General features: G+C 35.6%; 7 protein-coding genes across 13 annotated transcripts; 3 read left to right on the forward strand and 4 right to left on the reverse strand.

Moving 5' to 3' along the window:
* Positions 1-754: 754 nt before the first annotated feature.
* Positions 755-4,592, reverse strand: LOC306887199 (uncharacterized protein). The gene is made up of 5 exons (XM_079444777.1): positions 4,255-4,592; positions 3,731-3,906; positions 2,539-2,683; positions 2,336-2,458; positions 755-2,218 (listed from the first exon to the last, which is right to left on the reverse strand). Exons 1-5 carry the CDS (start codon positions 4,331-4,333, stop codon positions 2,163-2,165), a joined length of 579 nt encoding a protein of 192 aa, XP_079300903.1. The 5' UTR covers positions 4,334-4,592; the 3' UTR covers positions 755-2,162.
* Positions 4,593-10,879: 6,287 nt separating this feature from the next.
* On the reverse strand, positions 10,880-21,967 carry hpn (hepsin). 3 transcript variants are annotated; one of them, XM_079444745.1, is made up of 13 exons: positions 21,778-21,967; positions 20,997-21,103; positions 16,978-17,079; positions 16,849-16,890; positions 15,914-16,043; positions 15,673-15,789; positions 15,146-15,186; positions 14,897-15,062; positions 13,608-13,804; positions 12,801-12,896; positions 11,679-11,821; positions 11,376-11,540; positions 10,880-11,296 (listed from the first exon to the last, which is right to left on the reverse strand). In XM_079444745.1, the coding sequence occupies exons 2-13, from the start codon at positions 21,013-21,015 to the stop codon at positions 11,243-11,245; spliced, it is 1,272 nt and encodes a 423-aa protein (XP_079300871.1). In that variant the 5' UTR covers positions 21,016-21,103; positions 21,778-21,967; the 3' UTR covers positions 10,880-11,242. The 3 variants fall into 3 exon arrangements, with proteins under 3 accessions (XP_079300871.1, XP_079300872.1, XP_079300870.1); XM_079444744.1 differs by having other exon boundaries at positions 10,881-11,296; positions 21,772-21,967; XM_079444746.1 differs by lacking the exons at positions 20,997-21,103; positions 21,778-21,967 and having other exon boundaries at positions 15,914-16,038; positions 16,978-17,071.
* Positions 21,968-23,253: 1,286 nt separating this feature from the next.
* Positions 23,254-25,847, forward strand: LOC306886869 (myelin-associated glycoprotein). Its single transcript, XM_079444216.1, has 4 exons — positions 23,254-23,358; positions 23,512-23,907; positions 25,106-25,205; positions 25,291-25,847. The coding sequence occupies exons 1-4, from the start codon at positions 23,259-23,261 to the stop codon at positions 25,313-25,315; spliced, it is 621 nt and encodes a 206-aa protein (XP_079300342.1). The 5' UTR covers positions 23,254-23,258; the 3' UTR covers positions 25,316-25,847.
* Positions 25,848-26,842: 995 nt separating this feature from the next.
* Positions 26,843-35,699, reverse strand: LOC306887837 (B-cell receptor CD22; the record flags this gene model as incomplete). The annotated part of the gene is made up of 12 exons (XM_079445837.1): positions 26,843-26,969; positions 27,062-27,186; positions 27,902-27,950; positions 28,033-28,114; positions 28,465-28,734; positions 29,489-29,758; positions 30,830-31,099; positions 31,572-31,829; positions 32,686-33,042; positions 33,259-33,308; positions 33,393-33,498; positions 35,687-35,699. 12 exons carry the CDS (start codon positions 35,697-35,699, stop codon positions 26,843-26,845), a joined length of 1,977 nt encoding a protein of 658 aa, XP_079301963.1.
* Positions 35,700-35,900: 201 nt separating this feature from the next.
* On the forward strand, positions 35,901-42,666 carry dnase2 (deoxyribonuclease II, lysosomal). Its single transcript, XM_079445062.1, has 7 exons — positions 35,901-36,011; positions 36,277-36,385; positions 36,749-36,908; positions 37,372-37,465; positions 37,569-37,733; positions 40,969-41,181; positions 41,921-42,666. The coding sequence occupies exons 2-7, from the start codon at positions 36,294-36,296 to the stop codon at positions 42,316-42,318; spliced, it is 1,122 nt and encodes a 373-aa protein (XP_079301188.1). The 5' UTR covers positions 35,901-36,011; positions 36,277-36,293; the 3' UTR covers positions 42,319-42,666.
* rgl2 (ral guanine nucleotide dissociation stimulator-like 2) lies at positions 41,816-65,662 on the reverse strand. Of its 5 annotated transcripts, XM_079445056.1 has the most exons (20): positions 65,486-65,605; positions 64,631-64,799; positions 55,621-55,704; positions 55,372-55,538; positions 54,927-54,980; positions 54,625-54,818; positions 53,058-53,167; positions 52,668-52,883; positions 52,484-52,587; positions 51,659-51,743; positions 51,001-51,057; positions 50,171-50,257; positions 49,916-49,948; positions 49,710-49,831; positions 49,532-49,621; positions 48,718-48,811; positions 47,405-47,617; positions 47,072-47,186; positions 46,486-46,665; positions 41,816-42,314 (listed from the first exon to the last, which is right to left on the reverse strand). In XM_079445056.1, exons 2-19 carry the CDS (start codon positions 64,787-64,789, stop codon positions 46,511-46,513), a joined length of 2,139 nt encoding a protein of 712 aa, XP_079301182.1. In that variant the 5' UTR covers positions 64,790-64,799; positions 65,486-65,605; the 3' UTR covers positions 41,816-42,314; positions 46,486-46,510. The 5 variants fall into 5 exon arrangements, with proteins under 5 accessions (XP_079301182.1, XP_079301181.1, XP_079301180.1 ...); XM_079445055.1 differs by lacking the exon at positions 41,816-42,314 and having other exon boundaries at positions 46,077-46,665; positions 64,631-64,796; positions 65,486-65,662; XM_079445054.1 differs by lacking the exon at positions 41,816-42,314 and having other exon boundaries at positions 46,077-46,665; positions 65,486-65,602.
* Positions 65,663-69,353: 3,691 nt separating this feature from the next.
* Positions 69,354-86,778, forward strand: phf1 (PHD finger protein 1; the record flags this gene model as incomplete). The annotated part of the gene is made up of 14 exons (XM_079444343.1): positions 69,354-69,431; positions 69,575-69,656; positions 70,551-70,637; positions 70,767-70,861; positions 71,297-71,445; positions 72,696-72,791; positions 72,881-72,949; positions 73,045-73,168; positions 76,513-76,580; positions 76,980-77,111; positions 77,911-77,989; positions 82,441-82,556; positions 82,645-82,728; positions 86,520-86,778. The coding sequence occupies 14 exons, from the start codon at positions 69,354-69,356 to the stop codon at positions 86,776-86,778; spliced, it is 1,518 nt and encodes a 505-aa protein (XP_079300469.1).
* Positions 86,779-111,260: the final 24,482 nt, after the last annotated feature.

The raw sequence follows: 111,260 nt of genomic DNA on the forward strand, positions 1-111,260 counted from the left end.
CTGTGTGCACCGTGACAATATCTATATAAAATAGTTTTTACAGTGTGTGTAACACTCACACATATAAAGTCATATGTAAAGTCATTTTGAAAAATAGCTTGAAAAAAATAGAAACAGCTTGAAAAAAAATAATTATACCTCGATGTATATCATATAGTTGTGGAAGTCTCTAGAAAGGCTTCAAGTCAAGTAACCAAGTAACCAAAGCGGTGGTTATAAGCAAAGTAATGTCACTTTTTTTAAGTGTGTGCTTGAGAAATCATCCTAATCACTGCAAAGAAAAGTTTGCGAAATTTTGTAGTCCAGGAATTTTTTTGTTTTTTTTTAACAGCACCAATTACAGTCATGCACATAGAGAACAAAAATCTGCCCTACTGCGCCATTACAGAAGAAATTATATATCCTAACCGCAGTATTTAAGCCTGGACAGGCAGTCAGGGAGGAGCTGCTCTCTGGGGCATCTCCAGCAAACACACTGATCAGGAGCAGTCAACTGAAAAACACTCAGCTTATGTGACTCTTTCATCATCATTTTGCTGTGATGATGGCCCAAACACCATAAAAAACTATATAAAACTAAATATTAAAAAAGTAACACACCAAGACTTACAAAATATAAAGATATAAATCTGATTTGAGCATAAAATTTTCAGTTAAGGGTGACTTTTCTAAATCTTTTAAGAACTGGTTATAAATAAAATTGTTATTAATTCATGTTAATGTTAAGATTCTCCATGAAAAACTATTACCTATCAAGGGTCTTAGAAACACCTTTATTAAATGCAATTAATTTTCACATTTTTTTAGTTGGTGTACACACCGTAGAAATACACACCTGCCACATGTTGATTTTTATTCATTTTATTGTATTATTCTAAAATGTATTTATACCGAGGTCAAACTGACCCCAAACAAAAGTCTCTATACAAGATAATCACCTTTATGACAAGTACATGCTGATAAAACGGAGAGTAGAAGCCTCAATAATATCTGTCTACTGGGTTTTGATAAGGTCAGTGGAACATATTACAAGAATTTAAAATGAAAATAATAGGTTAATTCAATTACTATGATTATTTTTACACAAACAGCATTGGAGTCTCTCAGGAGAACAGAAAGTATTAAAATAAAGTCAAAATTAAACCAAAAATAACATAAAATAAATGTTTTAGATTTGACTATCTAATCTGATTTGAAATGCTCTCATCTACATTTCAGATGTTTACAAGGACGTTTGCATTTTTAATTGATATGAGCACATTCTGAAAATATCATACAACATTAAACTTAACTGTGAGCTAAAACAGATTGTTGTGCGCTGTAATGTGACTTCTTGAGTGTTTACAAATGCCAGAGCACATATGCAAATTGTCAAAGCTTCAAAACAGGCTTAAATGCGCAGTTTCTGAGCCCGTTAAGACTAAATGCTCATGGACTGATATCTACTATGAACAGCATTGTACAATAGAAACACGGCCGTTCCAGGGTGCAGTAAACCACCTGTGTCAATATTGACCCATCTACTATTGATCTACTCAACGCAACCCAAAAGCCTCATTTGTGCGCTGTGAATTTAGTCATTTAGCCTCTTAAAGCAGCATAAAATGAAATGAAATCAGTCAAAATTGTGCTTAATTTACATTACACTGAAAATAAAAAACAACTACCTAAAATAAATGCATATTGTAAGCAGCATGACAATGCCACAGAGTACTTGACTATTCATTAAACAGCAGATCCACGATTAAATAATCCAATCTTTGTATTTGTATGAGAAACATTATTGAAAGGTGGAGTTGCTTGATGCTTAAAGCGGATTAGCCAATAGAACATGTTCCTGGATCATATCCCTCTGATTTTTGTGTAAATTAGGGTTAGTTATTGAAATATAGTTATGATAGTAACTTAAAATGTTTCTCTATGACCAAAAAAAAGGGTTTTGAACCAGAAACATGAGAAACAAAAACATTAATGGCTGTGAACAGAGAAGTGAAGAGGCCCTCTACTGGACAAGACTGAAACTTGAGAAACACAGGCCTTCATTCAAATCTATAGAAACTAATTGTGTGTTGTATATTACATATATTATATTACGATGTTTGTGCTATGTTATTACAAGCCCTTCAAACCCACATTTGTTCATAAGGAGCATGTGAGGGGTTTCAGTATTGCTTAGATTGTGGTGATTGCATGTCATCTTGGATTCCACCCACTGACCCTAAAAACGCAGAACAAGACCAAACTTTAGAAACGATCTGTCTGTATCTTCATGTATTCCAGTGAGTAAAACATTTAGAATCTAATGTGCAAAGTACATGAGAAATGAGAAACTTACTGAAGCAATGCTGTACTTTCTCTGATCTTTTCAACAGGACATAAGCCACAATGATGGTAACGAGGGCAGATAAAAATCCTCCAATCACGTATCCAATGAGCTTAGCATAGTAGGAATCATTCTCTGAAAGAAACACAGAGAGAGAGACTTGAAGACAAGTGTCTGTTCACATTGACACACACTTTTAATTGCTAGTAACATACCGTACACATAAAGGTGTCCGATTTTGTCATCTGCACCATTGACTTTGCACAAAAAAATAGTGCCATTGTCATCTTCTGATGTTCCTGCTACTTCCCAAGCAGCTACGTCTCCACTAGATTTTTTATAACAGTAGGCTTTCATTGACTGAAGAATAGAGGAAGAGTAATGGTTTAATATAATTTAAGGGCACTATGATTTTACAACTGAGAAATCAAAATAACTCTATTTCTTTAAAAAAAAACAGTAAAAAAAAAAAAATCAGATATTATAGTCATAAATACATATGTAAAATTTAAAAAAGTTAAAATATATACAAAAACTATTTAAAATGTTATTAAAAATTATGAACTTTTGATGATGATAAAATACATAAAAATGAAATTATTAAAAAATATTAAAATCAAATTAATACAAATAAAATATTTAATTTGTATATTTCACATTCCATAAATTTATGACACCAAGGAACAGTAAATAATGACAGTAAATAATATTTACTTGCACAATTTGTTGTGTTCAGCAGTTTGGTCAAGCTCATCCATTTACACTCGTTATTGTAGAAAAATGTAATATTTTTTTCTTTGATTTATGAGAGTTTAATTCATATCTTCATCATTAACTACAAATTATTTACAAAAAAAAAAAAACAGTTCAGACTTTACTGAGGTTAGTTTGAAATAATTGTAATGATTTTGACAATTTTCTGAACGTAAAATAAATAAATAAGTCAAGTAAGAAAATAAATAAATAGAGTTTTGAGCCCTATTTTGTATCATTTTCAGGGAAGGTCATTTAAAAAGTATCCTTGGATGCACCATATGAATGTGTAGAGCTGTAAGCTGCACTCTTAAAGATAAAGGCTCGTTTTGGCATTGATGGTATCATGAGTAACTTTCAACCTTTCCAGAACCTTTCCATTCCACAAAAGGTTCTTTATAATGGAAAAAGGTTCTATCTTTTATTAAAATGTTTTTCCACCCAATTGGAGCCTTTATTTTTAGGAGTGTAAGCAAAGTCTGGCTACTTTATCATTTGGTTTTGATTGTTAATCACTTCATTTGAGTTGTTTCCTAGTTTTGATGATTCTGAAATGTTGAAGAGTGTCATAATGATAGTTGTGTCCAACCTGTCCAAAATAGTTGCGTTGCTAGTGTACAGTATGTGCACCACAATAGTTTAAAGAGAAGTCACCTGAGCAGGCAAGTACTTGGTTTTGTCTCCTGGACAAGACATTGAATCATTGACCTTTGAACCCATAATGTGAAACCAGATTTTATGCCCGTCCAATCCACCAACACCACATTCAAAGGTCACAGTTTTTCCGGTCTCCGAGGTCAAATTCTGAGGAACTATAAAGTGATACAGGCCTAAAGCAGAGCAGAGAAGCAAAAGCGTAAGGAGGAGGGTTTCACTCATTTGACTAAGAAATGATGAACTTGACTATTCTAATGACCACACCTGTACACAAACTAGTCAATAAAGTCCAAATATACAAAAAAAAATCAGATTAAAGGGGAAATGGTCAAATACTCTCTTTTCAAGCCACCGAACAATACAAAAGATTGAAACATCCTTTTTTACCAATAGCTGTTTGTATTGTTCTATTAAACGCAACAGCACATTGAACTTAAGTTTGAAAGTCAAGGAAAGTGAACTATCCATATCTATCATAAAACAGTCAACTGTAAGCATTAAAATGAAATCTAAAAACAGACCTTTTGTAAGCGAAGCAAACTGTAGCACTAAAATCAGAAGCCACATCAGATGGACTGTTTGGGTCTTCATCTTTCTCATTTCATCAGTCGTCACAGGGCCAAGAAAAGCCCTCTCTGCTGGACCAGTCCCTCGGGTGATATCTCAGTAGCGGAGCAGATGAGAGCTGTGCTCTTTCTTAGTAGACACTGTGCTGAAAAACACCCTGTCGGATGGAGGATGCTCATTTGCAAGGACCTCTTCCAAGAAAGTTTTAGGCTGGGCTGGGACATACAGCCACACGCGTCGCTCTCTTTAAACTTCCTTGTGTGCTTAGCACTGATTTCTTTATGCTTTCCCTTCCTTCTGGAATTACTGAACTGCCATTTGAGTATAAGGAATTTTACTGCCAAAACTAAAATTTACATCAGCCAGAAAGACATTTTTTCCACCCAGCAATGATTCCATGGATCCCAGGTAGTTTTTATGAATGAAGGAGTTATCATACACGCCTTCAGATTTGATATGTGTTGCATTTGTACAAACCTTTAATAAAGATTAAACCGAATAAAAAAATAGTAAGAGTATAACATAGAGCTGTTAACAGGATTGCAATAACTAAAATACACATTACCTTATTATTATTATTGTTGTTGTCATTATTATTATTACTTCTACTACTGCATTAATAATAATAATAATAATAAAGCAATTAAGAAAAGCTAAATGTGTGTGTATATGTCAAGTTTCTAAAGCACAAACAAAAATAAAGGTAACACTTTACAATAAGGGTTCATGAATAATCATGTACTAATGCCTAAATTAATACTTAATTCATCACATACTAATGATTATTAAAGAGTTTACTAATTATGACCTATCCTTAACTACGCCTGGAGTCATATGGATTCATGCATGAATAACGGCAGCCTTAACTACGTGTTAGTACATGTTTGATAGTTAATGCATTAATTAACATTTATGGGTATTAAATCAAACAGCTTCTTTAAGAAGGAATAAGAAATACTCTGACTTTGAAATTAATTTAAATAATTTAATACTATCATAATTTGAGCATTTGACATCTTCAGCTTCATCATAAACATTATTGGGTGGCGATGGATTAGTTGATCCTCCTCATCAAGTGTAGAAAATACTAAATACACTAATGACTGATCTTGTGTTTTATGTTCTTCTCTTTCCCTTTAAACTCACACTATTGTGACTTATACATGGATTAATAAAAAATTAAAACCCACAAAGATCATTTGTAGAACAATTCCTAAAGAAATGCTCAAACTGGAAAGAGTTCACTGTCCATCCAGACACAGCGGTGATGATCCTGTACCTTCTTGAAAATCCACACAGCATCTCTTAACCGGGCTGAATACTCACTGTGTTATTACATGTGTGTTTGATAGAAGCACAACATAAATCATGAGCTGAGTTCAGTAAGTAGTTAACAGTGAATTCATTATGATTGGGCCCTCTCAAGTAAAATCATGTCAAAATCAACTTTAACAAGCCATTAGTTTATGTTAGTTAGCGGGTAGATATACTTTATATAAATGTGTTTGTTTGTTTATATACATATATATAGCACATACACAAGTAACCACAAATGAATAGGGTTTTTTTATAAATAAATAAATTATAAATATGTATACTGTGTGTGTGTGTGTGTGTGTGTATACACACACACACACACACATTAGATAGATACACTATCACACAGCAAAAACAAATATTTTATTTAATGTATTTATAAGTATATATTTAAATGTTTACATGCTTAGATGATTTTATGTCAAGTTTCTAAAGCACAAACAATATAACCACAAATTATTACTTTTTTATATAAAAAAATTAAGTCTTTATTTCAGCATTGAAAAGTCATATTATGGGTGCAGCATTTGTATTTGGTTGAAAAGAAAAAGTACTGAGATTACTATCAAAAGTCAGAATTTCTGTATTGTACATATATTTATAACAGTTTCATGAACATGAAAACAGAAAATAAGCATATTTATAGAATAAAAGTGAAATGCTGTTTGAGTTTTATTGTTGTCATATTCAACAGTGCTAATGAGCTACCAAATTATTAGTGAAAGTGACGTGACATACGGCCAAGTATGGTGACCCATACTCGGAATTCGTGCTCTGCATTTAACCCATCCAAAGTGCACACACACAGTAGTAAACACACACACCGTGAACATACACCCGGAGCAGTGGGCAGCCATTAATGCTGCGGCGCCCGGGGAGCAGTTGGGGGTTCGGTGCCTTGCTCAAGGGCACCTCAGTCGTGGTATTGAGGGTGGAGAGTAACATTACATATGGTACTAAATCTGGATAACAATAGCAGCTTAACATACAATTAGACATAAAATTGAATTAAACAGTGCATCGCGTAGTAAGGAAGCTATTCATATGTACAACAATATAAGCAACAATACTGATGCCACGGCGATGAGTTTATTCATACTGCTTTCTAAACCAGTCTTTGGTTTGTATCTTTACATTTAGTGCTCGTCACATCAATGCTTAACCCATCTTTCAAGAAAAAAAGAAGAGAAAATAAAATATATTACATGTAAAACACATGAAAGTGAGGTTTTCATGAAACATTTTCAAATGTCACCGTTCTGGCCATTTCAATTTATAAAACCTATTTAAGTACAAATTTAATCATGGCACATTTCACAAAGGCCTGTATTATTCGGCAAAATCCTTCTAATAAGTTCATGTGCTACAGATTTGACTTATGTATCATACTGTACTGTACCTCTAGTAAACAAAATTGAGATAAATACTGTAGATTGATATAAAGTTGAGAGTCCTTGTCAGATTTAGGATTATGCTAAAAATAAATTGTATTTTTTTGTGTATGTTGCTGTCTGGAGACTATATTATGTCTTTTCATAGCATAATATTATTTAAATTAACAGAAAAATACGTTTTATTATTTATTTTTTTTACAGGTAAATGAATAACAACATTTTTGCAATCTGAGCTGAACATGATAATTTGTTTTGCTACAATACATTCTGTACAAACCTGTAATAAAGTAGGATAAATATACCCCATACTCTAAAAATATGAATTTTTCATTTACGTTTTTGTGTCGGGAAATAATACAGTATGTCAGTTCATATATATATATATATGTCATAATACATATATCAGTTCTCTCCACTAATATTGGCACCCTTGGTAAATATGAGCAAAGGTAGCTGTGAAAATAAATCTGCATTGTTTATCCTTTTTATCTTTCATTCAAAAAAATTCACAAAATTCCAACCTATCACTGAAGTAAAACAATTGAAAGTGTGGGGAAAATCTCATTTTGAAATAAATGCTTTCTCTAGTTCATGTTGGCCACAATTATTGGCACCCAATTATTACAATGTCCTTTTTCCAGGGTAACAGCTATAATGCCTGAAGAGTTTGGAGAACACCTGATAAGAGATCAAAGACCATTTTCTTCATACAGAATCTCTCCAGATCCTTCAGATTCACATCTCCATGTTAGTACTTCTTCTCTTCAGTTCACCTCACTCATTTTCTGTAGGGTTCAGGTCAGAGGACAGGGACAGCCATTGTAAAAGATTCATTTTGTGCTCAGTGACCCATTTTTGTATATTTTGATGTTTGTTTTGGATTGTTGTCCTGGTGGAAGATCCAAATATGGCCCATTATAAGATTTCTAACAGAGGCAGTCAGGTTTTAATTTTTTAATCTGTTGGTATTTGATAGAATCCACGATGCCATGCATCTGAACAAAATGTTCTGGACCTCTGGCAGAAAAACAGGCCCACAACGTTAAAGATCCAGCAGCATATTTAACTGTGGACATGGGGTACTTTTTTATCCCTGTTTGTACTAAACTCATCTGGTGAGTTTGCTGCCAAAAAGCATTTTTTTTTTTTGTCAGTTTCATTTGAAGTACCAGTCGTGTCTGACAACTGAATTTGCTGGAGTTTGTTTTTGGATGAGTTGGAGAATTTCCTTGAAACCCTCCCGAACAACATGTGCTGATGTAGTGGATGTTTGATATATATATATATATATATATATATATATATATATATATATATATATATAGACCCAACTAATCTCTACAATTTAACAGCTGTGATCCTTGGAGAGTCTTTGGCCACTCAAACTCTCCTCCTCACCGTGCATTAGGACGATATAGACACACATCCTCTTCCAGGCAGATTTTTAACATCTTTAGTTGATTGGAACCGCTTAATTTATTACCCTGATGGTAGAAATGGGGATTTTCTAAATTTTCCATTTTTAACTCTTTTCTTACAGCCACTTTCTATTTTGTGATGCTCAACAATCTTGTTCTGCACATCAGGGCCCGTATTCATGAAAAATCTTAGTGCTAAGAGTTGCTCCTAGTAACAAAATTCTTAGAAAATTCTTAGAAATGTGGGTGTTTCCTCTTACAATTAAAGAAAAGATCCTAGTAAAGAAGAAAGTAATTCAGAAAGCATCTTAACCCTTAAAAGAGGTCTTAAGGTCCAAAAGTGTTAGGAGTACAGACAAGGACTTTTAAGGGGCTTAAGAGTTTCTTTAGCAGTGGAGAAAATGGACGAAACATGAAGAGGGAGAAGAAATGTGTTGCACACAATGCATGGCAGTGAATTAATAAGACGCTACACATTAGCTCGTGCAGGGATCATGTTTGTTACCGATCTTATTAAAGACATGCTAACATCTCTGACACCGCACAGAAATGCCATAGCGCCAGAAATGGACGTAATCACTACATTAACATATCTGGCAACTGGAAAAAATGCAACTATGCAGCAGTGATGATTTGGGTCTGTTACAGCACTTATTAGGTTATGTCTCTGTTAATTTCCTATAAAATACGGTATGACAGCATGGTAAATAAACAATAAAATATTATATACATATGTGTGTGTGTGAGGGCTAAGTTTAGGTGTAGGGTAGGTGTAGGGCAATAACACATATAGTTTGTACAGTATAAAAACCATTACACCTATGGGATGTCCCCATTTAGATAGTTAAGTAAACGTGTGTGTGTGTGAGAGAGAGAGAGAGAGAGAGACCGAGAGCGAGTACAGTAAAACAGGAAAAATTACGCCTGTAATTTCAAAGCGAAGGCTTATTATATACCCTACTCTTAAAAGCGCTCTTTTATTTCCTTCTTGACAACCAACCAATCACAGTCTTCAAAAGAATGTGACATAGCTAGCAACGGGGTCAGCCCCGCCTCCTCACTAAGATAAAAGATTTTGTCTTTTCCTCGCTCAGAGTTGCTCTCAGATCGGTCCTGAATCACTTTTAAGCTAAGACTCCTAGTTAGACATTTTTAAGCTAAATTAGGAGCTCTCTAAAAGGATTCTTAGAATCTTTAGGAATACGGGCCCAGAACTATTAGGTTTTATAATCTCTTAGGTTTTACTCCTTTTGATGGATAATTAAGGGAATTTGGCCTTTGTGTTCCTCATATGTGACCCTGGACCACAAAACCAGTCATGAGGGTCAATTTTTCAAAATTGATTTATTCATCAAAGCTGAATAAATAAGCTTTCCATTGATGTATGGTTTGTTAAGATCGAACAACTAGGCTAAATAGTAGCAGGATTGTTGAGAATTATTAACTAAGATTTAAGAGAGAATCTAGTATTTATGGGGGACCTACAAACACTAGACCTTAGGTGTCCCACATTAGGGCAATTCACCCTATCTGAAAATTTGGAATCTGAGGGTGCAAAAAAAAAATCTAAATATCGAGAAAATCACCTTTAAAGTTGTCCAAATTAAGTTCTTAGCAATGGATATTACTAATCAAAATGTAAGTTTTGATAAAGTTACAGTAGGAAATTTACAAAATATCTTCATGGAACATGATCTTTACGTAATGCCCTAATGATTTTTGGCATACAAGAAAAATCTATAATTTTGACCCATACAGTGTTTTTTTTTTTTGGCTATTGCTACAAACATACCCCAGCGACTTAAGACTGGTTTTACAGGCCCACATATTTATAATCCTGTGGAACAAGTCATGGCTGGACAATTTCATGCTCCTAGTCACCCTGGTGTGCTAAAATGTAAATATGAATGGGAAAATACTTCAGAGATATTTTACTCATAAAAATTTCTAGGTGTGCCAATAATTGTGGCCAACATTCATTGGAGAAAAACATTTCTTTCATCATGGGATTTTCTCCCTACTTTCAATTGTTTTACTTCAATGATAGCTTAGAATTTTGAGCGAAAGATCAAGAGGATAAACAATGTAGAGCCGCCTTTTCTCATATTTGGCAAGGGTGCCAATATTAGTGGAGGGCACTGAGATATATATATATATATATATATATATATATATATATATACACACATATATATTAGTGCTATCAAACGATTCATTGTGATTAATTGCATCCAAAATAAAAGTTTTTGTTTACATAAAATATGTATGTGTACTGTGTATATTTATTATGTATATATAAATACACACACATACACTATATATTTAGAAAATATTTACATGTACATTTATATATTTAAATATACATAAGTTTACACAGTGTACACACACATTATGTAAACAAAACTTTTATTTTGGATGCGATTAATCGTTTGACAGCACTAATATATATATATATATATATATATATATATATATATATATATATATATAAAAAATTAGTGTTTTTGGGCGCAGTCAATATTGTTAATTTGATTACCCTATCTTATTATACTGTATTTTGGTACATTTTCAGAGAAAAATTGCATATTCTATGTTAATAACACATGCTATGTTCATAAACATATTTACCCAAAGTACAGCTTCAGAAATGGTTCTTGGCCTCCATGAGTCAGATATTGTCCTTGGGACAGGTTGATCATCACAGAACATCTGATCAACACCAGACGTCTGATCTCAGACTGATCCAAGCAACACATCTGACCTCAACAGGCAACATTTCAGTCTTATATTAAACATTTTTCCACTCTGAATGGCTATGGTGTGACCGCCCGTGCCATTTTGTGCACTCCTGGGGAGTTTTCATACATCTATGGAGGCAAACATGAGAGGAAGTTTGCTTTTATGTTATATAGACATTCTGTTGAAGTGTGATTCTGCATCACTCACCCTCATGGCTGTGGATATCCAGGGCAGGAAGCGTGACACACGTGTGTAGACGCCAGGCTTTTTGGCCATGGCACAGCCGGTGCCCCAGCTCACCACCCCCAGCAAACGATAGCGGCTGGTCTTAGACAGCACATCTGCAGCTACAAAAGGACCACCGCTGTCCCCCTGACATCATATAAAAGGCAGTATCTCATATCAGTTCATTATTCCACACAACCACATCATGCATACTAATTATGAATGTCGCCCTCTAGTGGACATGTGCTGCTCTGTCCACTGGACTGATGATGTCAGAGCTGATACCTGGCAGGAGTCGGTTCCTCCTTTCTCATAACCGGCACAGAACATGGTGGTTGTGACCTGGTTGTCATAATAATCCGGGCCATTGCACACTACATCGCTGATAATGGGCACGTGGGCTTCCTGGAGGACGTTGGCTTGAGTGCCTGCAAGAAATCAAGAGACGTGATGGAGGGCGACTTTTCTGAAAGTCTCTAGAGTCCTTAAAGGCATATTCATGCTTTTTCAAACTAAAGTCTACTGTTGACTTCATGTCATGTTGGAATTATCATATTTAAACAGACTGTACAACCCAAAATGAAAATTGTACCATCATTTATCCACCCTAACTTCATTCCAAATCTGTTTGACTTTCTTTGTTTGGTGGAACAAAGATCGTTTAATGTTTTTGCTAATGCATAGCCAAGTAATTTTTATTTTTTTAAATAGTTTTGAACATTTAGAGAACATTTAAAAAAAATTTGTTGCAATTTGGAACATTTAAATATATTACATTTTAACTGTAATATTGAAAAGTTACATATATAGACAAAAACTTGTTTGTATGTTAGTCAGCACATCAAAATAAGTGTACTTCTTTACACCTTTATGAAATATTATTAAAACAATGATTCAAATGTACTTTAAAATTAAACTTTTAATTTGACAGCATTATAAAGTGCACTTTTTTAAAGTGTGCTACGAAAAAAAAAATCATGAAAGTGTACTCTCTTTAAATACACTTAAGTAGCATTTTATTTATTTTAATATTATATTAAATATATATCGGCAACAGTTTTTAAAAAATATACTTAAAGATTTGTACACTAAGATGAGTAATGTCACATTGCACATTCAATACGATTAAGCACACTTATTTATCACAAGTAATAACAGCACTTGAATCATGAGCCTGTTAGGCTTCTATCATAAGTGTACTTGTAAGGGAAGCTGAAATTATTGTCTGATAATCGGTAGCTGGTCACGCATGCGGTACATTCAAGCACAACAACACTCACTCAGGTCACTGACACAAAGGTCAAAGCCAGACAGAGAGTCTGCAGTTCCAGGTAAAGTGATTATAAACACTGGAATGCAACACTTCAGTGACCTTTAATTAAAGATACAGAATGAGACATTACTAACCATAATACTCCACGTTACCCCAACCGGTTACTGTACCCATCTGCCCATCCGCCAAACGCTGGCCATAGGTAGGAAGACACACCGGCTGGATATAATCTAAAACACCAAAACAAAAGATGTCAACTGAGAGGAAAGCACACATAGTCAAACGCAATACTGTGAAATGACACTAGAGGGAATGAGGAGCGATTTTTAGCTTCTCACACTCAATTTCCTTCAATTTACAATGAGAAACAAATGCATTTCAGAATCAAATCCATCATATTTCCGCAACATTCTGGTTACAGAAAACTGTGGATATGAGGAAAAGCTTTGTCCTTATGGAAAATTCTGCCGGTATTGTCTTTTGTTTCGACTCAAGGCCCCTTGGAAATAAAGGAGCTTTGTTCTCAGGATGAGCAACCTGAGACCAGAGCGAGGTTTTACTATAATGCTGTGTTCAGTCAGACAGGCCTGTAACATACCAGTACCTAATGAAAAACACCTCAAACTGATTAAACTGCTTCCAGTAAAGACTTGTCCTCGTTACACAGAACCATATCCTTTATGAATGCATTCTTTCATGAACATACTTTTGTATTGAAATGCCTTCAAATACTGCTCACAAAAAACATTTAAAAGATACTTTTATTCAAATAGCTAGTTTCCAGAAATTTTTCTGTCCAAACTGAAAGCAAATATGCATAATTACAGCCAATCAGAACATATGTATGTTTACTTTGCATCTATACAGAGCAGGATTTCTGCCAATGAAGTTTCACGGTGGGCGGGGCTACGTATTTCCTGTTGCTCTGAGTAAAAACTCACCACTGAACTGCAGAGGTTTTGTCAGCGCCAGGACTGCTATGTCACGACTGTTGTCATCAATGTTGGCGTCGACGAAGGGCAGGTAGCTGCTGTGGTAGACAACTGTCTTCACTTCAGCGATCACAATGTTCTTACGGATGGGAGTATTGTAGATCGATCCCATCAGAACCCGCCAGCGTGACGCATGACGATACCTCCTGACGAAAGAGGCAGCCAATCAAGAATATTAGAAGGATTTTTGAAGGATCGTGTGACACTGAAGACTGAAGAAATGTATCACAGGAATAAATTACATTTTAAAATATATTAAAATAGAAAACCATTATTTAAATTGTAATAATATTTCACAATGTTACTGTTTTACTGTATTTTTGATCAAGTAAATGCAGCCTTGATGAGCGTAGGACACTGCTTTCAAAAAGTTTTCAAAGGCAGCATATAGTTTTGTAAATTGTGTGTTGCATATTTTGCAAAAGAATTACATTTGTCTGTCACTAGAAAACAGCAAAGCCCTCCTTGTTTGTAGGCCCCACAAGGAAATAAATGTTCTTAAAGGTGTTGTGAGTGATGTTTTTAAATACTGTAAAATGCCAATTCACATTTAACAATTGAAATAGCTTAAAGCATCACAAAAGTCACAAAAAGTAGTTTTTTTAATCTTTCTCCAAATTTTATAAAGATTGAAGAATTCAATTTTGTCAGACTCAGAGGTGCATACTAGATAGTAAAGTCTGTAGACAAATTTTGATGTTGGCTAGAGAAAGCCTAGCCCGAAAGTTTGAAATAGTTTTAAAAAATGTATTTTTAAGATTAAAGTAATTTGAAACCCTTTAATTTCAGGTTTTTAAAGCAATGCAATCTGTATAGACAGACATTGCTACCATATTAAGTTTTAGCTTGGTTCTAGATGTTAACATGCTAGCAGGTTTTTAGCATGTATTACTATGTGGCTATGCATTGCATGCTTTTAACACATTTCTAGCGTGATTTAATGTTGATAGCAGGTTTTAGCACATTGTTTCTCACATGGTTTAACACACTGCTAACATGTTTTACCATATTTTCTAGCTTATTATAGGACACTTATTATAGCTAGTATGTTTTAGCACATTGTTAACATGATTTAAGATGTTAGTTGTGTCCCAAATGAAGTAGGCTTCTGTACTCCACCATCTATAATGTAATTATATCACCCAATATCAGAGTCTGATAGCCTCTCCCCCTCCATTACATAACTAACTTGATAGCATGTTTCTAGCATGTTTTAGTAAAAAGTGTGTATCACTCACTCAGGAAAGCAGTGTGCGGCACTGACGATCCAGCGATCTGAAATGATGGATCCACCACACTGATGAACTCCATCATACTGTAAGCTGACCTGCCAAGGCCATGAACCCTGACGAGTATCCACTCCCCCCACGATCCGCTCCTCAGGCAGCATACGACGACCACAGTCTACGGCGATCGAGTGTACAAATCATGCATTTGCAGTGCAAATATTCAATATACTACAAATATGCATGAGTTGTTGCACTTACCCTGACAAATCACCTCAAGTATCTGACCTTTGTCACATTTACTGAAACAGAAATGAAACAACAGAATGTTTTAGAGAGGTTAACGAAATTGCAACTGTTTCTCTTTTAGTTAGTGTTCATTCTTTTGTTTGCCAGATTAAAAAACAATCTGATTCACTGTTAAAGATGAATCGTGTGATTTCTGCACCCCAAGCGAAACCAAATGAAACATTGGCTCTTTTCAAGGACTTTTAAGTCTCTCATGCTCATCAAGGCAGAATTTATTTGATAAAAAATACAGTAACAACATTAATATTGTGAAATATTAAAATAAGTGTTTTCTATTATAATATATTTTAAAATGCTATTTATTTTTTGTGATGCAAAGCTGAATTTTCAGCATCATTACTCCAGTCTTCAGTGTTACATGGTCCTTCAGAAATCATATTTCAATATGAATATGAATCATCTAATATGCTGATGACCTTGATGACCATTCAAAATTAGTCCATGGTGCATATGTTTAATTTTAATGGTATGTAGCTTACCAAGGATAAAGGGCTGTTTTTATCTTCTTCCCATAAGTTAACTCACTCTCTTTCACGCAGAAAAAATCTTGGTCGCCACCATTATCAGGAGCACACGTCACTGAGAAATTCACTGCTCTGCATAGAGAGTAAAAAGCAAATCATGTCTGAAATAATGATGAATTGCAGTCATATTTTAAACCGGCTTGTCTAAATTTCTCCCAGTTAGCTGTGAGCCTGGTATGTCTCGTGTGTTTGTTACCTAACGAAGCCCATCTCCTCACAGCTGATGTTGGCGATGAGCTGGTTGGTGCTGGATGAGCAGACGTGTTTCCACCTCCACTGGGTGGAGTCAAACACTCGCAGCCTCTGGTCTGCTGCGCTCACCTGCACTGCAGGACATGATCGACACAGTGAGAACGTTCATACTATTATAGATGACCCAATGCACTTTCTATGTTGCATGGGAATACAGTATACAAGCAGAATGCACTGTGCTGAATACTGCATGATACAATGCAATGCGTTCTACTTAAACTTCCATCCATCTATCTATCTATCTATCTATCTATCTATCTATCTATCTATCTATCTATCTATCTATCTATCTATCTATCTATCTATCTATCTATCTATCTATCTATCTATCTATCTATCTATCTAAAAAATGATGCTATATAGCACTAAAAGTGGTTCTTGGCTCGTAATCATAGGGGAACCACTTTTGGTGCTATATAGCACCATATCTTTATAGCACCACCTTTGTCTATATAGCACCACCTTTGTCAAATGGTGCTATGTCGAACCATAAGATGTGCCATTTTGCATTGTATTTCTTCAACAAAAATGGTGCTATACAGCACCAACAGTGGTTCTTTGGCTCGTAAAGAACCTTTAAAGGAGCTTAACAGGTTCTTTGTATGGCAGTGGTGCTATATATCACCCCAAAGAACCACTGAAGAACCATACAGGAGCTTAGCAGTTTCTGTATATGGTAGCAGTGCTATATAGCCCCTCAGTCATGCCAAAGAACTGCTGAAGAACCACTGAAGCACCAAGATTTGGTGCTATACAGCACCAAAAGTTGTTCCCTATGATTATGAGCCAAATAACCACATTTAGTGCTATATAGCACCATTTTTTAGAGTGTATCTACCTTATTTTATTTAAATATGATTGCAAATTAACAATAATTACCATCAAATAATCCAGTATCTTCTGTTGTTCTGAGATATGTGACTGAAAAACAAACACAGAAATCAAGTGTAAAGTGTCTCTGAAATGGCTGCAGTATTCCATTAAATCAGCAAGCAGAGAAAGTCTCACCAAGGGCCCAGATGGCAGCTCCCAGCCCTCCCAGTATGATCAAGATCAGAGCTACCGCAGCGGCCACCCGACACCAGCTGATGATGCTTGTCCCTGGACTTCCTGTAGGACAGAAACCTACGCTTTCAGTACAGGATGAAAGAGTATACTTAAAGAAGTAATGTAAGATTTTATGAACCTTACAATACACGCCTGTGCGCAAACACATAAATCATGACAGAGCTGATGAAAAGAACAGAACCATGAATGAAATCAATAGTCCAAAGTCATCAATTCCTCACTGCTAAAGTAAACGTGGGACTTCATCTCAGTGCCATGATCAGCTCGCTCTCTCCACACACACACACACACACACACACACACACACACACACACACACACACACAGAGAGACCAGTGTCAGCATGTTCCTAGAGATGTAACCATGTCAGTGTTAAGCGATTAATGCCACAAAGACAGTCATATCCAGACCTGCATGCACTGACCATTCACCACATCTACTGTTTACAAGCATTTCATCCTACTAGACCGGTATTGCTCATCCATAACCATTACCATCCTAGATAAAACACATAAACATGATATGATATGACTTTGATATACAAATGAGGTGTCCTGCTTCTCAGATGTTTATCCTGAAATAAAAAAAACCCTAATAATCTCACAAATGTTTCCTATAAGATGCAGCTTCTGTCAAAATGAATATTTTTAAGAAAATAATGTACAGGTTTTTGCAATAATGTACAAGTCTTGTGAGCTAAAAAGGAGCAACCTCTGAGCAATAAATCTTCCTTTGGTAGTACAATATACATGCCAGATTCAAATCTGCATCCCCTACAAATTTGCAAGCACATGCATTACTGTACCAATGAGCCATGACTTCAACCAAACTACATTCAATGACAAGACTCAATATAGTCCACTTAAAATGAGCAGGGATGAGCAGACTTAACTTTCTATGGACTTTTAAAAAATATTTAACAAATAAAAAGTAGATGAGGCATGTGTAGGATTTTGTTATTGATGGTGAATTGCGTAGGGCTTTCTGCCATGCGGATCATCACAAAAAGTGTTTTCCTGACAGTGAGGAGCTTGTGCAGAAGCTCTGGTGTGATGATTAACTGTCGGCCCATGCAACATCAGACTACAGCAGAGACTGTGCTGTCTGATAAGCCCAGAGCAAACAAACACTCAAAACAGGTTGCTGCACCTCTGCATCAGGACTGAACGATCCTTTGGGTCATAGGGACATATTACATAGAAACATCTCTTTACAGTAGTTAAAGGCACTTATGCTCCTCATGACCCAAAAAAGCACAAAAAATAAAAAAAAAAAAAAAATCGGTAAATCCCTGAAGGTTTTAAATTACTTGGTCTACCCAAAAATGAAAGTTCTGTCATCATTCTTTCTTCTGTCGAAGACAAACGAAGATATTTTGAAGAGCATTTCGGCTCCCACTGACTTCATAGTATGGACAAAAAAATTATATGGAAGTCAACAGGACCCAAAACGGTTTGATTAACAGGTTTCTTCAAAATATCTTCTTTTGTGTTCCACAGAGGAAAGAAACTCATACAGGTCTGGAATGACAAAGTAAGAGAGTAAATGAGGACATAATCTTCATTTTTGGGTGGATTGTCCTTCAGGGAATGATGTGTGATGTGTTTGCTGGAAAATTTGTTCATGCCATGGCTCAATGATTCATGCCCTCATCAGTTCTGAGGGAATCGCAGGCCATGGTTGCAGATAAATAACACATGGAAAGAGATGTTAGACTGATATTTCTCACATGATGAAAAAATGGTGGTGGGCTGCTGTTTTTCCTTTCGCTGAATTTAATTTTAAACACCAAGAGCTGAGACCTGAAAGTCTCCAACATTATTTCTTACATACACTACAGTATTTCCATTTCAAATAAATTATTTTGAACTTTCTAAAAGAATCCTGAAAAAATATAAAGGTAATAAAAATAAATGAACAGTAAGAAAATAATAATATGAAATATTTCTTGAGCGCAAATCATGGAAATGAAAATTCAGGTTTGCATCACAAGAATAAATTACATTTTGCAATTTATATAAATAGAAAACAGTTATTTGAAATTGTAATAATATTTCACAATATTACTATTTTTATTGTATTTTTGATCAAATAAATGCAGCCTTGGTTAGCATAAGACACTTCTTTCAAAAACATTTAAAAATCGTATACAGACCCCAAACTTTTGATTAGTAGACCTTAGTTTATTAGACAACTAGACCTAGTCAGATTAAACAGCAAATTAAATGTGCATGAAAACGAGACAGGCTATTGTCAGTCCTCTGTCGTGCGTGTCATGTGTTCCCGCCTAATGTTTCCATATTTGGTTTGTTTCCTGTCCTTGTTTAATGTGATTATTAGTTTATTCTGTTCAGCTGTGTTTTAGTCATTACCCATCACCTGTGTATTTAAGTTCCTGCCTGTTCAGTTTCATGTTGTCTGGTCTACTCGTTACTCCCCGGTGTTCCTGTCTGAGTCAGCCTTGCCTTGTCTTGCCCTGCCTTGTTTGGATTTGATTAAAGACTGTTATTTGAGTTTACTCCTCATCTGCGTGTTCCTGTATCATCCTTGCTGTGTGCACCGTGACATCTATAGTGTGTTTTTATATACTGAAGTTTTTATTTTTTTATGGAAAGTTTCATCAACTGAACAATCATTATGTTTTTAAACACTACAATCCTTTGAACACATTTCGATCACTCACAGCCTCATTTTCATTTTTGTTAATTAAGCATGGTGTTGCCCTAACCAAGGTCTATAATGTAGAAAATCTATTGTCTGTGTGACTTGCGCTGTTAAGCCACTTTCCAGAGAGCATCTGATACAACAAATTGTTGTATTTAGATTAAAAGTTTAACTGAAACTATCTGAGAACTTGTTGCAATTTTATTTGTAAAATGTCATGGCCATTGATGCAAGCTGTTAAACAATGGGTATTTAACATATCTGAGTATCACGTGAAAATGAGAGCATCCATATCTCACCTTGACTCTCAACTGACTGGTGACGTTTTGTCCAAGTCCAGCTTTGAACAGTTACATTAGAGTTCAGAACAAAACTGAAACAGTGTGACGTTTTTCTGTTTGCATTCTCTGGTATAATTTCTGAGGATTTCCCCACTGCCTCAGTCCGTTTCTACAGCACCTGCCATGACCTGTTTGACCGCAGAACAAGTAGTACTTTTGTCTGAGTGGGGGTTTGTATGAGTCATGGTACACTGCTCTCTCACCCTCCCTCTCTCTCTCTTACTCAAGATGGTCGTACCTGGATGATTCAAGTTTTGCTGCCAAATTAAAACATCACAACGGCCTTTAGCTCATGCCTCTAAAATGGCCACTACAATGAATTGCATCGACTATGATGGACTGTTTTGGTCCAGAACATTCCTTTAAAATACTAAAGTGCTGAACTACATCAAGCAAGCGGCATTTATGAAAAAACTGAATTAAAATACAAGAAAAAATGCATGTTTTACTGTACATACATGCATAATCCACAAAGGCTGCAAAAAGTTCTTAAATCAGCGAATAAAGGTTATTTTCATATTCTAGTTAAGCTTTTTTTTTTTTGCAATGGAGAGCTGTTGGCTAAAACTAAAACCATTAAAAAAAAACCTTCATTAAAATAAAAGGTTCAGCTTTCCAAGAATTCCCAATCTTAATTTATTCCTGATATCCATTTAGCCAAGGGCATAGAATTTGTCCCTACCATGTCCCTGCCAATATCCAGCGACTACCAAATTGTCCATAGCAATATCAATATGTCTGTTGTCTGCCGTTATGTCCCCACCTATGCCAAATTCAAACCTGCACCCTTGCATTTAGCTTTTCTGTGCAGGTAAACAGTTGTATGGCACATCACGTCATTTTATATCTTGACCCCTTTTGGCCTTTTGTCAAAGTAATACACAGATCCAGACTGACCAAAACAAATCGAGTACATGACCCATCGCTGTTAATCTTTAACACGGCAATACTCACCGATCTTCTTCTCTGGCATCTTTATCCAAATCAGAAAACTGAAAAATAAGCTTGGAACAGATTCCAATGATTCCTCCTCCAAACCTTGATTTGTTGCTTCTTCAAATCTGAAAATGTTGAGGAAAATGCTTATAAAAAGTAGCCCGACCGCTGTCATGGACAAAAATGGGTTAAGCAAGTTAAATAAACCAAAGGGCAAACTGAGAAAAAGTTACAGTCTGTGCTGTTATTAACAATACCTGTAAAAATATTTTCAACATAATAGGAACACAAACTAATTTCGTTGCCCTAAATTTACTTCAATTATGTCTTTGGTACTAACTTTTCATTTTTTTAAATTAATAATTAAATTCAAACTGGTCGCATAATGAATTTATTACTGTGATTTGTAACTTTAAATTTGGTTTAATGTCTTTAAAATAAAACACTTTTAGAGAACTGAAAGTTGTCTAGTATTCTGTAACTTGTGTTCAGCTACACTTTTTTGTTTCCAAGTATTCACATTTATTTGATTTATTTTAACTTTTTTTTTTAAGTGTAAGAAGTGAAAAAGTTGCATCCAGTGTAAGAATGAAAAATCAACTTCTGTCGAATTCTGTCCTGATTGCCCGTTACATAAGGTGGAAAATATCTGGAAAAATAAATGATCTCATAAGTAATTGTTGGTATCATTATTGGATGGAAATGATTATAAGAAGATAAACGATTAATGTCTTATTCGTTCACTTCCAGCTTCATCAATGCTCTTAATAGTAAAAACCTGAAAAGTTCTCACCTGTACCTCTCCAATGCAGGTTCTTGGATAAACTCTTGAATAATAATAATAAAAAAAAAAGGTGAAGAAGTAAATCAGTGGTTTCTTCAAGATATTCGCGCTGACATTTCACTTTCCCCGGAGTCCTTCGCTCTTTTATTGTGTGTTAAATGAAGCTATTCTCCGGCAGGCAGGACAGCGCTCCTCCTCACTTCACTCTCTCTGCTCTTTCTGCGCTGTTCGCTGGAGTGGAAACCTCCCTCTTCCGGTCAGCAGCGCGTCTCAGGAGAGCGCAGGTGCACAGGTGACTCACCTTCAGCAGCAGCTCGTCTGATGAAGCATGACGCCTTTTATGCTTTTTATTGATTTTCGCATAAAAACTAATCATTGAAGTCGATCAATAATAATAAAGATTATTCATATTATAACATTCTCAAAATCTTATTAACAGTTAATAATATTTATAATATATAATTCATTATTATGCCCTTATATAATAAAAAAGCAGAAACATATGGTCTATGCCCAGTTTATTATTTTTCAACAACAATGATAATAGCAGTTGTTATTAGCAATCTAATATTAAATATTAAATAATTAGTATTTAACATTACTTATTAAATAATAATGTTATATTTAAAATATTAATAATAGATTGTTGTTGTTCTTAAAATAATATATCATGGGAATTATGCTGTAAAACATCATGAAACAAATTATATATATAAGGAAACATAATTTTATTTAATATAATACTCATAATATAACATTATTATTATGCTCGTTAACTTAGTCAAAAATACCATAAACCATGCATGCTCTGTGTCCATTTTATTATTTTCTAATAATAATAATATCATCATCATGATCATTGTCATGGCTATTATTATTTTTAATATAATAATAATAAAATACAAATCTAATATTTAACATTACATATCAATTCATTACATTAAATCATTACATATTATTGTTCATAAAATATCATTGGGAATTATGTAGTAACATATTTTTAACAAAATCATGAAATAATATAATATCAATAATTAATAGTAATATATTATTACTTTAAGATTAGCCATAAATACCATAAATATGTATGCTCTGTCCAATTTAGTATTTTACAATAATAATAATAATAATAATCACAGCTATTTTTATTAACAATGTTACAATTTTATTTTTTGAAAATACTTTACATTAAATATTAATATTACTATTATTAATATTACTATATTAATACTATATTAATGAACAACAACACAATCATGTCTATCTATTATATATATATATATATATATATATATATATATATATATATATATATATATATATATATAATATAATAGATAGACATGACTGTGTTGTTGTTCATAAAATAATATGATAATTATGTAGTAACAAAACATGAAACAACAACTACAAATGCGTGACTGGCGACGTGCAAGAAACAATTACATAATAAATGACGAGAAAGGAGGAGGAGGAACAAAAACCAGACAAGGGTGATGTTTTCACATCTGCACAGTAAGGAAACACTCGGGGCTGCAACAATGTTTATGAATGTCCTTGCAAGCTTTTGGACCCTGACGCCTTTGATTCTGTCGGGTAAGACTTACTGCAGAAGTTTTGCTTCTACTGCTGAATTCTCTAAGACTGAGAACATATAAGTCGTCTAAGCATGCAGAATAATGTTGTTTAGACTGTAGAACCAGCTGTTTCAAATTAGATTCCTTCAGAATTGCTGTGCTTCCATTTCAGGCAATCTTGCTGCTGATTGGATGGTGCATGTTCCCATGGATCCAGTCTATGCTCCTTCTGGTTCTTCTGTAGTTCTGCAGTGCACCTATGACTACCCTGAGGAGTCAGACCAGGGAATACCGCACAAAGTGCTGTCAGAGATGTGGTGTCTGAATGAAACCCGCTGCGTTACTCCAAGATACGTGTACCACAGTGCAGGGATATTCCCTGAGCCCTCATACCAGGGCAGAGTCAAGTACTTGGGGCAGATGGGGCGCAAAAACTGCTCTCTGATGATTTCTGATGTCAGGTCAGAAGACAGCGGCGTGTACGTGTTCCGGTTCATCACCGACCACCTGAAGGCCAAGCTACCAGGACAGAGAGGAGTGAATCTACTGGTCACACAACAGACAGAAAGTAAGAACAATTTCTTATGCTCTGGACATGCAATATTTTAGCTCAAATTGCACAAAAATAAAGGCTCAAAAAGAAGGATTTTGCATAGAATAAACATTTTGGGTTCCTCAAAGAACTTTTCAGTGAACATTTCTTAAAAAATGTTTTTTTTTCTTAGTGTAAATATAAACCTCTTGTGCATTTGAATGATTCCATGGATGTTAAAGGTTCTTCATTGAACTATTAAAAAAAAAATATATATATATATATATATATATATATATTGATCAATGAATTTCCAAAGTTTTCAGTCATTTGTCAGTATCTTATAATTTAAAAATCATTTTAGGATGAGAATAAATTAAATGAAATTAACCCCCTCAAAAATATTTCCTAATATTTTCAAAATGCATAAATGTACCTTTAGCAATTTTCATCCTGTTCATATCTTTATGAATTTGTAGATCATGTAAAATAAAACTTTTATATCATATAACAGCACTGATTAGTGTGGCATGTATATTATTTATGTTAACACTTTAAACACAGGTCTTATTTGTTACTGTTTGTTAATGCGTTAATATTAACAAAAATTATCTTTGTTAATAAAAATACAACTATTTATTGCTAGTTCATACTAGCTCAGGTCTATTAAATAATATTAACAAATAAAACTTCTCATTTAGCAGATTCTGAGATTGTTATTAAGATGAATTTAGCACTAATATAGAAGGATGATATAAAAGGAAGGATACTAATATAAATGGTCCCTTATCTTATTTTTGGCATTTTATTGTTTACCAACAACAATGAAATATAATTTCTATAGTTTAATATATCTAAATAAAGAAAGCCAAACCAAATGAATTGGTCAATAGCGTTTGTCTGTTTTCTGTTGATCAACTCAGACAAGAGGAAAAGCTAAACTTCCTCATTTTTTTCACAAGAAGACATGTTTCCAGAAAGCAGAGGCACTTCCTCTGAGAAATTTGTCTTGCTTTCGTAACCTTCACCGTGGGAGGTTTATTAAAAAAACTGTGACCAGTTAACGTGACATTATTTAGCACAGATAATCACATTTGTCAGTCACATTGATGACACTTTTAAACGTGTGAACACTGTGGTATAACCAAGTGGACAGGAAGTCATTGTGTGATTGTAAACTAGCCTGTTAATGTCTTTCTAGATGATATGTTGTAATAATAATAATTCTTCACAGCAAGAAGGGCATTTTCATCCTCTACTGGCATTGTGCTTGGAATTATTATCATGGTTATCATAATAGCAGGCATAGTGATATTCATCAGACGGAAGTCACGGTAAGCAAAGCATCTAATCAATAAATGTCTTGTCTGGCATTATTTCTGGTCTTGGAAACTAATGGAATATGGCTTTGTTTTTCAGAGGAGAGAGGTCAAGATCACTTTAAACAAGTTATTACCACAGAAGATGTGACTGATCAAAACAGAGATGTAAACCAATAGTTCTGCTTTTTTTCTGTTTGTGTGCTACATTTTACATTTATTTATGCATTTTTTTGCATGCATTACAGAGGCTATTATTTATATTTTCATATTATTTTCTGCATATCAAACGGAGTACTGTTTCACTCATATTTTTTACTAATTCACCTTTAGAAGTCTACTGTATTATCGTGTTGTATCTTACATTTTGCAAGTCACTGCTGCTGTGTTGCATATCAGGGTTACACTGCCTTCAGCCAATGAACTAGAGACTGAACAACACGTTTTCTTCAACACGTCTGTAAAAAGAGAAAATAATGGTTATGTTTAGATATGAGGAATTTATTAAGCCAGCAGGAAAGATACAGTGGATTCTTGCATTGTGAATCATAGAAAACTGCCTCTCGTTCTACCCTCAATCTTAATAAAAAAGCACTTGGTATTGTTTATAATCACCTCACAAATGAATAAACGTTCATTAAGGGAATAGTTCACCCTAAAAAACATGATTATCAATCTGTTGTTATTTACTCACCCTTGAAGAATCTTCACACAGTTCCAGGTTGTTAAAAAACAACAACCAACGGATATCCCATGTGGTCTCAGTTTTCTGAAATGCCAATAATGCCAAAAATATGCATATAGCTACTGTTTGTCTTTTTACTTTTTTTGAGTGTGTGACAAGGTCAAAGGTCAATTTTCTTGAATAGAAACAGCTCAGTACTTGAATTTAATTTTCAGCAATTGCAATAAATTGTGTATTATTGCCAGACAATATATGAAAACAGACTCTTAGTTGCCATTGTAAGAAATTATTATTTATTTGGAGCTTCCTGTGCATTTATCATGTCAGTTAAATTGAATATTTAAGTGGGATGATTTTTTTATGATGCATTTAATCGTGTCACACTCAAACATATAGCGGATACACTACCTTTCAAATGTTTGGGGTCAGTAAAATTAGTTTTTTAAATAACTTTTTTTTCAGCAAGGATGCATTAACTTGATCAAAAGTGACCGTATATAATGTTTTATAATAATCCAAAAATTTCAATTTCAAAAGTTCCTGAAAAGAATGTGTTTCCACAAAAATATTAAGCAGCACAACTGTTTTCACCATTAATAAGAATAAGAAATCCGAATATTAGACTGATTTCTGAAGCATCATGTGACACTGAAGACTGGAGTAATGATGCTGAAAATTCATTATATATTGCAATAATATTTCACAATATACCTGTTTTTGCTGTACTCTTGATCAAAAGAAATAAAAAAAAGCACAAGAGACTTCTTCCAAAACTGACCCCAAACATTTGAACAGTAGTGTGTCGTTTTGAGCAGCTGGATTTTATTAGGGCAAACAGCAGCTGGACACAATTAAACTATTTCCAAGTCTCTGACATTCAGGCTACATCAAATGGTCCATAAGTGCATATAATTAAAAAAAAAAAGTCCCTGTGTGGTTTTACAATTTCTTCCATCAGTTGCCCGCTTTAGACTCCAGATTCTTCCATCTCCTCTCTTTCTTGTCTGGTGAGAACAGTATAAACAACATTAGGACCATCTTTGAGCTTCTTGTCTCCATCTAGAGGTATGTTTGTGACCTTCGCCTGGTCCTGACTGTAAAAAATGACAAACACAACAACTATGGCATTAATATGACAGAGGACAGGCGTAAACCAGCACACATGGACTGTGTAATTGTGTTTAACCTGGGTATGCGAGAATAATGCACCGTAATGTAGTTGATTTTTCCCTGTTCCTCAGCTCTCTGAGCAGCTTCTTTCAGGGGCACGATGGAAGGGTGGCTAGTTTCGTAAATCTCCTCCGGCTCCTCCTGAACCAGGCTCAAAATAAAACACTAAGTTTAGAGAGTATGACTCAGTTCATATCCATCTGTAATATCAAGACTACAATCAGTGCATCACAAATTATAAAACGTACCGTATATTGTACCTGTCATGCAATACTATTTCTGGCAGATTCTCAAACTTTCAAACACATGCATGATTGTTTTTGGGTTAATATTGTTAACAATTAATTGTGCAATGGAAGACAATGAGGCTGAGAGTTTATAAAAGTATAAACCTAAAATGTATGTAATGATGAATTCTGAGATAGGAAATTAAGCTAAAGATAATGTCCAGTGGTAAAGATTATTTTATATCGATATAGTACTATTTTACTACATACTGAAAAGTATATATTGTTTCCAGTGCACATACTTTTAGTGTGTTGTAAAAATATGTTAATTTGGACACAGTGTAGATACAGAACATATAGGCTGTGTATTCCAATTCACACATTTATACTATAGAGACTGCCATAATAGTGGAGGGAGATCTGAGCAAAGAAAACTCACCGGAATGTCTGACATTTTTGTGCTCTTGAGGAGAAATGTCTCAGAAGTTGATTCACTAAACAGAGTATTGTCCAATGGCAAGTCAACTACTGGTGAACACTGTTTTTTAGGAGAAAGATAGCATTAGATCAATATGATAAATATAGATTAGATTTCATATAGATGACAGAATAAGATATATAAAAATGACCTGTTTTTCTTCCTCAAGATTTTCAGTGTCCACACGATGCATGTTTTTACTGCAAAAGAGATATGAAATGATGAAATATCTGATCTAGAAGATCAGATATTTAATATTAAAGCCAGGAAACATAGAATCACCTGATCATGACGACCACAGTCAGAGATATTAATCCGACAGAAACGCCCACTGCAGATGCCAATGCGATCACCTTCAGTCGCCCTGAACATATAAACCACAGCAGCTCAATCATGGGCATACATTGCATGCACATCACTCATCTTTTTTTTTTATTCATACAGTTTTAATGTCCATGTTTTTGAAAGAAGTCTCACCGAGGCTGCATTTATTTGATCAAAAATACAGTAAAAACAGTAATATTTTGAAATATTATTACAATAAAAAAATATTATTACAATTCTATTTTAAATAATACATTTAAAATGTAATTTATGTCATTTTATATAAAGCTGAATTTGCAGCATTTTTACTCCAGGCTTTAATGTCACATGATCCTTCAGAAATCATTCTAATATTCTGATTTGCTTCTCTGCTGTGTGTTCTGCACCGACCTCGAACTTTCACCGTCAGAACCGGGGAGCTGTGCGCTCCGATGCGGTTGCGAGCCTCGCAGTAGTACTGGCCGCTGGCTCCAGGGCTGACCTCAGCAATGGTGTAGCTGGGACCCGATCGAGTTTCCCAGGCGTCAGCCGCATTGATCCGGTGCCAGGTGTAGTTCTCCACCGCCGGATTGGCCTGACTGATGCAGGTCAGCGTCAACGAGCTGCCCGCTTCGATCACAGTAGAAGGCCGAGCCAGCACAGAGGTGTTTTTGGGGGCATCTGAGAGAGACAGAGAGAGAGAGAGAGAAAGAGAGGTGGGGAGGTTAAATGAAAGAAACAGATGGAGATCCTTAGAAAACTGGAGGACTGAGATATAAAAATCCAACAAATTTAGCAGTTCATTGAGGTATATACAGAGTAGGTACTGTATCCACCCTATTTTGCAATGTGGAAGAAACCTATTTTCTGTGAATGTGTGAGATTTCTGATATATTAGCCACAACAACTAGAATAAGTGCAATAAATGGTCTGATTATTCACAGTTCAAACCAGTGTGTATTTTATGGAAGCTTGTTTCCACTACAGGATAAAAAAAATTAAAAGTTAATTGCAATTTTTTATCTCATAATTCTGAGTTTTATATATAAGCAGGGATACAGAGATCTAAACTCAGATTTGCGAGACATTAAAGATATTAAGAAAAAAATCTGAATTGTTTGAGTTTACATTTTGCAAAAAAAGAAAAAAATAATTAAAAAAAGAAAAAAGTTTGAATTGTAAAATAAAAAGCTGCAATTTTATATTTTTTATATGGTGGCAAAATCAGGATTCCATAGAATTATAAAGTGTAAACTTGCAATTCTGGGGGAACTTCCGATTCCAAGTTTACATCTCGTATTTCTAACTTTTTCTCAGAATTGCAAATTTATATCTCTAAAACAACTGGAAATGGATGACAACATAAGCAGTGCACATTCAAGTTACAAAACTCTTAGACCTATGTTATATACATTTACAATAAGCATAAACTTACAAAGTACTATAAGAGAAATAGTGGGCGATGTCCCCATGCCGAACACATTCCATGCAGTGCAGTAATACTGTCCGGCATGATGGGAACGCACGCTAGGAAAGGTGAGATTTTGCGCAGTGCCTTTGGTCCAGGGCTGACCGCCGTTCACTTTGTACCAGGCGTAGTTCTGCACAGGAGGGTTGGCGTTGGTGCTGCAGCTCAGATTGACAGCAAACCCTTCCTTGATGTCTCCTTTAGGACTGATAAGGATTCTTGTGTTCTTTGGGGAGTCTGGATACAAATATAGTTACATTTTACAATACATAAAAGTCTCACAAATACCCTAATGATGATGAATAAATGAGTTAAAATAATCTTTTTTTAATGCAATTTATTGCTGTGACGTAAATCTGAATTTTTATCACCATTACTCCAGTCTTCAGTGTCACATGATCCTTCAGAAATCATTCTAATATGCTTCTATGTGGTTGCTAGTTCATTCTGATTGGTTGTAAACTCATTGCTACACTTTTTAATATATGTTTTATCATTCACCAGGTGAAAATTCTAAATTTTAATAGTTGTCCTACATACACCACACAATGTGACGTATTGGTCATGCCCATGGCACGAAAAATGTGGGCTAAGTCACGTACCAAAGTTTAATATTGAGTAATTTTAACACACCTCTACCCCCAAAGTATAACCAATACTAGTAGTGATGTTTGTCTTAACAAGTGAAAACAGGAAGTAAATACTCCTTTCATGGCTGAGCATCATGTGCTTTCCCGATCTGCCCTATATTTGTACACTTGATTTGAACTTTGATCTATTAGAGGGTAGTAGACAATGTGACATAATGTCCTGCCAAAATTAAAGTTATTACACAAGATCCAGCAACTAAAATAAATCTCTGCACTCACAAAGACATCAGATCAGCAATAATGAAAATACATGTCTAATTGGGAAAGTGAAAAGTTCAAATGTCTGATGACATTTTTTCAAAATAGACTGTCATTTGGACCTATTCACTGATAAACTGCATATCCTGCGTTTAAAAGCTGCAATATTTAGAGATGCATGTTAATAAAATTGTTTATACACTTACAAATAAAGGATTTTAATGGCATTGATTGTTCCACGAAGAAACTTTATAATCCATGGAACATTTCAATTGCACAAAAGGTTCTTTAGATTATTATTATAAAATGGTTCTTTTAAGAACTGTTCACTGAAAGGTTCCTTTTTTGTTTCTTCTTTTCAAAACTCCCTTTTGGAACCTTTATTTTTAAAAATGTATGCAAACAGACTAGCAATACCTAAATTATTTATTCTGGCTACATAAAAGTAGAGGTAACCTACAGGTAACATTAAGTAAAAGTGGTCTGGACCGGTCTGTGCCGAGTGGGTTGCGGGCCACACAGAAGTACTCTCCATGGTCCCTGTAGTCCAAACTCCACAATCTCAGATCAGGTTTAAAGCTGTCTGGCACACTGCCACTTTCTCCTTCTTTAAACCAGGCAAAACTTTCTGCTGGCGGAGCTCCATCACTACTGCAGGTCAAAGTCACCGAATCGCCCTCCCTGACTGCCTCTCGAGGGGTGATCTGTACCGTGGTGTAGCGAGGAGCATCTGAGACACAGGAGGAAGGGAGAGATTAAATGTAAGTTCTAATGGGAGAGGGGAGCTGACAGTAGAATTCAATTGAACACCCTGCTCTAAACACTGTATTTACACGTTTTATGTATTTAATACACAATATATTAATGCACAGTTGAATCCTTGAGTAGCTTTTTCTAATAATACATGTATAAAATCTGCCAATTTATATGTTACCACATGCAGCACATTTTAGACATGTTTGTAGTATATCCAGTAAAGTACATTCAATAATGTTTTGTTGAATGTTTATTTATATTCTTATGCTCACCAAGGCTGCACTTATTTGATCAAAAATGCAGTTAAACAGTAATATTGTGAATATTACACTTTAAAAAACAATTTTCACTCAATGTATTTTAAAATGTAATTTATTCCTGTTGTGACAAAGCTGTGTTCAGTTACACATACAGAACTATTGTCTATATGCATGCACAATACTCACATCCAACAGCCAGGGTGAGTCCTGGTGACTGAACGTTTTGAGGGGGTATTGGACGGCAGGTGTAGGTACCTGCATGCTGACTGTCAAAGTTATAGATGGCTGACAGCTTGTCGGACTGACCCAAGTTGATCCCATTCCGATAAAGGGCAAAGTTTCTGCCAGGGGCGGCACAGCCTCGTGCCACACAGCTCAGGAAGACCGTTTCGCCAGCAGCAAACATGTTGCCTATTCTCGGTGGATGTACATGAACCTGAAGCTCTGGAACCAGGACAACATTTCACAACATTAGCTCCATGCTCCATGCTAAATTATTTTAGGGACAGTTAGGTGGGTTTTCTCCATAATTACATGCAAATAAACAACAAAAATAATTAAAAAGTTGTTAATTTCTCCCTAATTACTAGATTTTCTATGGCAAATGTGAGAGCAAAACTGTTGCTACAATTAGAAGGTGTTGCTAGGCTGTTGCTTTGTAGTTACTAATCCGTTTCTAGGTGGTTGTGTTCCTTCCACCATTGGTCGAATAGTCAGGTAGTCCCACCCCCCAAAAAACACTTGCTTATTTACGCTACTATTCCATTCAAAAGTATGGGGTCAGTAAGATTTTTATCAACGTTTTTTAAAAGAGGCCTCTTATGCTCATTTGATAAAAAAAAACACAGTAAAAACAGTAAAATTGTGAAATTTTATTACAATTTCAAATAGCTATTTTGTATTTCAATATATTTTCAAATGTAATTTATTCCTGTGATCTAAAGCTGAATTTTCAGCATCATTACTCCAGTCTTCAGTGTCACATGATCCTTCAGAAATCATTTGAATATGCTGATTTGCTTCTCAAGCATTTCGTTTTATTATCAGCATTGAAAACAGTTGTGATGCCTATAATATTTTAGTAGATTTTTTTTCACATTTATTTAAACATTGATTTGAAATAGATTTTTTTGTATAATATTACAATGTATTTACTGTCACTTTTGATCAATTTAATGAATAAAGGTATTGTAAACAGTACTGACCCCAAACTTTTGAACAGCAGTATAGTTGCATCTACATATCAAACTTGTTTTTAAACAATTTAACATACAAAATAACCTTTCAAATGTGGCCTGACCTGTGACGGACAGTGTGATGGCATCAGGAGACGTCCATCTGCCCTGCTGGTTGTCGGTCTCGAATCTGAAATGGTACGTTCCTGCATCGCTCAGCTTCACGGTCATGATTTGCAAACTGCATCTTTTGTGGCCCCCCATGTATTTGATCCTGTCCCTGTATGAGAGACTCAACAGATTCCCATCAGTATGGTAGGCAACCTCCCGTCGGCCCTCGGCAGAGATGTGAAACCACATGACCCGCGTAGAGCTGTAGGGCGTGGGGTAATCATAGCGGCACGGCAGTGTTACCGTGGTCCCGGCCCAAACGCAGATGTCCGTCCTGGAGAAATACACCAGCCATTTACTTGCCTCGACTCCTATAAACACAAGAGTAATCAGAGGCCGGTATTGACCTTAGCAAGGTGTGCGCTGTTGACGCCAGGGATAAAAACAGGAAAAAATACAGATCAATACAGTATAAATACCCTGTGCACCAAGGGCACTCAGGTAACATAAGAGCACAGATTAGTCAGAGTAGTTACAATCACAACCATTTTATTGTATAAAAACACAAGATAGCTGTCCAAAATTACCTGACAGAAGAAGCACAGAGGTCACAATTACACGCACCCACATCTCAGCCCTGTTTGTGTGTAAAAACAGGAAAGACTTTAAGTAACTTCAAGAATAATCAAGAAACTGGTATCTGGTTTTGCTCTAACATTACCTGGTTCTGATGTTCTTCAACAAGCGCTGCCAGCCGTCTGGGGAAGCATGGACACACACATGTGCTGAAGAGGAGCCGAATGGCACCAGACGCAAAGTGTAGGACGCTGAGCCAGAGAAAGCAGAAGTTGAAGGGTGGTGATAGGCTGGCCATCCCACTGTCTCTCTGAGTCTCTTAACTCCGTCTCTGTCTCCAGTGAAACTCTACGCCACCTTCAGCAAGGTGCACGAGGCAATAACCACAAGTTGCTGACATGCACATCCCTCCTGTTCACACACACCAAAAACACGTTAAGGGGAACTGGGGCAGAAGGAAGCATATCTTTTAAAACACATTCACTTTGCTGCCAGCCTTAATCAAAAAGGATATACAGTCAATCTTTTCTTATGTTAAGGCTGACGATGGTTTACCACAGCAATCGTGTAACTAATGTATTCACACTAAAACCATAGTAACCACAATCCTTAACTAAAATAAACTAAAGTTTGACTGTGGTATTTAATGTAAAATCACTGAAACCACAAGTAAAGCTACCTTTTACTACTGGAACAATATTTTACTTGTGGTGTTTGTTGTGAAAGTATAGTAACCACAAGTAAAACCTTATTTTATTGAAATATAGCCTACTAATATTTTAATATTTAGAGTTTAACCGAGGGATTTGTTGAAAACTCTTAGTAACCACAAGTAAAACTATCTTTTTTAAAAATAAATTATGGTTTTACTTCAGGAACAAGAGTTAACTGCAGTATTTGTTGTAAAATCGCAATAACCACACGTAAAACTTTACTTTTATAGAGATTAACTGTGGTTTTACTATTGGAACAAGAGCTTAACTGTGGTATTTGTTGTAAAAAAAAAAATTTTTATTTTATGGAAAGTAACCATGGGTTTACTATACAGGAGCAAAAGTTTAACTGTTTTTTGTTGTTGTTGTTGTTGTTTTTTTGTTTTTTTTAATGTACTAACCACAAGCAAAACCTCCTATAGGAAAATTAAATTTACTACAAGAACTACAGTGCAACTGTATTTGTGCTCATGGTTGTGGATTCATCAAACATCGACCTCTTGTGGTAAGAAGATGGAAATGCAGCAGAAACGTAAATTAAAATACATTTTCTGAAAGAGTAAGCCTGCATCCCAGTGTGCACACTACCAATCCTAAATTCCATGTGATATTAGTAATTTCCAATACTATTTAGGGCAGATAGGGTGGATAGTATGCACATTGGGACGCAGGGTAACATTCGTTGAATTAATACAGAATGTACTGAGCTCTTTTAGTTTTACATCAGCCCAATAGAAGTTATTAATATGAAAAGCAAAATCTGTTAGACATCTTACTTAATGAGTGTAACTTGAATTGCAATACTAACTGGTTGCTGACAACATTTTGCATTAATAGGCTAACCATAAATAATAAAATAATAAACTAACCACTTGCAGTTTCAAAAACGAGTGTGACTATAAATATGTGGGACACTGATATCATTTTTTGTCAGCTTACATCAACTAAAATGCACAAATTTAGGTATATATGTTTTTCTTAGTCTTAAACTAGGTTACAGTAGCAGAAAATACAGGCCAAAAAGACGTAGCAAAAAATGGTGATTCTCAATTTCTCTTTGTTTCTAAATTATGCTGCACTATACTTTTCTGGGGACAACAACTAGTCCTTGAAGGGAAGGTGAGATGAAGGAAACTGTTACTTATTAACTGCAATAAGCAGATGAACTTGCCAACATTAAAACATTTATGACATGAAACTGAATATGCCGTAGCTTTAGACAGAAGCACACAAACGATTTTTAATTTAATATAATCTAATTAAGCAATTATTATTATTAAGTTACAAAATAAAACATACAAAAAGGACAATTGTTCTTATAATAATTGTTCTGAAATGCGTTTCATGTTGTTTGCTTGTAGATTTTTCCGTAATGAATATTAATTAGATCAATCACACTTCCAGAAGGGCAACCAAAATAATAATAATAAAAAAAAAGTAAATAAAAAGTGAGTTTCCTTTCAGGAGGCGCAGTGGCGCTCAGGATGCAGAATACTCCATTGAGCGCCATTCAAAACTCTGGACATTTTAGTGCTTCGGTAGAGACAATTGCACAGTAAAACATATGCATATTTTAAATACATAAATTCCAAGGATTGTCATCTGGCATTCAAATAGAAATCCGCCCCAACAATCGCTAAAAATTATTTTAATAATACCTGATTAAATCAACACAATCGACTGTGATTGGTTTGTCCTGAATGGCGCTGAGAAAAGTAACACTTACCTCGTGACAACATCTTAAATGCTCTGTTTTACCAGCGTTGTTGAGTAATATTAAATACATGCACAATGACACTGAGAGATTACAAAAGCACTAAATGCACAGTGGAAACTTCAAATAAGAAAATAACTATTACCCAACCAACAAATAAAACAAATGCTCAGTCATTAGTCCCCTCCCTTCACGATTAAAGCTACATTCCATCCTATCCACTTGTTCTGGCTACATGTGAAACTAATGGACCTGCTACATGTGACAACATGAGGAATTGAAGTTACTGACATGATCCACTTTTTCACTCTCAATATCACGTCTGTCTTCCGCTGAGGTGAAGTTAAGATTTATGTCAAATTTTTATAGCGATGATCATTTATTTTCTATTAGTAGTTCAGTCATGCGGTTTGTTATTATAAGCAATATAACACGTACATTAAAACTATAAAGTATTGAGCCGATGAACCACAATACCAGAGTTAATATTCACATTGTTGACGTGCAGTTTTGTAACCGTTTAAACGTGATTGTGAGAAGGATTGTTATTGTATTTGTACATTATTTACCCTGACAGACAAATGAATGTTGTACTGTTTCAGGTTCTTTGACTTCCATCATGTTGCTTCATGTTCTGCTCCTCCTTCATGCATCAGCAGGAGCTTCTTCCTCCACCTCGTGTTATGATGATCAGGGGAAACCTGTAGACTGGTTTGTATATGTTTTTAAATGGTCTAAAGATAGAAAACATTCAGCATATTGAATCACAGTTGAAGAGGCAGCAGTTCATTTTTGTACACTTTCATGTATATAGGTTTCATTCAGTATTTTTGATACCATATTCCATAGTTTGAAGTCCTAGTGCTACAGTATCTTTTCTGTGATTATGATGGGTAGTTGACATGTCAAGCAGTGTCCAGTATACTACTAAAACATACTTCAGTAATCTTTGTTTTATTTACAACTTGGATATTTTATTTTTTTACACAGTGTAGGTTAACACATAAAATAAATATTGTCTATGTAAAGTGTTATCAATGTGAATCTTTCCCTCTTTTCTGTCTCTCTTTACAGGTTTTACTTGTACAAACTTCCACGTCTTCATCATGAGGCTCTGCAGGAGGGGCTGAAGTATCTTTTCATGGATGTAGAGAGTGAGGGATGGATAGATGGGAAGACTTTGGTTAATGAGAGTCAAAGTGCTGTTGGTCGAACAGTAGGGCCTTTATATGAGGTACAAGTCACTCTCTTTACGTAATATAAAGCATCTAAATTTAAAAAAAATGAAATGTTCAGTTTTGCTTAAACCATCTTCAGTTCTTCTTTCATTATTAGTCATTTTCTTGTTGATTTTAGAGAAGCTTACTCAGCTTATACTGTTCTGTAGTCGGCACATTTTTCCAGTTTTGCAGAAGTATAAAAACACTGAGTTTGCATTTACATTTAATTATAAATCTATTGAGATTTAGAGCCACATTTAAAAGTGGCACAAATCAGATACCAAACAAGTTTTTGCTGTTTACACTTATGCAGTAAGCTCAAACTAAAACTCAAAAGTGTATTTTAGCTTTAGGTGCACATGCATGTTTCATAATAAAAGAGGAACTCATGCTTTAGATTACATGCTCATCATCAGGGCCTCTGATCTGATGTCTCGTACAGTCATGAAGAAGCTTTGAACTTTAACTTTCTTCCAGGGAGGTGATGTTGGATACATTTTATATAATGATCAGCCACCGCAACAACAGAATCTTTTTGGAGATGCAGCCAGGTCTTGTGGCCACACCAAAGGTGCAGTTTTAGTGCAGTTAACTGCTTGAAATGATATTAATGGAACACAAACAAACATTTATGGAGGATGGAGTGTTAATGTATACTCTTTTTATTGTTCCAGGAGTTGTTGTCTTTGATAAACAACAGGGCTTCTGGTTGGTCCACAGCACGCCTCATTTCCCCCCTCCTAAATCAAAGGGACAGTTTTCATACCCCGGTTCTGGCATAAGTAATGGGCAGAACTTCATCTGTGTCACATATCCTTTCGAGCGCTTTCAGACCATAGGTACGACTCCAATACATGTAACGAATTAGTGATGGTTAAAAATGATCTTTTTTTGCACAGGTGTAGTCCAACCCAAAATTGAAATTAGGGGTGTGCCGAATATTCGGCCACCGAAAATTTTCGGCCGAAAATGGCCCAAAAGTGCATTTTCGGTTTTCGGCCGAAAGACTTTTATCACCGAAACAATACGGCCGAAAACAATGAAAAGTACACTCTTAGAGTCTGTCAGCACACGTTTCACTGAGATCTATTCGGATCCTCTGCACTTCATCGCGACGGTACTTGATCCGCGTTATAAAGACCATTACTTTGATGCGGAAATAAAGCAGCGCGCACGAGAAATGATCCAGGCCGCGATGGATGCGGAGAACCCGCGTGAGACGGAGACGGAGCAGCGCACGGAGCAGCGCACAGCGCAGGAGGAGGAGATCAGAGCGCAAAAAAAAAGATTCGTCTCTCTGCACCAGATGAGGGGCATGCACCCTCGTTGTCAGTGAAATCCTGCAAGAAAGTGCCTCAAATAATAGGTAGGCTATTCTGTTCTTAGGCTACTATATATGTGGCTATAAGATTGTAGCCATATTTCTGCTAGATATTTTTTTAATTTGATAAAAAAAAATTATTTATGCACTGGCCCTATTTAAATACACTCTCTCAAATCTTTCGCAAATGTCAGGCAGATGACAAGCTCAACCGCTCAACAGCTAGATGGTTATCTGTCTGAAGTTCCCATCCCCAGAAGTGATAACCCTCTTGCCTACTGGAGAAATAATCACCTGACCTGGCAAAGATGGCACACAAGTTGCCTGCTCCGTGCACAAGCACTGACAGCGAGAGACTGTTCAGTGCAGCAGCTCATGTTCTTGATGACATGTTCATGTTCTCATTTTAGTTGGATTTTTATTTTATACTGTGCGTTGTTGCAATGCGCTAAATAAATATTTGCATAATTTGTAATTGATTTATTCTTTGAGACTTTACTAAAATCAAGGCATTGCAATTGCATAAATTAATATTAAAGTTAGTACACAGTCATAGCCATAAATGTAATGGTACTAATAATTGGAATAATTTCTTTCGGTGTTTCGGTTTTCGGCCTTGGTTTCCTCTTTTTCGGTTTTCGGTTTCGGCCAAGAATTTTTCATTTCGGTGCATCCCTAATTGAAATACTCACCCTCATGGTGTTCAAGACCTGTAAGACTTTCTTCAACAGAACATAAAAGAAGATATTTTGAAGGATACTGGTAACCAGTTTCGGTTCCTATTGACTTGTATTTTTTTGTCCATGTTTGGTTACCGACATTCTTCAAAATATCTTCTATGTTCTTTGGAAGAAAGAAAGTCATGCAGGTTTGAAATGACAAGAGGGTGAGTAAATTGTCAAAATTTTTATTTTTGGGTGGACTATCCTCTTATGCTATAATTTGTGACTATATGAATCAGGTGTGTTAAACTGAACAGGTTTAATATGATCGATGCATGTTTTACATTTTCATATGCTTGTTTTAAAGTGAGTCTGATGTTGGAGATGCTGCTTGAAATGCTTCTCACCTAACCTTTTCATGTGCAATTTCTAAAGACAAAACATTTATGGGATGCAGTTGCCATAGTGACTGTTAGAGTAATCATCTGACACAGTAACCATAGTGACAACACTTCTCTCTGAGATCCTCTTTAGGTCTATTTAGTCTCGTGTTTGTAAATCACAGTATTATCAGACTTTCCGATAATGGTAATAAATCAAGCTAGCGATTCTCTGTCGTCTTCCTGGAGACACACCAGCAGTACACATTTTGAAATATTCCTAACCAAACACATCTGATTATGCTCAGTGGAGAAACTAAGGCCTGAAATGAATGGGTCGGATGAGGGAGACATAGAAAAGTGCATTTTTGGTGTATCTTCAGGAACAAGGTTGGGAAAGTTTGTACGAATCAAGGCTGTATGTTTCAGACATGAAGTAGAGTGCCTTAAACTCCCTTTACATGGTTTCAAGCAACTTATTTATTCTGTAAAACAGTGAGTAATATGGCAATTAAGAACAAAATATTACAGGTATTGGATCCCAAACCAGCCCACAGTTAGACAACAAAAATAATAATAATGAATGCTATTGTTATTATTGTTGGTGTTGTGGATGTTGTTTTTGTTGTTTATTTTTATGTTATTGTCTTCTGCGGTTTGTCTTAAGGTAATGGAATCTATTTTCATATAAGGTAATTTATTATAATAACAACAACAATAATAAAAAAATACTTATTAGTATTATTAGTAGTAGTGGTACTATTATATTGTAGTTTAATTTAGTTGTATTTATTTCATATCCACTGTCATTTGTCTTTCTTATGGTAATGTAATATAATTTTGTGTAATGTAAATTATTTCTCTGTAATATATTTCCATATTTTGGGAAAATAATATAAATATAAATTAATAGTAATATTAACAATAATAATAATTTTAAGAACATTTCTAACAACAATAATTATGGAGTGTCTTTCTTTTGTGGCAGTGTAATGTATTTTTATTTGATGTAATTATTTCTCAGTAAAGTGCACTTGTCTGTCTATCTATCTATCTGTCTGTATGTCTGTCTGTCTAGCCATCTGTCTATCTATCTACCTATCTGTCTGTCTGTCTGTCTGTCTAGCCATCTGTCTATCTATCTATCTATCTATCTATCTATCTATCTATCTATCTATCTATCTATCTATCTATCTATCTATCTGTCTATCTGTCTATCTGTCTGTCTGTCTGTCTGTCTGTCTAGCCATCTGTCTAGCCATCTATCTATCTATCTATCTATCTATCTATCTATCTATCTATCTATCTATCTATCTATCTATCTATCTATCTATCTATCTATCTATCTGTCTGTCTGTCTGTCTGTCTGTCTGTCTGTCTGTCTGTCTGTCTGTCTGTCTGTCTGTCTGTCTGTCTGTCTGTCTATCTGTCTGTCTGTCTGTCTGTCTGTCTGTCTGTCTGTCTGTCTGTCTGTCTGTCTGTCTGTCTGTCTGTCTGTCTGTCTGTCTGTCTGTCTGTCTGTCTGTCTGTCTGTCTGTCTGTCTGTCTGTCTGTCTGTCTGTCTGTCTGTCTGTCTGTCTGTCTGTCTGTCTAGCCATCTGTCTATCTATCTATCTATCTATCTAGTCTGTCTATATATATATATATATTTTTTTTTTTTTTTTTTTTTCCCTTAAATGTTCTTATCATGAATTTTATTTGTGTTTAACAGGTGAGCAGTTGAAAATCAATCAGCCTCACATATACGACTGCAGCATCCCTGCTTCATTGGCCGCTGCTGTACCTGCTATGGCTGAGCTCTGTAAACACACACTGGGCAGATGGGACAACACTTCCTCTTCGCCATCCAATCGCAGTATCTCACTCCTCTCACTGGCTGGAACAGAGTTCATTAGCTTTGCAAAAGGTGCATCATTTGCCAATGGTAAGCCTCAATTTTAATAGTGTAATGGTGATAGTGTCACTGTAATGCCAGCCAGTCAAAGTGTTAAACGATCAAGATTTAAACATTTAGCTCTTTTTGTTAAACAAATATGTTCTGGTCATAGCGAGGATGGGTTCTTTAATCCGTTTGCACTGTTGTTTAATCGCTTTTCTATGCAAATATGTACTAGATTGACAGTTGTGATGCACATTGCTGTTATTTTGTTCCATGAAACACGACAAGTTAAAAGAAGTTCAACTTATACCCACATGGGGCCCAATGAAATCTGCTTTGTTTTTCCATTTTCCATTTTTTTTTTTTCAGTTTCAATTTTTATAGATTCTGTTTAAGTTTAAGAGTCAAAAACCATGTCTAATTATTAATTGAAATCATGAAATGTCTATTTTTATGACTGGATTCCCCAATTCTATCTGCGTTTTTTTGCATCACAAATCATAGGGCCCTACATACAGCTTTATGTCAACTATACTGACAAAAAACATTTATGTAGTATTTACTGAAAACTGTTTTCAATCAGAATTGCTAGTAGATTTAAAAAAATAATTACAAAGAAACTGCAGGTAACATTGAAGTAGATGTGAAATTTTGAAAAACTGAAATACAGTAGTATTTTCTGATAAAACATACTCCAACAGTCTCTGTTTTATTTGAAAAATATATTTTTTTACAGTGTATGCATTTTATAAAAAAAATTTTTCACTGTTTCATTCATAATCAGACCTGTATCACTCCTGGGTTGCACCTACGCTTCAGTCCGACCTGCTGGTTCAGTTCTGGCATCGCTCCACGGGAATCCTGCACTCTGACTGCTCTCCAAGCTGGAAAGTCCTCAACATAGATCTCATTTCCCCAAGCCAGAGCATCAAATTCAAGGCTACAGAGGACCACTCGAAGTGGGCCGTCAGTGTCGGCGGCAGCAGCGCTGAAAGTGGGACGTCTGGCGGCTGGGTCTGTGTTGGAGATATCAACCGCGACGAGGCAGAGGAGAAGAGAGGTGGGGGTACGGTGTGCCGTCAGGATGCTGCGGTGTGGAAGGCCTATCGCTCGGCCGCCCTGCAGTGTGAGACCTGCGGTGGAGAAGTGCAGGCTTGCGACAAATCCGCACGGTATCGCTGATGAAGCGGGACACAACAGAAACAACAACAAAATCAGGGTCATGCAAAAGGACTGCCTGTGTAGGTGTCAAACAGGTATGATTATTAGGTCAAGTGCTTTTTTATAAATATATGTAGAAATTTTAGGGGAATAATATGTGAGGTAATTCATTTAAATGCAAATGCAACAAGACTACATTTATGATTGATATCTTAAAATCGTTTCATGTATAACTTCAGGAAAACGGGCTATAAATTTGATTTTAATACAGTACAACCTTTTTAAATGTGTATATATAAATATTTTATCTTGCTATGATTACATCATTTTTTTATTTTAACAAATAAAGGGTGTTAGAAGGTGGTGTGTAATTTCTGCAGCATTATTACACACATTACCTAGAACCTCAAGAAGCCAGAAGTGCATTATGGGAATTAGGCTGGGATGTGTATGGTAGGGATGTTTTTAATCCTTCAGCTTTTGTTGCTGTGTTACATTGAGGAAAACATTAATTAAAGCACTTCATGTGTCTATAATTACATTTTCTCTGCTTTAGCTTTGCACAAATTCAGGGCTAAAATATGCTGAATATATATTATAATAATCTATAATATTAATGTTAATATTAATTAATAATAATAGTAATATGTACAGTATACACTACCAGTTTTCGATCAAAAATACAGTAAAAAATTGTGTGAAATATCTATACAATTCCTATATGTACTGTGTATGTGTATATAATATATATATACACACATTTATATAATATAAATATTTTTTTAATAATAAAAAAATAATAAAAATATATATATATAATATATATATATATATATATATATATATATATATATATATATATATATATATATATATATATATATATATATATATATATTACGGTGGCCGAGAGAGCTGCAAATAGAAAAAAACACCTGAAAATTAAGAAAACAACTTCATCAATTTGACAACACACGCAATGCAAATGCTCTCAACACAACCAAATAAAGAAACGCACTGCAAATAAAATTCTTTATTTGTTTGTGTTGTGAGCATTTGCAGCATCTGTTGTCAAACTGATGAAGATGTTTTCTTGATTTGCTGGTGCTTTTTCTATTTGCATGTGTTTTCGGCCACCGTTTTATATATATATATATATATATATATATATATATATATATATATATATATATATATATATATATATATATATATATATATATAAAATAGGAAAAAAAACAAAGCAGCAAGTAACACAACACTTAATTAAATGTGAATTTTTGATGTAAAAAAGCTAAAATAGTACTTTCTTGTAAAATATACCCCAATAATTTTACAACGTTTTTACAGGTTGATTAGAATAATCAAAAAATAATCATTTTTACAGAGTAATAATTGTAAAATGAATTAATTAAAATAAATAATTTACTGCAGAGCATAAACAAATAAGCAGGGCACTAATAAACCTGCCAGCCACAACTCTAAGAACACCATCATCACAGGAGCCTTGTAAAGCTCTCTTCTACAACATTATTTTAAACCACAAGTGATGCCTAGTTTATGCAGTAATTGATTTTCACAGGTAAATGTAATGAAATCTCAAAAGCATGAATCAGGTCTGAAATCTGTCAGTTGTACCAAAATTAAAGTTTATTACAAGAATAGGAGGTATGTAGTGCATAAAGTTGTCAGAATACAGATCTGACGGTGCAGGACTGAAGCTGCAACATGCTTTTCACTGCGCAACACACCAGAACAATCACACACGAGCACCTGATAATAAGGCACTTAACAAACAAGTGACCAAAAACAAAGACTATGATCGGAATGGAATACTAGCTTACTCAATGTATACTTTCCACTGTTTTCTTTAAAGGGTAATTGAAACGGTTGTCATTTTTCCAAGATCTCAAACTGTAGTATGCTACATTTGCTGTCACATGATCTCATCACATTGCATGTGACATCCAGTTATTATCTTAGAAAAATAAAAACTCTTTTGTATACTGCACATTGTAATAAGTATACAGACCATTGCATACTCTAAGTTCACTCACGAAGGCACACGTGCTGTGGTGATGTGACAATAAAAGTGATTTGATTTAAGTGCAGTACGATAGTATCCTATTCCGAACATAACCGAAGACTGAGATGAAACAGACCCCTCTCCCTTGCTGTGAGCTCTCACATGCCTCAGTTCCCACAGAGACGTCAACAGCATACGAGAAAGAGCGCAAGGTTCATTAGGAAAGAACAACTGTGTTGTTTTCTATTTTTGATGATCGTAGCGTTATGCTTTTAACAGTACAAAAATAATGTCACAGGCACAGCTTTGTTGCATTTTTTAAAGGAGTTGATTTGGTATCGGAGAGCAGCCAGAACCGGAGACCTTCAGTTCTACACACTGTTGGCTCTGTCCCAAAACCTAGTCAGCTGCCTACATAGACAGCACTTCGAGGCATTGTAAGTGCTACACACTCAAAGCCTGTTCCAAATATAGGCTGCATGATTATGATCACTTTCTTTTGGCCTATTTTTATGCATGTATCCTTGGTGAAGAAGGCACACCCAAAACGTGGAAACGATCACAAATACATTTCATTCAATACTGGAATTTATTAAATTAAAAAATATGTAAATACAAATAAAATTTACTATATTACCTACTATTTTTCTGCTACTGTACATACATTACCATTCAAAAGTTTAGAGTCTGTAAGATTTTTTTTTTGATGTTTTGAAAAGTCTCTTATGCTCACCTACGCTGCATTTATTTGATCAAAAATACAGTAAAAACAGTAATATTGTGAAATAATTTTACAATTCACAATGTATGTTATATATTTTTATATTTCAACATTTCATTTATTCATGTGATGGCAATACTGAATTTTCAGCATCATTACTCCAGTCTTCAGAGTCACATGATCCTTCAGAAATCACTTATAATATGCTGATTATTATTAAAATATTATTATTATTATTAATGTTGAATATTTTTGTGGAATCCATGATACTTTTTCTTCTTTAAAGAATAGAATGTATAAATAAGTAAAAAATTGAAATAAATCAATCTTTTGATCAATTTAAAGCATTATTGCTAAATGGCCATGGTATTTTAGTATCATTGAGATACAATGATTGTTTTTATGAATATTTTGAATCAGTTTTTATTTTATATTTATTTTAATACATGTCTATACAATTTTTATTAATTTATTCAAATGAGAAATGTTACCTGAAATAACAAGATATATACATGTATGTATATGTATATATATATATATATATATATATATATATATATATATATATATATAATTTATTATAATTTTTTTTCAGTTAATGTTTAAGTAACAATTTTTATGGTTTTAATTTTAGTTAACTGTAATAACCTTGCAGAATAAAAGTATTAATTTCTTTGAAAAATCTTACTGGCCCCAAACTTTTTGAAAGTAATGTATTATTATTCTTAGTATATTATTGTGCTGTTAGCTTAGAAACAAACACCATACTGTATTGAAATCAATTGTAAAGTCTCCCATGTGCAGCCTAAGAGTTGCTGCCAATTTAGAGTTATCTTTTGAGGATCAAACTTTCTACCAGGTTTTGGAACAGAGTCTCAATATTACCATAACCATAATGGATTCAGTATAAATATTTAAAGAGAAAGCACACAGAAAGCAACTATTAGTTTGCATACTTGGTGAAGACATTGGAGAGCGGCAGTGGTTTTGCGACTCTTCTTCAGGTAGGTGGGTGTTTTTCAGTAGCTTTTTGCCCACGCAGAACAGCTCAGTGTTTTGAAATGTTAGACAGGTGTAAGTACCTTCTGTAAGTATTTATTTTATTATGCTGGGATCTTTTAGCTGCTCTATCTCCGTTTGATGTTCATTAATAACGCAGAATATTCTGTAACCAATGGCCTGCTAGATTTAGAGGTAGACGGGGGAAGTATTGGAAATGCTGGCATCAGCAAAAGGTACGTGATTCTGTCTTGAAATTCATTTTGGGTTTATGAAATGCAAAAATAGTGTTACGTTTAGCAGTAACTAACATCTTAGAGCCATTTCAGCCAAGCTTTCACTCAAATGACTAATATTAGGACTTATGAAAATGACTTATTTGAGTCAATTCTACACAAAGAGCTCTGAATGAAATATTTTCTGTCTTTTCTTTTGAACGTACTTGGACAAGAATATCCTGTTTTGTATTAAAATAGTGCCCGGACTAGTCTTCTGCCCTGGGCTTTGATTCGTGGAAAGGTTGCGCTGGTTGGTGTATCTCCTCCTCTTCTCCTTAACAGGAAGTCGACGCTAGCTGAAGACATGGCATAGAAGACGTTTCCTGTGGGAGGTATTATTAACTCTGTGGAGAGAGAGATTCAAAGAGATGTTCAAAAGTTTGGGGTCAGTAAGATTTTTTCTGGAATGAAGTCTCTTATGCTCACAAGGCTACACTTATTTTGAATAAAACATTTACAGTAAAATAACTCGTCTATTTGAATATATTTAAAAATGTTATTTATTCTTCTGATACAAAGCTGAATATTCAGCACCATTACTCCAGTCTTAATATCACATGATCCTTCAGAAATCGTTCTAATATGCCGATTTACTGCTCATTTATTATCATTGTCCATGAATAGAAAGTTCAAATAATGTCCATAATGTCACTATGTCCCATCAGTATGCCCAGAGTAATGTTTTTCACATTTTATGATGTGTTTTCAAAAAACATACAGGACATTATGACATGAAAAATGTGACATCACCTTTCCCCTCCGCCAGCAGTTGGATCAGCTCGTATTTGGAGGCTTCTTTAGGATTCTGGTTGTGCTTCTCCAATGCAGAACTGATTACAGTGGGTGTTTTATCATTACTGGTGACCTGAAACAGCACAGAAAAGAAAGTATATATTAGAACAAAGAGCAACTTCATTCATATTAAACAGGAGCTGACATGAAATGCCAAAGATTGTCTGATGTAACACTGGACTGGTGCTGTGAAATACAGGGGTTTCAAAGTCCCAAAAGTGTGAGCACACTGTGTTTTTTTTTTACTTTCATTTGAAAATTTCTTGTATGTGTGTTTTCTAGACTACCGACCAGAATGCTTCTGTATAAGTTGCCGTCATGTAAATCCATCCGTATCCTGACGATTCTCATATCAGGCCCCGCCTCTGGTTTGTTATTGGTGGGGTTGTTGCCGCAGGAGACAGACCGGCGATGTGATTTGACAGCTGTAAAAGAGGGCGTGGCATTGTTGGGCGGCGGTGATGAATCAACATCCAGACAGGAAACGGATGGGGATTTCACATGCTGAAATAGAGGTAATTATGACAATACTCTTAGGAATAGTTCAACAAAAAATAAAAAAGTATATCATCTTTATGTGGGTTATTTTGTTCTGTTTTGCCCTTAAATCTCTTGTTTGCTCACACAAATTCTTAAAGCTCAGACATTCTGCTAAATGTCCACTTTCATATCCCACATAAGAAAGAAAGACATTCAGGTTTGGAGCAATATGAAGGTGAGTAAAAGATAACTATTTATTTTTATAAGACTATTTATTTTTAGGTGTCAAAAGATGGACACCTGATTTTTCAAAGTTGTGAATAAAACGATTAATAAAAGATTATTGGATTATTTACAAAAAAATATATATAATTTCAATAAATTTTACTTGCAATTTCTTTGTTATTATTTGTGAAATTCACAAACAATTTCTGAGTGAAAATTGTTTTTAGGCGCATCCTACACCAAAAATTTCATTTATAACAATGTTCACTCTGAAATTGCTCGTAAATATCATAAGTATTTACTAAGAAACAGCAAGTTACACACTGAATAAACTTAAAATTTTAAGTAGAAAGATCAATTTTTCTGTAAGACATGCTCTAATAGTGTTTTATTTTGTACAGTGTACAATCGTAATTAATAATAAATGTATTATTATTTAATTAATTAATATTATTGTGATTAGTATTAAATATCTATGTTTTAGAATAATAGTAAAGTTATAAAATCTATGAAATAACGAAGTATGTTCATCCTTTTAAAACAAGATTTAAAAAACAAATTGTTTATAATAAATCATAAGTAGTCGATATCATTATCTTTAACTACTTTCAAGCATTTAAGCACAGGCCTTCAGATGAAAATGTTTTTGGATCATGAGTAACATAAATTCAGTCCAATGTATAAACACTTTTATCTGGTAGTGTGAATTTTCATGCAAGAAAAAATGTCACATAATAAAAGTGTGGCAAGGTTCAATGTAAAAAAAGCAACTTTAAATGCTATAAAGATCCTCAGTGAGCTCTCAAATAATAAATCTCTCAAAGTTGCTGATAACAGCCGGGCTTTTAAAGACCCATTACTGCAATGTAATCAAAATGACGCTCTTTATTCGCCCTTACCTTGTAAAGCCTGGAGAGCAGGTGATTGACAGGAGACGGGAAGTCAAATATCCCATCAGCATCCACTGTCGTATTTGCCATGGCTGAGAGTGCACTGTAACGGGAGAACAGAGCAATCTTGTCACAAACTGAAGGCTCTTTGCCATGTGCTGCTTATGACATTGATTCTTTCTGAATAGACTGTAACCTAGAGTATAAATATAAAACTCCAAACCAGCAGCAGCAGTAGCTTTGAAGTCAGATGCTAACGGCAGATGATAAGTGTGTCTTTGTCCTGCTTTAAAACTTAATTTGATTCAGCTCAAGCAGCATTACGGCGCTTAAGAGCTCATGAAAGAAACATCTGTGTGTGCATGTCAAGGACTGAGTCTGATCCTCAGCATAGCCAACAGGAAGATTGTTATTTGAATAGTTGAAAAATTGAGCCCAGGACACAAAATAAGAGCTATATATTTTATACTATATAGTAGTGTTTCTAAGCTGGTGGGTCGTGACCCAAAAATGTGTTGCAAATCTGTTCAGCAGAGAAAAAACAATGCCGAATGCAAAAAAATAATAACGTAATCGTGTTTAGCACATGCAATTATTCCCATTTCTTCGGCAATGTCTGTGCGTCCAGCCAAACTCTACTGTATTTTGGTGCAACTTCATCTGTCTCTTGTTAAAACTCTTGGACACTAACATGGACAGGTTTGCTGTCCTCATAGGAAATTAATGGGTTACTATTTTGATTCGTGTTGATTTGCAATCTAATTTTGGACTCTACAGTAAGAAATGCTGTGTGGTTGTTGATGTAGGACAGTGATGTTCTTACTCTGGACACTGTGTGATGATCACTGTAGGGTTCAGGCCACGGCCAGGACTCGGCTCGCCCGGTGCTTCAATCTGATTGGACAGCTTGTAGCTATTAAAAAACACATGGACATCTTATTATATAGTTAATCAGTGTGTATCTGAGATGATCAGAATAGAGTAACAGAAACATCACTGACCTTTCCTCTTCACGCAGAGTAGGTACGCTGTGATACCAGTGAACAAACATCTCATCCGTTCTGAAAATGCTGTTTCTACATGAGGACTGAAGGAGGCGAATTTGAGCGATGACTTCAAACTCCTGAAATCAAGAGGATGTGATGTTAATATATTTTTAAACAACTTAAAAGAATGACAATCAAGTATATAATCACCATAAACTCACCCGTCGTCTTTTATCGAAGTTGATGAAGCCATTCTGTAAGAGACATTAGATTTTGGTTTACATTACACCCTGCCATTGCAACGCTGACTTAGAGTCTTGTTCTGACACATCTTGATTCTGTCAGATGAGCTTTGACAAACATTGTGAAACCACTGCTATTTTTATACTTCACAGCTGAATGTGCTGATACTGTCTATTGCCCCTTTTATTAGTTCTGTTATCATGTTTCATGGTGGGCTGTGAACTGAACATCACCTCTAATCGGTCTTTGACTGCAGTGTCCAGCATGGTGAGATCTCTGAGGAAGATGCCCAGGTACGGCACAGTGCCCTGAGCGCACGACTACAAAAGAAAAACAGCTTTCAGATGCATCCAAGATTATAAACACTACATCACACCATAAATATATGCATATTTTTTTTATATACACACACATACTACCAAGTTTGGGGGAAGATTATTTAATGATTTTGAAAGAAGTCAGAAAATGTTATTATTATTGCAATTTAAATTAGCTGTTTTCTTTTAAAATATATTTTAAAATGTAATTCAAAGCTGAATTTTCAACATCATTACACCAGTCTTCAGCGTCACATGATCCTTCGGAAATCATTCAAATATGCTGATTTACATTACGCTGGGAACAGTTTTTGCTACTTTATATTTTTTTTGGAACCCGTGATACTTTTTTCAGAATTCTTTGATGAATAAAAAGTTAAAAAGAACAGCATTTGTTCAAAAAATAATCTTTTGTAACAATATACACTCCTGTTCAAAAGTTTAGGGTTAGTCTTTTGATCTTTTTTCTAATCAAAATCTAAATAAAAAATAAATACTTTTATTCAGAAAGGATATGTTAAATTGATGAAAAAATTGGTAGTAAATTTTAAATTGTAACTTTTCCACAATATGACTGTTTTACTGATGAGCATAAGAGATTTCTTTAAAAAAACATTACAAATCGTACTGATCCCAAACGTTTAAACAGTAGTATATATTATCATTATTTATTTATAATAATATTTATATTTTAATATATAATATGTTATAATATATTTAATGTATATTTATTTAAGGATGCTTACCCCTGTGAATCTCCTGTTGTTGATTTTAGTGTCAAGGTTTGAAAATTTGGAAATCCCCTGTAAAATTAAAGAGATTTTATTACAGAAAACTTGAATCAACTCGAAGGAAAATTGTTCAGTTCCCGTGTTTGCAATGTCTCTGTATGATGCATTTAAATCTGTCGTTGTGGAATCTGAATGTGATTTCAGAGCTTCAGTGGAGAGCTTTAGAGTTTTTGTATTATGATTTTTGGACCTTCACAATAGTGGTCACTATGATCACTAAAGCTTAATTTCTCCCTTTGTGTTCCACTGAAAAAATAACAGCATAATGACAAGAGGATGAGTAAATAATGACAGAGTTTTCATTTTTGGGTGAACTGTTCCTTAAAGAACAGCAATAGATAATGAATTACACCACAGGTTTACAGTGAAAGGCTGTTTTTGCATGACTGAATCTGATATTACTCATTCTCTTCATGTCATTAGTTTCTCCCTTTAGGCCGTGCTGATAATGCAGTGCTCTACAGTGATGAAGCACATCCAATGAGAATTTTACACAGAGAGTCAGAGAACATCGATTGGGCTGATATTTTCCCATCAAAGCATTGCCATGCTCTCTAATAACATTAGAGAAGGCCTGTGTGAATTGGCTGCTTTGTATCGTAGTGTGACTGACCTCTTTGAGTAGCTCGCGGCTCTGGGAGTAGTTGTCTTTCTCTGAGAAGATGTCAGAAAGTTCCTCGTATCTCCTCACAGCTTCTCTGTCGGAGTAGAGGAAAGGACTTTAGGTTATACTAAACTGCCGTGAAAAATGATGTCACATTTTATTATTGGGTGATTCAACACATACATGTTTTACCAGCTACGAAGTTCAGCACTTTTAGAGTTTCATGAACTCTAAAAGTGCTGTTCTTTTTATTTGGTAAAACATGTATGTGTTTAAACGGCTAATAATAAAATGTGTCATTCTGTAGTTTTGTCTCATATTCATCTTTTAATCATATTTGCAAATGTCTTGACTCCACAGCCAACAGAGCAATTTTGTCTTTACTGTTCCAATACTTATGGAGGGCACTAAATATATATATATATATTATTTCTGTATAAATGTATATAAGACAAATCTTATGTGATACTCATATTATATTAGTCTTATTTTTTTAAATATATAAAACAAATATATATTTATATATATAAAGTATATCTGTATCTATAATTAATATACTACTTTATAAATATAAGAACAATAATAAATTAAATAATTTAAATAAAGATGTATATTTATCTGTATGTATATTTAGCATTAATTTATTATATATATATAAGCAATATATTTTAACCCATTTTTATATATTTTTTAAATATATTTAAAACATATGAAAATATTTTTCATTATATTGGAGGAAAATCGGTAGAGGAAGTTGTACTGCACCACAAATAAATATTACTTAATGATATTCCTTAAACGCATCGACAAGTAGGTTTCTGAGTAAATCCAGACCTGTCTGTCTCCTGCCAGGTCTTTCTCAGTCTGTGGATGGGGTTGCTCTGCAGCGTTGACAGAATGGCGTACAGTGAGGAGAAGTTCTTCCTGCTTCTGCAGGACTGGTTGGGAAACAAACCACACGCTCACGTGAGCCCTTTATCCTGAAGGATGACATTATTTACAGTGAAACTGCTCTGACCTCTGCGACGCTGATCCATTTCTCCAGCAGTCTGGCCCTCTGTTGGCTCTTCAGACCCGTGTTCCTCAAGCACGAGGCTGTGACGGCGTTTGCTAAGCGATTAAACTGCTTGATAGTAGCTCTGACCGACCAGCACGCTCCTTCCTGGCCCTTCTTATCTCTCTGAGACCACAGACACCCCAGACAGTGATAGGGCACCAGCTTCAGAAACAGATCCTTAAGGCAAAAGAAAAGCAATTAATTTAAGGATGTTACCAACAGGTCCGAGATGTTCACAGACTTTAGAGAGTGAGGTAAACTGTAACTCATTTTACTTTTAGTTTCAAACTAATCTCTGGTGTTTTCTGCAGATGTAAAGGTGGCATTTGTGAGCGGTATGATCAAACTCACAGTCTCAATCCTGGTCAGCTGCTCTGCGATCACACTGGATGGAAACCCCAGGATGCTGATGGCATCAAACTCCGAGGGATCAGGAGGAGATATCACGCCTTTGGTAGGATCTGTAGGAGATCAATACATCAATATGGAAAAATGGACAATATATGCTGCTACGTCTATCTAACCTGGAACCAGAATTTACAATTAATACTTGCTATGAGGTAAATGTGTTTTTAAATAAAAACAATTGTGGGGTCAGTAGGATTTGTTAAAGAAAATAATACTTTTATTCAGCAAAAATTCATTAAATTGATCAAAAGTTACAGTAAAGAATTTACATTGTTACAAAAGATTTATATTTCAAATAAATGCAGTTTATTTGAACCTTCTGTTTATCAAAGCATCCTGAAAATAATATATCACTGTTATCACAAAAATATTATTCAGCACAACTGTTTTCAACATGTTTCCTGAGCAGCAAATCAGCATATTAGAAGGATTTCTGAAGGATCATGTGACACTGAAGACTGGAATAATGATGCTGAAAATTATTTGCATCACAGGAATAAATTACATTTGAATATACATTAAAACAAGAGAGCTGTTATTTTAAATTGCAATAATATTTGTGACCCTGGACCACAAAACCAGTCATAAGTGTCAAGTTTTTGAAACTGAGATTTATACATAATCTGGAAGCTGAATAAATAAGCTCTCCATTGATATATGGTTTGTTAGGATAGGACCGAGATACTCGTGTATATATAATATTTGTAATATTGTAATATAATATTTGGTCGAGAGACAACTATTTGAAAATCTGAAATCTGAGGGTGCAAAAAAAAATCTAAATATTGAGAAAATCACCTTTAACATTGTTTTAAAGTTCTTAGCAATGCATATTACTTATCAAATATTAAGCTTTGATATATTTACAGTAGGAAATTTACTAAATATTTTCATGGAACATGATCTTTACTTCATATCCTAACGATTTTTTGCATAAAAGAAAAATCAATCATTTTGACCCATACAATGTATTGTTGGCTGTTGCTACAAATATACCTGTGCTACTTATGACTGGTTTTGTGCTCAAGGGTCATATTTTGCAATATTGCAGATATCAAAAATCATTTTATAGTGCAATTTCTAGCCATTTCAAAATATTAGATTGCAATTAACTACAGAAATGTCTATGACTTTGTAATATTGCACTAATTTTCATTACTTTTCAATTACAATTTTCAGGTTTTGATAATTTGATCATTTAGTGCTCAAATTATTGTAGCATAAACAAAGGTCAGTAGGAAAAGATCAGAGACTTTTGTTGTCATTGGCTATAACAACTTTTACTTGTGGAAATTTGCATTTTTTTATTTTTATTTTGTATTTCAGAACTCCATAACTTCATGTAGATACATTCCTTAAATCAAAATGCAATATTGAGGTACAAATCCATGTTCTTGTGACAGGTGGTTGTACAGAGAGACTGATATAACCTGAATGACCTGCACTGTCTGTCACAAACGTACAAAAAACTGTGAAATGTAGCCTTTGTCAAAGGGACAAACAGCCTGACCTGAGAGCGAGCCGGAAAGCAGGGTTGTCTCACTCAGCTCCTCAGCGATCCTCAGCAGTTGGCCTTTGATTTCTGCGCCCGAGGTGTCTGTGGGAAGCAGGTGGGCCAGGCGCAGCAGGCAGGAGGGATCGTTCAAAGAGCAGAAATCCTCGAGATAGTCACTCAGCCATGTGCTGAACACCGTACACACCGCCCTGAACACAGCAAATGTGAATAAACACCCCACAATGCAGTTTAAAAGACATAATCGGCTATTGATAACTTCTGTTTATTGCTTGTTGTGTATCTATAGTAGTACATACTTGTTGAACATCTGACGAGTGTTACTATTGCTCTCCCCAGGAGGATTTCCCAACCTAGAAAATAGTTCATATTGAAATTGGGGGTTCATTTACTGTAATGTCAGTTAGTATTGCAAATAATTACCAAATTTTATTAGTAATAATTTTATATTATTGCAAATATATATGAATTATAAACATTTGTATATATGTGTGTAGATAGATGGATGGACGGACGGACGGACAGATAGATTTATGCAATTTTACAGAAATCAATCAAATTTACAAAATCTAGTTAATACTGAATTTTAAATTAAAGATGTTTTTAGTTAATTTAAAAAAAAAATTAGTTCTTAATTTTATGCTTTGTATGTTGCTGAATTTGAGATCACCAACAAAATCATTGCAAGTGTGTCATCAGTATTTGATATCTGAAAGACAATGACTTATTTTATATTTACTATACCTGTCAATTAGGATGTCCAGCACTCTCTGGGTGGAGGTGAAGGAGCGATAGGTGGAGAGGAAGATGGAGATGAAGGAGGAGTCGCCCATGGAGAAGGAATGAAGGAGATGGAGGACCAGCTTTTCTTCTGTCCCTGCTTTGACGTGCTGAGAGCAGGATGCTGTGGTCTGGGAAGAGACAGGTGAAGGCTTCAGGACAGAACTTCTGGAACCAACAGCATTGAATATTACTTGTGAAGATCGGGCTCACCTGCGGGCCGGCAGGAGAACTGTGCCCTTGTTTTACCACCACAGTATAGATGATACCGTCTTCCTCCATTTCGGACACAGTGGACTGAAGAAGAGAGATCAGAGTAAGTAAGCAGTCATTTTGTGGATTTTTTTCAAAGAGCCTTCCAGTGTACTTATTACAAGCTCACTAGGTTAGGGGCCTTGCTCTTGGTCACAATAATTAAACCTCATTGCTTGTTCCCTGTGGAAACCATTTGTCTTATATCACCAAGCTTTTTGATTATTTGATTAAAGGCATAATGTCTGCTTCAGTTTATTTTGGCCAAGACCCACCCCCTTCACTAACATGAGAAGTGACCACAGTCCACAGGTCACAGTTTTAGTTTTTACTTGCCTTTTTATATTATTTTAATATTTCGCCCCCTTTGCTGTGTGTTCCCGGGGGCAGGGTTTCTTTGGGTTTGTGATGTAACGGACCCAGGAAGTAGCTCGTTGTAGTCCCTACGAGCCATTTTTGTAGGTATTAAACTGCCAGAATTTTAAAAGATGATATCTCCGTTTGCATTGAACTTTCATCTTCATAACTTTGCAGATATTGTTTATGCTCAAACTGCAAGATTACACACCAACTAACGTTAAAAAAGTGAAAATGCAATCAACCACCCCTTAAACAAAAATATTACTGACTCCAAATTTTTAAATAGTGAAACTCTAAAACAAAAATGCTGTTTCACAATATTTTTTCAATCTAAAAATCTGGCGACCTAACCTGGCAAACTTTCAAATCTCTGATTAGTTCTGCCTTAAAAAGCACGCATTCTATCAAATGGGCAGCCTAAATAAACATGATTGTGTTTCCAGGAGGACTAGTACACCTTGGCTGCTGGATTATATCACATAAATGCCAGCCGATCAGATCGGAACAGCTGATTCTCAGATAGTGTTTGCCAGTTTGTGTGCAATATGCATCAGAAGGTATGTGGGCATTCTGAGCATCTGAGACTATACCATCATTGGATTTTCAGTTTTCAGCTACTATGCCACAAAACTCATTAAGAAAATCATCTTATGCTGCAGTTGACACAGACTGGAACACTCCCCATGTTGCCATTGGTTGGACAAACACATAGTCCTGCACCAAACTCACGCTATTTGTTGAGCTGGTCAGGATGCACTTTGATTGGGAACCTTAAACTTGACCTTTATCTCAAAACGGCTAAATATCACCTCAATTATTAAACTTTGCTATTAGCTACAGTTAAATCTCCACTTCATATCCTAACAGTGGCTTCATTTAAAGCAAGGTAAGATTGCACAATGGCAGCATTTAAAGCCTAAACTCAATAATAAGGCATCACATTTACATGTTATCTCCAACAAAAACTTAACGGATGATGGAAATCGCCTCATTCAACCTTCTGTTTCAATTTACAGCATTTAAACTGACATATGCATTAGAATGTTTTTGATTTACTCAACACATCTGACAGAGATTTTCCAACATTAAAAATGCATGAGACAACAGGCCAAAAACACCCGGTCTGAAATGTCCAAATGCTTTCCAGCAGAATGATACACATCGATCACTTACTAAGATCAGTGTTCAAATTTGAACACAAATGTCAGATATTTACTTAAAAGCTGCTAGTTTGTCTGAGCAGGAAATGCTAAATTGTTATAAAGCACACAAGAAACTTCATAATAATCTAAGTCTTGAGAAAAGCCATAACCCAAAGCAAACCAAAACATTCACACATTACCTCAGTTGCAGTTCATTTGCTTGAAATCATTCAGTGTTGTGTGTGCCGGAAATTGAAAAACAGCTCAAGGAAAAACACTACCTTCAACTCAGCGAGTCCAGACAGGCAGAGATCTGCCAACTTCCTGGAAATCCTTTGCCAGAGAACTCCATCTCCTTCAGGCCTTTTCATCTGTTCGATTTAATCTATTTTTCTTGCTGCTGCTTATAGAAGAGTGTTGATTTCATTCAGCGAGATTCTTAGTCTATCTGTCTTCCCCGCTCAAATCTCACTCTCTCTGTTATGGAGCCGTGCAAACACACCTGAGCTTGTTGCTAGGCCAACCCCCTCCATACACACACACACACACACACACACATGCATACATCACAAGGGCACTCCTGTTACAGTCTCGCACACATTCGCTCTCTTCCTCCTTCATTCATTTATGGGTGAATCTCACAAAACTCACAAATTACATTTTTATTTCGATTTTTGAAGAATGTTAAATTTTTTCAGTCATATTTTAATAAAGAAAAAAAAATAGGCTTAATTTTTAATGCACATATCGATTCTTATTTTAACTTTGAGGGAAAATATGACTGAAAAAGTGTCAAAAATATATATAAAAAATATTTAAAATAAAAACATAATGGTCCCAAAAATAGGCCTCCTTTTCTTTATGCACAGTATTTATTTTGATTTTGGGAAAAATATGACTTTGACAGGTTCACATAAGCCTTACATGTGTAGACGAATGCTGCTTAACCTGTTTGGTGAAGTTTAATGCAATGAATGAAACAGGAGTAAATAAATACACATGAATGTATCGGCTTCAGATTTCAAGAATGGCAGCCTTCCCTTCAAATCTACTGCTCAACAAGTCTGCATGTAAAACAACCATCATTTTATGGTTACCAATAAATCATTACCAATGGCTGCTAATAAAACATGAGGCAACACCTGTTTATCTAAAAGGGATACTCAAACGAAAGCACATATTGACAGAGATGGCGACATGCTGTGCAGATGATGGGTTTTGGTTACACTTCATGCAGTCCTGAGAGCGATGAGCATTAACCTTGCTGATTACAACCTATCCGCTGTGCTGGAGTGTTGTTTATATATAACGAAACAGCCGAGTTCCATGTTTTAGAAAGTAGAAATAGCTGGTGAACCGCAGACATGAAGTTATATTACTCTAAACTGAACTGAAACTTGGCTGGGAAAAAAAATCCTTGAGGTCTGGCTTTCCTACTGGTGAATCTTTTCTTTTTCTTTTTTTTTCTTGTATAAATGCCCCTTCAGCCATATGCACTTGGAGCACTGTCTCATTTGAAAATAAATTCAATACAAACAAGAATTTTAGATTTTCCTGAAGAAAGAGTGATGCTAGGCATTCTGGGTGGTTTCTGGGTTGCAGCATAGCAACACCTTGGCAACCACTAAGATAGCACAGCAAAACACTAGAATCACTCAGAATCTGGCGGTTGCCAATATGGTGCTTTGCAGTTTCCATGTTTTTAAACAGTTTTAGTCTGTTGCTTAGCAGTGTTCTGTGTGGTTTCTAGCATGTTGCCAAGGTGTTGCTATGCAGTTTGTAGAGTGTTTTAAATAGTGTGTTGCTAAGCAGTTGCTAGAGTGTTCTAGTGTTTTCTAGCATGTTGCTATGCATCCTGGGTGGTTGCAACAGTGTTGCTATGCAGTTTGTAGGATATTTTAAAAATTTTTAGTTGTGCTGTCAAACAATTAATTGCGAATAATCGCATCCAAAATAAAAGTTTTTGTTTACATAATATATGTGTGTGTGCTGTGTATATTTATTATGTATATATAAATACACACACATACATGTATATATTTAAGAAAAATATCTTATGTTATGTATATAAATATAAATATATACACGTAAATAAATGTACTTATTTTCAAAATATATACTGTATGTGTGTGTATTTATATATACATAATAAATATACACAGTACACACACGTTTGACAGCACTAATTTTAAGTATGTTACTATGCAGTTGTGTTCTGAATGGTTTCTAGAATGTTATGCATTCTGGGTGGTTACCAAGGTGTTGCTATACAGTTTCTAGGAAGTTTTAAATAGTGTGTTGCTATGCAGTTGCAAGAGTGTTCTGAGTGGTTTTTAGAATGGTATGCATTTTGGGTGGTTACCAAGGTGTCGCTATGCAGTTTCTAGGGTGTTTTAAACCGATTTAGTGTGTTTGCTTTTCTAAACAGTTTCTATGTTCTGAATGTTTGTTTGTTTGTTTGTTTGTTTTAGTTGTTGAGAGTTTGGAGTGTTTTAGGTGCTCTCCATTCATAAATGGAATAAATATCTTTTTTTCCCACTTACTCCAAGGGTTGGGTTTTTTGAAAAATCTGTAATCCTGGGTTATGTAAAATGATAATAGTGATACTTGCATTGCTGTACTGAGTGTAAAACTCCTTGATTTCCATACCATTTACCAGTCCTATCTGAGTCAGGTCCGGAATGAACCTTAACAGCTCATTAATGCAGACGCTTTTTCACTAGCTGTTAATATCACGTTGCGAAATTCATGTTGCAAAATTCACACCCTTGGGTATGTTTGGAAACTTTGAGTTTTACCTTTAGGTTAAACCAGCTGTGAGTTTCCATGGCTTTTCTCGGCCGGCAGGAAGTGCATAATAAGTGTGGACAAACACAGGAAACAGGACATGCTGTCATGTCATGCTGCCCTTCCTCCCTCCACACGCTCTTACTCGGTCAAACGCTTTGAACCGCTGTATTCACTAGCGTTCGTCTCGAGGGAGGGGAACAAGAAAACCTCTATAGAATTTCCCAAGACAATATCAGCTTCTCTGTGTGTTTACTATCCTCTCTGCCCTTAGTAGGGGAGATTGGGGGCAACTGTAACACAAGGCAGTTGTAAACAAACAACATTTTTCAGTCTCAAACAGGCTAGCACAATAACACTTATACAGACCATGATCAAGATTAAGTTATGAGTACAGGACTTTATCATTGCTGAGAGGTCAGGGGCAATTATTACATTTAATACATGATTGAACTGGCTTCAGATTTCAAGAATGGCAGCCTTCCCATCAAATCTACTGCTTAACAACTTTGCATGTAAAACAGCCATCATTTTATAGCATGACATGACACCTGCTAATAAAACACGAGGCAACACGATTATGTGACTTTTGATTCTTTACAATATGCAATTAACATTTCATTATATAGCTAAAGACAGAATTTATGAGCTAGTCAAATTATTTTAGTTATTCAGCTTTCAAATCATTATAATATTGGTGCTGCTTAAGGACTTTGGCTTTAAACAAATTCCTGAAATGTAAAGAATGAGTACCATATGAAGGAGAAAACATTCATGAATATAAATTATATTAAAGCAATAATATTATAATCATAATGACTGTTTTTGAAATCTATATTGTTATTTGACTTTATATAATTTTTGTGTTGCTTCCAACATTTCAGGTTTACATATATATATATATATATATATATATATATATATATATATATATATATATATTAAGCTGAAAATATAAAATAACAAATACGAAAATTTTACTTTTGTATTCTTTTTTCATTTAAATTTTATTTAAAGTTTTAGTAATTTTGTAGTGTATTTGGTAATTTTTATTATTATTTTTAAAAATATATTTATATAGTTTATAAAGTTTTTTTATTAAATTTTTTATTTATTATATATATTTTTTTATTATAGTTATTTTAGTACTTTGACTAAATAAAAATGAGAAATGTTGCATCAGCAACTAGCTGAAATAAATTAAGTTTAATATTTTATTTTATTTCACTTAATATGTCACAGTATGTCACTTCACTTTCAGTATGTCACTTCACTTAATGGAATTTTTCGTAGTATTATTTTTTTAATGGTTTTATTTAATGATGATAACCCTGAATAGAAAGGCCAATGATTTTTGATCAAATAAATGCAGCCTTCGTGAGCATAAGAGACTTATTGACCCCAAACTTGTTTCAAATGTTTCTACCAAAAGATGGCAGGCATATTTAGAGTAGTCTGTGAATTATTAAGGAAAATGTAAAAAATATGGCACAATGTTCTCCCCTGCTAATACAGCTGCCTCCCAAACATTACAAACCTTATACTTCCCTGTCGGCTGCGTTCTCACAAAAACGCATCGTAAATACATCACAGGGGAGCTATTTACAGAGACCTATTGTTTCTGCCTTCTCTATGAATACCTCGTCTCGCTCTCTTTTATCTCTCTTCTTGTGTTCTCATCTATTACCGCATCGACCAACTTTTCCTCTTTCTCTGCCAATGGAAATCACACCGTGAACGCTCGCCACTGACGATCACAATGGAGCTTAATGGAAATCAGTCAATTATTTCTGCCCTGTTGTAGAGAGGTTTAGTCGATGCATTTTCCCGCAGCCAATTCAGTGACACACGGCGCTGCATGTGGCCCACGGTGCACCATTCAGGGGACATAATGAGCGCTCTGTAGACAAACTGGGTCAGCTGAGGTTGTTTTTAGCTAAACAATTATCTACCTCGTCACCCTCCTCCCTCTCTCTTTTTATGTTACACCCAGGTACACGCACAAGGAAGTTGCACCGCGATGACTGCAAACACATTTTGACCTAACCATATGCATCCTGCCACTGTCATTAAAGAATCAAGAGAGGGCCGGATCTAGTTTCATCCAGTTGAGTCTTCTCTGGCCTTGCTTTTGTGTCATCCGAGCAAGTCCCGACAAAAGAGCCAGTGTGTGTCATACTGGACTCTTGCATTATTTACCAAAGAGCTGTGAGCTGGTCATGTGACCCGAACAGGAGGGAAGTTACTACAGTGAACGGCACGAGACAGCAAGGCTTCTGTTTTTAGACCGGGGAGCCAGAGTGTTGAATAAGTCTAACCTTGGTGGAGCAATTTCTTGTCAATACACAAGATAGAAGAGCAGGGCTGTGACCAGCATAGACACACACACACACACACACAAACGCACGCTCAATATTCAGATTAGTCGTTGCTCAATATTGGTTTTTCTACAACAAATTCTTAATTTTCTCAATTTGGCTCACTCCAATACAAGTCAATATTAAAAATTAAATATAGCTTTTTAAATATAGTTATATATATAGTATTTTCTTTTTTATTCTGATTATTTATTTGGAATATAACATATATATAAATGTATAATTTAATAATATATCATTTATATTTTTTAATAATTGTACACTTTATATGTGAGGAATTCTTGAGTGGAGCATGCCATTATTTTAATTAATAATTATATTACTCATATGTGTGTATATATATATATATATATATATATATATATATATATATATATATATATATATATATATATATATATATATATATATATATATATATATGTGTGTGTGTGTGTGTGCATGTTTATGTGGTTTATGAGGACACAAATTTGCATAATGACATGGGTATGACAGAGGTATTACAATATGAAGGTGGTTTATGAGGACACTGCCTATGTCCCCGTAATTCAAAAGGCTTAAAAAACATACTAAATGGTGTTTTTTTGAAAATCTAAAAATGCACAAAGTCTCCTGTGAGGGCTAAGTTTAGGTGTAGGGTTGGTGTAGGGCAATAGCACACACAGTTTGTTCAGTATAAAAACCATTACGCCTATGGAGAGTCCCCATAAACCACAAAAACCAACGTGTGTGTGTGTTTGTGCGTCTAATAGCTTATTCGTTTTTGCTTTGGTATCGTATAGCAATTAGTATTAAAATTTGTGATATTTCACTAGTATTGATATTATGACAACCACAATTATTTAAAAATTAGGTATAATACGTGGTTGTGCTTCATTAAAGGCTCCTTTGATTTGAAGGAAACACTTATATCTGTAAGCTGATGACATGTAATCTCAAAGCCGCCTGCAGCAGCTGACAGTCTATACACACAGATCATGAGAAAATACCAGGTGGGGTCAAACAGCAGCACACGAGGGCTTTGCCTCAGGCTGATAAGAAACTCACCACCCATAGAACAGCTAAAACAAAACGGTTCCCGCTAAAACAAACACAAAGCAGGTCAATCACTGAGCACCAGATGAGTGTATGAATTTTATGAACTTTCAGCTTGGCCTCTTTATATTGCCACAGTTAGTTATGTAATAGACCCTCTTTAAAGTAACATTTGCAGCTTGTTACCCTCTCCTTGAGTCACACTGAAGCTAGAACTCAGCAAAAGTTGCTTCAGTTTCCTTGTGATTAAATGCCTCATGAGGACGAGGCCTATGTCACTTCACATCAAACTCTGAGTGAAAGAGTCACAACTCTGAATCCACAAGTGAAAGCTGATCTAACACAAAACACCACAGCATTTGGTGAGACAGAGACATGAATGAGATATGTGTGCTCTTATCTTAGCAACCCTTAGAAACCCACTGTAGGGTGAGCAAGACCTGATCCAAGAAATATTTTCCTAAATTGCTCTTTGGTTGAAATTAAGTTATATTTAGTAGTATTCATATAATATGTTTCTGAAGATCACAATAATTGATCATTTTTTTTATTATTTATTTAATTTTATGGCTATATAGTTTAGTTTTTAAGTTTGAGTTTGTAATTTCTTAATTGTAGTTTATTTATCAACTTTAAATGAAAATAAGAAATGCTGCCTTGGCAACTCTCTGAAATAAAATCAATTTGCTTTTTTATATTTTATTTTATTTTGAGTTACTTTTCCACTTAATTTCGAGTAGCGGAACCTTTTTTATGGATTTAGTTAACAATAATAACCCTATAATAAATAATAACTTCTTGTGGATTTTTACAGATGCATTTTTATCTTCTGATTTGTTTTTAAGAACGATTACTGATTTTTATATGGTTAGAAAAGGGGGGAAATATTTTTTTTATATCTTTTTAAAAAGTATCTTATGTTCACCAAGGCTGCATTTATTTGATCAAAAACACAATAAAAACAGCAATATTGTGAAATATTATTACAATTTAAAACAACTGTTTTCTATTTGAATATTTAAAAATATAATTTATTCCTGTGATCAAAGTTAAATTTTCAGCATCATTACTCCAGTCTTCAATGTCACATGATCCTTCAGAAATCATTCAGGCTGATTTGCTGCTCAAGAAATATTTCTTATTATTATCAAAGTTGAAAGTTGTTCTGCTTTGTATTTTTAGAAACCATGATATTATTTAATGCTGAATAAAGAAAAAAAATCAAAAACAAACCCAAAGGAGTAAACCACGACATCATTGCCCTCTTACCTGTGTGTGATCCACCTCCCTGTTTTCATTCTCCTTCCACAGCTGATCCTTATGGCCGTCCACCTCTGGCTGTAGGGGTCGGTATCCGATGAGGGGCACCTCTCTCGGCCCCACTCCCGGCAGCTCTACTCCAGATGTCTTCATGCTTCGGGGGAGCATGATGGTGCTGCTGGCCAGAAACAAACCAAAACACAGGTCACTGGAGAGGAACAGGCCTGGTAGATCATTTGTTTTCATCATTTACGTTTCCCTTTGCCAAGAGACAACTTTGAATTTGAATTTCAGGCCGGCTCCTCCCTTGCTTTTTCCCCTGTCCCTCACTGGTATTTGGGATATTAGCCTGCAGATAGAGATCTCTTTCAGGAAGAAAATGATGGAAAGAGAGCAGCTCACCATTAAAACTCAGTGCCATTGTCACAAACAGCAACAACCAAGATGTTTTAAACAAGTGTAAGTTCATAAACATCATAGTTCATAGCAGCTCTGAATGAGGCAATTCACTAGTAAGGGATAAACATTTATTAGTGTGCAAAACAAGAATGAATTAGGTCAAACCTTGCAGGAAAATAAAGCTTCCTTTCATCTAACCCTGCCTAAAGCACTCAGCCTAACTGTGTTATTTTCAATTTACTGAATCTTAATAGGAACGTAGGCTATCAAAAGACAAAATGTCATATGTCATTTTAATGCCCAGCAATATCTAAAATACGTTACGCACAGGACGCGCACGCTTTTATTAATAACTTTTCTCTGAGAACTTACAGTTTGCTTGAATGTGATTTATCCTCTCTTAACGTCTCGCATTAGAAGACAGACGTTCGCGTTCATTCACACCCAAACCAAGCGCAGAGATACCTGTTAGGAGAGCAATAACGCGTCCATCCGCCCCTGCGTGTGGGTTCCTCGGAAGTCAGAGTTTCTGTCCCTCCATATCTCTCTCCTCCTGCTTCGTCAGTCAGCGATTATCGGTGCGATGAAGTCGCGCGAGCTGAGCGTGTTGGTGAGGTCTGCGCTGGTGACGCGCGAGCCCATACAGTTCCTGCTGCCGCTGCAGCGCGTGTGGTCATTGGCTGGACGCGCTGATGAGGAGCGGTGCCCGGTAAGTTCAGAGCAGCAAGAGCACCGGACGCGTCATGACACAATAAGATCGCTCCCATAAAACCTAAACGAAGCTGTCTATACTGGAAGCGCTCGATGCAACGCGGACTTCTCGTTTCGATTTTTGCTTCTTGCGTAGCCACTCAACTTCATGTTTATTGATTTAGTTTGTTTATTGCACTGCTGTAGCCACTTCTCCCCATCTCTAATAAAATAGTGTTATTCATTTGTTAATCTTGCTATTACTGTTTATTTTATTTTGCTTCCAGACACTTTATTTCTCTCATTAATCTGGAATAAATTGACTGTATTTTTTTAACATATTCATTTTGTGTAATAATGTTATTTTTTTAGATAATTTTGCAGTTACTATTTTCAATGTTTAATTTTTATTTTGTTGTATTTGTTGCCTATTTTGCTGCTACTCCAGCCACTTTATTTTCCGCATTCATTCAAAAACTTTTCCCCATCTGCAATTTTTTATATCTTTTGTTATTTTTGTCATGTGTTTTATTTGTTTGTTTATTTATTTTGTTTTGTTGCGACTTATTCATCTGAAGATGAAACAATTAAACAATGGGGAAAAGTGAATGAGATCTCTCTCTCTCTCGCTCATTAATTAATCAATTTATTTATTTATTTATTTGTATTTGCAATTTGTATTTGCAAGTTTAATTGCCATGGGGGGGTTCCTTATTCCCATATATGAATATAAATTTTAACTTAAAATCTTGTTTTGATGTTTTGTGTCAACTGCCCAACCCTTTTATAAATATTAGCTTTATTTATGAACAGTATGTCAATAAGAAGGCCCATTTAGCTGTGTGTATGTGTGTGTGTGTGTGTGTGTGTGTACCCTCACACATTGTCAAGGTTGTATTTTATTGTCTGGTGTTGTTTCACGGCCTGAATTTTAAGTGGCCGTCGGTGTTGAAGTTTTTGATGTAAATGATTTATGCTTCTGAATGGCTGGGCAGTTCCTAGCAGTGTGATTATTTAAAGCTAATCCTTGAGCAGAGTGCCAGCTGTGGACTCCACTCCGACCTTGCAATATTTTTATGGCAGGGCCTTGCAGGAAAGAAGACCTTTAACAACAAAAATAAGCTCAAGAAATAGCATGCTTACTGTGCCATGGAAAACAATCAATTGCTTTAGTTGCCAAATAAATATCATGATCTCTTATCATTTATTTCCAATCATAGCGCACCACATATGGCATAAATTAGCAACCCAAGGGGGGTTTGGAAAAACTATAGGTTTAAGCACTTCTTGCACATTTTGTTTATCCACACAATAAATGTCTGACAATTACAAAAGGTATTAAATTGTGTTTTTATGTATAGACAAAAGGTATTAAATTATGCTTGTATGTATAGGCTCATGATTTTCCATTTTAAAACAAAGCTACAGTACATGCACAAGAAGACATAATGTGACCTTTTGTTTGTCAGGACACTTTCCATCTGTTGTGAAGTTGAGTTATGTGTGTATTATGGAAGGCCTCTGTCTCTATTAGCTGGAACAGTATGTCTGAGGGAGATTTCTGTTTATTAAAAGGTTGTTATGATGAATAAAATCATTGGTAATGTGAGCTATGCATTCAATTCGTTGGATTGGACTAATTAAAATAGTGGTTGGGTGCTTATGAATAATTTATCACCCTTATCAAGCTCTTTTGGCTTGCTCTCTAAATGGCTTGGCAACTTATTATATAAAATGTATGTTGCCCACAACACTTTCAAGTTTGTATGAAGAATCACTATGTGAGAAACAATCTAAAATGCAGACTATGTTGAGTTGTAATTTGGCACACGAATAAAGCCAGTGTCTAGTTGCACTCTGCATCTTTGTGTTTTGCGTCCTCTGCTGGACTATTCAAAAACTGTTTTACAAAAGACACGCCAGAGGCCATTTTGAACATTCCTACACTACTGTCATCTCAATATGTTTCATATATCATGAATTTGGTTCGTTTTGATCTACCTCATCTACATTTGTTACTAATAGGCCATGTGTTGTGACATGAAATAAGATTATATACGTTTGGTTTAACAAATATATGTATATAAATTCTTATTTTTCTCGTATATTTTACCAGTAATAATAATAATATTAATAATGATTATTATTATTATTATAAACTAGCCGAAGCACATTTATCCGACACCCTAACTTAATGTCTTAATCAAGCTGTTCTTTATAATTGGTAACTGATATTTGATATATCTAAAATATATATTTTGATATATATTTGAAACTTTCTGGTAATTATTATTACATTTACAATGATAAACAAATGTTTTATTATAATATTTTATTTTATTTTGTGTTAATATTGCGCACAATAGGTGTTTTTCATGATGTTTTGTTTTCAACAAATACATAATTGTATTTATTTCAAAAATGCCTAATATTAATGTAAAACATTTCATCTTAAAAAATTGTATATTCAATAAATATATAGTGTAAGATAAGTGTTTTTGTTTTGTATTTGTATTACTATTTACCCTCACTGCGTTGATCATGATTATCTACCCTCATATCGGTTAACATTGTATTTTTTTATTGTATTTTTCTTTTAATCGCAGGTTCAAACATTGCCAAAGAAAAAACATTTCCCCGCTTGCTTTTCGCGGAATAAGGCGGGTAACAGCAGCGTTGCCAGATTTTTGCCGGCACCGAGGGGCATTTCCAAACTTTCTCCAAAAAGTCCACGCGGCGCGGCTCTGCTGGACTAATTACAGCCCGAACTTTCCCTAATGAGTCGCTGTGAGTGTGCGGCACCAGCCGAGCGCCTGTGGGGTCGGGCGCAGGTGGGATGTCGGTCAGTCGTACAGATGTGAAGGTGTTCTCCGGATCTCCCTCCCTCTCCCTCTCCATCTCCCTGTGTTTTATGTCTGCGTCACAACAAGTCGAAGGAGAGCGAGGCAGAGATGATGATGGCGTCTCTCTCGGGCTGATTCTCACGCCGCTTCCCTGACAAACACGCTAGATAGCATCAACCGGGAGACAGAGGGAGATTGGGAACATGAAGCAGAAGACAGACAGAGAGAGAGACGGACGGACAGACGGTTGCGCACTGACGGCTTGAGTGACGCGCGTTTGATCCGCCGCGACTCTCCAAACGCGCCGATTATTCGGGACAGTGATTGAGACGCAGAACAACACCGGGCATCAGGCGTTTCATGTGAGACTGACATCTCTTCCCCGTCTCTGTGACCCCAGCAGAGCAGAACACTTAACACAGGTACATCCCGTCCACGTATGATCTGTCATGCGTGTTAATTGATATGTGCATGCGCGTGCCATCATGTGTGTCAGCTCCTCGGAGTTGGGTGCATTGATTAGGGCACATCTGGCCATGCGTTTTGCATGCGCTCTTTCATGCGTTCTTGTGTCATCTGCATATATTATGGTCCGTTGCATAAAGCAGCCAGTGTTTTTGATCATGTGTGGCACTGCAATGTGCATTGACTCTTCATCATTTATCCTACTGTACTGTATACTGTCGCTATGCACAGAGTTTAACCCTTTAGACTGCTGCTGTTGCTGCTGCTGCTGATGTGGAAACACAGTTTAATGCCCCTGGATCTTTTTCGCACTTTTCTTTCCCGCGCTCTTCAGGATGGGGGGAGTCAGTGAAGGAGAGGATGTTTTATCCAGGTGGAGCGATGGACTTCTGTACCTCGGCAATGTCAAACGAGTAAGTTTGCTGTTTGTCTGAGTTAGTTTGGAGGAGAGAAAAGGACGCTAGCAGAGAGAGGGAAAGAGCAAGTTTGAAACTTGTTGGACTCGTGTAAATCGGTGTAGTGCTGTTTGTGATGTTGGACTGTATTTATTTGGCAGGTGGACAGCGTCAAACAATGCTGTTTGGTCAGATTTGAGGATAACTCTGAATTCTGGGTCCTCAGGAAAGATATCCACTCATGTAAGTGAAGAAACTTTAGATCCAAACTCAAAAAGTAAGTGAATAAATCCAAAATAAAAAAGAATTTATACTTTGCATAAAGAAAATGAAGTCAATTTTTTAGGACTATTGTAATATTTATTTATTTTGCAGTATAGTAATGTGAATGAGATTTCTTTTAGATTACATTAATGAGGTTTTGCTAAAAAATAATTTAAAAAAGGTAAAAGTCTTCTTTTTTAATAATTCTTTTTAATATAATTTATCTTTAAATTGTATTTTTGTTTAGGGTTAAATATGACCCAGACATGGTCTAGACAGGTTATATTATATTAAACTCTAGATATAATGCCCTAAACAGTTAGGAGCAGTTAACAAAATATGAATAAAAGCTACTAACTGAAGTTATTTGTTGAAGTTTATTATTTACTACTTTGTTACTATAAATTTATTCTGAAAAATATTTGTTTCTCTCTGTTGCAAATATAATTGCAAGAATAATTGAATAAATAACAATTAACTGTTTTTAAGCATGTTTTCTTAACACCACACTGCCATTGGTTGATCAAACATAGTCCCGCCCCAAACTCACATTTATTGGTTGAGCCAATTTTACTGTCTCAGGCTGGTTGGGACTTTTTTTTTTTTTAGCAGATTTTAAAATGACAATATAAACATGTCTGGGGGGGATCCTTTCTTAACACCTAAAAAAAGGCACACATCACTTTTACGTTAAATCATATATGTTTTTAAAAATATTTAATTTGCTGAAAATGAGAAACTATGTAATACAATAACTATGTAAAGTAAATTGATAATCTAAAGTAAATATCAAAAGAAAATGTTGACCTATACTAGATATTGGAACATCTAGTTGTTGTCTGTACAGTAAAATAAATGGTTTCTTGTGGTCAGTCTCTTCAGGTGGAGAGGAGTTGTGCTGTATCTGTGATGCTCCGCCTCTTAAAGAACCTCTCGTAAACTGCCTCAAATGTCGCCACGGTAATATGACAAATGAAAATGAAACGGTTTCGATTTCTTCTATCGGTCGTATAGTTATTATAGTTTTTGTGTATCAAGTAATGCGTTGCTCATGTTGCATTTTTTGTTCTCGATCCATTGTTTCCCCAGGTTATCATCCAGAGTGCCACACGCCGCCCATTGAACCTGAAGTTGACCCCAACAGTTGGATATGTCGCCAATGTGTCTTCGCAGTCGCAACAAAGGTTGTACCTCGCCTCAATACTGAAATGAATATTTAGAAACATGGACAGCGTTGTCATTCAAGGTCTATTTCAAATCACACACAAGCTTTAATCTTGCTCTGAGATGTAAAGGGTATCCATGGCTTACTGCACTTGACTGCGTATTTATTACATTGCAGCACTCTGCAGGTGATGGCGGTGGTAGAGCTGCGTTAAATGGGCCTGTGCTTTAATCCGTCTGTCAGCGCGCTCGTTTCACAGGCCTTACATGCTGATTTGAAGATAAAATCATATTCACCGACCCCCCCAGCAGGAAATATTAATGACTTCCTTCAGCGTGTCTTCTCCAAATTCAATCTTCAGATGAAATCGCTGTTAAATGTGCTTACATGACAGGAGATTGCGTATCACGGAGAGGTGGGATACATTGGAATGATGAGCTGTGTTCTGTCCTAGAGAGGGGGAGCGTTAAAAAGAGGACGCTTCGCACGGCTCATGCAGATCATGAAAGTGCGGCTGCCCTATCAGCTGTCATCTTTAGACTGGGACCCGCAGCACTTGACCAACCAGCAGCAGTGTTACTGCTATTGTGCTGGACCAGGAGAGTGAGTCCAATTTATATCAATCTCACATGACTATGACAATGTTTAGAATGGAATATTAGTGTACTGCGACTGTACAATGTGCGGTATGTACTGCTTGGGTCTACTGATGCATGCATTATGCAGAATTTTAGTTTAAGTTATAGTTTGTTTGTTCATCAGAACTGATTTGGAGAAACTTAGCATTCTAGTGAATGGGTGCCGTCAGAATGCGAGTCCAAAAAAATGATTAAAAACATCACAATAATCCAGAAGTAATCCACACCATTTCAGTCCATCAGTTAATGTTTCATGAAGTGAAAAGCTGTGCGTTTACAAGAAACAAATCTGTCATTAAGATGTTTTTAACTTCAAACCATTGCTTCCTGGCTAAAGAGTCTTATTTCCATTATATTGGTTTCTTTAGTGAAAATGTCTGAATCAGGAGAGAAATATGCACATATGTACAGTCTAAAACAGCTCTAAACAAATATTTTGGTGGATTTTGATGTGAGAGGACAGCAGGGAATGGACTTTTTTGCTAAAGGAAGCATTATTATGGATTATGGATTCATATTTTAGCCGGAAGCAATGGTTTAAAGTTAAAGCACTTTATTGATGGATTTGTTTCTTACAAACACACGGCTTTTCACGTCATAGTACATTAATTGATGGACTGGAGTGGTGTGGATTGCTTGTGGATTACTGTGATGTTTTTATCAGCTGTCTTTATCACTCAATATTTAAAGTTGTTATTTTTATAATTGAATTTTTTATATTATTAATGTATATATTAATCTGTTTTAATTTTAATGTCAGTTAAACTTTTAAACATTTAGTTAAATGTTGTCACTTTTATTTGTTTATTTTAATGTCTATATAGGTTTTTTAAATTAAATTGTCAGTGTTTATAGTTTTAGCTAATTATAATAATCCTGCTTACATCCATAAAAATCAGAGAAATACCAGCTGTTAAAAAGACATTAGGCAAAACTCTTCCCAAAAATGCTGAGAAAAAGCTGTAGCGTGATTTGTTTGCAGATCCTAATTGTTTTGATATTTTAGCATTTAATGCAATGCCATTCAGACATTTGAAGTGTGTTTTAAGTGCATAAATACTTTCTGTCTGCACTGTACTGTATATGCTGAAAATGTATTAAGTAGATCCTTTAAAATTGAATTACACAACTAGCAATTATGCTTTCATATTAGTTGAGAGTGATGTTTTTTTTAGGAGTGAGTGTGTCTAAATTGAAGCATGTTGTTTTTGTCAGGTGGAATCTGAAGATGTTGCAGTGTGGGAGTTGTGGGCAGTGGTTTCATGAAGCTTGCACTCAGTGCCTGACCAAACCTCTTCTCTATGGAGACCGGTGAGGCTGATGCTGTTGTTAAAGCACGTGCTGTTGCTAAGCTAATTCTGTCTAAACCTTTTCATCTGTGTCTCCTCTTCACCTTTCAGCTTTTATCAGTTCCAGTGCTCAGTGTGCACAAATGGTCCAGAGACCATCCAGAGGCTTCCAATGACCTGGTAAGAGCGCTGCTTCTGTTCTGTTTGCCGGACTGCAAAACTGATCTGAAGAGCTGAATGTAGTTTCTGATGATCCTTATTCTGTTGGATTGCAGGGTAGATTTGGCCCATTTGGTGCTGTATCACCTCTCCCTGTGCTGCAAGAGGAAGTATTTTGATTTCGATCATGAAATCATGTCTTTTGCAAATGAAAATTGGGAATCTTTGCTTCTTGGCACGGTAGGAAAATATAGTCAATAACACAGACACAGCTCAATTTAAAGCCAACATGAAACAAATGCAACCCATTTTACTTTTGTTATCTGTCATATTTATGAATGAAACAGGATATCTACCAGAAATTGGTTGTGTGTCTGAAATGTATTTATTAGGCTTAATCCCTTGAGATGTACCATCTCGTTTCCGAGGGGGTCCCACAATATATCACAATCACAACATAGTAACAAAAATCAAAACAAACACAAAATTAACATTACATCCATAAACAACACCAAACAGCAAAACACAAACATAAATTGGGTAAAAAAAGGCACCACAACATTAAAAAATAACTAGTAACAAATATGAAACAAAACATAATACAAAATACGATCAGTGTATCTGATCACAACATAAGCCAAAATAAATCATTTATATATATATAAATATATATATATATATATATATATATATATATATATAAATCAATAAAAAAGTACAATCCAAAGTAAAATATGATAACAGAGTTTGCTTAAACATCTTAAAGGATGTAATAGATCGAATATCAGCAGGTAAATTATTCCAGTCTATTGGACCTTTAAACATGAAAGCTCTTTTACCAATGGTTTTTTTGACACAAGGAACAAAAAAATAAGTCTGAACAGAATGCCTAACTTGATAATTTAAAGAAAAAGGTACAAAATATTGTTGTAAATAACTAGGATATTTAAAATGAACACATTTAAATATAAATTGAAACCAGTTGAATATGTCGTCTGGTGTGCAAAGATGGCCACTGAAGTGCATCATACATTATATACAATGATGAGTATAAAAAGAACACCCCAAAACAAATCTGCAAAGTCTATTATATGCTGTGTTAAGAAGAGCAAGATCAAATTTTGCTGCAGTCTGATAAACAACATCACAATGTATAAGTTGAGAGGCAAGTTTTTTACGAACACTGTATGAAAAACAATTTCTAGATCGATGTAAAGTACTAATACCAGAATTGATTTTATGTAAGGTATGATTAATATGTGATTTAAATGAAAGTTCAGAATCAAGCCATACTCCAAGATATTTAATAGTATCAACTTTATGCATAGAAGTGCCGTGTGTGTGTGTATGTGTGTATGTGTATGTGTATGTGTATGTGTATGTGTGTATGTGTATGTGTGTGTGTGTGTGTGTGTGTGTGTGTGTATATATATATGTCTATATATACTGTATTTATATTTATATATATATATATATATATATATATATATATATATATATATATATATATATATAGTGCCCTTCAAAAGTATTGGAACAGTAAAGACAAAATTGCTCTGTTGGCTGTGGAGTCAAGACATTTACAAATATGATTAAAAGATGAATATGAGACAAAACTACAGAATGTCACATTTTGTTATTGGGTGATTCAATACATACATGTTTTACCAGCTAAGAAGTTCAAGAGTTTGGAATCAAGAGTTTGGAAACCACCAGCAACCAACAACGACCTGATCGGCTGAGAAAACAACAGTAGTTGAAGACAGACAAATCATAAAAGCTGTGAAAATGAACCCTAAAATACATGTCTGTAAAATCACCAACAACTTCCAGAAAGCTGGGGTGATGCTCTGACAATCTACTGTCCTCAGGAGACTTTGACACAGAATTACAGATGCTACACAGCAAGATGCAAACCTCTGACCAGCTCCAAAAATAGAAAGGCAAGATTAGCGTTTGCAAAAAAGCACAAAGGTGAGCCAGAAGAGTTTTGGAACTGTTTATGGGCCGATGAGACAAAGATGAACCTTTAACTAAGTGATGGGAAAGCAAAAATGTGGAGAAAAAAAGGGAACTGCAAATGATCCCAAGCATACAGCCTCATCTGTAAAGCATGGTGGAGGTGGTGTCATGGCATGGGCATGCATGGCTGCCTCTGGAACAGGCCCTCTCAACTTTACTGATGACTTAATGTATGATGACAGTAGCAGAATTAATTTGGAAGGGTACAAAACCATCTTGCCTACCAATATTCAAGAAAATGCCACCAGATTCATTGGGAAGTGCTTCATATTGCATCAGGACAATGACCCAAAACACCCTGCCAGTTCAGTCAAGGAATTTATAAGGGCAAAGAAATGGGCAATCTAAGACTTTCCAAGTCAATCTCCAGATTTAAATCAGATTGAACATGAATTTCACCAGCTGAAGAGGAGAGTAAAGGCAGAAACTCCCCAAAACAAGCAACAATTGGGATTGGCTGCATTAAAGGCTGGGAAAAGTATTTCAAAGGATGAGACCAAGAGTCTGGTGATGTCTATGGGTCACAGACTCACTGCTGTGATTGTGTGCAAGGGATCTGCATCTAAATAATAGCTTTTAATCTTTTATATCTGCCTTATGTTCAACTGTCCCAATACTTATGCTCACATCAATGAGTGGGATGAACTCTAAAAGTGCTGTTCTTTTTATTTGGTAAAACATGTATTTGTTGAAACGGCTAATAATAAAATGTGACATTCTGTAGTTTTGTCTCATATTCATCTTTTAATCATATTTGCAAATGTCTTGACTCCACAGCCAACAGAGCAATTTTGTCTTTACTGTTCCAATACTTATGGAGGGCACTATATATATATATATATTTATAATATAGCTTTAAAAAAATCAAATAAATAAATAACAGGAAATTGTTTAAGGAATGTGGACATGAAATAAATCTTGTCCTCATTTACTGAAACAATGTATTTATTCATGTTGTTTTTGTAAAAAAATGTTCATAATATATTCATTTTCAATTATAATTTTCAATATATATATATATATATATATATATATATATATATATATATATATATATATTGACTAAAACCTCAATAAGTTAAAATGAAAACTGAAAATATAAAAAAATGAATTCAAAATAATAATTAAAAAGTAATAATTGTTTACTGGACAAAAATAATTGACTTTTTTTTTGTCCAATAAAATATTTTCTGTAAAGACACATTTTTTTACTCTCCATAAATGATAAATGTCACCTGCCTCTGTCTAACCATAGTAAGCAGCAAATCATGATTCATGGTTTTGACGTGAAGGATATTGACTAAAATGAAGCACTTCAATACATCCTATCTTTTCTATAAGGAATACATCAACACAGGAAAGAAAACTGCATTGGCAGAGTTGTTTCATAAGGTTTTAAGGAAGTAAAGAGGGTCAATTTTGATTTCATGTTGACTTGAATGTATTCCTGAGTTTAGTTTTGAATACTCTCTCTTGCAGTTTGTGGTCAATCTGAGCTCTTACCTTTCAAATGCATTTGTAACACGCTGCCTTTCATTCGACTCTATATTTTGGTCTCTCAGCTGTCAGACACACCGAGGCAAGACCGTTGCCAAAACCTGCTCAATGCTTTAAATTCCCACAAAAACAGGTAAGACACGGATTATGCTCTGAAAACTGCCGTTCTGCTTGATTTCCGTGTGGCAGCCCATAGGGATATATCACATATTTGCAATAATATCTGCAAAACCATTACTGTAATTGCTTTACATTCTAAGTGACTCTGCGTGTGTGATTTCACTCTCTGGAAATAGTATTCTGATAGCTGAAGGTGGGTCTGTCTTTCAAAATAAATAATTTAAAGTCCATTTCCATTTTCTTTCTGTCAGGGTTTGTTGTTGATGCCGCTCATACGCTAGCACTTAAATAACTGAATCAGATGTTTTAGTTGGCTAGTTTGAGACGCCCAGGAACAAATAAAAATCTGTCAGTGAGCTCTGAAGATCAGCAGCTGAATAGCAATCCAATCTGATTTTGCTCTGTCGTAAAGGTTTGTTTCGGGGAAGGAAATAAAGAAGAAGAAGTGTCTCTTCGGTCTTCAAGTTCGGGCTCCTCCCCCTCTGTCATCGGACCAATCACCTTTCATCGCTGAACAGCCGATCAACATCACCCACAGGAGAAGGTCAGAGACAGGAGCACACCGATATCTTTTGATATCAACATTAAATGCAGTTTGCAAACTATTTTAATTATTTAACTTATGCATTTCTGAATAAAACAGGAATTATTGGCATTTTATTGGATCGTGAAAAGTGGACGTCACATACAGTACCAAAATGAACACTTGTTGATAAATTTAGAAAAGGGATTTATGACATAAGCCAAAAACAAAAGATTTTAAATTTTAAGTAAGATTATGAAGACTTTAAAAAAGATGAATAAAAACTAAATATTGTCAGTATTTATTTCATGTTGACTTAACACAAGGTATAAGTAACTTCAAAGAAATTAAAATTATTGTCATTAATTTTATTTACTGACCTTCATGGCATTCCAAAAATGAAAAACTCTTAATTAGATTTTTAAAATAAACTTTGGACAGCTTTTTTTATATAATTGTTTATTGTGACCATGTTTACCATATTTTAACAATACAAAAAAGTAATTTAATTGTATTTGATGTTGAGGTCAGTGTGTGTGTGTGTGTGTGTGTGTATATACTATATACTATATATATATATAGTGGCTTTTGGATTTAAAGGGTCACAACACCAAAAAGGCATGAATAATGAACAACATTTTGAGACTGTTTTTCTCATCCGTCTTAAGTAAAACATTTTAAATTCAGTTTATGTAATTGTTTTGCATTTGCTTTTTTGTTATTTTATTTTTAATTCAATTTGATTAAAATTATGTATTTAAAAAAATCTAATAAATTGGAATGGTTTTCATGTTGAAGTCAATTGCTGTCTTCTCTCCAGCCCCACGTCACTGCCCTGCCAGCGGAGAGCGGTGGGTCCGGAGGCCCGTAAATCAAAGCGCCGGGTCACTGAGACACAGGTCAGTGCGTCTGCCTTTAACACCAGGAATCAAAAGATGGCTGGCAGAGGCCAAGCCCCCTCTGCATCAGTAATGAGACACCCAGCGTCACCTTTTGGGTTTGTTTTTCTCCTCATATTCATTTGACTTATTTTTGCAACATGCTACACTGAGACAACAAGGTCTGTCTACCCTTGCGAGTCAAAGAATGCATACGCCCATTTAGTGAAGGGTTTGTTATTCTAAAAAACTTAAAGGGGTGGTTGACCTTTTTTTTTTCTAGGCTTGATTGTGTTAATGGGGTACAGTCTAATATGTTTTAATGCTTAGTTTTAAAAAAAAAACATTATTTTCACATAATTTACCTTTATTCTAAACCACTCTGTCCCATCTCCTTTGAGCGCGCCGATTATTTCCTGTTTTTAATGAAGCCCCTCCCTCAGAAATACGCAATGGCTCAGATTGGTTAGCTGTTCCAGTGTGTTGTGATTGGCTAAACCGCCTCTAGTGCATGTCTAAACGTAAATTGTAAACAATGGCGTTGTCTATACTGCTTATCAATTTGAGCCCGAATAAGACGCAGAGAATATTAGTGAAGAGGATTGTGCAGAACCTGTGCAAGCACGGCTCTTAATGGTATGTTTTTTGTTTGTTGTTGTCTCATACTTTTACATATGCTGTTATTTATAAATGCCACTGCTTATGTTAGCTTTTAATATATGGTTTTATCCTGATTAAAGCTGTAATACAGCATGGCAACTGCATGTGCATCCATGTTTAACGCTACTCATAGCTATGTGAAAAATATCTGTCTGTCTATGCACATAGTGTATAATTGGAACATTTTAGTGGAGCTGATGAGCTGATGATCAGGTGAGAGAGAGAGATGCAGAGCGTGTGCAGAGCAGGGGGACGTGAGGAACAGGATTTGAACATTGAAATATGAATAGATTTTTTCGTGCACCCCTAGTTTTGACGGCATGACAACAACTCTTCCTCTTTTCTGAAGCAGAGCAACATGGCCCGCCCCTTTTGTGGCCTGTTCCCAGGGTGGGGTTTATCAGGGTTTGTGACGTCACAAACCCAGGAACTAACTCGTTGTAGTCCCTACTAGCCATTTTTGTAGGCATTATACTGCCATAACTTTAAAAGATGATATCTTCGTTTGCATTGAACTTTCAGCGTTGTAACTTTGCAGATATTGTTTATGCTCAAACAGCAACATTGCACACTAACTAGCGTTAAAAAAAAGTGAAATCGCAATCAACCACCCCTTTAAGAACAAGTGAGACATTAAAACCCCAGGCATCAGTATAGCTTCTGAATTAAGTGTCACAGCACCAGAAAAGCATGTCAACATGAATAATGCTACACCTCAAGAAGACACAGAGTTATAAATGTATAAAAAAACCTCAACATTTACTTGTGCTGTAAGAAAATGTCTTAGGTTACGTATGTAACCCCAGTTCCTCGAGGGAACGAGACGCTGCGTCTGGAGACGCTTTGGGGACGCCTTCAGCGTAACCGGCTCTGAATACAAGTGAAATCTGTCCAAAGGATGGGCGAGACGTCACAGGTGAGGTGACGTAATGACCAGCTGGTATAAAAGCACGTGCGGTGAAACCGGTGTCAGCTTCTAGAATGAAGCAAGCACTGGCAGGGATGCCGGACGTGTGGCCTCGAGACGCAGCATGTCGTTCCCTCGAGGAACTGGGGTTACATACGTAAACTAAGACGTTCCTCTTCAGGAACTTGAGCTGCGTCTGGAGACGCTTTGGGGAACGAGATAAAAAGTCTAAGTGAGTAGGGGCCACTGACAGGGCCTGCAGATCCCCAACTCTCTTTAGAGAAGAACTCGCCAGAAGAAACACAGTCTTCAGGGTGAGATGGCGATCCAAGATCTCCTCAATAGGCTTGAAGGGAGGCCTACAGAGAGCATCCAACACCACAGCCAGGTACCAAGGAGGAATCCGGGACCATACTGGGGGCCTTAGCCTCAGTGCACCACGGAGGAAATGTGTAACTAGGTGTAACCCACTGACTGTCCACCAAGAGAGGTGTGGTAGGCCGAAATCGCCGCCACAAAGACCTTTAAGTTGGAGTGGGTTAACCCTGCGGAGAGTCGAGCCTGCAGGAACTCCAGCACTGTACCAACCGGGCAGTTAACTGGGCCGAGCTGGCGATCTCTGCACCATGAAGCGAAGAGTCTCCACTTCAGGGCGTACAGTTTCCTCGTTGAGGGAGCTCTGGATTGGAGGATGGTCTCAACCTCGGTTGAGAGACCGGAAGCTATGAGCTGTGCCCCCTCAGGGACCACACCCACAGCCTCCATAACTCCTGGCGGGGGTGCACAAGGGTGCCTCCTGCCTGTGAGAGGAGATCCCTCCTGTCGGGAATCTCCCATGGAGAGCCGTCGAGGAGGGAAATCAGGTCCGAGAACCACACTCGGCCCGGCCAGAATGGAGGCTACTAGCAGCAGCCGGACCCTGTTCCGGAGCACTTTCTCCAGAATTCCGGGGAGCAGAGCAATCGGGGGAAGGCGTAAAGACGAAGCCTCGGCCACGTCTGTACCATGGCATCCAGCCCCAGTGGAGCTGGATGAACTAGAGAGTACCAGAGGGGACATTGCGCTGTCTCCTGAGTGGTGAAGAGGTCCACCTGAGCCTGGCCAAACACTCTCCAGATCTGCTTCACCACCTCGGTGTGAAGCATCCATTCCCCCGGGCCACGGCCCCTGTCTCGACAGGATGTCTGCTCCCACATTGAGATGCCCAGGGATGTAAACTGCTCTTAATGAGAGAAGTTTGCCCTGGGACCACACAAGGATCTGGTGCACCAGCCTGTACAGGGGGTGCGACCGCAGACCTCCTTGGTGGTTGATATAAGAGACCACCGCTGTGTTGTCGGTGCACACCAACACATGGTGATCTCTTAGGTCTGGGAGAAAGTGTTTCAGAGCCTGAAACACGACCAGCATCTCCAGCCGGTTGATGTGCCAAGCGAGATGGTGACCCCTCCACAGACCGCGGGCAGGGTGGCCACTCATGACGTTACGCGGCGACACCGAGCTCCCAGCACCGGGCCCTGAGACAAGAACCAAGGTTGTCTCCACATGTCTAAGGCATGTAGGCACCGCCGCGTGACCTTGATCATGCGAAGCGGGTTTCCCCTCTGGGAGAACCCCTTGGTCTTGAGTCACCACTGTAGGGGTCTCATGTACAGCAGGCCAATAGGTATCACATTGGACGCAGCTGCCATCAGACCCAGCAGTCTCTGAAACTGCTTGACAGTGAGTGACTGACCTTCTTTCACTCTCCTGACCGCCGTGAGGATCGACTTGATCCGAGCAGGGGACATACGTGCCTGCATCATGGTCGAATCCCACACCACACCAAGATAAGTGGTTCTCTGTAATGGAGAAAGAACACTCTTCTTGGCGTTCAGTCTTAACCCCAACACTTTCATGTGAGCAAGAACAACACAAATAGTCCAGCTTTGTTTTCCTCATCCACATTAATTTACAATATTTATTTTATTGTTTTCCAATAGCTTTTTTAGTTTAATTTTATTTTATTTACTGCAGTTTCCTTTAGTGTGGTAAGCTATTTTTTATTTTTTTTTACTTTTATATGTTGCTAGCAAAAATGTATTTTGTCATCATACACAGCTATTTTTAATCTATCTCGTCTCAGTAGAGAAAATGCTTTTTGCATGCAAATTTCTGTAGTTATGACATCTACCAGTAGGGGCTAACTGCCAAAACTAACTAGCCCAACCTTACACAATTAATGTGATCGTTCATTACCATAATTTCCAAGTGGTCGGGAACTGCTGTCTCTAGTTTTGAGCTGCTGTGTCAAACTGCTATTGTCAATTGACTTTGGTAGTAATGATATGTGCCTCAGAATAATGCCGTCATTTAGATTCAGTGTGTAGTGGAGTGATTCCTTACACTGCTGTCACACACGGCACCACTGCTTCTCTCCCACTGTGTGCTGTATTACACAGCTAACACAGCCATGAATCCAAGACTATGGACAAAAATCACCTAAAATCATTTGAAAGTCTAATTTTCCTTTGTGCTTTTCAACACTTAGAAACAAGAAACTGTTCTGTTGGGGAGCTGTTTCAATTTATTAATAATTGTCAAGAGGCCACAGGCATACAGGCAACATGAATAAATGCATTAATGCAATTATGGCATTTTCAGTCTTAGTTTTGTTGAAGTGAGAATGAAGCTTCTGTTCTGATCAGAGATTTTTTTTTTTAACAGATTGTTTTGCTCTTTTTTGTTTGATTGTTTTTTACTGCAACTATAGTACTGTATGTTAAAAAATGAAAATAATCCCCCTCATGATTTAATTTAATCTGTAGAATACACACACACACACACACACACATGTTTGAAGAATATCCTGGTGGATATGCCCTTTAAACTTTATTATTTTTAACTGTTGATCATGTCTTTTTAGACTTGTCCAACAGGAGTTGCCACAAACGCTATTGACCTAGTGCCATGCTGCCACGGTTATGTTGATGGAACAAGCCTGTATAACCCTAGAAAACCAGAGGAAGAGATGAGTTTGGGGTCAGTAGCATGTTAAAATCAACTTTGAACTACAATGAAATTCACACCGTGAACCTTAATCGTCATTTCATTTATTTATCTATTACAGTTCACCTCCCAAGAGAATGTATGCGCTCTATCACCCTTCATACAACGGATCTCAGGACCTGTCTAGAACTCTGCATCATTACAGGTCTGTGAATAAAGAATGCGAGGAAATGCATCTATTTAATGCTGAAAATGATACATCTGGTGTTATTTACTCACCTCATGATGTTTCAAACCGGTATGCCTTATGCTTTATTTAATTTTTTTATACAACTTTGTAGTGGCTTTAAAAAACTTTAAAGGAACACTCCACTTTTTTTGAAAATAGGCTCATTTTACAACTCCCCTAGAGTTAAACAGTTGAGTTTTACCAATTTCAAATCCATTCAGCTGATCTCTGGGTCTGGCGGTAGCACTTTTAGCTTAGCTTAGCATAGATCATTGAATCGGATTAGACCATTAGCATCTCGCTAAAAAATGACCAAAGAACCAAAAATGACCTATTTAAAACTGCAGCAGGTGCAATGATATTACGCAGCACCTGAAAGTAGTCCCCAGCTATATCATAACTAGTTACCTAGCTAGGGACTACTTTTTTGAGCGAGATGCTAAAGGTCTAATCCGATTCAAGGATCTATGCTAAGCTAAGCAATTTCTTTTAGCATCCATCATCGAATGCAAGATTCAGAATGCAGAAGTAATGGATATAACTGATACAACACACTGCTTTTAATATCTGAAGAATTAATGCAACAGGACACAGCTGATCACTTAGAAAGACCTGTGAGGCAACTGCCCCAATACTTATGCTCACATGAGATAGAGGAAACTCTAAAAGTGCTGAACTTCTTAGCTGGTAAAACATCTATGTGTTGAATCACCCAATTAATAAAATGTGACATTCTGTAGTTTTGTCTCATATTCATCTTTTAATCATATTTGTAAATGTCTTGACTCCACAGCCAACAGAACAATTTTGTATTTACTGTTCCAATACTTTTGGAGGGCACTGTATATGAAGCCATGCAGTACAATATTTCTTTCTTAGTATTTTTGTCTTGTTTTCTATTACAAATATCTAAATCAGAATCAGAATCAGAATTAGCTTTATTGGCCAAGTATGTTTACACATACGAGGAATTTGTTTTAGTGACAGAAGCTCCACAGTGCAACAGAAAGACAGGAACAGGACAGGACACAGATAATAAAAGAATAATATACAAATAGGCAATGTACAAAACAGCAAAAATACAATATAATATAGACAATTATGTGTGTACAGGTCTGATATGTACAAATTTGAAATGAAAAAATAAAATAAAATTAGATTAAAAAAAAGTAAGCAAATGTGGTGAATAAATAATAGAGTTGTGTGTTCCACGTTTATTGTCAAGTGTTCATGAGATGGATTGCCTGAGGGAAGAAACAGTTTCTGTGTCTGGTCGTTCTGGTGCTCAGAGCTCTGTACACTGTAAAAAAAAAAAAGTTGAGTCAGCTTCAGCATATTTTTGAGTTTGCTCAACTTACTGTTTTAAGTTTATGCAACAAAAAGTTGAGAATCTTCTACAAAAATAGGTTGAGAGAACTCAAAATTCTGCTGAAGCTGGTTGCCTTAAAATTTTAAGTTGGTTCAACTTTTTTTTTTTATAAATTGTAGCATCTACCAGATGGTAACAGTTCAAAGAGGGGGTGTGCTGGGTGTGAGGGGTCCAGAGTGATTTTACCAGCCCTTTTGCTCACTCTGGATGAGTACAGTTCTTGGAGAGTGGGGAGGGTTGTACCAATGATTGGCTCAGCAGTCCGGACTACCCTCCATAGTCTTCTGAGGTCAGATTTGGTAGCTGAGCTGAACCAGACAGTTATTGAAGTTCAGACAGTTATTGAAGTGCAGAGGATGGATTCAATGATGGCGCAGTAGAACTGTTTCAGCAGCTCCTGTGGCAGATTGAACTTCCTCAGCTAGCGAAGGAAGTACAACCTCTGCTGGGCCTTTTTCACAAGAGAGTCAATGGCTGTGTCCAAATTCAGGGTCTGCATCCTTCGGAGTACTCATTTGAAGGATGTTACGTCACAGCGCCGCGACGAAGGCTGTCCAGATTCGTAGGATCCTTCAAATGCGGCCCACAAATACGTCCTCCTTTTCCCCGAATTGGAAGGATGGGTGTGGTGGATCCTTTCCCGTCCTACCTATCCCATAATTCTTTTCGGCAGAGCGTAATGGCGGACGAAGCGAGCGGTAGCGGAGTGGTAGAGGAGTTTCTCTGACAAAACAAGCTAAAGTTTATGCTTCGGCTCAATGAATTTGTAGGAGAAATTAGTAGAATACTTAAAAACAAATAAAAATAGGCTATAATGGCTTACCTGGATGTGACTGTCTTGTAGTCTGATATAAAAAACTCTCCGACAACGAGCAAAGAAAGTATTTAATTTATGTAATTGCTTTATTTCTTCCAAAAGAATTAAAATGAGGAGAATAACTCTTTGTTTGTCCATTTTCCCGCTTCTTGCTTGGCGCTGTCACGGTTGCTAGGCGACAGGATATGAGCAACGGGTAAGGGAGGGAACTGAAAGAAGGGTAGGCTGTCCAAATTCACAAACACCGACTTCCGGGTTTTGCGGACGTCGGAGGATCCCTCCTCCTTCAACCGGGTAGGAAGGATCCTAAGGAGGATGCAGACCCTGAATTTGGACACAGCCAGTGTGATTGTCCCACTTCAGGTCCTGAGAGATGGTGGTGCCCAGGAATCTGAATGACTCCACTGCAGTGGATTCATTCAAATGATCAAGTTGCATTTATTTGAATAGGAAAATGACTTTAAATCTTAAAATTAAGTCTTATTTTCTGTCAAATCAAAATTAGGTGTTTATTCTTAAAACAAGAAAAATAGTGTGTTAAGAAAAATAAAAGTTGTTTTCCCTTTGAAGTTAGAGTATTTCTCTTACCAGTTTTGATACATTTTTCAGTTTATGCTTAAAACAAGAGAAAAAAATATCTAGTACTGGGATAAGAAGAATTACTTAATTCAAAGGGAAAACAAGATTGTTCTGACTCCTTTGGTAGATTTTTTTTTTCTTGTTTCAAGGAAAAACTCACTTAATTTTAATACTTTTTTTTTTGAAAACAAGACTTAATACTTAACATAATTTAGCTTCTCAGGTAATTTTGATTTAAGAATGTTTAGCTATCTGACTGGAAAACAAAACAATATACAGAGTAAGACTTATTATTATTTGATTTTATTTAAGTTTATTTTGGCCTCACTGATATTTTTTCTTGTTTTAATTATAAAACAATACTTAATTATGATTAATTATCACTTAATTATGATTCATTTTTCAGAAACAATACTTATTTTGTAAGTCATTCCTCAGCTCAAGTAAATGTTTCTTGATTTAAGAATGTTTTGATATTTGTACCGGAAAACAAGACAAAACTATAAAGACATATCAAATTTCACACGGTGCAGCATTTTTGAATGCAAATATTTCAGAACCGAAAATTATGAAATTATAAATTTTAGTTTGTTTCTCACACAAATTTGTCATACGGCTTTAGACTTATAATGTGCAATATAGTGTTCAAGTCGCATGGAATTATTCTGTGGTGCTTTCCTTGTGTTTTGTTGTCATTATTTATTATTATTATGATTATTATTATTATTATCACTGCTGTTGGTTACTACCCTGCAAATAATTTGCAGTACAATACAATATCTAAAAGCAAAATTACATAAGATATTGAGTTTTAAGCATAAATTTGATACATTTTCAGAAACAAGTCTTCATATTTAACAACATTTTACAAAAATACCAAGCAAGAAAACCTTTTTTTCCAGTGTATGAACTGTATAAGGATGCACAATTCATAATTTTGAATTTGGGTGAACTGTTCCTTCAGATTGAGTTCTTTTTGTATGTCTAATTTGTTGTCTTCAGTGCAGAGGACCCTTGTCGACTTCCAGCCCCCTGCCTTCCATTCTCTCTGTCCTCGGCTCACCCGACCGGACAGCGCTATGAAAGCTGCCCGTCTCTCTTCCTGCATGACGTGCCACCCTACCCCAGTACAGTCAGCATGGGGGGACCCACGCCGATGGGCTGGGGCGGAAGCGACGGCGTCAGGATCCTGGCCAGACGCGTAACGCCGGACGGGAAAGTCCAGTACCTAGTGGAATGGGGAAATGTGAGCGTGTACTGAGAACCTGTATGCGACAGAGAAAGAGGAAAGGGCTAGAGACATCAAGATGCATCATTAGGGTTTGCATGGTTACGAGCAGAGGTGTGAAAGCATCAGTGAGAAGGTGGGTGTTCAGCGGTCGGGAGAAGAAAACCACATCGAGCAAATCCAGGTTGAGCTACACAGCAGCTTCACTCTGAGATTACACTGTTAAATCTCTTACACTTTCTTTTACAGTGTCTCCTATATTTTGAATACTGTTAGAAAACGCCTTTAGAATGCCTTGAACTTTATTATCATGATTTGTAATGTATAAGCTATTCATCGCCATCACATGTTCTTCATGTACACGTAACGGTCAGGAAAGCTTCATCATGCGGTCACATCAATAATTGTAATATTTTAATGACAGGGAAATGAGTTATCCTCTAAAATAGCCAGTATAGAAATATTCCAGGTTTAGTCCAAGTCAAACTCAATCAACAGCAATCGTGGCATATTGTTAATTACTTTGTGCAAGACATTATGATCCACACTCACGAGAACAGTCTTTTTTTCTGTTTAATTCAACAATCATCACCAATAAGGGGGTGTCAATATTGTTAATTACAAAAAAAATTATTTCCACTTCCAAAAATTGAATTTTGACCCTGTTAATTCCATCGTAAATGTTTCACTAATCTTGACATTTTCAGCTTTTTATTTTTTATTTGTTTATTTATTGACTTAAGAAAATGTGGGCTTAACATAATGCTGCAAATGCTGTTGAAATTGTACTGAATCCTGGAATATTCCTTCAATAGCAAACGTATCCTTCAAACTTTTCATGATGGGTGGCAAACAAAACATACAGAATGCAGTTAATACCCATTTTTAAACATTAAGAGGTATTTTTAAGTAATAATGACAAATTATAATAGTTTGTCAGAATATTTTATTCAGAGGAGGAATTTAAATAAATACATTTAAGTTTAATTCAATTTAAAAGACTGTTCTAAAATCTTTGAACCCTGTTCAAATTACTGACTTGTGGAAGCCTATTTCTGACACATAAGAAAAAAAGAAGTGCTTTGGTAAATCTAAATTATGAAATCAAAATTCAAATCAAAATGACAAAATGTCATAATTATTACATCTCATCTCATAAATATGACATGTCAAAATTATGACATATTGAATTAATGACATAAAGTACAAGTTATAATGACTATATATTAAGACCTAGTCATAATTGAAAAAATGTCAAAATTATGACATAAAAAGTCATATTTATGAGATAAAATGACATACATGTGTGTCCCAAAAAAAATAAATTATGACCTACCAAGTCATAACTGACATGAAGTTATGACAGAATAATTATTAACAAAACAATTATACCAGATATCATAGTTATGGCATAAAAAGTCAAAATTATGAGTCTAAATAATTTGTAATAATTGTGACTTTTTATGTCAAAATTTTAACTTTCTGTCATGTTTGTATGTTATAACTTTAAATGTTTATATTATAATTATGATTTTTTTTTATCATAAATTAATTTTATTTATTTTATGAGACTTTGCGTTTAATGGCTATGATTTGAAATGTCCGAATTTCATCCTTTTATATGTCATAATTATGAGTTTTCATGCCATAACTGATTTAACAAAGCATGATTTTTTTCTTACTGTATGTGGACTTCCTTAGTAACTAAAATAGCTAATCGCTTATTGTTTTTAAAAAGTGCAGTGACAGAAATATGATTCAAGATGGCAGAAACTGAAAACATTTATCAGGTCCGATAAAGATTACATGCAGACCGTTCTACCTGAATAAAAGCACGAGGCTGTTAGTCCTTATGTGAAGCTCATTTCATCAGTGAATGATAATGAATGTATTGTGTGGTTTTTATTTCTTTTTTTTTAATTCATGGTACGTACTTGTTAGGTCATAGGTCATAGATGGACTGATTTCATGTCAGGGTGACAAGAATTAGCAGACTGTAGTCTTTTTTATAGTCAAGTCTAGGTTTAATTTGATGTATTCTTTGACGTTTTGTCAGATTATGTTTATATGTACTCTAGGTTGACACCTAAAATGTAAACAAACAATAAAAAGATATCATTATGTTTGCACTCCTCCAGTTCCTCAGCCCACAGATTGTGTGTGTGTGTGTGTGTGTGTGTGTGTGTGTGTGTGTGTGTGTGTGTGTGTGAGTGTGTGTGAGAGAGTGTGAGAGTGTGTGTGTGAGAGAGTGTGTGTGTGTGTGTGTGTGTGTGTGTGTGTGTGTGAGAGAGTGAGTGTGTGTGTGTGAGAGAGAGAGAGAGAGAGAGAGAGAGTGTGTGTGTGAGTGTGAGAGTGTGTGTGAGAGAGTGTGTGTGTGTGTGTGGGTGGGTGTGTGAGTGTGTGTGTGTGAGAGAGAGTGTGTGTGTGTGTGTGTGTGTGTGTGAGAGAGAGAGAGTGTGTGTGTGAGTGTGTGTGTGTGTGTGTGTGAGAGAGAGTGTGTGTGTGTGTGAGAGAGAGTGTGTGTGTGTGTGTGTGTGTGTGAGAGCGAGAGTGTGTGTGAGGGCATGTTTATGTAGTTTATGAGGACACAAATTTGTATAATGACATGGGTATGACAGAGGTATTACAATATGAAGGTGGTTTATGAGGACACTGCCTATGTCCCCGTAATTCAAAAGGCTTAAAAAACATACTGAATGGTGTTTTTTTTTTTTAATCTAAAAATGCACAAAGTCTCCTGTGAGGGCTAAGTTTAGGTGTAGGGTTGGTGTAGGGCAATAGCACACACAGTTTGATCAGTATAAAAACCATTACGCCTATGGAGAGTCCCCATAAACCACAAAAACCAACATGTGTGTGTGTGAGAGAGTGAGGGGGGGGGGGATTGTGAATAATGTATATGTGTGTATTTATTGTTGCGACCACCAGGTGGCAGCCGTGTACGAGTTTTGAAAGCCCACCTTCCTCCAACAGGGGAGATATATATATAATATATATATATTTTGGGTTTGTTGGTCCTGTGGCTAATTTTACACAATGATTACAAAATTGGTCTCATTTGTAAAAAAGTTTGTTTTTAATGAAAACTTAGCCTTATTAAATGAACTATTGTTTATAAGGTTTTTTTTTTCTTATGGGGCCTGAAATTGAGAAATTTTGGTCAATATTGATAATTAAACAATATTTTGCTGAATGTGTTTTTGACTGGTTTAGGTCTGTCATTGATAAATAAATATGATAATAAAACCGCCTGTAGGTGGCAGCAAGTCCCTGTTTTAATAAATGACTTACTGACTCATTCATATCAAATGATTCATTCAAAACGGCTGATTCAATAGAAACGAGACAATGTGCATACTATCCATCCTAATTAATATGTGAGATTACAATAAGTGTGTCCCAAAGCATAATATGTTGAAAAGAGTATGCCAAAATTCCCCGGATGGTCTACTATTTTAGGTCAATATTTGAAGTGTGGATCCGTGCACACTCTAATTGCTAAAATTGTCCACAATCCATTGCGCTTTGGCGAAGGATTCGGTCCAGAACTACAAACATGTATAAAAGGCGTTAGAAAAACTACAAACGTGGCGGATGCGCGCGATCCACGGTTAGGTAGAGAGGTTTACTAGGTTTGACTTACTAATAATCAACATTTAACCTGGTAAAAAAATATTTATTTATTGTTATCCGTGTTATATTTCATCTGCAACAGCAATGTGAACTTTAATAAACACCCATTTGGTTGTTATAAATGCATGCAGAAGATATGAGCAAAGTTCTCCGCATGAAAGTCCCGAGACTCATACATGGGTATTTTTTGTTTCATTGCTGGAATTATAAGGGCATTCTAACTGTATTCGAATGGGCTTCATCGCGCAGTGAATGCTTTTGGACTCTCAAGACGTTTTTTTTTTTTTTTCCTCAAAGTTGGATAATGCCAGTTCTCCTATGGTCTCTCAGTCCCCTTTATATAAACTTAAACCCTCTCAGCTTCCTGCTTTCCATATTTGGAGCATGCAAAATGATTGACAGGTAGAGAGTGACTCAAAGTCTCCTGATTGGCTAAATTAAGTCTTTCCATAAAAAATGCTTACAGCAGCAGTTTTCGGTCTTTTAGATGCAATTGATCCCCAAATATGATCATGAGAGGCTGCATCCTAAAATAAATATATTTGCATGAAGATTCAATTTATACTGTGAAAATGTATTAATTATATATGTTTTCTACTTATTATAATACAGTTAAATGTATTATGAATATAGCCTAGTGATTTTTTCAATATTTTTATAATATTTATAATTTTTTTATTTAATCTTATTTTATTAATTCATTTTTAACTTTTTTTTCCCAAACCTTTTCCACAGATCCCAGCTTAACCCCCCTGGTTTACAACACCTATAAGTGGTTTGACAATTTATTATTTTACATTTTCTAAAGAATTTTTGAGTGATTCTTTTTCGTATGAAACCCACCGACACTGTGGTTGGTTGTGTATTGCTTTCTGGTCGCTAAGGTGTTCTTGGTGGTTGCTAGGGCGTTACTAGGTGGTTGCTTGCTGACTCAAGTCAAAATTCTATCGATTATGGATAATTTCTTCTTCATTAGGACTTTTTTGTAAATTTTTCTACCAGGCAAAAATCATGAGGCTGATCACCTTAAAGTAAAATAAAATCATGTAATTTCAACAAGCTGCATGATTTGAGGAATTATGGCTGCTTTATTATTAAAATCCCTATATGCCCAATTTTGAGCAATATAGTAATAGTGATACTTTGCCTTAGCTGATAGGATACTGCAAAATAAAAGAAAAACACTGAAAGTGAAATAATATTTAGCTAGTCTGTAGTTTGAGTCTGGTTATAAAAAAAAGTTAATATTTGAGGTTAAAATATCACATCGAGGTTCAACTATGGCATCATATAAATACCAAACTATAGTATTTTGATCAAAATGATTGCCAAATTCATATTCCCTGTCATGTGACTCTATAGGGGAATTATATCACATCACATTAACAGACATACACACAGTGCATTTAGATCAATCTACACTTGCGCGCGCGCACACGCTCCCTTCACCGCCCCCTTCTCTCTCCGTCTCTCTCTCCCTTCTTTCTCCTCTTCTTCATCACTCTTGTTTTACGCGTGTGTGATATGTGATGTGATACACGGGCTGTAATCATCCCAATGGCTCTCGTCGACCATGGACGATGATTTTGTTTCGGTTTTTCCATTCGCATCACGGGAATATCGCTCCAGCGTCGACGCAGTCCATGAGCACAAGGGTTTTTCGCTTCCTATGACTGCTGAAGGATATTTCTGCATGTCGAGAGACTGAAGAGACACGGAGAACACGTTCAATGCCGTTGGAACATGTCATATGTTCCCTTTCAAGGTAAGAGGGCTGATGGATATCTGCTGCATCCTCCGTGTTCCTCCTGCGCTAGAGTACCACTGATGCTGCTGCTGATGCAGGTGGAGGACTGCTGTCATTTTATCACTCCAAGTCAGGCAGTTTCTGTGTTCTCGTGAGGGAAAGAGACCCTTCTGCCCCCTCATGGCGTTTTACAATCTGTTTAAGTACCTACAAACCGTACTGCAAGTGCATCCCACTGCATGGAAGCTCACTGGTTAGAGGAATTATCTCGAACGGTGTGTGTGTGAAATGGCTCAGATGCTCAGTACGAGAAATGTTCTTTCATTTGGACACACTTTGCGTCTGTGCTCTGAGTTTTGTGAAGTAGTTGAGTGGGAGATGTCACCGCTTTGGGGGGAATGAGCTTAAAGCCATTGCTTCCGCTTGCTGTGACTAATCCGCAATTGAAGGCGCGTCAATACTTCAACAGCCACTTAATAGTTTTTAAATAGTGTATAGCTGTGTTGTACACTTGAGTGATTATTCAATCGTCATTGTTAATTCATTTAATATTAATAGTCGCTTAAATGGTTTTGCATTTGGATATTTTATGAGGAGAGAACTTAATATTTTGTTGAATAATGTCAGTTCAGCTCTTGTAGCCGGTATGAGCACAGCAGGTTATGCTATTGCATAATGTTTTTAAGGACAGCATGAATGGTTGCTTTGAACACTTGCACTATATGATGTGATGAAATGGGGAAATATGACTAACTGGGTTGAGTAACTTGCGACTGACCTCTGTCGGTTCAAAGTCAAAGCCTGAAAAGTGATTTTTAAGAATAGTACATGTGTCTGATTTCCACCTTTAATTTGTTTTCGATTTGTTTGTCAAAGACACTTTCCGAATTTTTTTTTTCCTCCTGATTTTTGTTCCTTTTGGTAGAATAATTGTATTGGAGATGTTGGATCACTTTCAGCAATAGATTTTTTGTGTGTTCATTCAAACACACAAAAAAGTGCGGTATATCAAATAATGGTGTTGTAGTCTTTACAAATATTACAGAATAATTAGTGGAAAATATCTGTTGAGTGGAATGATGATTGAAAAAGGCACAATATTTTAAAACCTTTATGTCTGTAATGATGTATTGAGGAAGTTCTTTCCAGTTTTGTGTGTAATATATATCAGGCATTGAGTAAACGGACTGTGAGTGGGACTAGTCAAAGTTCAGCAAACCTTTATTTGTGTATTTGCATTCTCATTAGCATAGTCATGATATTGGGCAGAGACCTCATGAATAAACACAGCAGACGCAGAGCTTATTATGCAATTTCCTCATTATTGACATTTGGAGCTCTTTGATTTCTCCTTCAGGGCTGTTTCAGCTACTTTACTAATATGATGTCTGCAGAATTTGGCATTAGCATGTTGCCAAGCTAATTCTGCAATACTCTAAGCACAAATATACACCGTATACACTAAAATATCAGGGCAAATAGTCGATTTCAATTAGTTTCTGCATTATTCTTCAGTACTAAATGAAATAGTACAATATCAAAATGTATCAGGATGATGCCTTAAAATGCAGGCTAGGTAGTTCACTATGTTTAGGCACAGAGCTTCTGACTCACTTTAACCGCAGAAGTGCAGAATAAATCAAGTTCACTCTACTCTGGGGTTTTAATATTCACACCAGGACCAGCCTGCAAGGATCAAGCAAATGTCCCCTTATTATAAAGTCTGCCTTATAGTAATTTAATTATGCTCAAATGTTTAGCCTACAGGATGACTTAACAGGCTTCTGTTGAAATGATGATCTCCCTTTTTGATTGGTTTTAACTATTCATGTTACCAGAGGGTCATTTAGGGCCAGAAAAGCAAAAGGCAGTAACCAATGATACTTCATTCGACAGCCATTTTTAGTGGTACATTTTTTTACTAAAGGGGTTTATAGTAAACTGCTTAAATGTTTGGGATAGTAAGATTTTTTTATCTTAATAAATTATAAAGAATGCTTTTATTCAGCAAGACAATAATTCTACAAAAGGTTTCTGTTTCAAATAAAATGCTGTTTTTAACTTTCTATTCATTAGAGAATCATAAAAAAAACAAGTTTTACGGTTTCCACAAAAATAGCACAGCTGTTTTCAACTGATGATAATCAAAAATGTGTCTTGAGCAGCAAATTAGAAGGATTTCTGAAGGATCATGTGACACTGAAGACTAGAGAAATGATGCTGAAAATTCAGCTTTGACGTCACAGGAATAAATGACATTTTAAAGTGTATAAAAATATAGTTTTATTAAATTGTAATATATTACAATATTAGTGTTTTACTGTATTTTCATCCAATAAATGCAGCCTGAGAATAAGAGACTTCTTTCAAAAACGACTGTACATGCCTAAACATTATGTGATGAATTAGTGATATTTTAGTCTGTAAGAATCTTGCATTTGAAACAGTGAAAAGTGGAACTACATTATCAATGCTCTGCACATTGTAATGAGAATAAATGCAGTGAACGAAACATGCTAATTAGTGGTTTTTGCTAAGGCAAGCATCATTTTTATCGCTGCTCATACTGAGGGTTAGGGATTTGAACAAACTCTACCTTTATTAAACTTCTGTGAATAACTCATCCTGTGGTCCTGAGGTTGTTGAGAAGAGGTGTGCTATTACTTTTGTGATGTGCAGTCTCTCACGGACAGTTTTAACTCTAGAACATCATAGAGGGGTGTAACCATATAGTAATGTGCTAAAAACACTTAGAACGTGTTAGCAACTGCATAGAAGTGACGTGGCAACCACCCACAACAGCCTAGCATTGCAGCGTGACTTTTGCATTGGTAAGCACCACTCACTTTTTCAGAAAATGTAAAAATCTAGTTGTTTTAATGCAGTTAAGCAATGAATGGAACTGTATCCAGAGGCGTTTTACTCCTGTAAATTCTCTGTCAACGTTTCTCAGTGAATCAGATGTCACTGTTGTCATACGTTCTAACCCGTTATCACACTTTCCCCCTCTTTACCAACATTAAGGGAGCTATTATTAAACTGTACAGTAGTGTGACAAGCTACAAACTAGTTTAATACAGACTAAACTGTAGTTTAGTACAGTCAAATCACTCTTTTAAATGAATGCAATAGAAGGGCTATTTTGGGTTGCCTTTTAGTAAACAGTGGGGTTTTTTTCTAACGTGAAGAACATTTTAATATTCTAAAAAGAATCCACTATAAAGAACCTTTTGTGCAATGGAAATGTTGGATGTTAAAGCTTCTTCAGGGAGCCATAAATGCCAAGAAAGAACCTTTATTTTTAAGAGTGTAACTGCTAGAATTAGAATACAGGAATTTATATAACCCGAAATATAATACATATTTCACTTCACAAGAGAAAATGCATGAGTTATATTTGATGCAGTGAATCACTTCTTTAGGTGAACTGCCTTAAATGAACTGATTCACTATCAGATTTTCTAATGCTGCATATGTGACATACTTGTGGAAAATCTAGCTTGTTTGGAAAAAACTAGACTCTTATGAAACCAGCTAAGCTACTTTTTTTTAAAAGTAAAGTTTCCAAAAGGTTGTTTTCGCAATGTTACCATAGAAGAAGCAATTTTGGTTCCCCAAAGAACTTTTCACTATATTACAGTGTCACACTATTGGAAAATGTCTGTAGTTAAGTTAGTAGAATCACTACTTTTAGTTCTTCACACTGTTCTTTACATAATGTAGGCCTGCTATATGAGTAATACCTTGAACTTTTTTCCATTAACTAGCCTGCGAGGGATTTGAACTTTTCCTTTGTGTCAAATTACATGCCGATGTAGCAGCTTATGATATAATTGCGTAGAAATTAATACAAAGTAATATGAAACCTACACTGTGGCACCTTACACAGAGGAGCTATTTGTGCCGCGTGAAGCCAGCGGATGTGAGTCTATGCGTTAGTTCTCACTCGAGATGGCCATCAGTGAGAGTTATATTTAAAGCTCTTGCACTGAGAGCATCGGCCAGCTGACACTGTTAAACTACAGCTGTGCCTCAGCAACTTTTAGTGAAGAAGAACGGACCATACGGTTGCAATTCTCCAGATACAAAACATGATGGACAGAATTTAGAGTTTACTTTTTCTGATGTTTTTCCACTGCTTTCTGACAAGGTGTAAAACTGAAAACATACAGCATGCAAGTACTGTATGTGAATGCAAATGGCTTAATGCAGTACTGTAGCTGCAAAAATGTTCATTTTCGAAGAAAAGGGAACAATATCTTTATATTTGCATTTAAATTCAAATATACTATTTAATTCAGAAATTAGAGAAATTTGGCACAAAACATCTACCTTTATATTGAACTTAATTTTACAAAGTAACTGCTAAAATTAGAATACAGTATTTTAACTACATGAATACATATAGTGACAAACAGTATCATTTTATTAATGATTTATAGAAAAGAAGGGAAGAAACTGAAGCTTATTTTTCACCATGCAATACACATATGAAAAGGTTCATTGTGACTTTTTAACTCATAATTCTGACTTTTTTATATCACACAAATCAAACTTTATTCCTCACAATTGTGAGATTTAAACTCAATTGCGAGAATTAGAGATTTAAACAAAACAAAATCGATAGATATAAAAATTTTGAATTACACGATTTAAGTAAAAAAGATAGAAAGATATAAACGCGAAATGAAATTGCAATTCTGAGAAAAAAAGTTCAAATTGTGGGATAAAAAGTTAATGTACAGTAAACTCGTGATTGTGTGAAAAGTCCAACTTGTGAGAACTTGAAATTTTGAGAGAAAACCTCAATGTTGATTTATAACTCGCAGTTCTGAGGAAAAAAGTCAGATTTGCAAGTTTATATCTAAAGCTCTCATCCGAAATTTTCGTACGTTAAAAAATAAACACAACCTCACAATGTTTACACACTGCCTTCGATACTTTTGTCTGTCATAAAAAAATCGGACCAGGTTCGATTTTCTGCGTTTTCGCATCTGTAGCAAGCATTTTGTTAGGAAAGGATGACGAATAGGATGACGAAAAAACAAACAGAAAAAGGCATACGAAAATTTCAGACTCAGTGTGCAAGGACCTTTACAGTTGTGAGATATAAACTTGCACTTATGAAAAAAATTGATACATAAACTATGAACTATACATAAAAATGAGAATTGTGAAATATAAAGTCGCAGTTAGTGTTTGGTTTGCATAGATGGAGGAGTCTTATTTGATCAGTGGATATTTTAATTAGATGAAGATTTCCTAATGCTGCATACATGTTTGTGAAAAAACTGTTTCTGGAAAAGCTCTATTATAATGAAAACAGCTGAACTAGTGTCATGCTAACATTTAGCTTTTCAGACACACGTTTGTTCACACAATTTTTCACTTGCTTTCAGATAGTATGTAAGGCCTAAACCACACACCATGCAGTAAGTGAATGCAAATGCTACCTGCTACGATATAATGCACATACTGTAATTACAAATATGTTAATTTTCTGAGAAAAGCTCATGCATCATTTGTTTGGAGATGCCTCTTGGTTTATATCTAATTCAGTGACATTTAGGCATTTTAAGTGTCCGAATACTTAATTTTTTTTTGCATCCGAAGGGTTTCAGAGCAGCAGATACTGTGTAAATCATTCTTTTTTTTGCAGTCTTAGCACCAGTGATGAGGAGTATTAGCACACAGAGACAGATGACAGATGCAGTAGGTAGGTGGAGTGTGGCAGACTGCCTGTTTCAGGACTCCACGGCTCACGCTCTCGCTCACTGATGCAGTGATAAAGAATGAAGCTTACTGTAATTGACTGTAATCAACTCTACACATACACACAGTCAGGCCAGTACAGATCCAATGGACCCTGCCACAGAAACATTTCATTACGGTAATGATGGACTTTTTATGACATGTTTAATGTGTGTGAATTAACATGCTATGAAGCGTGTTTTGATGAATAGGATTAAAGAAGGCATTCAGCTTTCATAAAATACAAATATGTATATTTAAAGACCTACTTGTGCTGTGTAGAGAAAAAGAAGGTTTGATGTTATAAAGACAACATATTAAATGATTGTATTTATTATAATTAACGTTGTGTTTTGTACTAAAGGCTAAAGAAATATGATCTGTAAATATTTTCTATACTGTTAGATATTTACTTGAAGAAAAACATTTTCATTTCCATTCAAATTTATTTATAGACTGCTTAGAAATAAGAAATAAAATACAGGGGAATTTTTTTTTTGATCCCCTGCTGATTCTGTACGTTTGCCCACTGACAAAGAAATGATCATTCTATAATTTTAATGGTAGGTTTATTTGAACAGTGAGAGACAAAAAAAAAAAAAAAAAAAATACAGAAAAACGCATTTCAAATAAGTATTTGATCCCCTATCAATCAGCAAGATTTCTGGCTCCCAGGTGTCATTTCTACAGGTAAGGAGCTGAGATTAGGAGCAGTCTCTTAAAGGGAGTGCTCCTAATCTCAGTTTGTTACCTGTATAAAAAATAACCTGTCCACAGAAGCAATCAATCAATCAGATTCCAAACTCTCCACCATGGCCAAGACCAAAGAGCTGTCCAAGGATGTCAGGGACAAGATTGTAGACCTACACAAGTCTGGAATGGGCTACAAAACCATCAACAAGAAATCTCGCGTAGCCAGACCTTCAGACTGATGGCTGAAGGTCTGGAATCTATGGCAGGTTTCATTGGCCAAGGCCCACCCATGAGGCCGTTTGACCGACATGTCAAACAACCAATCATAGTTCATTTCGTTCATAGAATCTACGCTGGGAACTTTAAATATTTCACATACTTTTGAAAATCCAGCGTTTAGTTGACCTGACAAGCTTTCGTCGTCACATTTGTAAACACGACGGGTTTCTTCTTTCGTGAGGGGGTTTGGTGCCATGGCATCTTTGAAGTTTGCCAATGATTCAGAGGAGAACTGGGTGAAAGTGTTGTGGTCAGATGAGACCAAAATCCAGCTCTTTGGCATCAACTCAACTCTCCGTGTTTGGAGGAGGAGGAATGCTGCCTATGATCCCAAGAACACCATCCCTACCGTCAAACATGGAGGTGGAAACATTATGCTCAGGGGGTGTTTTTCTGCAAAGGGGACAGGACAACTACACCACATCAAAGGGACAATGGACGCCCCGTCAGGGCCAGGTTGTGGATGGGTATTCCAGCATGACAATGACCCAAAACACACGGCCAAGGTAACAAAGGAGTGGCTCAAGAAGAAGCACATTAAAGTCCTGAAGTGGCCTAGCCAGTCTCCAGACCTTAATCCCATAGAAAATCTGTGGAGGGAGCTGAAGGTTCGAGTTGCCTAATGTCAGCCTCAAAACCTTAATGATTTGGAGAGGATCTGCAAAGAGGACTGGGACAAAATCCCTCCTGAGATGTGTGCAGACCTGGTGGCCAACTACAAGAAGCGTCTGACCTCTGTGATTGCCAACAAGGGTTTTGCCACCAAGTACTAAGTCATGTTTTACGAAGGAGTCAAATACTCATTTCACTCATTAAAATTCAAATCAATTTATAACTTTTTTGAAATGCATTTTTCTGGATTTTCTTGTTCTTATTCTGCCTCTCACTGTTCAAATAAACCTACCATTAAAATTATAGTCGGATCATTTCGTTGTCAGTGGGCAAACGTACAAAAGCAGCATGGGATCAAATAATAATCTTAATAGAATTAAAAGAAAATAGTAAGTTTGATGATATGAAGACATTGAGATATTAAATAATTGGCATTTATGTTGTACTAAAGCAATTTAGTACATTTAGAACTATTAAAATATTGAAAATATTTCTGTGCTGTTAGTATAAACCCAAAGAGAATGATTTTCATTTCCATTCAACACTTAGAAATAAGAATAATTTATTAGAATTATTAAGAAATTAAAAGCATTTATTATTAGTGGTTATTAAATAATTATTGCGAAAACTATGGCTCTCAATAAAATAAAAAAAATGTAAATGTGATTTTATAAAGACATTTAAATATTAAATGACTGGTATTTATGTTGTAATTGGACTAAATACAAAGAAAATGATTAAAATGTAAGATAGTTTCTGTACTTTTATTAAATATTATTTATTATAATATTTTTTAATTTAATTTTATTATAATTTAAGTATCATTATCTGCATCAAGTTTCTAAAGTTTATTACTTTGTGTCAAGAGTTTGTTCAAATCCCTAACCCTAAGTATAATCAATAATAATAGGAATGCCTTTAATCTTGAAGACTAAAACCCTGTGTGTTTTCATGAGATCTGAATAAATAAAGCTCATGGGAATTGTGCATTAATATTACAGGCCTACATTAGTGCAGTGATGGAGCGCTGGATCCACAGAGCTTAATTTCTTTTATAAGAAGACTCGCATGGCTCTAATTCATGTCAAATTTCCATATTTTCATCAAAACACTCAGGTGCATTGGGAGTGGAAAGATATTAGAAACATTCATTATCCTGTGAATATTATCTTAAGGAATTAATCAAATCTGTAGCCATGAGGTTTTTTTTAACAGACTATATTTAATATGACAATTCAGTCAAACATGTTTTTTTGCAGTTACCAAGATCAATTGAATTCTATCCCTAATATCCAAATAATTTATGTTGCATTGTTTATTTGCATTTCAACCACAATGTAGTTTGAGTTTGTTTCCATACAATTTTTTTCTTTAAATAATGCATGCATAAGGTTGTGTTTAAAACAACTAATGTTATGCCTTTAAAAGAGTTCAGGATCAGCATCAGTAAAGCACTGGGGCTCTTTGCACAGACTGTGCTATTGCATGTCTGCAACTCTGCATGTAAAAATCATTTGATATTGAGTTTTCTCTCCTCACACTTTCATGCCAGATTTTCATTCATATTTTCAGCTCTATGTTGTTTGTCTGATACACACAGGCTGGTAAAGATTTACGTAGCACTTTATCTTTCGGTTTCAACAATGATCAGTTTTATTTTTAAAGGGGTCATTTGATGCTTTTTTAAAGATCATTATTTTGTGCATTTGGCAGAATATGAATATGTTGACATGCTCTAATGTTCAAAAAACACATTATTTTTCAAATACTGTATATTATTGTACAGTATTATCGTGTTTTACAAAGCCCCTCCTTCCGACAAGCGCAGTCTGCTCTGATTGGCCAGCTGACACGGTGCATAGTGATTGGCCGAACACCACAAGCACACGTCGTAAATGTAACACCCCTTACCAAAACCACGAGCTTCACACAGCGTCTCCCTGACATGCTGCATCAACACTACTGCGGTTACTGAAACCATGCCTTCTTTCTTTGTGTGAACATTTGGGCGGCATTACCAAATATTTCCACATCTTGATGTAGACATGTGGGGGCGTGTTTTGGATCAGGCTACTCTTTTCGATAGAATAAATCCTTTTGTGGGAGACTTTGAGCTTTTTAACTCTGCAGATCGTATACATGCACAAACAGCTATATAACACACTAAAGAAAAGGAAATCAAGAAATCGCATAACATGACCCCTTTAAAACATGCTTTAAAGAAACTTTGAGCTACAAAAAGGTTAAAAAAAATGCTCTAATGCTGTCCAAAAGCTATATTTAAAGTCTTCTGAAGCCATACAACACCAGGCCAAAATTCCAGTCATTATTCACAGACATTCAAATGTTTTCACATTAAAGCTGGTTAGAGATAATGGTAACAGCATCTGGCAGCAGTGCTTATGACTGTTTAGTGGGCTTCTCTCAAAAGCTCTGGGTTTGAGATTGAAGTGAGTTACAATGGAGGGCATGTGTCTATTCCTGTTAGTGCAACTCAACATGGCAGTAACCCTTGAGGTTGTGCTCTCGCTCTTGCTTATCGTGTAACATGATGACATCCCTCCCTCGAGTGGAAGCTGCACTGTGTAAAGCTGCATTCACAAACTAGTTGAGTAGTGCAGGATTTTCACACTTTTTGGACCCAAGGACCATCTAATGGCCCCCCTTCATAAAATAAATGTAAAAGTAGCTATGTGTTCTATTTATACTATTACTACTATGTGATCTATTTATACTATTTGAGAAAGACAGTAAGTATATAGGCTAAGTACTATAACTATAAACTGTAATAAACTGTAAATTAATTCATAAATTAAATATAAAAGTAGCTATGTGTTTTAAGACCTATTTATACTATTTGAGAAAGACAGTAAGTATTATTTAATAAAAAAATATTTTTATAATTAATTATATTTTAATTATATAATATTTTTTTCCACACTGTTAGACATAACTACTATATACAGTAAGTACTATAACTCTAAACTGTAATAAACTGTGTAAATTAATTAATTATGTGTGTGTGTGTGTGTGTACATGTATACTTGTAGGGTAAAAAATAGTTACTGTCTGTCTACAGACAATAAAAGTAATTTTCTGACATTTTCTGTAGAACCACTATGTGTGGCTCCCAGGATTTCAAAACCCTGGACTAATTTTTTTTTTTTTTTTTTTTAGTTGTTAGGGAGTTTGATTGGAGAAAAAAAAACTCATCTGGAGAAGTTGTCTTTACCCATCTGTTTTCTTTTTGTGTGTTTTTTTTTTTTTTTTGGCCATTGCATCACATCTTTTTTTATCCTATTGTGTTTTTAAGACACCATGGCAGGTTAAAAATACTTCAGTTTTTTCAAAATAAGTCGAGAGTCGAGACCCTACATTCTGAAACCCATCCAGTTGTTTCTAAACACAAGAACACTTCTTATGTGACCGACTGCTAAGAAACTTGTCTGAATGGAGCCAGGTAAATCAGAAACCAGCTTAATTATACGAAGCTTGCTGATTGGTTGACTAATCATTCAGGCAACCCACAGACTAGTCGATTATGAAAACATAGTTTTGCACATCCCTAAATGCACATATAAACTGGAGGTGTTGCGATCAGCATAAGGTTATGGGTTCAAAACAGGCATTGGTTCTATGCAAATCCATATATGAGAAGCGTCTTTGTTGAGTTTTGTCTTTAAATGCTTCCCACGTGGAGCTGCTGAAGTCTTTGTGGGATAAGCAGCTCTTGAAGGTGAGCTTTGGAAATGAGTTTGATGAAGGAGTCTGTTGTGTGAATTTTAATATCAGCCTGTGTTCGCTCCCCACTGACAGCGCATTAGAGTCGTGTAGCTGTAAGCTGTCTTCTGCACGTCTCAGGGTTCATTTTCATGCTGGCTTACGGCCCTTTTGCAGGATGACCTTGGTTTAGCCGGAGAGGATATCTGCGTTACGTTACTTATATGCAATAACATGCTCCACACATATGCGCTGTCCCTAATAAACCCTCTTTTTTCTCCCTTCTCTGCCCTTCGCACTTGGTTTAACTCTGTTTCACGCTCTCAGGCTGCATTTTATGCTCATAATCTGCTGTACTCGATGTCCTCGGTCTGTAGATCAGTAAGCATCCAGGCTTCTGCTGTATAGGCCACCTGCTCATCTCTGTCTGGGACCGAAGGTGTTACCGGGACGGGCCGGCACACACTGACACACAGATCGGGCAGGTAAACACACGCTGTGTTGCATGAAAAGTGGGCCAGCACGTGCCTGTGTCTCTGCTGTATAGTGTCCTCACTGGACCTTAACAGAGTCTCTCTTCATTAGACACTGAAAAAAAAGTGGTGTGGTATTTACTTTGAAACAATTGGCACTCAGAAATAGCTGGTTAGTTTTGCAAATAATTATGAAGAAATGGCTAGTATTATTATTTCTATTATTAGTTTATTATTATTATTTCTATTATTAGTATTAGTTTTGTAGTAGATGGTAGTTTGATAGTAGACTGGTTCCTTTGAGATTTTCCTATGGGGTTTTATAATGGAGTTTTTCAGTTTGTTAGTAAAATAAAGCCTTTGGTAAACTTAAAGGGATAGTTCACTCAAAAATGAAAATTCTGTCATTAATTACTCACCCTCATGTTATACCAAACTCATAAGACCTTCGCTCATCTTCGGAACACAAATGAAGATATTTTTGATGAATTCCGAGAGCTCTCTGACCCTCCCATAGACAGCAAGGGTCCTACCATGATCAAGGTCCAGAAACATAGCAAGGAATCGTTAAAATAATCCATGTGACATCAGTGGTTCAACTGTAATTTTTCGAAGCTACGAGAATACTTTTTGTGCTCAAAGAAAACAAAAATAAAGACTTTATTCAACAATTCATTCAATGCTATCTTGATTTTGTACGATTTGTCTAGACCCCAGTGACGGGTAGATTTAGGGGTGGGGTTAGGTGTAGGTCATTCGTACAAATTCATACGAATTGTGCAACTTGTAAAATACGTACAATTTAGCAAAAATCTTATGAATTTGTATGAGTGAGGTCATACGAATTAGCCACCTCGTAAAATATGTACGAATTGCCGTGAAATCGGGCTGATTCATCTCCTCCGTGTTACCCCCATGACGCCATTTTGGAGAGTATCCACTGAACGTAAACAACGTATGTTGTTTTGTGTCAGCATCCCCATGTATGCTGACACATACGTTGTTTACGTTCAGATCAAAACACATGCATACGTCATGATACTCTCCAAAATGGCGCCAGGGTGACGCCAGGGAGGAGACGAATTGTTGAATAAAGTTATTTTTGTTTTCTTTGCGCACAAAAAGTATTCTCGTAGCTTCGTAAAATTACGGATGAATCCCTAATTTCATATGGATTATTTTAACAATGTCCTTCGATGGAAACTACCTTTCTGGACCTTGATCGTGGTAGGATCCGGTAGGAGCCACTGAAATGTAGACCTTATGTCAAGTCAAGTCAAGTCTGCTTTATTGTCAATTCTTCCACATGTACAGCACATACATACAGAGAATTTAAATTGCGTTACTCTCAGACCCTTGGTGCATACAGTAGGCGTTCAAATCCAGATAAATACAGTTTAAACATATGTACATACAACTATACAGACAACTATACAAATGAGGACATTGTAGAAAAATAAAGAAAGAGATAGATAAAGTGGCATAAGGCACATGTGTTCGTGATTATGGGTTTGTGATCTACACTGTGTTGGATGATGTTAAAACAGTTCGCTATTTAGGTTTGTACTTTAACTAACTTTAACGTTAGCTAGTATTAGCCTTGCTGAAACACAAGATGTCATTAAAGTTCTGCTTGAGGAGATGAAAATTGTAACTTAATAAGAGTCTTTGCTGGGATTGGGGTTGAATGCTTAGGGACATTTTGCGCTGTTTTGGTGAGGTTTAGAAAATGGAATAAAATAAATTCCATTGCCTATCCTCTCAGGATACCTGGAATCAGTGTAACAAGTAACCCAGGCACATTGTTTTTCAATTTTTGTAGCATAAACACCATCAAACTGATGAAAGCTTCAGATCTTCCAATGTTTCTCTATGGTGCTGGAACTTAAAGATGTCCGAGTCCCAGTCCCCATGCAACTGATACTCAACTGCCATTGGCTCATCTGCGTTCAAGGGGAGGGACTTACCGATAGGTCAATTGATCAAAAGCGAGAGATTTATAATGTTTCAAAGATTTTTATTTCAAATAAATGCTGTTCTTTTTAACTTCATTAAATTCATCAAAGAATCCTGAAAAAATATTAAGCAGAAAAATTATTTTCAACATTAATAATAATAATAATAAATGTTTCTTGAGCAACAAATCGGCATATAAGAATGATTTCTGAAGGTTCATGTGACACTGAAGACAGAAAATTCAGCTTTGCATCACAGGAATAAATTACATTTTAGAATTTACATTTTACATATTCAGATAGAAAACAGTTGTTTAGAATTATATTCATATTTAACAATATTACTGTAGTTTATCAAATAAATGCAGTTTTGGAGACAATAAGAGGTTACTTACAAAACCATCATAAAATCTTACTGACCCCAAACTTTTGAATGTTCATTTACATATTAATAATAGAGTTGATTTCCAATAGCGTTTTAGCAGCATTACAGGAGTGACTAGCAGGTTTAATCTGCTGTTCTCCCTTCTGTTGCTTCTCAAAAAAGTTCTGTCTGTCTGCCAGCACAAGTGTTGCGTGTGCGTCTGCGCTGTGATGGTAGCGCAGGTATGAATGTTAGCGACAGGCCTCAGGGTAATAATACATTGACACAGTTCTCAGTCTATCTCTGGATTGAGGACGGATCACTATAATTACGCTTCATCTCTCAGGACCCAAATCACGACCCGTTTTCTCTCAGCGGAGCGACCCACACGCATGGAGACATATAAAGGAATACACTAAGGAGCAATGCAAGAAAGTGCACACACACACACACACACGAATGATGGCTGTGTCACGTGTTTATGCAGACACAGATGGGAAATATTGTTGCCCCAGACTGTCAGTGATTTATTCAGCATGTGGAATATTCCAGTGAAAGGAAAATACGGTACAATGCAAATATGCAAACTTCATTGAGGCACTGCTGCACCTCGTACTTGTTTTGACAGTTTCTCCGGAGGTAAATGTAAAATAGATCCAGGAGGACAGGACGGCTGTGTTCAGAATGGAAAGCAAGCTCACTAAATGTGCTGTATACTGGCAAATATATATATATAAAAAAAAAAAAATAGCATGTGAAATATACAACGATTACCGTTTCAGATGTTTGTATGCTGCATTGTTGTCACATGGCCTCATCTTGTTGCATGTACTTTATAATTCAGCGAGTGGAGTTCAGTTGTCTTGAAAATAAATATGAGCATTTTATCTAAATTTCTATTAAAAAATACCTTAAAGGGATAGTTCACCCAATAATTGTTGTTTCAGACCTGAATCAGTTTCATTCTTCTATTGAACTGCTTGGTCGCCAATATTCCTTGAAATAAATGTTATGTTCAACAGATGAAATAAATTCATACAGGTTTGGAGCAACATGAGGGTAAGTATATGACACAACTTTCAGTTTTTGGTGAACTATCCCTTTAACTCTGGACACTCAGACCAAATTTTGTCAAGGAAGAGATTGAGTGGATTTTAATTTTATCATAGATGTTTTATCATTGCATGATTGTTTTTGAAGGAAACCTAAGGAATAAATCACAACTACTATATACAGCATTTAGAGTATTATTATACATTTTTTGTATATTATAATAGATCAGTGTCTTGATTCTTATTGAAGGGCACTTAAAAGTGTGAAATGGTGTTATTTTAGAATTTTCTGTCTGTAAAATGAAAAGTTATTAATGCTTTTATTGAGCAAGAATTGATAATTGATAAAAAAAAGTAACAGTAAAGTCATTTATAATGTTACAAAAATGTATTTTAAATAAATGCTGTTCTTTTGAACTTTCTATACTTTAAAGAATCCTGACAAAAAAGGATCACCGTCTCCACAAATAAGATTAAACAGCACAACATTGACGATTGTTTGATTGATTTAGCAGAAAATCAGCACGTTAGAATGATTTCAGAAGGATCATGTGACAGAGTAATTATGCTGAAAATTCAGCTTTGCATCACAGGAATAAATTACATTTTGAAATATATTCAAATAGAAACACTTATTTTAGTTTTTTATCAAGTAGATGCAGCTTTGGTGAGTAAGGATTTAAAAAAATGTACAGACCTCTGAATGGTACTTTATAAACATTTGCATACTGTGTGCACTACATACTGCAGTATGCTCTTCTGTCATTAAGAAAAATGTTTATTTGTTTTTTCCCTCAGACGTGAGCTCCATCATTACCTTTCTTTTAAGTGTTTCGTAGTATCTAATATTATTTGTCTCCCTGTTTGTGAATGCTGTCTCACTTTAATTTTTTATGAGCTTCCAAAAGAGAGAGAGAGGGAGAGAGACAGAGAGAGTAGGGGGAGGATGGGAGACAGATGGATTAAAGGTGGAGGGGGGCTGTGAGAGGAAGACACATGAAAGGAGGCTGCCAGTGAGTTTGTTGGAAAGTTGGATCTCATTTTTTAGCTTGTTCTTTTTTTGTCTGATATAGGGCTGCATGATTATGACAGTACTCATAATTGTTGATTTACTTGCTGCAATTACAATTATTAGTATTTATATTAAATGTGATGATTTCATTTATTGCATTGGTTGATATGGCTATTCTGGGCTTATTCTAACAATGAGCAGTATGAATGTACCATCACACATAATCAAAAATTGTAAGTTACCAATAGCATTGTAGAAATCGTGATTATGATTATCTATTTAATCATGCAGTTCTTGCCTATTATATATGACAAAATATGACCAAATTCAGAGTTTAAGATGTGGTTTGCTACACTTTGAATTGGAATGATATAAGAGATTGCAGTGAATGGCAATTCAGAAATTCATCAAAAATTCAGTCACACATCAGGTCAATTTTATTAGTCACATTTTGCCACATAATTACATCATTAATTCTGAGTAATAAGCAATTATGCCTATTTATTCCCTCATTTGTGGAATATATTTCATATTCAAGTGACATAATTCTCTAAATCAAGTACAGTAACAATTTTAAAATTTGCCACACATCTCCACAATATATGCTTCACATAATTTTCAAATAACCTTAACCATATATATATATATATATATATATATATATATATATATATATATATATCAGGGCTCGCAAAATTTCTAAATTTCTGGCAGGTACTCTTCAGATTTTGGTAGCCCGAAAATTTAACTAGCCCAAATAAAAAAAGACCATAAATGTCAAATGTCAAATGTCATACACAAATATCACAAGGAAAGTGTTTTATTTTACTATTTACAGGGTATCTGCAGATTTTTTTTAAAATCAATTTAAGGCAATTTATGACTGAGCTGCACAAGTAAAATGAACACCGTATGAGTGGGGTTGGACAATATCTGTGGGGTTGGACAATATCTGTGCCATAATATGCATGATTTACAATTCAGATACAGGTTTTCACAAAAATAAAAATCTTATAAAAAAGTATTTCAGCCTTTAAATCATTTTTATGAAAAGGGATAAGTCAAACATATGAATTATTATATTAATTTAAAACATAAATATTACTCTCTAAATTGTTTAGATTTTTAGAAGGCACCCCATATGAAAAAAATGCTATAGTAATGTATAGTAAATACTATAGTGTTTTTGAACCATGCTATAGTAAAGTGTATTATGCTGTGTATATTATAGTATTTACAACACTTTAATGAATGCTACAGCATACTGTAGTATTAAATATAGTGAACATATAAACTGTATACTGTAGTATACTTTAGTTTTTACTACAGTAAACTGTAGTGTGTTGTAGTATACCCTGTAGTTGTAGAAAACTTAACTTTTGTACAGTATTGGGTAAAGTAAATTGTTTATATTACTATAGTTGTTATATTACCACAGCATCTATAGAATTACCACAACAAATTAACTACTATAGTATGGTTCAAAAACACTATAGTATTTATTTACTATAAATTACTATAGTATTTTTTCATGTTGGACATTAACTTCTTTTACATTTACAACTCTATGTGTTTGCTGCGTAAAAACATGGGTCGATCTAAACATAAGATAGGCTTTTTGGAAATGCAAATTCATTTTCTGCCATGAGGTGGCGCTTTAAGAGCGGCCGCTGAAATAAAGGAGTCTGTCCTCGCTGCAGCCTGTAGCACGATGACGTAGTGGATGTTTGACGCGCATGCGCAGTATTGGATTATAATGCTTGTGCAAAGTGGGGCTGACATTAAAGCTAGTATTAAATATAAATTAATTACGAGATATATAGGTGTGTTTCATAGGCTTACACAAATTATAGTATACTGTGATTTTAAACCAGTAGTGCAGGCTATTCAAACTTTATTTAAGCAAGGATAGCTTAGTTTTGAATGAAGGAGTTATATTTGATCAGTTTGATTTGTTTTGGAAATACAAATCTACTAATTACAATTTTGTTTGTTCTTTATGAAAAAAATGGGTTGTATTGTCTTTATTTTACCATAATAGTCGTATAGTTCTGTCAATAATTTGTTCATGAATCAAATATTATTTTTCGTTCTCACTCTCTGTGCTATAGGCCTACATGACAGAGTATAAAATTATAGGCCTACTAAAATATACGGACGTCTTTTTTATATTGTATAAAAATAAAAAAGAAAAACAATCCTGTCAGTCGGGGTTCCATTAGCCAGACCCGTTATACCAGGTTTTACAGTCAATCCTATGTCCTACAAATAAATACACACATGGTAGGGGACAAGATATATTAACACAAAGATGACCATTTCTATTTTTTGTGTGCGTGTTATTCATATGCAAGTGAAATCCCTGGAGATAGACCTAATGGCTAAAGACGAGAGCTCTCTCTCTTTCTCTATGGAGACTTTTTTTGAGTGTTTTGTATCAGACGATGTGTGAAAAGCAACTAATAAAACATGTATTTTACCTGACTGAGGCGTTATTAGCGAGGTAAAGTCTTAATATAAATTTAATGTTGTTTTTTTTTTATTAGCCTATTGAAAATGTTTGTAATACCTATATTAGAATAATATAAAATCTAAATAAGCTAAATGGATCGGCATTAATTTAATATCCCCAATTAAATTTAAATAAACATGACGGATATAGGCTAATCAAAAAGACAATCAGGCTAACTCTGTCAGAGTGATGTATATCATTATAATTAGCTATTTACAGTGCAGTGTCTGCATGAAGAGTTCATTTGCAAACACAGATAATTCAGTTTTTTAAATTTTCTCAGAAATCGTGTTTCTTCATTGTGCATTCCAATTAATCTCAATCAAACTGCAGTTGGTTATTTTGACTAGGTAAAAAAAACACCTAATTAACACAATAAAAACATAAAACATCGTTGATGAATTTAGGCATTAAAGTTTTTACATTGTAATGTAATGTAGGTCATCGCGTATTGCAATGTAGGTCAAAATCCCTTGCTACATGTACTGCATTATTAGACTTCACTTAGAATAAGTCCTAAATAGACTAAGTCGCTTTGGATAAAAGTGTCTGCAAAATGATTAAATGTAAATAAAAAATATTAATTTATTTGAGACCTATACAGCGCATCCACTACGTATTGGATCTGATGCTATGAGCTGCAGTGAGGACCTCTTGAAATAAAGCGTAAATAAAGTTTACAATATTTATTTATTCAGTGACTTAATTGCCT

This window comes from Barbus barbus, assembly GCF_936440315.1.
Source record: "Barbus barbus genome assembly, chromosome: 21".
NCBI classification, from domain to species: Eukaryota; Metazoa; Chordata; class Actinopteri; order Cypriniformes; family Cyprinidae; genus Barbus; species Barbus barbus.

Coding starts and splice junctions, on each gene's coding strand:
- LOC306887199 (XM_079444777.1), bottom strand. CDS start 4,333: ATGAGAAAGATGAAGACCCAAACAGTCCATCTGATGTGGCTTCTGATT. Junction 2,684..3,730: donor CCAAGTACTTGCCTGCTCAG/GTGACTTCTCTT, acceptor TCTATTCTTCAG/TCAATGAAAGCCTACTGTTA. Junction 2,219..2,335: donor GAAAGTACAGCATTGCTTCA/GTAAGTTTCTCA, acceptor CTGCGTTTTTAG/GGTCAGTGGGTGGAATCCAA.
- LOC306886869 (XM_079444216.1), top strand. CDS start 23,259: ATGTTTTCACATCTGCACAGTAAGGAAACACTCGGGGCTGCAACAATG. Junction 23,359..23,511: donor GACGCCTTTGATTCTGTCGG/GTAAGACTTACT, acceptor CTTCCATTTCAG/GCAATCTTGCTGCTGATTGG. Junction 23,908..25,105: donor GGTCACACAACAGACAGAAA/GTAAGAACAATT, acceptor AATTCTTCACAG/CAAGAAGGGCATTTTCATCC.
- rgl2 (XM_079445056.1), bottom strand. CDS start 64,789: ATGCTCCCCCGAAGCATGAAGACATCTGGAGTAGAGCTGCCGGGAGTG. Junction 54,981..55,371: donor CTGGACATCCTAATTGACAG/GTATAGTAAATA, acceptor ACTATTTTCTAG/GTTGGGAAATCCTCCTGGGG. Junction 48,812..49,531: donor ATCATCACACAGTGTCCAGA/GTAAGAACATCA, acceptor CTCCCGTTACAG/TGCACTCTCAGCCATGGCAA.
- dnase2 (XM_079445062.1), top strand. CDS start 36,294: ATGTTGCTTCATGTTCTGCTCCTCCTTCATGCATCAGCAGGAGCTTCT. Junction 36,909..37,371: donor CAGTAGGGCCTTTATATGAG/GTACAAGTCACT, acceptor ACTTTCTTCCAG/GGAGGTGATGTTGGATACAT. Junction 41,182..41,920: donor AGGTGCATCATTTGCCAATG/GTAAGCCTCAAT, acceptor ATTCATAATCAG/ACCTGTATCACTCCTGGGTT.
- hpn (XM_079444745.1), bottom strand. Junction 11,822..12,800: donor GGGTAACGTGGAGTATTATG/GTTAGTAATGTC, acceptor GATTTCTTGCAG/GCACTCAAGCCAACGTCCTC. Junction 11,297..11,375: donor GGATATCCACAGCCATGAGG/GTGAGTGATGCA, acceptor TTGCCTCCATAG/ATGTATGAAAACTCCCCAGG.